General features: G+C 58.4%; 1 protein-coding gene across 1 annotated transcript; it reads right to left on the reverse strand.

Moving 5' to 3' along the window:
• Positions 1–11,027: 11,027 nt before the first annotated feature.
• TNRC18 (trinucleotide repeat containing 18) lies at positions 11,028–105,490 on the reverse strand. Its single transcript, XM_047779464.1, is given in 37 exon segments — positions 11,028–12,402; positions 12,653–12,727; positions 12,822–13,058; positions 15,950–17,262; positions 17,692–17,856; positions 18,688–18,804; positions 21,814–21,922; positions 22,009–22,084; positions 22,516–22,633; positions 24,960–25,101; positions 25,399–25,551; positions 29,886–30,307; positions 45,374–45,631; positions 50,392–50,667; positions 53,732–54,092; positions 55,508–55,679; positions 57,276–57,404; positions 57,572–57,708; positions 58,163–58,344; positions 63,654–64,640; positions 66,639–67,068; positions 68,393–68,583; positions 69,122–69,268; positions 69,632–69,837; positions 70,090–70,192; positions 77,380–77,459; positions 77,461–77,803; positions 77,806–77,888; positions 77,890–78,078; positions 78,080–78,251; positions 78,254–78,346; positions 78,349–78,417; positions 78,420–79,081; positions 79,508–79,631; positions 81,728–81,883; positions 102,752–103,181; positions 105,106–105,490. Coding segments are annotated over 36 exon segments (8,871 nt in total). The 5' UTR covers positions 102,939–103,181; positions 105,106–105,490; the 3' UTR covers positions 11,028–12,195.
• Between the last annotated feature and the right edge of the window lie 35,372 nt (positions 105,491–140,862).

The raw sequence follows: 140,862 nt of genomic DNA on the forward strand, positions 1-140,862 counted from the left end.
GCTCCTGTGCACATGCCCTGCTGGCGTGCAATGCCATATGCTCTGGGGGGCTCCTCCTGCCGGTGCCAGCCCCCAGGCTGGGGAACCTGACGTGGGGTTTGGAACTCTCGCTCCTGTAGGAGAGCCTCTGTGACCTGGTTCTTTTCCAGTCTGGGGGTCACTCACCTGGCGGATACGGATGGCTCGTACCATGAAAGTGCCCCTCGTATCATCTCAGCATGGCTGCTGCTTTGTCTGTGGGTGTAGGCCATCTCATTTGGTCGTTTCCAGTCTATTTTATTGATGGTTGGTCAGCAGTTAGTTGTAATTTTGGTGTCTTCATGAGAGAGGGTGAACTTAACTCCTTCTCCTCTGCGCCTTGTCCCAGAGAAAATGATCTGTAAACGTGCTGATTTTTCTCCATTGAATGAACGAAAGCCTTGCCGGGTAGAATATTCTTGGTTCGTACATTCTTTTGCTTTGCGGTTTATCTTAAGACATCAGATTCTCTGTGCCTGACGGTCGGGTCTTACTGATCACCCCCTTCCATCTACTAATCCCAACCTCCCGCTCCATCCCTCCCCCAGCCCCCTGCCCCTTGGCAGCCACAAGTTTTTTCTCTATGTTTGTGAGTGTTGATTTGCATGTCTCTAATAATAAGCAATTGGAGCATTTTTTCTTGTGTCTATTGGCCATTTGTCTTTGTTCTTTGAAGAAATGTCTATTTGTGGCACAGCGGAAACAAATCCAAATAGTATCCATGAGGATGCAGGTTCAATCCCTGGCCTCGCTCAGTGGGTCGGGGATCCAGCATTGCCCTGAGCTGTGGTGTAGGTCATTGACACAGCTTGGATCCCGTGCTGGTGTGGCTGTGGCGTAAGCTGGCAGCTACAGCCTGGATTTGACCCCGAGCGCCTGGGAACGTACATATGCCATGGGTGCAGCCCTAAAAAGCCAAAAAGAAAGAAAGAAAAGAAAGAAAGAAATGTCTGTTTAGATCTTCTGCCCTGTTTTGATTGGTTGTCCGTGTTTTTTTTTTTTTTGTGGTCAAGTCATATCAGCTGTGTGTATACTTTGGAAATTAAGCCCTTGCCAGTCACATCATTTGCAAACATGTTCTCCCATCCTATAGGCTGTCTTTTCCTTTTGTTCACGGTTTCCTTTGCTGTGCAAGATCTTGTAAGTTTGACCATAGGTTTTGGATTATTGTGTTTTTGTTTCCATTTTTCTCTAGGTTTTGGTTTTTGGGTTTTTTTTTTTTTTTTTTTTTTGGTCTTTTGGGGCTGCACCCGCAGCATATGGAGGTTCCCAGGCTAGGGGTCTAATTGGAGCTGTAGCTGCCGGACTACACCACAGCCACCGCAGTGGGGGATCTGACCTACACCACAGCTCGAGGCAACGCCAGATCCTTAACCCACTGAGCAAGGCCAGGGATCGAACCCACAACCTCATGGTTCCTAGTCGGATTCGTTAACCACTGCGCCACGACGGGAACTCCTCTCTAGGTATTTTTTGATTTCCTCTTTGATTACTTTAATGATCCATTGGCTGTTTAGTTACATATTGTTTAGCCTCAGCAAGGTTTTGTTTTTTGGTACTTTTTTCCTTGTGGTATATTTCTAGTCTGACAGCATTGTGATTGGAAAGGATGCTTGGTATGATCCTAGGTATCCTAAATTTTCTGACGTTTGTCTTGGGGCTTAGCATACGATAGATCCTGGAAAATGGTCGCTGTGCACTTAAATGTGTGTGCTGCTTTTTTCAGATGGAATATTCTTTTTTTTTTTTCCCCTGTCTTTTTAGTGCTGCATCTGTGACATATGGAGGTTCCCAGGCTAGGGGTCAAATCAGACCTGTAGCTGCCAGCCACAGCCACAGCAACACCAGATCCTTAACTCACTAAGCAAGGCCAGGGATCAAACCCACAACCTCATGGATGCTAGTCGGGTTTGTTTCCACTGAGCTGCGATGGGAACTCCCAGGTGGAATAGTCTATAAATATCAATTAAGTCCATCTGGTCTAATGTATCATTTAAGGCTAGAATTTTCGTACTCATTTTCTATCTGGGTAATCTGTTCACTGATGCAAGTGGGTGCTTAAGTCCCCTGCTGTTGTTATGTTACTGTCAGTTTGACCCTTTATGTCTGTAAATATTTTCCTTATGTACTTAGGCCCTTGGATGTTGGGTGCATGTATATTTACAGTTGCTATAGCTTCTTCTTGGATTGATCCCTTGGTCATGAAGTAGTGTCCATCTTTGTCTCTTGTAATAGTTTTTATTTATTTTGGAGTGGTTAATTCTAATAGTGATTTGTTGTTGTTTTAGTTGTCTTGCATACAGTTTGCTCATAGTTTATAATTATTCCAAATATTGATTGGTTATACATTTATAAAGATACAGGAGTTCCCGTTGTGGCGCAACAGTAATGAACCCGACTAGCATCCATGAGGATATGGGCTCTGTCCCTGGCCCTGCTCAGTGGGTTAAGGATCCAGCGTTGCCGTGAGCTGTGGTGTAGGTCGCAGACATGGCTCAGATCTCACACTGCCGTGACTGTGGTGTAGGCCAGCGGCAACAGCTCCGATTCAACCCCTAGCCTGGGAACCTCCATATGCCGGGAGTGTGGCCCTAAAAAACAAAAGATATATATATATATATATATATATATATATAGAGAGAGAGAGAGAGAGAGAGAGAGAGAGTGTGTGTGTGTATGTGTGTGTGTGTGTGTGTGTGTGTGTGTGTGTGTGTGGAGGTAGAACCAGTATTCATCCTTCTCCCCCTCACTGTCTTTCATCCTGTTTGAAAAATTCCCCAGGTCATAAACTCAGGAGCAGAATTGCTTTGTGCATTCTACTAAGGTACATTAATACTAATCTGCTTATTAATTTCAGACATTAAAAATATCTCTTCCTATGTTTATCTGTTAGCTTATTCTGTGTGGCATTTTTTTTTTTACTGAGCATACTTTGAATTTTGAAGTCATAAAATTAATTAAGGTTTTAGTTCTGGTCAGGATGGAGTAAGCACATTTGACCCTACCTCTCCCTCTGAATGCAAGTAAAAATCCTGAACAGAATGCATGCAGCAGTTGATTGCCTGATTTTTTAAAAAATTAACATTCTCCATGGAATTGAAAGACTCAGAGTCAACAACAGCTATAACTTTCCCTCTAAAATCTATTTTAGCTGCGTTACATGCATTTTGACAGGTGTTGACATTCAGTTCGAAGTATCTCTTATTAAATTTCCTTTAGTATTTTTAGCAGTTTGTTGATGATATGTCTGATGTGGACTTCTTTGAGTTTATCTTATTTGGGATTTATTCGGTTTCTTAAATCTATAAGTTTATGTCTTTTGCCACCTTTGGAGAGTTCTCAGTGATGATTCCTTCAAATGTTTTTTTTCTGTCCCACACTCTTTTTCCTCTCCTGGGACTGTGAAGATGTGAATATTATATCTCTTCATGTTGTCACAGAGTCCCTTGATCGTGTGTTTTTTCTGCAGTCTTTACGCTCTCTGTTGTTCAAATTGGATAATTTCTCTTTTTTGATTTTTTAAAGTTTTTTTTTTTTTTGTCTTTTTGCTATTTCTTGGGCCGCTCCCACGGCATATGGAGGTTCCCAGGCTAGGGGTCGAATCGGAGCTGTAGCCACCAGCCTACGCCAGATCCGCAGCAACACAGGATCCGAGCCACGTCTGCAACCTACACCACAGCTCACGGCAACGCCGGATCGTCAACCCACTGAGCAAGGGCAGGGACCGAACCCGCAACCTCATGGTTCCTCGTCGGATTCGTTAACCACTGTGCCACGACGGGAACTCCTGATTTTTTAAAGTTTTTTGAAACATAACTATGCTTACAATGTTGTGATAATTTCTGCTGTACAACGAAGGGATTCAGTTACACATACACACACATCCATTCTTTTTCAGATTCTCTGCCCACATAGATGCTCACAGAATATTGGCTGGAGTTCTCTGTGCTGTACAGCAGGTCCCCGTTGGCCAGTCACTCCATAGACCTCAGTGTGCATCTTCCCGTCCCAAACCCCTAATCCATCCGCACCCCTAACCTGCCTTTGTTAGTAACCATAAGTCTGTGAATCTGTTTCCATTTGTAAATAAGCGTGTTTGTGTCATTTTTTAAGATTCTACATACAAGTGCTCTCATGTGATCTTTGTCTCTCTGTCTGACTTACTTCACTTAGTATGATAATCTCTAGGTCTGTCCATGTTGCTGCAAATGGCATTCTTTCCTTCTCTTTATGGCTGGGTAATATTCCATTGTATGTATGTACCATATCTTTATCTAGTTCTCTGCTGATGGACAGGCAGGTTGCTTCCATGGCTTGGCTATTGTAAATAGTGCTGCAGTGAACACTGGGGTGCATATATCTTCAAATTTTTTCTTTAGTTTTTTCTGGGGTGGGGCTGCATCTGTGGCTTATGGAAGTTCCCAGCTAGGGGTTGAATCAGAGCTGCAGCTGCTGGCCTACACCACAGCCACAGCCACATGGGATCCGAGCCGCATCCAAGCCTACACCACAGCTCAAGGCAAAGCCAGATCCTTTACCCACTGAGCGAAGCTATGGATCAAACCCACATCCTCATGGATACTAGTCGGGTTTGTTACCGCTGAGCCACAGTGGGATCATCCAGATTTTGTTCTTCTTTGGATATGTGCCCAGGCATGACTTGCTGGAGCACGCGGTAGTTATCCTTTGTTTTTTCGAGGGAACTCCATGCTGTTTTCCATAGTATTTGTACCAACTTACGTTCCCACCAACAGCATAGGAGGGTTCCCTTTTCTCTATATACTCTCCAGCATTTGTTATTTGTAGACTTTTTTCTTTTTTTTTTTTTTGAGCAGAGAAAAGTTTATTGCAAGGCCATGCAAGGAGATGGCTGGCTTGTGCCCCACCCCTGCCCCCATATCCCAAATTCCCTGAACCAGAATTGCAAAGCACTTGAAAGGCAAGGTGAGGGAGGGGCGTGCTTGGTTGTTGCAAACTCCCTGGTGTAGAAATCCTTTGTTCTTGCAGCTGTCCACAGAGGTCAGGTCCTGCTGTTCCTATAAATGTAGTTCAGCAGTAGGACTTAAAAGTTATCAGAAACTGGAGTTCCCATTGTGGCTCAGTGGTTAACAAATCCGACTAGGAACCATGAGGTTGCAGGTTCGGTCCCTGACCTCACTCAGTGGGTTCAGGATCCAGCGTTGGCGTGAGCTGTGGTGTAGGTTGCAGATGTGGCTTGGATCCCACATTGCTGTGGCTCTGGCGTAGGCCGGCGGCTGTAGCTCTGATTCATCCCCTAGCCTGGGAACCTCCATATGCCGTGGGTGCAGACCTAAGAAGACAAAAAAAAAAAAAAAAAAAAACCCTTCAGAAACCTGTTTTTGAAAATCCTTCTTGAAGATGGGGCGATTTTGCAAAGTATCAACACAACTGTCTATTAAAGACCCCCAGGTGACACTGAATGTGGACCATGGCTCTGGACATTCCTTGGCTCCAAACAGCCTCATGCTCTGCGTAGCCAGTATCTGCTGGGGGCAGTCCCTCCAAGATCTGTGGAGCGAAAAATGGGCTCCAGAGCTGCTGAGGGAAGGGGCTGCCCTCAGCTGGGGCCAACCCACCATGGGCACAGACGCCTAGGCTGGTTCACCAAAATTGGTAGCCCATGTCCATGTGCCCAACACACCATGAGGCCAGACAAACCAAAACGTCATAGTGTTTGTACCAACTTTTGTAGCAACGTCATAGAGTTTGGAGCAGAGAAAGGTTGATTGCAGCACCATGCAAGGAGACAGGTGGCTCGTGTGCCCAAAATATCACCAACTGCATTTGCAGACTTTTTAACGGCCATTCTGGCTGGTGTGCAGTGCCACCTCATTGTAGTTTTGATTGGCGTTTCTCTAGTTTGCAACGTTGAGCATTTGTCCGTGTGCCTATTGGCCCTCTGTGTTTCTGCTTTGGAGAAATGTCTGTTTAGGTCTTCTGCCCATTTTTCGATTTTATTTTTTTTCTTTTTTTGATATTGAGCTTCATGAAGTGTTTGTATATTTTGGAAATTAAGCCCCTGTGGTCACATGATTGGCAAAGATGCTCTCCCACTCCGTGGGTTGTCCTTTTGTTTATGGCTTCCTTTGCTGTGCAAAAGCCTTTGCATTTAATTAGGTCCCATTTGTTTATTTTTAATTTTCATTACTCTAAGAGGAGGATCTGAAAAGACATTGCTGCTGCCTGAGAGTGTTCTGCCTATGTTTTCCTGTAAGAATTTTATAGTGTCTGGTCTTTTGTTTAGGTCTCTGAGCTGTCTTGAGTTTCTTTTTGTGTGTGGTGTTGGAGGTGTGTGTTCTCATTTCATCCTTTTCCATGTGGCTGTCTAGTCTTCCCAGCACCACCTACGGAAGAGACTGCCACTTCTCCATTCTTGCATTCTTTGTGTAGATGGGTTGACCCTAAGTGCACGGGTTTGTTTCTGGGCTAACAGTCTTGACGTTCATCTGTCTTGTCTGATGGGAATACTGCTCCTCCAGCTTTCTTTTGATTTCCATTTACATAGAATACCTTTTTCCCCACTGTCGCGTTCCGTCTCTGTGTGTCTCTAGATCTGAAGAGTGTCTCACAGGCAGCATATATGCAGGTGGGTGGTGGGTTTTTTTTTTTTTTTTTTCTGTCTTTTAAGGGGCATATGGAAATTCCCAGGCTGGCCTACGCCACAGCAACACTGGATCCAAGCCACGTCTATGACCTACTCCACAGCTCAGGGCAATGCTGGATCCTTAACCCACTGAGAGAGGCCAGGGATCGAACCCGCAACCTCCTGGTTACTAGTGGGATTTGTTTCCAGTGCGTCACCACTGGAACTCCCACATTTAGGTAATTATTGATATGCATGTTCTTATTGCCATTTTTCTCATTGTTTTAAGGTTGTGTCTGTAGATCTTTTTTGCCCCCTTTCTTCTTCTTCTCTTGTGATTTGGTGACTATGTTTAGCGTTACATTTGGACTCCTTTTGGTGTGTGTGCCTCTGTTATAGCTTTTTGGGGTGTGCTTTCCATCACCTTTTTATGTAGCAGTCCACATAGATGTATGATTGTTTTACGGTGTTAATCTCTTCATTTCAAGTGCATTTTAAATATTCTTCATTTGTACTCTCCCCCCCTTGAGCACTGTTTTTGTTATCATAGTGAAGTCTAATTATTTTGTGTATCTCTTAAATGCTGATTGTGCATAGAGATGATTTTTCGATTGTCTTTCACCTTCCTCTTCGCTTTGTGTGTGGATGACTTTCTGACTTTGTTGTATGTTCGCATTTACTGATGAGCTGTTTCCTCTCGGGATTTATTTTCATGTTTCTAGTTGTGGCCTTCTAGGTTCCTTAAACATTTGTTGTAGGGAGTTCTCATTGTCGCTCAGCCAGTTAAGGACCTGAATAGTCTCGGTGAGGATGCAGATTCAATCCCTGGCCTTGCTCAGTGGGTTAAGGATCCGGCATTGCCACAGGCTGTATGTAGGTCACAGATGCAGCTGGAAGCTGGTGTGGCTGTGGCTGCGGCGTAGACCTGCAGCTGTGCTCCAATTCGACCCGAGCCTGGGAGCCTCCATGTGCAACAGGTGTAGCTGTAAAAAAAGAAAAGGAAGAAAAATTGTTGTAAAACTGGCTTGGTGGTGCTGAACTCTGTCAGCTTTTGCTTGTCTGTAAAGCTTTTGATTTCTCCATCCCATCTGAACAAGAGCCTTGCTGGGTGGGGTATTCTTGATGCTTTTTCTCCTACGTCACTGTGAACACGCTGCCCCACTCCCTTCTGACCTGCAGAGCTTCTGCTGAAAAGTCAGCTGGTGGCCTTATGGGAATTCCTTTGTATGTATCTCTTGCTTCTCCCTTGCTGCGTTAATAGTCTCTGTTTTTAATTCTCGCCACCTCAATTATACTGTGTCTTTGGGTTAATCCTGGACGGGATGCTCTGTGCTCGTGGACTTGGATGACTTCTCATCTCCAGGTTAGGGAACTTTTCAGCTCTTTTTTTTTTTTTTTTTTTTTAAGGGCCATACCTGTGCCAGATGGAAGTTCCCAGGCCAGGGGTTGAACTGGATCTGTGCACCACAGTCACAGCAACATGGGATCCCGGCCACATTCTGCCACCTACACCACAGCTCACAGCAACACCAGATCCTTAACCCACTGAGTGAGGCCCGAGATCAAACCCGCATCCTCATGGATACCAGTTGGGTTTGTTACCACTGAGCCATGATGGGAACTCCCTCAGCTATTATATTCTCTCTCTCTCTCTCTCTTTTTTTTTTTTTTTTTGGTCTTTCTTTTTAGGGCCATACCCGCAGCATATGGAGGTTCCCAGGCTAGGGGTCGAATTGGAGCTGATGCCGCCAGCCTACACTGCAGCCACAGCAATGCAGGATCCGAGCCTCATCTGTGACCTACACCACAGCTCACGGCAATGCTGGATCCTTAACCCACTGAGCAAGGCCAGGGATCGAACCCACAACCTCATGGTTCCTAGTCGGATTTGTTGACCACTGAGCCATGACGGGAAGCACCCAGCTGTTATATTTTCAAACATGTTCTCAACACCTGTCTCTCACTTCCCCTTTGGGAACCCCTGTAAGGCAGGTATTAGCATGCTTGACGCTGTCTCAGAGGTGTCTTAAAACTGCCTTCGTTGCTTCTCATTCCTTTTTCTGTTCAGCACCATTACTCTTCCAGCTGGCCGATCCGTCCTCGGTGTCACTTCATCTACTGCTGATTCCTTCTAGTACCTTTTTCATTTTAGTTATTGTCTTCGTCGTCTCTGGTTGCTTTTTATATTTTCTCTTTATTAAAAACTTCTTCTTTCTCGCTCTGTGCATCCATTCTGCTCAAGTTCTCTGACCGTCTTGGCCTCTACCCTGAACATGCCTTCTTGGCGAGGTTGCCTGTCTCCTCTCGCTTAGTTCTTTTGGGCTTTTATCTTGTTCTTTCATCTGGAACGTGCTTCTGTTGCCTCTTTTTTACCTAAATTGCTATTTGTATTTTTATGTCTCTGGTAGGCTAGTTATGCTTCCCGGTCTTGAAGAAGTGGACTCTGTAGGACGTCCTTTGTGTCCCAGCAGGGCACTCCCCCCTTGTCACTCAAGATAAATGCTCTAGGGAATCCCCCTCTGAGGGCTGTGGGGGTCTTTCTGTTCTCTGGGGGGTCCGGTAGGCTTGGCTGGCCCTGCCTTGTGTGGCCAGGTCCCAAGGTGGCTGACTGTAAAACCTCAGGGAGCCCTGGGGCTAAAGCTGGCTCCCTGCTGGGTGGAATCAGGGTCCGGAAGACCCCAGGGCCGGCCGGCTGTTACCCCCTGGTGCGTGAAGCCAGGTCCTGGGGTTAGTGCTGGCCTCCTGGCAGGCAGGGCTGGGTTCTAGAGTCTGCTTGCAGGACCCAGGGATCCCAAAGCCGCTGTCAAGTCCCTGGTGCAGAGGGCTCTAACATAGTTGGGTACCAGCTACACGGTGTCCTAAAGCGTGTGTTGGCCTGTTAGTGGGCAGGGCTGGGGCTGGCTGGTGTCTGCCCCCTGGTGGGTGAAGCTGGTCCAGGGCTACAGTGCACACATCCTGGAGGGCAGGGCCAGCGCCAAGGCCCAGGGGCTTCTGGGGCTGGTGTCTCCCCCCTGGTGGATGGGGCAGGGTCCTGGGCCCTCTAGTGGGTGTGGCCGAGGTCTTTAGACAGCCTGGCTGCTGATGGGTACGAGACTGTGCCCACACCTAGCTTGTGGGTCTGAGATGTCCCAGCACTGGTGCTTACGAGGCTGTTGGGCGGGCCCGCGTCTTGGCACTAAGCAGCTAGAGGGACAATTCCACAAGTGCGCCTGCCAGCCCAGCACCCATGCAGTAGAAGAGGCACCCAGGAAGGGCTGCTGCCCGAGCCTGGGTCCCTAGGGTGAACCGCAGCTGCCCCCCACCTGTCCAGGAGACGCTCCAAGACCGGCAGGGGGTCTGGCCCAGGCTTCTAGCAAATGACGCCTTTTGCCCCGGAGCCTGTGGGATGTTTGTGGGCGCCCTCTCCGAGCAACGTCTCTACATCCCCATGTCCCGGGAGATGCCCGGAATTGAGCCCCACGGGCCTTCACAGCCAGATGCTCTGGGAGCTCGTGTTCCCGGTGGAGGACAGGGGAGCCCACCGTGGGCTCAGAACTCGTGCCCCCTGGGGAGACCCTTCTGCCGTAGGATCTTTCTCCAGCTTGAGGGTCGTTCACGTGGGGGTGTGGACTTGCCCACATTGCAGGGCCCGCCTGCCCGTCCCGCTGTGGTCCCCTCTTTAGGTCTTTCGTTGCGGCAGATCTCTCTGGCAGGTTCTAGTCGTTTTCGGCGGCGCAGGTGCGCTGAGTGGCCGTGGCTGCGGCGAGCTGACAGGAGGAGGTGAGTGAGGTGCTCCACGCCGTCTCTGTCACTCCAGCTCTGTGCTTGAGAGAGAGGCGTTCCCGTGGGGGCGCAGTGGAAACGAAGCTGACGGGTGACCATGAGGTTGCGGGTTCGATCCCTGGCCTTGCTCAGTGGGTTAAGGATCCGGCGTTGCCGTGAGCTGTGGTGTGGGACGCAGATGTGGCTCGGATCCTGTGTGGCTGTGGCTGGGCTGGAGGCCGGCAGCTGTAGCTCTGATTTGAGCCCTACGTAGGAACCTCCATGTGCTGTGGTGCAGCCCTAAAAAGCCAAAAAAAAAAAAAAAATTAGAAAGGCGATGCAAGCTCTCTAGCCCCAGTCTGGCCCGGAGGCCGTCCTGTACCAGTGGGCAGCCGAGGCTGGGCCGGGTCCGGTAGGGTGGCGCCCCCTTTCATCTCCTTCCACTGAAATTAATTCAGCTAGGCAGGCGCGGGCGACAGGGGTGCTGTCCTTCTCCCTGAAAGGTCAGCCCCCCCCCCCCCCCCCCCCCCCGCCGAGCTGCCTCCCGACCCCAAGCCCACCCGGGGCCCAGAAATGAACCACTCCAGACAACTGTCCTTTTCCAATTATAGCTTTTTCTTTTCTTTTTCTTTTTTTTATGAAAAAGATCACACAGAATTCGCCAACAAACAAAATTCCAAAAGAAACTTTAAAAAAGAAAAAAAGGAAAACAATAATTCCCCCAAAAAACGAAACCAAAGTCTGGCTTTTCCTTCCCTTGAGATTGTCTGGACGAGGCCTCCCGTCGCCCTGGAAGGTGCGGGGGCTGCTAAGTGCTTTCGTGGGCTGAGCAGGGCGCCGAGCTCGGCCGGCTCCCCTCCCTCCCTCAGCCTCCCTTCTCCCAAGTCCTTCTCCGTCCTGGGGGCGCGTACAGTACACCTGGGCCGGGGCGCGGGCGGGGGGGTGTGCTCGGGACAAGGGGGGGCCCGTGAAGCTGGGTGCTAGACACGCACGATCTAACAGGAAATAAAAAATAATATTCTGCACGTCAGAATGTGTTCGCTTTTTTTTTTATAATTTCATAGCTATTTTTTCACAGTTTTAAAAAGTTTATATTTATATATATTTATATATCTTTATCTTTATATATATAATTAAAAAGTTGACTCCATTTAAAGGCGTATAATACAGGGAGAGTCTCTCGGTACAATAAAACTGTACAGGGGCCTGGGCGGGGCCGGGACGGGGTGTCAGCACCATTGGGGGGTCTCTGTAGTGTGAGGCTGGGGGGGGGGGGGGGGCGCCTGGCGGTGCTCTGCGGCCCCGCCGCTCCCTGGCTCCGCTCCCCGAGTCCAGGCCAGCCCGAGAGGGCGGAGGCCGGGCCCCTGGCAGGCGCCCGGGGCCGGCGCTGGCCCCGGGGAGAGGAGTGGGGTGGCCCCGGCCGCAGGGGCCCCAGCACCGGGAGGCTCCGCAAGCAGCGCGAGCCCCCGCGCGAGTGTCAGTTTGGTTCCTCGGCAGCCCCGCCCCCCCGCAGCGGGGCCTGGGGGGGCCCCTGGGGGGGGGCCCGGCCGGGCCAAGTGCTTTCAAGGTGCTGGGGGGCCGCGGGCGGCCCGGCCGCGCATACCCTGATCGCGGAGAGGGGCCCGGCGGGGGCACCGAGGGGTCGGGAAGGGGTCTGGGACGTGTGCACATGTGCACACACACGTGCATGCATACGGGCACACACATGTACACACTCACGAGCGCCAGGACGTCCACGGGCACGCCTGCATGCACACAACCAACGCGCGTGGCCGCCGAGCCGTGGCGGGGATGGCGAGGCCCGGGGCCCCGGGGCGGCGGCGGCGGCGGGCTCAGCAGAGCACGGGCACGCCGTCGGTGGAGAAGATCATGCCCGTGGTGGGCTCGTAGGTGCCAGCCAGGTAGTAGAGGCCCTCACTGTCCTGGTACTTCTTGGTCTTGAGCATCTGCTCGTACTGCTCCAGGCCCACCACCAGGCACTTGTGCGACACCGTCTGCACGTCGTTCTCGTCCACGTGCGAGGACTGGTACAGGGCGCGCTGCGGGCACCGGGCGGGCATCAGGCGGGGGCACCACCCCTCCCGGGCCGGCAGGAATCCCCCAGGGACATGTGGCGCGTGGGGGGGGGGGCGGGTCGGGTCGAGGACAAGGCCAGAGACTGAGAGACCCGAGGACTGAGCGCCCAAAGACCAGGCCAGCAGCTCCGAGCTGCTCAGAGGCGGGCTCAGGGGGCCCTGGCGGGGGTGGGGTGGGGTGGGGTGGTGGGGCGCCTGCCCTGCGTCCTCCTACCTCCATGAAGTCCTTCCTCTGGCTGGAGGCCCGCAGGGCTGCAGGGAGGCTGCGGCCGGACTTCTGGTCCCAGTGCTGGGGGCAGACGAGGGCCCGCGGTGAGCCGGGGCCGACCCCCCGACCCCCGACCCCCCGGCCCCCCGGCCCCGCGGTGGGGCCGCCGGCTCACCTGGCCCTCGTGAAGGCGCTTGCCGGGGCTGGTCTCCTCAGGGTGGTAGAACCACTTGACGCGGACGACCATGTTGCTGCCCCAGGACTCCCACATGCTCTGGATGCGGCCGATGTAGGGCAGGTTGGGGCGGCCGGCCGACAGGAAGACGGCGCAGTCCCCGATGCGGATCATCTCTTTGCCCCGCACGATCGCCTTGTAGAAGAGCTTGCGCGCCTTGCCCTTCATGCCGCGGCGCTGCGGGCGGGCGCGCAGGTCAGGGCGCAGGGCCCCGACCCCGGCCCCGGCCCCAACCCCGGGGGGAGCCCCCCCCACCTGCTCTGGGGGGGGGGGAGCCCTCATCCATCGTCGCCCTGGCGGGCTGGGTCCCCAGGAGGGACGTCGCGTCCCCTAAGGATGCCGCGGGGACCCCCACATGGAGAGGTTCCGGCCGCAGACGCCACGCCCACTGCTGGGGCCCAGCGGAATCCCTGCTCCTCCCCCTGGGCCCTGGCACCGGCCGGAGGCACGGGCAGCCCCCAACGTCCAGGCAGGGACAATGAGGTCCAGGAAGGGGACGCGGGGACCCAAGTCCAAGGGTCAGACGGCACACACTGCTCCACCTGCCGCGCTGCCTGGCTGGACAGCCACGAAGCCTTCCCCGCCCGCCCCCAGCGTCACAGCTTGTCACGTGCCGCACAACCTCAGTCCACACCACGCTGAGCAGTGTGAGGGCTCAGAACCAGCCAGCCCCGCGAGAGGCCTGTCCAGGGCGGAGGGGGTGTGTGTGTGGGCTGAGGGCTGTCCCTGGGACAGTGTCAACCCCCAGGCGTGGGCAGCTACCCCCTCTTCCCCAGCAAAGCCACTGACTGAGATGAGTGCCTGGAGCCTGCAGGATCTGGCACTGGGCCCACGTCTGCCTGGCCCACCGTGTGGGCGGGGTGGTTTTTAAATTCATTCAACAAACATTTCCTGAAGCCTTGTCAGTGCCCCAGCCCAGGCTAGCACTGGACAGATATGTAGGCTCCAAGGAGGGAAGAGACCTGCCATCAGCATCCAAAACCCACCACAGCACCAGGCAGCTCTGGGACCTATCGCTGTTCCAGCTCAGAGAAGCCCGGCCTGTGCCACGCTCTGCTCTGCCCTCCAGTGGAACCAGCACACATTCTCCTCAAACCGAGTATTAAAGTGCTTCTTTCCCTTCTCACATTGGCCACTAGGCGGCTCCAGAGCTGATTTTTTTTCATTGGTGGTGGGGTGGTTGGGGGCCTAAACATGAAAAACCTACAAGCTAATTTCCTAACTTATTCAGCCGTCCCTTTTCTGCTTTTAATTCACTGGATCCCTGGTGGTGACAGACTTTCTGACATCCGAGTTACTAATTTCTCACCTGTTCCATAAACTGTTCAAATTATTTTCAGCTCAAGGCATGGTATAAACGGATCATCCAAGAGGGGTTAGTGACGATTTCTGCTAAATCTAACCGCATGCGACAGCAGTTACATTTTTGGCATCCGTGCTCTTCTCCTCAGACTCGGAGCCCCTCCTGATCCATGGGGTTTCCCCGGTAGGGCTGAGCCACCCCTGAGGCAAGTACAGGACTTGGTCTGGCCAATCCAAACATCCCATTCTCCTCCTGGCCATGGCAGCTGGCTCAGGATCTAACCCAAAGACAGTCCACCAACTTTAGCTTGAACCCCTGGGAGAAAGACACTTCCTACTGTCACTCCTGAGCAGACAGAGGTCAGCTGAAAATTCCTGGGGGTTGCCTGTTACTAGAGGAGAGGGGCTGCCAGAGAAGGAGACCAGTGCAGAAGAAGGAAAGGGACACTAAAACCTGGAGCCCAGCCCCAAGAGTGGGTCTGAAGACAGCTTTTGGGCCCCTGGATCCAGCTGTACCTGAAGCTGACCACTCTGGACTTTGCTGTCAAATGAGTTTGGCCCTGTGCTCTGACGTCTGCAGCAGTAAGTGCCCTCAGTAACACTGATGCTGGAACCTGCAAATGTCAGGTGCTGAGGAACAGGCCAAGACCGTGAAGGCAGGACAGTGAGGACACGTCCGCACAGAAGCTCCTTGAGATGTCCCGGGATAAAGCACCTGCCGGGACCAGAGCGCGGGGGGTGCGGGCTGGTCTGGAATGTCTGAGTGTGGCTGGTCAGAAAAGATTCTACAAGAATCTACATGCTCAAGTTTGCTGTCTTGACTGGTGGCCTTGCCAAGAGAGGCTTTCAGCCTGAAGCCTAGAGGGTGTAGAGTCAGGTAACTCATGCCTGCGAGGTTGCAGAAGCGGAGCCTCTGCCCCAGATTCAAGGGGATGCCCCAAAGGCAGGGAAGCAGGAAGGAAAGCGGAGTCTGCGGGGTGGGGGGACCTCCCTGACTTCCGGCTCTTACCTTGGCCGGACAGCCCCACCCCATCCTGAAGATGTCTGGGCCGATGAAAGGCTACTGCTACGAAGATATGAAGCACCGGCTAGAGTTTCATTCACAACACCCGCCACGTCCTCTGGCCTTGCGGACGCACTACCCGGGGAGCTGACGCAGCGAGAATATTCCAGAAGCTTCCCAAGCTCTAAAACCTGCCTGGCAGCACCGGCGTTGGCGAGGTCCAGACCCAGCAGGGCACCCCTGCCGAGCCCAGCTCTGGCGGGGCCTCGGAGGACCTGGACAGGGTGGCGGACGTCGTGGGCGAGCCTGGCTGTGGCCCTGCCGCACACAGGAGTGTGGACCACACGGCACGGGGTGGGCCTGGAGGGCTCCTTTGGGAGAACCAACCCTACCTACTGCAGGGGTGCCCAGGTGACCCAGCCCCGAACGACCAGGACCCTCTGCCTCGGCCGCCGCCACCCAGCCAGGCTGGGAAGACAGCCTGGACTCTGTGCCAGGGAGTGGGAAACACGTGCCTCCTGCTAAACGGGACACCGGCAGCCTCGGGCTATTCGTTTTCAGCAGGAGGTGAAGCGACGGCCAAGAAAACGAGGCCGTGTTGCCAAGCGGGGGTGACAGACCCTGCTCCACGGTTGCCAAAGGCCCGCGCTGCCCCGTGAGGGGCTCGGACGCTGGGGTCGGACTCCTCGCCCAGCCCCCCGACCCTGCCCTGGCGGCGGCTGGAGGAGAGACAGAGGTGGGCAGCTCCGGGGCCCCGCGCTACCTGGGTGGGCTTGCCGAACCACTTCCAGAGCTGCCGGGCCGGCAGGAAGGCGGCGATCTTGGGCCGGTTCTCCACGGACGGCAGGCGCTGCCGCTTGGCCAGCTCCTTGGTGGTGGGCAGGTGGACGCCCTCTCTCTTCTTGGGGCGGCTCTTGGCCCCGGCCTGGGCCTTGGGCTGCGGCGCGGGCGCCTGGGGCGCGGGCACGGGCGCCTTCTTGCCCGGAGGGTGGCCCGAGGCGCGGGCCTTGCCCGCCGGCTTGGGCGCCGTGCTGGGGAGCGCCGGCGGGGCCGAGGGGCCGGCCGCGGCCGCGGGGGCCGCCTCGTCGTCCGAGCTGCAGGAGGACTCGTCGGTGGTGGACGAGGACGAGGAGGATGAGGACGAGGACGAGGAGGACGACGAGGACGAGGAGGACGAGGACGAGGAGGACGACGAGGAGGACGAGGAGGACGAGGAGGAGGAGGACGAGGACGACGAGGACGAGGAGGACGACGATGAGGACGACGAGGACGAGGACGAGGAGGCCCTGGAGCTGGAGGCGCTGCAGCGCCGGCCCCCGCCCTGGGCGTCCTCCTCGCCCTCCGTCTCCGAGCTGCTGCTGCTGCTGCTGCTGCTGCTGCTGCCGCCGCCGCTGTCGCTGCTGCTGCTGCTGCCGCTCTCCGACTCCTCGGCCCCGTCCTGCTCGGCCTGGCCCTTGTCCGGGCTCTGGGGCTTCGCCGCGTCCTCGAAGGGGAGCCCGGCCGCGGGCTCCTGGGCCAGGTCGCCGTTCCCGGCCTTGGGCCGGGCCGCCTTGGGCTCTGGGCCGCCGGCCGCCGGCGGGTAGCTGCCCAGGCCCAGCAGGCCCTTGGGCTCCTGCCAGCCGCCAGCCCCGGGGTCCTCGCGCAGGAGCAGGGCCTCTTTGGCCTTCTTGCTCTTAGGCGACATCACGCCCTCGTGGTCCAGCTTGACGAGCAGCTCGGCCTCCTCCCCCGGCCTCCGGGTGCCCTTGGTGGCCGAGTCCTCGGCAGCACGGGCCTTCCTGGGCTTGGGGCGGGTGGCGGGCATGGTGGCGGGCATGCTGGCGAGGGGCGCGGGGGCCAGGGTGGTGGCGGGGGCTGGCAGCTCCCCGAAGGGCTCGGGCGCCGGGCAGCTGGTGAAGGTGGACGGGGCTGGGCTGGGCTGTGGCTGCGCCGGGCGAGCCTTGGGGGCTTTGGCCCGCTTGTCCACCGGTTCTGGGGGACTCTTCTTGGAACTTGGGGTGCTGATGGGCTCCAGGGCCAACGGGGTGCTAGGGACCTCCTCTGTCGAGCCCCCCTCCTCCAGGACGGCAGCTCTGTCTAGAGGAGAGAAGGGAAAGGCCCACGTGAGGCCTGGGCTTCCCGAGCCAGGTCCCGAGCGGGGCTGCGGGCGGCAGCGCGGAGGGGCTCGGGCCCAGCGGCTCTTGCACCGCAGTGGTCTCGTGTGTGGGCCCCAGAGTGGCCTCGGGAGCCTGGGCTCTTAGCCAGAGGCACTTTTCTTTGGATTCCGGCAGCAACACACTTGGTTAAATCTCAGCTCTGCCCCTCAAGATCAGGGCGCCTCCCCGAGCCTCGGTTCCACCACCTGTCAAAGGGCCCAGCAGCCCCGCAGCACAGTTCCCACCGAGGTGGGAGGGGGCAGTGTCGCTGTGCAGAGTTCCCGCCCGGGGTGGGGGGTGGGGAGATGGGGGTTGTGTAGAGACCCGGTGTGCGTGGCAGCCCCCAGGGGGCTGGGCACGGCCAACGTACCGCTCTTGGCTTTGGTGCTGGGTTTCCGCCCTCGTCCCCGTGCCTTGGCACCCGACTCCTCGGACCCTGGCGCGGCCCCGTCTTTGCTGTCGCCGGTGTCTTTGCTGGTCTTCCGGCTGCGGCGCTTGGCGCTCGGCACCAGCAGGGCCGGGGACGGCTCAGCACCTACGGGGCAGGACAGACAGTGGCTCAGGCCTGGGACTCTGCACTCGTGGAGGTGGGAACCAGACGACACCGCGAGACGAGGCGGCCAGCTCAGCCGCCCAGTAGGCTGCGCGCTCGTGTGGGAGGCACCGGCTGCAGGGACAGGGCTCAGGTGTCTGCACACACGCTCAGCAAGGGCTCCTCCAACAGCTGAACAGGGCGGGGCTGACTCTGTGGTTTTAATGATCCGTTTGGAGGAGGCTGAGGTCGGGAGCCCTGGAAGTCAGGCAGTCCTGGGTCTGAGTCCAGGCTCTGCCTCCGACTAGTTGAGGGGCCCTCGATAAAGCCGTTTCACCTCTTTAAAACCCTAAGGTTCAGGAGTTCCTGTCGTGGCTCAGCTAAAACACGTCGGACTAGTATCCATCAGGATGCAGGTTTGATCCCCGGCCTGGCTCAGTGGGTTAAGGATCAGGGGTGGCCGAGAGCCGTGGCGTGTTGCAGATGCGGCTCGGATCCTGCGTTGCTGTGGCTGTGGTGTAGGTTGGTGGCTGTAGCTCCGATTTGAGCCCTAGCCTGGAAACTTCCATCTGCCTCGGGTGCAGCCCTAAAACGACGAAAAGAAACCAAACAAAAGCCCCCGAGGTTCAGACGTTGGTATTGGTCAGTCACAAGGGACTACACAAGGACTGAGCCCTGGGGCGACGCCTGGTGTGCGGAGCCGTGGGTGACAGTGACGGAGCCCTGCCCCGGCCTGGGGAGCCTGGGACCCCCCTCCCGAGTCCATTCTGGAAGCCCCCGCCCCCGCTTTCTGCCAGTCCCGCCCCGTGGGTGCAGAGCCCTGGATCCACTCACACTGGATCTTGTAGTCCGGAGGCAGCAGGCGGATGTGCGAGAGGGGGATCCTCCCGGTGTCCCCGTCATCGAACTCCACGGTGATCAGGTCCCCGTCGTCCTCCAGGCCCAGCAAACCTGGGGGAAGAGGGGGGGGTCAGGGGAGGCCCGCGGACCTGCGGCTCCCTGGCGGGCGCCTGGCGAAGGGGGCGCCGAGACCAGCCAGTCAGCAGCTCAGGGGTGCGAGGGCGGGTCCTCTGGCTCCCGCGGCACATCCAGACCTCAGGGACACGCGCCTGTGTCCGCGCACTCCCAAGACCCTTCTCCCCAGAGCCAGCGAGGATGCAGGGGCAGGACCGCAAAGGGCGGAGCGAGCAGGCCAGGGGACGGGGCCCCGAGTGCCCGCGTCCCTGAAGACGGTGTCCGCGTGGAGCGCGACTGCCGCATTCTGGGCTCCGCTCGGCCAGGGGCTTGGAAGTGGGGGAGGCCAGGAAGAAGGGACCCGGTTTTTACAGGGGAACCCCGCAAAGGCTCGGGCCCAGGATGCCCTCTGTGGAACAACAAGCAGCTCTGCAGGCGGGGGCGCCGGGGACCCAGTGCTGCACAGACGGGGGTCACAGGGCAGCAGGAGCTGGGGGTGGGGGGTGGGGGGGGCAGCGAGCACCACACTGAGTAGGGGCGACGCGGAAGTCCAAGCACTGAGTGGGGACCCCAGCCCTAAGTGCCAGGCGCTGAGCCCGCGTCCCTGACGATGGAGGCCACGGGCCAGCTGACGGGGATGAGTCACGGGTGCGGGTAGGCGGTGTCCCCCGCCACCGTCAGGAAGCCCTGTCCGCGCACAGAGTGGCCTATGCGCTTGCTAAGGGTCACCAGTGACCTGATGGGACCCTTAGAACAGCTTCTAACAAAAGACCGACACAGACCAGAGAGGGACGGGGAGCTCAGAGGACGGGCACACGGCCCACGGAGAAGGGGAAAAGCGACCAGGAGGACAGGGCACTGAGGGAATCCAGAATGCACACGGCAAGTCCTCAGGAAAAAACCACATGAGACAAAACGATTATTTTTAATACAGTAAAAAAAGGAGTTCCTGCTATGGTGCAGTGAGTTAAGAATCCAACTGTCGGGAGTTCCCGTCGTGGCGCAGTGGTTAATGAATCTGACTAGGAACCATGAGGTTGCCGGTTCGATCCCTGGCCTCGCTCCGTGGGTTAAGGGTCTGGCGTTGCTGTGAGCTGTGGTGTAGGTCACAGACAAGGCTCAGATACATTGTTGCTGTGGCTGTGGTGTGGGCCAGCGGCTACAGCTCCGATGTGACCCCTAGCCCGGGAGCCTCCATATGCTGCGAGTGCAGCCCCAGAAAGGACAAAAAGACAAAAAAAAAAAAAAAATCCAACTGTCGTGACTCTGAGCCACTGCAGAGGTGTGGGTTTATCCCCAGCCCGGCACGGGGCTTAAGAGGATCTGGTGTTGCTTGCAGCTGCAGCGTAGGTCGTGGTAGTGGGTGCACATTCAGTCCCTGGCCTGGGAACTTCCATGTGCCACGAGTGCAGCCATAAAATTAAAAAAAAAAAAAAAAAGAATATTCAGAGAATAACAACTCTTCGGAATTCTTTAAAGGACAGGAGAAATATCAAGAATTCCATCGAACAGAGAGGCCAGAAGTGGAGGTGGAAACCTGCCAGAAAGTTGAACAAAAAGATAAAAGAGGAAGTTCCCTTGTGGCACAGTGGGTTAAGGACCTGATGTTGCTGCAGCTGTGGTGAAGGTTCAGTCACTGGCCTGGGGAACTCCCACGTGCCACAAGTATGGCCAAAAAAAAAAAAAAAGATAAGAAATAGACAGTAGTGGGAAAAAAAAAAAAGGCAAACACTGTGGAGGACTGCCAGATGAATGTGAGTTCCAGGAAAAGATGACAAATGGGGAAGGAAACTCTCGAAGAAGTAAGACAAGAAAAGTTTTCAGGAACAGAGGAAATTTGCTTCGAAACCCAAGTCCCTTTCCCCCAAGACCCAGCAACACATGCACACAGCAAAGAAGAGACCAGATGCAACTCCCTATCTAGGAATAATGAGAAGATCCTGTTTCCAGAAGGAAACAGCAGGTCTCCCGTGACGCTTTGGGAATAACGCCGGCAGTGAACACCTCCACCGTGAAAATGGAACCGTGACTTCAAAATGGGGAGAGTGGTTTCTAACGAGAGTTTATGTGCAGCTCACAGCGTCTCGAAGGAAGGCAAGAATGAGATCACAGGCGCGCGCGCACCTGAGGCGCTCCCCTCGCATGGACCCTTCTCAGAAAGCTCCAGAAAGACCCTCCGCCGCAACAAGGGAGAGACACACAGGAGCGGCGTGGGAGCGAAGCGGAATTCTCAGGACGGCGGCAAGGCCAAGTCTGGAGAGACCCCCCGAGGCAGGCCTAGAAAGCGGGCAGCCCGCCAGGACCCAGGGGCCGGGAGCTGAACAAGACAGACTTCCACCTGTGGAAGAGGGCTTGGTGCCCACGAGGTAGCCTGGAGCTGGTGCCTGCTTTTTGGATCTGACAAATGCCCACGGCCCGTCTCTGGACGTGTGGGTTTGGCACCAGCTGAGCGGTGCAGCGTCTGTCTGACAGCCTTACCCACAACTTCCAGGCGACCTGTTATTTCTGTCTGCCCGGCTCCCAGTCTCTCTCATTCTGCTAACAGCGTCAGCTTTCCCGGGGAAGCAGCCTTCCTATCTCTTTTGGTCCACAGGTAAGATTGGGAAGCTGGCCTCCCTCCCTAGAAGGACCAGCACAAGACCCGGGCCCAGCCGATCTGACGCCCGGCGTCTGTGACAGCCACGTGACCCGAGCCGGCTCAGTGGGACTCCATCCTGGGACTCGGATGGGAGCGTAGGGGATTCTCTGAGGACGGGATTTGTTATGACGGCGAGACACAGTCCCCAGGAGCCGGGTGTGAGCCAGCGCGGCTGACTGCGTGGCTGACGGATGCCGCGTTGAACGGTACCTGGTCCGGCCGGGCCCCAAGGCCCGTGCGTCTTCGCTTATACGGATCCACGAACTGCACTTAAGCCTGCTCGAGTTGGGTTTCAGGAACAGGGAGTCCATGCCGACACGTTGGGAAACGGGGTGTCGGGGAGGGTCTCGGGGGAGGGGAGGTCTCACCTCGCACCACGGTGCCTGGGTAGAGGCAGCGGTACTGCTGGCTCCAGTAAGCCGCGATCCTGGTCCCTTGCGGCAAGAAGCGAGTGGAGGCCGGCCTCACGTCGATGATCTGGGGAGGCGGCGGACTGAGCACCAGGCGGGGGCCAGCGGCACCCGGCCCCCTCCCCCCGGCAGCCCCGCGCGCCCCGGCCTCACCGCCTCCTGCAGCAGCTGCTCCAGACAGTAGATGTGGGGCCGGTTCCCGCGTTCCCCCTCCACCACCACACGGTATCTGCAAGGCCAGGGCAAGCGTGCTGTGAGGGCCCCATGGGGATGCTGCGTCCCAATCTCCGGCCCGCCAGCACCAGCTCTAACCCCCAGACCCCTGGGACGTGAGGTCTGAGCCTGAAGGGCTGCGGACCAGCTGGGTCAACTTGGGGGCAGCTGGGCCCGTTTCCTCCTTTGCAGGAGGGGCTGCAGACCCCAGAGAGGCCCACACACTCTCCCGACCGCCCCCCAGCCCTGTGCCACTGGGGGGCCCGCCACGCCGCCCTGGCACACCTCAGCGGGGACTGTCCTCCCAGTGTCCTGCGCCCGCCCCCCGCGAGGCGGGCACCACTCGCCAGGTCCTGGGGAGGGGAGGGGGGGCCACGTGCCCAGAGGCCCAGCCGGCACCCTGGCTGCAGGGCTGGGTGAGGGTCTGGAGGCCCCGGCCCCACTCACATGTCTGGCGAGTGCACCGTCTGCACGTGCCCCGCGTACAGCAGCTTGTCGTCCATGGGGATGAGCACGCGCAGGCCGTCCTTCAGCTCGTCCTTGTCGATGATGCAGGAGCGAGGGGCTGCCGGGGGGCGGGGGGGGGGGAGGAGGAGGCGGGGTTGGAGGAGGGGTGGCGAGAGACCACCCCTCCTCTGCCTTCCTTCTCTCAGGCCCGCCTGGCTGCCCTGTCACCCCCTCTCGGAGCGGAGGGCACGCTCGGGCACGGCAGTGTGCCCGCAGGCAGGGCTCAAGCAGGGCCGCGCTTCTGTTCCCGCTGCACCCGGCCCTGCCCCCCGGCCCCTGAGTCCACAGAGATCCCAGGCAGATGGGGTCCAGGGGTGACACCCTGCATGTGCTGCCTGTCCCCAGCCAAAGACCACCACTCTCGGAGTTCCCATCGCGGTCAGTAATGACGAACCCAACCAGTATTCACGAGGACGTGGGTTCAATCCCTGGCCCTGCTCAGTGGGTTAAGGAGCTGGCATTGCCGTGAGTTGTCGTGGATGTGGCAGATGTGGCGCAGATCCCACGTGTCTGTGCTGTGGTGCAGGCCGGCAGCCGTAGCTTCCACTCGACCTCTAGGCTGGGAACCTCCATATGCCGCGGGTGCGGCCCCCCAAAAAAACCAACAAACGAAAAAAGACAGCACTCTCTGCACCCTGGCGTGAGGCTGTGTCATCAGACCCATCGCCGCCCCCTCAGCCGCAGCCCCGGACTCTTCCACCCGCTTCTTCTCCACCTGGAACGCTGTCTGTTCTGGCTGAAACCCTACCCCCGCAGCCGCTGTCAAGGCTCCCTGTCCCCAACCCCTGCCCTCCGGGGCCCCAGCCGGGGGTTGCCACCCCCGTGGACACCAGGGCCCCACCCCAGACTCTCCTCAGTCCTCCTCCTCAGGCTCCGCCGGGCTGCCCCTGGGCCTGCTCTTCATTCTCCGCGGGCCCTGGGACCGGGCTCCTCCCTGTCCCTACCTCACACACACAAACCCAGGTGGCTCGCTGGGGAGGCCAGAGGGACAGGCCCGCTTCTTGGTCCCCTCTGCACCCACCCTCCTGCCACGGCCTTCACATGGGTGGAGGGGACCTCCCACCTCTGGACCTTGGGCCACGTGACGTGCTCGACTGTGAACCTCGCCCCTGGGGGGCCTCAGGGGTCTCCATGCCCCCTCTCGAGCCCCTGACAGCGCGCCCATGAGCACGCGCCCTGACCAGCCCAGCGGTCCAGGTGGACGAATGGCTGTGGGGCAGCGGTTCCGGCACTGGTGGGCCCCTGGTCATGCTGTCCTCACGGGCGCAAGCCCAGCTGAGGTCTGCCTGCCACCCTGCTGACAGCTTCCTGCCACCCAGCACTGAGTCCGAGCAGGTGGCTGTCACGTGACAAGAGCTGACAGATGCACACACCCAGACAGGTGACAAAGTTCCTCGGGGCTGGCCCTGCGCCTGCTCTCGCCCCGCCCCTACCTGACACACACGCTCCATCTCAAGCTCCAGACCCCCAGGTCTGAATGCCTACTGGATGTCACCCCAAACTCCAGGTGGCGAGGCCCAGTGTGGGTCTTCCCTGCCCCCTCGCCGTGACCATCTTGATGGCAGCAGCCCCTCTCCAATACCCGCCCCTCATCTCCTGCCCTGCGCCACCCACCCCCCAGTCGCCACCCTGGCGCACCTGCATCCTCACAACAGCCTGCCCTCCCTGCCCCCGCAGCCCTGCCAGGGCGCCCTCCACACGGCACCCGGAGCTGACCTCAGAACCAGCCTGGCTGGGAGTTCCCGTCGTGGCTCAGCAGCTAACGAACCCGACTAGTATCCATGAGGGTGTGGGTTTGATCCCCGGCCTTGCTCAGTGGGTTAAAGATCTGGTGTTGCCCTGAGCAGAGGCGTAGGTGGCAGACTCAGCTTGGATCTGGCATTGCTGTGGCTCTGGCGTAGGCCAGTGGCTACAGCTCTGATTCGACCCCTAGCCTGGGAACCTCCCTAATGCCTCAGATGCAGTCCTATAAAGCAAGGAAAAAAAAAAAAAACAACACAACAAAAAAAAACCCCCAAACCCCCCAAGCGAACAAACAAAACCAGCCTGACTGCACTGATATCCCACCGATAACCTCCGCCAGCTCCTCCTTTTCATCAGGACCAAGACCAAACTCCTACTGAGGCCCACAAAACCCAGGTGCCTGCTGCTGCCTGCTCCCGGCCCAGGCGGCGCTCCCGGCCCCGCTCTGCGACCCAGCGTCAAGCTTCCTTCAGTTTTACGTCCACACTGTGCTCCCACCTAGCCCCCGGGCCTTTGCACATGCTGTTCCCTCTCACCCCCCCCCCCATTCCCCCCCATGGGAGCTCGGCCCCCGTAACTGCCCCAGGAGGAGAGCAGCCCCGGGCTCTCACCCGAGCCAGCGCGGCATGGGGGGCACTCACCCGGCGTCAGGGGCCGCTCCGCAGCCCCGCCTGGCGGCAGGTGCTCGTCCTCAGAGAAGCTCGAGTCCTGGTTGGGCTCAAAGTCCTCCTCGGCCGCCATGCTCTCCATCAGCTTGCTCACGGCGCCCCCCTTGCCCCGGTTCTGGGGACAGAGCAGGACAGACCCGCGGCTTAGGACACGGCGTCCCAGTCTTGTCCGGCTGGGACCCTCCCTGGAAGCCACAGTGGTCTGCTCTGCGGGCACTGGGGCCCCAGCTGGGCTCACCTCCCAGGGCCGCCGGAGGGCAAAATGGGCTGAGACAGCACCTCCAGCCACACAGTGGACCTGGCGGGGGAAGAGGGGGAGCGGGGCACACCCAGGCCCGCCCCATCTGCCACCCATGCCTGGGGGCCCGTGGGGAGCCGGGGGGACCTGACCGCTGGGCGTGGCGAGCCTCACCTCCTTCTTCACCTCCTTCCCTTTGGCCTTGGCCTTGCTCCGCTTGGCGGCGGCCGGGGAACTGGAGTGAGGGGCCCGGGCCTCGGGGGGCAGGGCGGGAACGCGGGGCGCGGGCAGCGCGGCTCCGGACCCTGCCTCCTTCCCCTTTTTCTTCTGGAGAGGAAGCGACAGAGCAGCCGTGAGGGGGGCAGGGAGGCCAGGCCCCGCGCACCCCCAGGGAGAGGAACAGAACACCCTCCCTCCCCCAGACTGTTTCTGGGTTTCATCTTGTTACCCACATACATTACCTGCTTTAAAAAAAAAAGAGAGAGACAACACAGAAGGGTCTACACCTGAGTTCCTCCCCACCCATCCCACCCACAGCAGAGGTAACTAGAGGGACTAGAAATGGCCTGGCACTTCCTTCCAGAACTTCCCGCGAGCGTGCCAGCCGTGTAAACGCACAGGCTGTGCAGACACGTTTGGGCACGCAGGGCTTTTTTTTCAAACACAGATGGGAATTCACCCAAAGTTCCACTTTGCAAATTCTGCCCCCGGTATGCCTGAGAGACGCAGCGGTGGCCTCACTTTCTATTTTGCACAGCGGCCCACGGAGCCTGGGGAGGGGGCACCGGCCGCTCACCTGCCCCCCCCCCCGCCTCCCATGATGGGCAGGCGGGCCGCCTGTGTCTCCCGCTGCTGAACGAGGCCACAAAAAGCCACAGTAGCCACTTGTGCGTGAGTTCTAGTTCTAGCCTAGGTGAGCGCCACGGGCGTGTTCCTGGAGGAGCACTTCAGACCGAGGAGCGGCTGCCCGCGTCGCTTCCCTCCGGGCCGCCCTCCACTCGCCCCAGCAGCCAGGGGGCCACGTCCCCCCCCCCCCCGGGCTCAAAGCGCTCCCCCCTGAACCCCCGCAGTGGCTCCAGGACGTCCCCCCCGCCCCCCGCCAGCTGGTGGAGCGGAAACTGGAGCAGCGCACAGGGAATGCGCGAGGCTCCACTCAGAGCAAAGGCGTGGAAACAACCTCGCAGTCCACAGCCTGGGCATCTCGAGATACGGTTGGTTACAAGCTTTGATCACGGCGGCCGGAGCCCAGAGGCGGAGGCAAGAGGCGACGGCGTGGGACACGGAAGAGATGCTACTTAGTGCGGGCAGCGGGCTCAGGCTAGAGGTGACGGGTGGCGGGGCAGAGGACACTACACCTCTTAAAAGAGACGTGCCCAACACAAACGGCCAGGGCCAGGGGCCAGGGGAGATGGAAAATTAATAGAAAAAAAGACCCGGCGAATGTTGCCAAGGCAACAGCAGGAGTCACAGCTTCCACCTCAGACGAGTGAAATTCAAAGCAAACAGCATTAAAAGGAACAAAGTAGGAAGCGTCACAGGGATGAGAGAGATTTGCTTTCATCCCTAATTGCGGGGAGAAAAAAAAAAATATGTATGTATATACACACATTGCATTTTCTTGTTTCTGAGGCATGTTTTAATCCTGTTCCCGTTTCTGAAATCAGAAGGGGGGAAGGACTGGTTTTCACATGATTAGGTCCCCTTTCCCCTGACTTCTGTTATTCAATAAATAGCTCAGCTTATGGGGCACATCTCTGCAGCTGTACACACAGGGGACAGAAGTGACAGCAAAAAAAAAAAAAAAAAGTTATCTCTGAATGGATTTTTTCTTCCTTTTCTTTATCACCCAAATTACTGTTACAATCAGAGAAAAGTGATAACAGTTTCTTTCCCAAGGAACAGAATGCCCATGTCTGAGATACGAATCCGACTAGGAACCATGAGGTTGCAGGTTCGATCCCTGGCCTTGCTCAGTGGGTTAAGGATCTGGTGTTGCCGTGAGCTGTGGTGTAGGTTGCAGATATGGCTTGGATCTCGAGTTGCTGTGGCTGTGGTGTAGGCTGGCAGCTAGAGCTTCGATTCAACCCCTCACCTGGGAACTTCCATATGCTGCGGGTGCAGCCCTAGAAAAGGCAAAAAGACAAAAAAAAAAAAAAAGGAGCTCCAAAAGTGACAAGATCCTTACAGAGAAAAGAGCTGTTCATTGCTGCGGTCATTACGATGGCAAAATATCATCATCAACCAAATCGCCGACGGCCAGCATGGTGGATGGCGGGAGATCCATGGGCTAGCCAGAGAGTGGGTGTCATTCACCCATTTAGAGACGGTGGTTAAACAAAACAGGGGTGGGGGTGGGTAAAATAAAAGCTCCTGGCCTACGGGGATGCATTAGATGTGATGCCAAGTCTAAAAAAACAAGTACCAACAGTTGATCTCAGAGTTCCCACTGTGGTGCAACAGGACTGGTGTGGCATCTCAGGAGCGCCAAGACGCAGGTTCGATCCCCAGCCTGGTACAGTGGGCCAGGACACAGGTTTGATCCCCAACCTGGCACAGCGGGTTAAGGATCTGGCATTGCTGTAGTTGCGGCCTAAACTCAGATCTGATTCTGGCCCAAGAACTTCCATGTGCCACAGAGCAGCCAAAAAAAAAAAAAAAAAGTATATCCCACAAAACGAAGAAGAGTGCTCATTCCTGGAGTGATTTCTCCTTTTGTGACCCTTACTCTGCTCTGTCCCAGTCTCTTACTGTGTCATCAGAAGGCTGCAATTGGCTGAGCCTCTGGTCCCCTCCCCGATAGAAGGCTCCATCCTGAGAAAGGCCCAAAGAGGCAGAGTGGCCCTGTGGTTAAGGTTTAAGCTCAGCTCTGATCAGCAGCTGCTGGGCCATCTGGGCAAGTTGCAGGCCCACCTGTCAGGTGCAGTTGACGTGAGAAGCCCGCCTCCTACAGCTTTTTAAGTCCTCAACTGCGACATCAAAACATGTATTGGGAGCTCCCGTCGTGGCGCAGTGGTTAACGAATCTGACTAGAACTATGAGGTTGCAGGTTCGATCCCTGCCCTTGCTCAGTGGGTTAACGATCCAGCGTTGCCATGAGCTGTGGTGTGGGTCGCAGACATGGCTCGGATCCTGTGTTGCTGTGGCTGCGGTGTAGGCCGGTGGCTACAGCTCTGATTCAACCCCTAGCCTGGGAACCTCCATATGCCGAGGGAGCGGCCCAAGAAATAGCAAAAAAAGACAAAAAAAAACCCCAAAAAACATGTATTGGGTCTCTGCCCCCATTCCTGACACAGCGCTCCTAAACCCCGCCTGGAATTTCCTGGGCCACAGGGCGCCTTTTATGCTAATGAGGTGACTTTAGTGAGCCTCTGGATGGCTTCACGATGGGGCCTGGTCCCCAGAAAGAACAGCCAGGACAAGAGACTGAGACTTTCAGCCCCACCCCCATCCTCCGGGTGTTGGGGGCGGGACCAGAGATGCGTTGCTACCCCCCCCCCCCCCCCCCGCCCCCAGACTCCGTGATGGAGCCTCCGTGACCAGCCCCAGACGCGGGGCTCAGCACCCCCTCCCACGCGCCCCACCCTGGGCACCTCCTCCATCGGGCTGCTCCCGAGCTCCATCCTTTACAATAAACCCCGACAGTAAGTGAAGTGTTTTCCCCAGTTGTGTCCTTCTGGGGAACTGCTCATGAGAGGTGGGGTCACGAAAACCCCTGATTTAAAGCTGGCTTGTCAAAAAAGCACAAGTGACAACCAGGGACGTGTGACGGGCGTCTGAAGCGGGCTGGGGGGACAGTCCGGCGGGACGGAGCCCTCCACCTGTGGGGTCTGGGCCAAGCCGGGGAGGTCGTGTCAGACGCGCTATGAGGAGAGGAAGCGTGTTCCTTTACCACCGCATCAAGGAAACAGCGTCGACAGTGAGGACAGGCCGGCCCTCGGGGGTCCCTCGGGATAACCAGCACTCATCACGCCGGGACCTTTTCTCCAGGGACCAGGAAAACCTGAGATGGTTTCAGCCGGGAGGAAACGAGGTGCCGGGGGATGACACTCCCGTGCAGCCCCTGCCTCGCTGCCACCCGTCACCAGGAGGCCCGTGCTGAGTCTCGTCCCTTTCCGTGACTCTCTAGAATGAGCCTGTGACTCGAGGGGGCGTCCTCCATCAGGGACACGGAGTGGACAGGCCTGAGGCAGAGACCACTGTCTCCAGCTGGCTGTTGGGTCTGAATGCAACCACCTAGAGGACGAACCACTGGCCGTCAGCTTCCCAGCAGCCAGTGGGAGGAGGGTCAACGGGTCCAACCACCACAGAGTCTCTGAAAAGCAGGTGATCTCAACCCTCCGTGTCCTCAGGACTCAGGGACTCATGGACCTGGAGGGGGAAGCAGCAGCCCCGTCTCTCTTTCCGCTGACCTCTGAAGAACGGAGCGGTGAGAGCCGAGAGCGTCATCACCAGGCATCACTGCCGAACGCAGGACCCTGAAATGTCATTCCAGCTCATCATTTTACCCGATCGCACTTATCAAACGCCTGGCTGCCCGGCGTCCTGATCAAAGACATGCACCAAGGGGCACGCAGAGTGCCCACCACAAACTCGGTCCCTGGCTCAGCATCAGCGTGCCCTGTGGGGTCCCTGCCCCGCGGCCCGCCCCCGCCAGACGCTACCTTCCTGGGGTCCTTCCTGTCCTTGGCGCGGCCGGCGTCCTTGCGCGGGCTGGCCGGGCCGGCCTTGGCGCAGCGGCCGGCCTTGGCGGCAGCGGGCGCAGCGCTGCTGGGCGCAGGGGCGGCGGAGGCGTCGTGCAGGAAGATGCGCTCGCTGCGCCGCCGCGTCCACAGGTCGTCGTCGCTGGCCTCGGGCGCCGCCTCCAGGCCAGGCTCCTTGGGGCCCCGTGGCTTGCGGGCCTTGCGCCCTTTCTCGGCCGCCAGCTTGGCCTTGTCGGGGCTCGTGGGACCAGGGACTCGGGCGCTGGGCGCGGCCAGGGCAGAACTTGACTCCCCCGGCCCCTTCTTGGGCCGCAGCAGCCCGGCGGGCGACCTCTTCCGCACCTTGACGTCGCTCTCCGAGTCGGTGTACTCGAACTCTGTGCCTGCAGGAGGGGCGGGGGAGCGGCTGTGTGGACAGGGGCTCCCCACCCCCAATCCCCACCCTCCCAGCCAACCCGGCCGCCGCGTAAAGGCCACAGCGCCATCCCTTGCGCAGGGGACCTCACCACCCGCAGGAGGCCTCTCCCAGGGGAAAAGGACTTCCTGGCATACACCTGTGCAGGCAGGTGCAGCTGCCCCACTTCTGTCCCCCATCCCCGCTTGGCTGCCCAGAATCTGCTCCAGACCCTTGACCCCAAAAGCATCCATCATCTAGGAATGTGGGGGTTCCTGCCTGGGCACATGCCGGCCTCCCCGCTCCTCCTGGGCCCCCATGGCAATCACAGAAGCCAGGGCAGGGGGCTGTGGAGGGCCCCGCACCTGTAGGGGCAGCAACCCCAAGGCCGCAGGAGGGAAAGCCCGCACAAAACCCCGAGGCAGGGGCCCTCTCCTCTGCTTCCTGGTGCCTTCTCAGAGCTGGGAGGTCCCTGGCACCCACTCCCCTCTGGGGGGAACGGGATTCACCAGAACCAACAGAGCCCTGGGCCCAGTCCCTCCCCACAGCCAGTGGGCCAGCTTCCCTCTGCTGCAGGGCAGCCCTGAGTGGGCCCAGCTTCTGGGCTCCTTGAATGCACAACAGCTCACCAAAATCCGCTGCCCTCTGTCACTTCCAGGCCTTTGCTCCTGCTGGTCCCTCTGCCCAGAGCACTCTGACCTCTGCTGGGACATCTGCAGCCTCCTGCCTTCCTTTTTTTCTTTATTTTTTTTAAGGCCCCACTCACAGCACATGGAGGTTCCCAGGCTAGGGGTTGCATCGGAGCTGCTGCTGCCGACCTACACCACAGCCACACCAATGCCAGATCCGAGCCGCATCTGCGACCTACACCACACCTCACAGCAACACAGGATCCTTAACCCACTGAGTGAGGAGGCCAGGGATCGAACCGGCGTCCTCATGGATACTAGTCGGATTTGTTTCCGCTGAACCACCAGGGGAACTCCTGCAGCCTCCTAAGAAGACCCGCCGTGTGCCCTGGGGGGGCGGGGGGGTCCCCTGTCCACGCCCTGTAGAGGTCCTTCCGGGTCTGTCTACCCCGTCCTGCTCCAGCCCTCAGAAGCAGACCCCTGAGTTCTCTTTGATGAGCTGGTGGCCGGGGAAAGAATCTAAACACGGGAAGTGGGGGTTGATGGTGCTTCTCTCCACACTCATCCCGTGGGGCAGGAAGGCCTGCCTCCTCCAGGCAGACCTCAGGCATGAAACGAAGCCAGGGCAGAGCCAGTGCTCCACCTCCTGACCCTTGAGCAGCCGGCAGCCTGCCCACGAGGGCTCCTGTGGGAGGCCCCGCGCGCGCAATCACCCCACAGATGCAGCCACAGGAGCAAGGGCGGGGCCCGGGAAGGGGCCCACTCGGGGGAAGGAACCTCTTGCAAAGCTTAATGATCCTATTAGTTACTCTTTTGTTAACAGACTTCCTGCTGCAGGGGAGGCAGCTGGGGGTGTTCATGGCTGGTTAAGGTGCAGACCCTGTAATCCCTCAGCAGGAGAGTTCGGCTTCTGGCTGTGAAGGAATGAGACCCACCTGATGACACGCCCAGAAAGCCACCAGGAAAGCTACATGCACACAGAACACTGCAGGGAAGCAGGTACAGAAGCTACATGCACACAGAACACTGCAGGGGAGCAGGGCATCGACCAAGAGTGGACACGTGCTCGGAAGAGGGGAGGTCGGAACTCCATGGGTAAGACTGGCTCGGAAGATGAATGCTTATGAGACCAGCGGGGCGGCATGAACGGTGCCCTGGCACAGAGCAACGGTCTCTGCCAGGGTGCCCCCTGGGGACAAGCATGAGCCCAGAGAGGGGGAGTGACTTGCTGCAGCCTCACTGCCAGACGGGCCGGAGAAGGGAACAGAAGCCACGTCCTTGACTGCAAACCAGCGTCCTGTCCAACTGCCTCCTCCCCCAGAAAACAGGCCGTAAAGGAGGAACAGAAGAACGGAAAATGGTACCACAAAATAGACCAAGCCCAATAAAGAAAGGAAGACACCAAGAGACTGAAAGTCAGGGAGTGTGTGTGTGTGTGTTATTGGTGGTAACCGAAGGAGAGCTGCAGAGGCTGCACTGGCACGCCTCACTTTGCTGGGCACCACGGATAGTGCTTGTCTCACAAGTTCAAGGTTTGTGGCAGCCCTGCCCGAAGCAAGTCTATTAGGGTCATTTTCCCAGCCCTTGTTCATTGCATGTCCCTGTGTCACATGCTGGTAATTCTCACAATATTTCAAACTTTGTCATTACTGCTACATTTGGCATGGGATCGGTGGTCAGCCGGCTTCAGTGCCACTCTGAAGACTCACTGAGAGCTCAGATATTGGGTAGCACTTCTTTTTTTTTTTTTTTTGTCTTTTTGCCTTTTCTAGGGCCGATCCCGCAGCACATGGAGGTTCCCAGGCTAGCGGTCGAACCGGAGCTGTAGCCACTGGCCTACGCCAGAGCCACAGCAATGCCAGATCCGAGCCGTGTCTGTGACCTACACCACAGCTCACGGCAACGCTGGATCCTTCACCCACTGAGCGAGGCCAGGGATCGAACCCACAACCTCATGGTTCCTAGTCAGATTCGTTAACCACTGAGCCATGACGGGAACTCCAGCAGCATATAGAAGTTTCCAGACTAGGGGTGGAATTAGAGCTGCAGTTGCCCGCCTACACCACAGCCCCAGCAGTGCCAGATCCGAGCCACATCTAAGACCTACACCACAGCTCATGACAACACAAAATCCTTAACCCACTGAGCGAGGCCAGGGATCGAACTTGAGTCCTCATGGATGCTAGTCAGGTTTGTTACCGCTAAGCCACAAGGGAACTCACAATAAAGTATTTTTTAATTAAGGTATGTACACTGTTTTTTTAGACATCATGTTATTGTACCCTTAACAGACTACAGCGTAGTGTAAACATAACTTTTAACGTTTTAGAAACCAAAATATTTGTGTGGCTCACTTTATTGCAACACTGGCTTTATCGTGTTGGTGTGGAAGTTAACTCACACTCTCTCTGAGGTATGCCCATACGAATAGCAGACAAAACATATTTTAAGACAAAAATCGTGACAGAGACAAAGAAGGACATTTTGAAATGATGAAGTGGTCAATCCATCACAAAGACCTAATTATCAACAGATGGGGACATAGTCCAGAAACATCTAAAAAAGATTCTACATTATGACCAAGAGGCACTACATACCAGGAATGCAAGGACGGTTTGGTAGTCTTAAAAAAAAGAAAACCGGGAGTTCCCGTCGTGGCGCAGTGGTTAACGAATCCAACTGGGAACCATGAGGTTGCGGGTTCGGTCCCTGCCCTTGCTCAGTGGGTTAAGGATCCGGCGTTGCCGTGAGCTGTGGTGTAGGTTGCAGACGTGGCTCGGATCCCGCGTTGCTGTGGCTCTGGCGTAGGCCGGTGGCTACAGCTCCGATTGGACCCCTAGCCTGGGAACCTCCATATGCCGAGGGAGCGGCCCAAGAAATAGCAACAACAATAACAACAACAACAACAACAAAAGACAAAAAAAAAAAAAACCAACAATGCGAAATGCCGTATTAATAGAATAAAGGATAAAAACTGTATGAACACATTGATAGACAGAAAAAGTAACTGACAAAATCTAACCCCTTTTCATGATAAAAATCAATCAAAAGATGAGAAAGAGAAGGACACGTCCTCAACCTGATAAAGGACATCATACATAACGGTCAAAGCATGAATGCTCTCCCCGACGACAAGACGAAGGCATCTATTCTCACCACTTCTATTCAATATTGCACAGGAGATTCAAGCCAGAGCAATTAGGCAAGAAAAATAAAAGGAATACACACGGAAAGGAAGGTGTAAAACATCTGTATCTGCAGATAATATAATCTTGTTTATAAAAAAATCCTAAGGAATCTACTAAAAACCTACTAAATTAGTTGAGCAAGGTTGTAAGATACAAGAGCAATATACAAAATCAACTGCCAAAGAAGACACACGAAGGCTAAAAGGCACATGAAAAGATGCTCTACGTTGCTGATTATTAGAGAAATGCAAATCAAATCTACAAAGAGCAATCACCTCACACCTCACAATGGTCAGAACGGCCACCGTCAAAAAGTCTACCAACAGGAGTGCCCTGGTGGCCCAGTGGGTTAGGGATCCAGCCTTGGTACCGATGTGGCTCAGGTCACTGCTCTGGTGCAGGTTTGATCCCTGGCCTGGGAACTTCCACGTGCAGAGGGCAAGGCACCCCCCCAAAAAAAAGTCTACAAAAAATAAATGCTGGACAGGGTGTGGAGAAAAGGGAACCCTCCTAACACTGTTGGTGGGAATGCAAATTGGTGCTATCACTATGGAAAACAGTATGGAGGGTCCTTAAAAAACTAAAAATAGAGCTACCGTGTGACCCAGTCATCCCTCTCTTGGGCGTATAACCAGAGAAAACCATAATTTGAAAAGATATGTGCACCCAATGTTCACTATTTACAACAGACCAGACAGAGAAGCAACCTATATGTTCATCGACCGATGGATGGACAAAGAAGATGTGGTCCACATACACCACGGAATACACTCAGTCATTAAAAAGAATGACACAGGAGTTCCCGTTGTGGCGCAGTGGTGAACGAATCCGACTAGGAACCATGAGGTTGTGGGTTCTGTCCCTGGCCTTGCTCAGTGGGTTAAGGATCCGGCGTTGCCGTGAGCTGTGGTGTAGGTCGCAGACGCGGCTCGGATCCCATGTTGCTGTGGCTCTGGCGTAGGCTGGTGGCCACAGCTCTGATTAGACCCCTAGCCTGGGAACCTCCATATGCCTCAGGAGTGGCTCAAGAAATGGCAAAAAGACAAAAAAAAAAAAAGTTGATATATGCATATGTATAACCAAATCACTTTGCTGTACAGCTGCAACTAACACATTTTAAATCAGCTGTACTCCAATATAAAAGAAAAATTAATAAAACATTAATCAATTGTATTTCTATACATCAACAGCAAACACTCCAAAAATGAATAGAATTCCATTTATAATAGCATCAAAAAGAGTAATTACCTAGGACTAAATTTAACAAAAGAAGTTTAAGACTTACACAACAAAAACTACCTTGTTTTGAAAGAAACGAAAGACCCAAATCAATGGAAAGACATTCAATGTTCCTGGATTGAGAAATTCATTTGGTTGAGCTGTCAACCCTCCCCAGCGTGACCTACCAATTCAACATGATTCTTATCAGAATCCTAGCTGGGGGCTCTTTTCATAGAAAGGGACAGACTGACCCTCCCGTCCACATGGAGATGCAAGGGACTCTGAAGCACCGATCCTGGAAAGAGACAACAACGACGGAGGACTCGCACTCCCCGACGGCAAAGCCGCCTTCAACAGCTCCCACTGTCATCTCGTCGCAGTGACAGGGTCGCACTGGCATAAGGACACACAGATCAGTACGACAGAACTGTGGGTCCAGAAAGAATCCTTCATACCCATTTTCAGTTGGTCCACTGATTTTTGGCAAGGGCACCCAGAGCACCCCTGGGGAAAGAACAGACTCTTCAACACAGGCTCCTGGGACAACTGGGTGTCCGTGTGCAAAAGACCCCTCTATCAGTCCACACACACAGAATTACCTCGAAATGGATCACAAACCTGAATGTAAGTCTCAAACTATAGAACTCTTAGACAAAAATGGGACTGCATCTTTGTGACTTTATATCAGGCAATACTTTCTTTTTTTTTGCCTTTTCTAGGGCCGCTCCCGCGGCATATGGAGGTTCCCAGGCTAGGGGTCCAATTGGAGCTGCAGCCACCGGCCTACACCAGAGCCACAGCAACGCGGGATCCAAGCCGCGTCTGCAACCTACACCACAGCTCACGGCAATGCCGGATCCTTAACCCACTGAGCAAGGCCAGGGACCGAACCCGCCACCTCATGGTTCCTAGTCGGATTCGTTCACCACTGCGCCACGACGGGAACTCCCAGGCAATACTTTCTTATACACAACACCAGCAGTACAGGTGACATCAGAAGAAATAAACCAGACTTCTTCAAAATTATAAATGCGTTGTTTCAAACACTATCAAGTAAGTGAAATACACAACTCACACAACGGGAGAAAATACTTGCAAACCATCTATCTGTTGAGAGATCTGTAGCTAGAATAAATAAAAACTCCCGCCAAACAACAAAACCACAAATAACACAATTTGAAAATGAGGAAAGGGAAGTTCCTATTGTGCCACAGCAGGTTAAGGATCTGGCATCGTCTCTGTGGTAGTACAGGTTTGGTCCCAGGCCAGGCATCTGGCCTTGCTGCAGCTGGGGTGTAGGTCACAACAACAGCTCAGATCCAAGCCCTGGCCCAGGGACTTTCACATGCTACGGATGGGGCCAAAAAATAAATACATTTTTCAAAAATAAAATTGCGGGGAGTTCCTGTCATGGCTCAGCAGTAATGAATCCAACTAGTGTCCATGAGGACACAGGTTCGATCCCTAGCCTTCCTCAGTTGGCGAAGGATCCGGCGTTGCCATGAGCTGTGGCAAAGGCTGCTGACACGGCTCAGATCAGGCATTGCTATGGCACAGGCCAGCAGCGGTAGATCCAATTCAACCCCCACCCCCCTGGGAACTTCCATATGCTGCAGGTATGGCCATATCCAAAAAAAAAAAAAAGAGTAAAATTTTAAAAACCAACTTAAAAAAAATAAAAAGACATTTCTGGGAGATCCATCCCCCTGTGACTCAGCTGGTAAAAGAACATGACTAGTATCCATGTGGGTTCAATCCCTGGCCCCGCCCAATGGGTTAAGGATCCAGCATTGCCACATGCTGTGGTGTAGGTCACAGATGTGGCTTGGATCCAGTGTGCTGTGGCTGTGGAGAAGGCTGACAGCTGTAGCTCTGATTCAACCTCTGGCCTGGGAACCTCCATATGCCACAGGTGCAGCCCTAAAAATAAATAAAGAGAAATACATTTCTCCAAAGATGACACACAAACGGCTGCAAAGCACATGAAAGGATGCTCCACACCACTAGTTATTGGAGAAATGCAAATCAAAACCACAATGACAATGCCTTTTTTTTTTTTTGCTTTTTAGGGCTGCACCCACGGCATATAGAGGTTCCCAGGCTAGGGGTCCAATTGAAGCTATAGCTGCTGGCCTAAGCCACAGCCACATCAGATCCGAGCCGCATCTGCAACCTACATCAGAGCTCACGGCAATGCCGGATCCTTAACACACTGAACAAGGCCAGGGATTGAACCCGCAACCTTATGGTTCCCAGTCAGATTTGTTTCCACTGCGCCATGACGGGAACTCCCAAAACCTCAACGAGACACTACTGCACACCCACGAGGAAAGCTATCATCGAGACGGATAATAACAGGTATTGAGGAGGGTTTGGAGACACTGGAGCTGTCATACGCGGCTGCTGGGAATATGAAAGGACGCAGGAACTCTGGAAAATCCTTTAGCAGTTCCCCCAAAGGTTAAACACACTTACCAAATGACCCAGCCGGGAGTTCCCGTCGTGGCGCAGTGGTTAACGAATCCGACTAGGAACCATGACGTTGCGGGTTCGATCCCTGGCCTCGCTCAGTGGGTTAAGGATCCAGCGTTGCCGTGAGCTGTGGTGTAGGTTGCAGATGCAGCTCGCATCCCGTGTGGCTGTGGCTGTGGCGTAGGCCGGCGGCTACAGTTCCGATTGGACCCCCAGCCTGGGAACCTCCATGTGCCACAGGTGTGGCCCTAGAAAAAGAAAAAAAGAGAAAACAAAAACCCCAAATGACCCAGCTGTCTTCACCTAGATTTGTACCCAGGAGAGCTGAAAATGTGTCCACATAAAAATATGTATGTGAATATTCACAGCAGCATCTTTCACCACAGCCCAGAGGTGGCAGACCCACCAAATGGAATATTATTCAGCCTTGAAAAGGAATGGGCTCACATAAGAAGAAACAGACTGAGTAAAGCTTTATCTACAGCTCCAATTAGACCCCTAGCCTGGGAAACCTCCATGTGCTGCGGGTGTGGCCCTAAAAAAACAATGAATAAATAAATAAAGACTTCACCCCACAAATTTCAGACATTCAGGTGGGGCCAGGCCTGCTTACGTTTTAAAGCTCCCCACGTACATGGGCAGTAATGAGCATCCCCGTCTGAGGGTCACCACGTGTTTCTACCTGAGACGTGTGAGCCAGCACAAGGGCAACGCATCCCACCGCCTGCATGCGGAGGCCCTGGGTGAGGGCTGCGGGGACGCCCTGGCTGACTCCCAGAGGAAGCCTCGGATTTTGCCAGATGGAAAATGAATGCGGCCCATTCTAGGTGGAAGACACAGGGAGGAGACACAGACGTGTCTCGTCTGGGGGCTTGGGGAGGGGCAGATGACCCCACTTCCTTAAAACATCGTGTTCATCCTGGAAGTGACCTGGGGAGACAGAAGCAGCCGGGGGGGGGGGGGGGGGGAAGGGCACATGCACAAGGGTCTTTTCGTTTCTTTATCTAAAAAAATATCCATTTAATTTTTGTTTGTTTGTTTTTGTTTTTTGTCTTTTCTTGGGCCGCTCCCAAGGCATATGAAGGTTCCCAGGCTAGGAGTCTAACTGGAGCTGTAGCCGCCGGCCTGCGCCAGAGCCACAGCAACGCGGGATCCGAGCCGCGTCTGCAACCTACACCCCAGCTCACAGCAACGCCGGATCCTTAACCCACTGAGCAAGGTCAGGGATCGAACCCGCCACCTCATGGTTCCTAGTCGGATTCGTTCACCCCTGCACCACAACGGGAACTCCAAAAATCCATTTAATTTTTAAAATTATTTTTAAAAATTGAGTTAAACATACAGTGCTGTATTAGTCTCAGGTGTACAGCATGATGATTCATATTTCATGTTATCATTTCATCACCTCGATAAGACTGGAAAGCATCAGTTACCAAAGGTGTTCCAGTATTACTGACTTTATTCCCTGTGTGTACATAAAAAAAAAAAAAAAGAAATTGAATCGATAATTAACAACCTTCTAAAACAGGCCTAGATGAGCTCCCTGATCAGTTAAAACAAACCTTTAAAGTGATCATACCCATTTTCTACCGTATTTTTCAGAAGATATAAGCACAGAGAAAACGTCCTGAGGCACCCTACGATGCCAGCATCACCCAAACCGGACAAAGACGCGACAGGAAGAGACAACGGCGGGTCACAAACTCTCATGAAGAGAAATGGAACCTTCTCAACAAAATATGAGCAAATCCAACACAACAACATATGAAAAGAATTACATGCCACAACCAAGTGGAATTTATCCCAGGTGTGCAAGACTGGTTCAATGTTCAGAAAAATAAAAAATAAAAAATGACTTTATGTAACATATCATATGAACAGGCCAAGGAAGGAAAGTCACATGATCATATGAATAAGAGGCAGAAAAAACATCTGACAAAATCCAAAACTCATTCACGATGAAGACTCTCAGGAGGGGTTCTCACAGCGGCACAGCTGAAATGAATCTAAGAACCACGAGGTTGCGAGTTCGATCCCTGGCCTCGACCAGTGGGATCAGGATCCGGCGTTGCCGTGAGCTGGGGTGTAGGCTGCAGACGTGGCTCGGACTCCGTGTTGCTGTGGCTCTGGCGTAGGCTGGTGGCTATAGCTCTGATTCAACCCCTAGCCTGGGAACCTCCATATGCCACAGGAGCAGCCCAAGAAATGGCAAAAAAAAAAAAAAAAAAAAGACAAAAATAAATAAATACAAATAAAAAACTTCTCAGTAAACTAGAAGTAGGAGTAAACTTGCCAAAGAAAAAACCTACAGCCGGGAGTTCCCGTCATGGCGCGGTGGTTAACGAATCCGACTAGGAACCATGAGGTTGCGGGTTCGGTCCCTGCCCTTGCTCAGTGGGTTAAGGATCCGGCGTTGCCGTGAGCTGTGGTGTAGGTCGCAGACGCGGCTCGGATCCCGCGTTGCTGTGGCTCTGGCGTAGGCCGGTGGCTACGGCTCCAATTCAACCCCTAGCCTGGGAACCTCCATATGCCGCGGGAGCGACCCAAAGAAACAGCAAAAAGACAAAAAGAAAAAACCTACAGCCAATATCCTATTTAGTAGCGAAAAACTAGAAGCCTTCTCACCAAGGTCAGGAACATGCAAGGATGTCCATTCTCACCAAGCCCTCCTTTTATCGATATGGTTGTCAATATAATATTGGAAATCCTGAAGGTCCCCTTGTGGCTCAGAGGGTTAAGAATCCGACTAGCATCCATGAGGACTCGGGTTTGAGCCCTGGTCTCGCGCAGTGGGTTAAAGGATCTGGCAGTGTCTCAAGCTGTGGTGTAGGTGGCAGATGTGGCTCAAAACTGGTGGTGCTGCAGCTGTGGCTGTGGCGTAGACCAGCAGCTACAGCTCGGAGTCAATACCCTAGCCCAGGAAAGTCCAAAATGCTGCAGGTGCGGCGCAGGGAAGAAAAAAAAAAAAATTCCAAGTCCAATGCGATAAGGGAATAAAAGGTACACCAAGTGAAACGGAAGAAATAAAAGTGTGTTTGTTCACAAATGATGTGGCCATGTAGAAGATCTGAAGAAGAAAAAAAAAAATGACCAAATAAAAACATCTACTGGAACTGACTAGCAATTACAGCAGGGTGGCATGATACAAGGTTAATCAACAGAACGCAATTGCTTTTTGCTGTAACAGCAGTGAACAAGTGGAATCTGAAATTTAAAACATGGTCCCATTTACGTTAATACCCCAAGACGAGACCCTTCGGTTAAATCTAACAAAATATGTATGGGATCCATATACGGAAAACTACAAAACTCTAATGAAAGAAATCAAAGAAGATATTCTGTGTTCAAGGGTTAGAAGACTTTATACTGTGAAGGCATCATTTCTTCTCAACTTGGTCTACAGACTCAATGTAATCCCAGCACCAAATCCCAGCAAGTTATGTTATAGCTATCAGCATACCCATGCTTATGTTTATATGGAGAGGGAAGAGACCCCAAAAGAGCCAACTCAATATGTAACGAACAGTCAAAGGACCAACAATACCTGATTTCAAGCCTTTCCATAAAGCTAGAGTCATCAAGAAAGGGAGGAATTGGCAAAAGGACAAACAGATCAACGAAAGAGACTGGAGAGCCTAGAAACAGACCACTGGAAAAACAGTCAAATGATTTTTGACAAAGAGGTAAAGGCAACACAATGGAGAAAACACAGTCTTTTCAACAAATGGTGTAACCAGTGGATATCCGCATTGGAAAAAAAAAAAAAAAATGACCTAGGAGTTGCCCTTGTGGCTCCTGGGTCAGTGAATCCGACTAGCATCCATGAGGATACGGGTTGATCCCTGGCCTCGCTCAGCAGGTTAAGGATCTGGCATTGCTGTGAGCTGTGGTGAATATCGCAGATGTGGCTTGGATCCGGTGTGGCTGTGGCTGTGGCTGTGGTGTAGGCTGACAGCTACAGCTCCGATTGGACCCCTAGCCTGGGAACCTCCATATGCCTCGGTTGCGGCCCTAAAAAGACAGGGGGAGGGGGGGGATATGTATATGTGAAGAACCCTTCAAATTCAGTATTAGGAAAATAAATAACCTCATTACAAAATGGGAGACCTACAGATGGCAGGTGAGCCAGCGAAAAGACTCCCCATCATGCCCTTAAGAAAACGCAAATTAAAATAACCGTCAAATAGGACAGCACACCTATCAGAACGGCCAACACCCTTAACACCAAGTGCCGGGGAAGAAGTGGAGTGGCGGCGGCCCTCACTCGGTGCTGCCGAGAATGCAAAGGCGGCGCGGGCGCTTTGGAAGACAGCTGGACCACGTGCACGAGATGCAGGAATCACCGTCCTTGGTACTGACACAAAGGCGTCCGAAGCCTATCCAGACAAACATCTGCACACACATGCTACAGCTGCCCCCACTTGGATGCCACGCCACGCCACGCAGACGTCCCAGACGCCCTTGAGCAGCTGAGTGAATAAAGAAACTGCAGTACCCCCAACGCGACATCACTCAGCGTGGAGAAGCCACGAGCTATCGCACCGTGGAAAGACATGGAAGAATCCTAAATGCGTTTTAGGAAGTGAAAGAAGCTAATCACAGAGGCGAGAGAGCATGACTCCGCAGGTCCACGACATCCTGGAGAAAGCACAACTACAGAGAAAAGAAAAATACCCGTGCTTGCCAGAAGCGGGGCGGGGGCCGGAGACGGCGAGGTGGGGCACGAAGGTGTGCGGGGCACTGAGACCCTCTGTGCGAGCCTACAGCGGCGGGCACCTGACACTGCCTGCTGGTCTAAACCCACAGCACGTACATCGCCAAGAGTGAACCCTCACGCAAGCTCCGGGTGATAATGAGGGGGCGGTGGAGGGGCATCGCCCTTGCTGTAACGGGGGATGCCGACAGTGGGAGGCCGTGTATGTCCGGGGGCAGCAGCTACATGGGCAATCCCTCTACCTCTCAACTTGGCTATGAACCTAAAGAGTTCCCGCTGTGGCCTGGCGGAAATGAATCCAATGAGGAACCATGAGGTTGCAGGTTCGATCCCTGGCCTCGCTCAGTGGGTAAAGGATCCAGCGTTGCCGTGAGCTGTGGTGTAGGTTGAAGAGGCGGCTCGGATCTGGCATTGCTGACGCTGTGGTGTAGGCCGGTGGCTACAGCTCCAGTGAGGCCCCTAGCCTGGGAACCTCCACATGCTGCATGTGGGGCTGTAAAAAGCAAAAAAATTAAAAAAAACAATAAAAGACCCGCCATAAGCCGTTGCCAAGAGACTGACTTGAAATGAAGGTAAAGAAAAATGAAGACAGAGGTGAAATGAGTAAGCGGATGGGAGAAGACCTAACACATGAGCAGTGAGCGTAAGAAAGCTGGAAGGACCGGTTCAAACCAGGTAAGACGGATTCCACAACAAGATATAGAACGAGACAGAAAAGAGCTCTGTAATAATAAAAGGGTCAGTTCAAGGGGAAAATACAGCCATCGAAGTGTGCGTGTGCCCAGGAAGAGAACCGCAAACGCGGAGAGAATGAAAGGAAGGAGGCTTCTGTCGTCTCCCGGAGTGCAGGTTTCGCCATCCCTCTGTAAGCAATGGAGAGAAGCAGACAGAAGACCCAGCAAAACATACACGATCTCAACACTTCCAACCACACTGACTTGCCTGAGAGGACTGAGCGCTTTGCGAACACTCCGCCAAAAGGAGGCCTGAATATGCATCTTCAGGCACACGTGGCACATGTACCAGGAAAGGCCATGTGCCAAGAATTGAAAATTTAAAAAGACTGAAGTGATACAGAGCATGTCGCTGACCAAGATGGAGTTAAAGTAAAAATTGGTAACGCTAGGAGTTCCCGTCGTGGCGCAGGGGAAACAAATCCGACTAGGAACCGTGAGGTTGCGGGTTCGATCCCTGGCCTCGCTCAGTGGGTTAAGGATCCAGCGTCGCTGTGAGCTGTGGTGTAGGTCGCAGATGCAGCTTGGATCCCGTGTGGCTGTGGCTGTGGGGTAGGCCGGCAGCTACGGCTCCAATTCGACCCCTAGCCTGGGAACCTCCATATGCTGCGTGTGTGCGGCCCTCAAAAGACAGAAAATAAATAAATAAACACACCAGTGACGACGAGAGCGCCAAGCAACGCCACCAACAGTTTCCTAATTGTTGATGACCCACTGGTCTAAACAACCACTGGGTCACAGCAGACATCCCAAGAGAAATGAGAAGACATCCTCAACGGAGTAACAGTGAAACTACAACAACATATTAAGATGCGTGTGTCGCGGGGGGGGGGGGGGGGGAATCACTGAAGAGAGAGGCTTAGAGCGAGGCCTCGTGGCTTTTTCTCTTTCGAAGAAAAGGAGGCCCCGAGTCACCATCCACGCTTGCACCTAGAGGCAGAGGAAGTGGCTGCAAATCATACCCACAGAAAACGGAGAGAAGGCACTAACAAGGAGCAGAAGCCAAGGGAATCTAGAAGCTCTAGTCTCAAATAAAGAGCAGAGGAAATCATGCGAGTCAGCAATGGAAAAAGGAAACATCACGACAGACCCTTGGGACGTTCGAAGGATAAAACGGGGGCATCGAGATCTCTCTGCCAACATGGTGAACAGTTTAGATGAAATGAATGTTTGGGGCACGTACAGAGGCCTAACGGCTCGGGCATGGCTGGTGCGAAGATGGGTGGACAGGATATGGATCCCTGTTTGTTCTGGGGGGTTTTTTGGTTGTTTTTTATTTTAATTTTTGGTGGTGGTGGTATTCTTTTTTGTTTGGTTGGACCCACCCAGACCCTGGTGGGTGGACAGGCCCCATGAGTCCGGCCCTGTCTGGGCCAACCCACCTCTGTGAACGAGCCCCTCTGATGCCTTGTGCACAAAGAGCTCCCCTTCCTGGGGTTCCCACTGTGGCGCAGTGGTTAACGAATCTGACTAGGAACCATGAGGTTGTGGGTTCGATCCCTGGCCTTGCTCCGTGGGTTAAGGATCTGGTGTTGCCGTGAGCTGTGGTGTGGGTCGCAGACGCGGCTCGGATCCCGCGTGGCTGTGGCTCTGGTGTAGGCCGGCAGATACAGCTCCGATGAGACCCCGAGCCTGGGAACCTCCACATGCTGCAGGTACGGCCCTAGAGAAGGCAAAAAAAAAAAAAAAAAAGAGAGAGAGCTCCCCCTCCTGTCATCTCTGCACACCCCTTCCTTCTCCAAGGGCTTAGCCAGCTCCCACTTCTCTCTCATGGCTCAGCCAGAGTGTCACCAACCCGCAGTGGCCTCCCTTGAGCCCCTGCAGCCCCCCAGGGTGCAGATTCAAGGCCTCTGCTCCCCAGAACTGCCCAATATCTGGCACCTGAAGGTGAGGCGGGCAGTCAGATCACATGTGTTGGAACAACAAAGGTCACTGCCCAGTTCTGGAAGCCCCTTCTTAGGACGAGCAGACCAGGATCCCCATCCCAGGGCCCCGCTGCTCAGCACAGGGCTGGCCCGAGAGGCAGGGTTCGGGTGCCTCGTCTGCAGGATGGGGCCACGGTACCCACCTCCCTGCAGCCCATCTGCTGGTACTTACCCATCAGGCTCTGCCGCTCCTCTTTCTTCCGGGCCTTCTGCTTGGCCTCCAGCTGCACCACCGACAGGGACGGCCCCACGGTGGGGCTGGGAAGGGCACTGGCTGCAAAGCGGGCCAGCAGGCCCAGCCCGCTCTCCTCCAGGCCTGGCGACAGGGCCCGTTCCCGGGCGCCCAGCCTATAGCCACCACCGGCCTCGTCCTCCTCCTCCTCCAGCTCATCCTCCTCCTCCTCCTCCTCCTCCTCCTCGGAGCTCTCATCTGGCGTGCAGAAAACAGGGAGCGAGTCAGAGCCTCGGCCTGAGTGTGCACCACCCCCCACCACCCTCCACTCGGCTGGAGCGCCAGCGACGGGGCCGCGCTCCGGCCCAGCTCCTCTCTCCTCACCAGCCCACGGGTCCCCCCAGTGGCCCAGGGCCCCCATCACAGTGAGCCCAAGACCTGGGCATCCTGGACAGCCCAGAGGTGGGCAGCGGCTCTGGGAGGCGAGAGTGTTTCTGCAGGGGGAGCACGAACATGCACCTGTGCTGTGGGGAGGGGGACGGACAGACAGACGAGGACTAGAGACAGCGCTCTCCATCGTCTCACATGCGCGCACACACGCACACACACACACACACACACACACACACACGCCCCGACGCACAACATGAAGGCTGGGAAGGAGGCGGGAAGGGAGAGAGGGCAAGAGGGGAGGACAGGCAGAGGGCGGGAGGAGCCTGGGGCGCAGGCTGGGGCTCCGGGCACAGGCGCCTGGGGGCTGGTGGCAGGAGAAAGTGGAGTTTGGTGTCTTCTGAGGGCGCCAGGGCCCCCAGTGGTTGAAACCCCCAGTAGGCTCTGGGGTCTACACCTGCAAGCCTGGGGCGAATCCCTAGCTCTCTCTGAGCCCCTCCTCTCTCCTCTATGAAAATGTGATCCCACCTCAGCAGAGGAAGCCACAAGCAGGCTACGCCTCTTGGCCCACGGGACCAGGAAGGGAGCTGGTGGGCAGATCAGCCCCCTCTGCTCCAGGAGGCCGAGGCTCGGCGTGGTCAGGGGTGCAGGGCACAGAGCAGGACTTGAACCTGGGGCTGGCTGGCGCAACAGCCCGTCTAGTGGAGAGACACCAAGGAAGCCTCAGCCTGTCTGTCCAGCATGTGAATAGACATGCTTCTCCCCGGGAACTGGCCCTGCAGCCCTGAGCCCAGCTCGGGCCATCCGGACAAAGAAAGGTGGGCCAGGCAGCGGGGCTGGCGGCTCCCCGCTCGTGAACCAAGCCTCCCATGAAAGGGAGGCTGTCTGAAGGCCCAGGTTTGCTTCCTGACCACCTGTTCAAGGAGACAGCCCAGCTAACCCCACGATGGCCTCCAGTGGGAGGGTGCCCAGGGGTGACTCTGCCTATGAGGTATCATAGCCAAGGAGCCACCAAGGGCCACCTGCCAGGGGGTGCCTGTCTGCTCAGAGCACTGGGAGGGTGAAGGCAGCACTGGGGCCGCTGGCCAAGGACAAGGCCAGGCCAGGCTGGAGTTGACGCTACCACAAGAAGTGGGATGAAAACGAGCTGTCACTGGAGTCCCTGTTGTGGCTCAGCGGTAATGACCCCAACTAGTATCCATGGGGATGCAGGTTGGACCCCTAGCCTCGCTCAGTGGGTTAAGGATCTGGCGTTACTGTGAGCTGTGGTGTAGGCCACAGATGTGGCTCGGATCCTGCGTTCCTGTGGCTGCAGTGTAGGCCGGCAGCAGTAGCTCCAATTTGACCTCTAGCCTGGGAGTTGCCATATGCCGCAGGTGCAGTCCTAAAAAGCAAAAAAAAAAAAAAGAAGTAAAGAAAATGATCCGTCCCTTCTCCACATGCTGTCTGGGGGCAGGGAGTCTGGGCCCAGGTCATGGACCGGCCCTAGACCATGGCCGCCTCCACATTCTCCTGCCACCGCCCCAGGCGCCTGCCTGCTGGGGAGCAACGAGCGGCCAAAAGCGGTGGCCCCAGGGGTGCCAGTGAAGACAGGGGTTCGGTCTGCCCATTCATGTGAAGAGCTCAAGGGAATGCCCGAAGGGAGCGGAGAGAGGGAGGCAGCGAGAGAGGAGGTTTGTTAGGGGGGGGTGAGCAGGCGGAGACCCGGCTCCCGGAGCGATGGATGCAGCGGGACGGAGGCCGGCGGGGCGGGCAGGCAGGCAGGCAGTGCACACTTGCGACCCATTCACATTGCGGACGTCACATGGTGGGCTCCGCCCAGTGGGCCACAGCGGCAAAGCAGGCTAAGTGTAGGCAGACTTTGGGCAGCGCCTGGGTCCCTCCCATCAGGCCCCCTGGGGCTGGCCAATCTGAGCAGCGGGCGGGCGGGCGGGCAAGGGCTGGCTGGGGTTGGGACGGGGGCTGGACGTGGGGCCAGCTTTCCCTCCGAGCAGCGGGTGTCCTTCCCGGGGCTGCTCAGGTGTGGAGACTCCAAAACTCTCTCCCACCAGGATTCTCCACCGGCAGGGCCGGGCTGGCTTTGGATTTCCGGACAAAGGAAGGTCCATGTCAGATCCTAGAGAGCCAGCAGCGGCCCAAACCCAGCGCCCCGAGATGGAAGAATGTTTGGAAGGCAAAAGCCGAAAAAAGGCATGAGCTTCTGCAAAATGCAGGCTCGAATTACCTTGCTTTCCTGAGACCCTCCCGGGCTCCCACGCCCGAGGCCCGCCATGGCTGCCTCCCACGGGAGCGCCTCTGCTCAGGCCAGGGTCTGAGGGGTAGGGGGAGCTGGTGGTGGTGGTGGGGGGGGGGTCCCAGGACCAAGAAAGCCTTTCTGGAGTTGTCCACACCTGAGGCATCAGAGCTTGCCAAAGGCAGGGGGAGAAAAAAAAAAAATCCCAATAAAGACACCCAAGGAAATGCAGAAAAAGTTTTCACAGAAAAAAAACCTCTCGGCTCAGTAAGTACATGGGGTCGGCTCTTGTCACTTGGTTTGGTTGGTTTGGTTTACCAAAACCCAGTCCATAAATGCCAAAGCAATCCGCTGCTGCCATAGCCGATGGGGGCAGGCCCCAAGGAGGGGGGGTGCAGAGGAGACACAAAGAAAAGGGTTTTGCCTACCTACGGAGCAACGAGCCAGGCTCGGACCCAAGCTCAGTGACCCGCTGCGCCGTCTGCCCTACTCCCAGCCTTCGCTTTGCGTCCAGAGTGCAGCGTGAGAGCAAATGCAAGAGACCAAAACAGACATTCAAAGCGTCATGGGTAGGGGTCAAGGGTGAAGGTATGGTCAAGCTGCTGGGGGGAGAAAGCAGACACACTAGAAAAGCCAAGCGAATTAGGTGTTTTAGTACCAGATGTCAGTAAGGCCCTATTACCCAAATATCCCTTTCAAGACCTGACCAGCAATCTGGGTGCAGCGGGGAGCCCTTCCCTCGGCCCCCTACACCCCTCTTATCTGGGCCTCTGTCTGCTGCTGCGTCTAGCTCCGGTCTGAGGACCCCAGGCTCCCTCTAAGCACTCTGCACAAAGGGCCCCGTGCTACGAGAGCTGGGTGGCGGGTGGGGTGGGGCTGCTTCTCTATGGGGTCCGAGCTGGGGCAGGAGAACTCAAAAACTGGGAGGCGGCATGGGGTCCACCCAAGATTGGGGGAGAGGGGAGAAGGGAATGATGGACCAGCCAGACTCGTCCACAGAGGCCCAGGCTGGCTGGAGGACTAGTGGCCAGACTGCATTGGCTCAGGCCTGCCAGCAGCCCTGGAGAAGCTGAGCCCAAAGGGCACCTTGCCCCCAGTCGAGTCACCTCCTGGTCACTCGAAACGGACCCCAGCTAGAGCATCAGGGTCTAGGCTCTGAGCCCCAGGTACTGTACCCAGGCTCAGGGGTCCCTAAAAGGGGTCCTCCCTGGAGCAAATCCCAAACCAGGGCCAGAAGCACTTAGGGATCTGCTGGCTGCTTGCCCTCCCCTCATGACATCTGGGACTGGAGGTCCTGGAAGGCTGAGCTGAGCTACTTCTAACCCCAGAGTTCAATTCTGACATCAGGGAAGTCAGAGCTGGTGGGCTCACCAGGGTGGCCAAAGGCCACCCTCTCTTCCTAAGTGAGGCCCCGGGCCTGGACGGAGCCGAGAGCAGACCAGTCCTTTGCCCCTCCGTGCGGCAATGAAGCCTTGAAATTTCCCAGCAAGACCCAGGCTCCGTGACCTGCCCTGACCCTGCGCTGCCTCTACACCCTTCCACACAGACACATGTGTTAGAAGACAAGTGTTTATAAATATTCTTTAGACACTGTTGCGTAGGAATAGAGCTTTAAGAAAAGACAAACAAGCAGCTTTAGAAAAAAACAAAAAAATTAAAAAAAAGAGATGAAGCTGGAGGTGAAAGCAGTTGACTTTAAACCTGAAAAATGAAAGGCATGCCAACAGCTACCAGGGATATTTGAATAATAGGGAGGGCGGCAGACTGCATTCGTCCAGCGACCTCTGCCGGGTGGGGGGTGGGGGGGGGGTGGGGAGGAACAAAACGAGGGAAGCGGCAACCTGACGGGCTAGTAAGGACACAGCAAGAGAGACAAGGCACACGGGTTTAGTTAAAAATGAACTCGATATGTTTAATAAAGCTTGGTATTACCAAAATCGCGGTACAAACATCAAGTCACACGCCCACACAACAGAATTCCATTTACAGAGCGTCTCCCGGGAGGCCGGCCCGGCCTCGCCGAGAGGAGAGGACCCGCCCGGGCCTGCGGGTCCCGGGGGCCGGGGGGCCGGCGGGGGGGGGGAGGAGGCGAGGGGGGCGGGCGGGGAGGGGAGAGCGGAGGAAGCCTGCGCACAGTCCGTGTCAAAGCTCCCAAAGAGCCAGCCACCGGCCCGACCCATCACAGCGATACAGGTCCCCAGGCAAACAAAACGCCCCAGCCTCAGGCTCAGAAGGCAGGCTACGCTGCCAAGAACCGACGGCCCGCGGCCATCGTCGCGCGCGGCCGCCTCCCGCCCGCGCGCCCTGCGCCGCCCGCGCGCCCCTGCCCGCCCCGCGCGCGCGCGCGCTCGCTCACTAGGAACCACGCAAGGAGGTTGTGTTTGGAGCTAGTAACCTTGGTCAAACGAGTCCTCCGAAGAATCGCTGAAGGAGGAACGGGCCTCGACCTCTTGAAGCAGCAAACAAAACGGCTGCTTCCTGCCGGCGGCCGGCTTGGGCTTCAGTGTCCGGGCGGCCGCCAGGCCCCGCTTGCTCAGCTTGGGGCCGCCGGCCGGCTTGCTGGGCTTGGCCACCACGCCGCACAGGAGGGACGTCGGCAGCTTGGCGCTGGAGGGGCCCTGGGCGGCCCACTCGTCCTTCAGGAACTCCTCCTCGTCCTCTGAGTCCGTATCTGCGGTCAAAGCAGTTTTTAACACAGTAAGTCACCGAGCGGGAGAGAGGGAGGGCGGGCGGCGGCCCCTCGGGCCTCTCCGGCTGGTGCCGACCCCCTGCTCCGCCGGAACAGGGCGGTCCGAAGGCCTGGCAGGCGAACCCGAACCCCGGGACGGGCCTCGCCACCTGGCTCGCCATCACCTGGGGGCCTGAGGGCTCGGAGCCGCAGGCCTCCCACGGCCCATCTTTCCAAGTGTGGACGCAGGCTCCTTCCAGGACGCAGGACCCATCACGAGCCTGGGGGAGGCAGGAGCCCAGAGGCTCCCCCTGGGGAGGGACAAGGCCTGGGGGTGGAGGGGCTCCGGTAGAGCCCGCCTTTCCCAAAAGACCAGCTCCCTGCGGCGGCGGTGGCCAGGCCAGCACGCATCCCGGTGATGTCAGGACGGCGGCTTCCAACAGTTACACGGAGGAAACGGGCACGTGACATTGCAACTCCGGGCTCCACCCCGACCTTTTCTCCCCGTCAGAAAGCGGGGTTACCAGCACGTGGCTCTGCTCAGGTATCCAGCCTTACTTCAAGAGGGAAGCTTTCCTGGGAGAGGGTCACCCAGCTTTGGGGAGGGGGGCTGTCAGGTGGGCACAGCTCAGGCCCTTTCCAATCCCACCCAAACATACTCACACCACTCTGATCGTTTTATGTAGGAGGCTGTTGAGCAAGATTTCACAAGACAAAAGGGCTCTACAGCCAAAACCCGTAATCCCTTGATCTGGTAAAGTGTTCGTGAATGCAGTACAGCTCTGGCAGCGCCTGCTGTCTCCAAGTCCAAGAGAAACCGTGAGTGAGTGTGAGCGAGTGTGTGTGTGTGTGTGTGCCCGCGCGCACACCAGCACACGCGTGCTAGGAGCAGAGGGCCTCTGGCTGCCTCCTGTGCTCCCTCTATGCTTTCCACTCCAAAGCCCCACCTGCAGGGTGACCCAGCAACTCTGGGTAGGACCTCAAGCCTTTGTCTGGCCCCTGGCTCATGTGCTCCCTCGCCTCCTTCCTGAGGCCACATCCCCGGCTGGAGACGTCCCTGTGTTGATGACGACCGATGTGGCTTCCCACCAGAACCCACCAAGCACGCCACCCAACCTGTACAAGCCAAAGTGGAAAAGCAGGAGAGCCAAGGTCTCTCTTCCCATCTCCAGCAGGACCACATCTTGCTGCTGGGAAACATGCTGACCTCTCCATGGCCAGGCCCTCTTGTTTACCGAGAATGGCAGAAAAGACAATTAAAAAAGAAGCGCTCTCTCCACAGCCAGGTGTGTATCACACCGTCATCTTGGCGGAGACGGGCCTTCTAACTGCTTTGTAGCGAGGTTAACCCATTTCTCTCGCTTGTACCGTGGAGTCTTCGACAAAAGCCTAACAGAGAGGAGCAATTTGAACGCCGCTTCACACGCGCACACTTATATCTGCCACGGTGGACTCAGCGGCGCCCAACACCCCAGAGACCTCGAGGAACCAGCTGATCCTGGCCTCTAGCTGGCCCCCACCCACATCCACCTGTAAGAGCGGAGGGTTCTTCCAGCAACCTGCCAGGCCGCACCCATTGACTGCTATCCCTTCAAAGATCAAAGGAGCAGCAATCCTCCCCCCCCCCTCTTTTTTTATTCCAAAATGAGCAGAGGAAAGCCCTTCCCTCCGCCTTCAGAACTACAAGCTCTAAAGCCAGCCCCCAGTGGCCAGGGGCCTGGGCAGTGCTGCTTGACTCACGACTTCCCAAATCCAAGGGCCAAGAAGCACGTCCTAAGGCACAAAGGAGCTGCTTCCCCCCATGCCCATGTGAGCGTCAACCCTGGAGACCCAAGACAACCAAAAACACGAACATTTAAAAAAAAAAAAAAAGCAAAACAACCAGCAGCAGTTTAATCGAATCCCAGGTGCCACATCCTGCACGCACCTGAGGTCACTTAGAGCTCAGGACAGCCACCTGAAACAGGTGATGATTCCTTAACTCCAAGGCCATAAAATCTTCCTTTCCTTAAGAGAACACACAGCACGACTCCACTGATCCTGTCTGCGTTTCCCACTGAACGTTCACCAAGCAGAGCCAATGAAAAGTCCAGTCACACTCAGACAGTCACAAATGAAGAAGCCTTTCAGCCCAGTCACAGCCTGGGGTCTCCCAGAACAAACCCCGCTGACAAGTGCCAGGAGCCAAGAAGCCCCTCTCTGGCCTCCCTACAGCTGCCAAGGTGCTTGGCACCATCCATCCTGGGCATCAGGTGTTCCACCCACAAACTTACTGAGCACCTACTACCTGCTCTGGGCCAGCGGGGCGCCAGGGGTAGGGGTCGGGAGGCAGGGCCTCGGGGCTCCGCCAAACCACGCTCCAAGTTCCTAGAGAAGGACGTTAATGCCACTGGCTCCGGTTAAAGCTCAGTCCCAGACCCACCAGCCGCTTCCGGGGCCGGAGAGCCGCATGGAGCCAGCGGCTGTGGTCGTGGGCAGCGCACAGGCCGCCTCCGCCGTGGCTGGAAGTCCTGGGCGGCTGGGTCTGACAAGCTGGGCCTGACCCCGGCCCGGCCTCAGTAACCATCCTCGGGAAGAAGACGGGGAAGCACTGGGCGGGCTGTCACCAAGACAGGGAAATGCCGTCCAAACGGCACCGCTGTGCGCACCACAGACCGTGCCTACCAACAGCACAAAGACCGACAGCTGCCTGCGGGCAGGGGGCGGGCTGGTCATCTCTGCGGTGCTCACGGGCTACGACGCCAGGCCGAGCCCGCACCCCCAGCCAACTGCGGCGCAAAGGCCTCCACACCGACGGCTCTGCGGCAAGGGAAGGCGGGCGCTGAGGGCAGGCGGACTTCCGCTCCCACCCGCCCACCAATCACGAGCACCCACCAATCATAAGCGGCCGCCTAGCACGGTGCCCACCAATCACAGGCACTTCCGCTAAATGTCACTTCCGGCCTAATGTCCCCGCAGGGGCAGAAGAGAGACAACCCTCAGAGCTCTTGAGGTGGAAAAGGGGAGCGAAGAGGGAGGGAGGAGAGAGAGAACGCGCGGCCCTGAGGCAGCACAGCCCGCTACTTACTGTAGGAGTAGCTGCTCACTTCCGAGGCGAACGGGGAGTGGGCGGACTTGGGCTGGCCTCTGGCCTTGAAGCCCACCTCCATCTTCCTGGCTTTGGCGGCCCTTTTGTGTTTACCTTCTCGGGACGCTTTCAGAGACAGGCTGAGGCCTTTGGCCAGCGCCTTCCTGTCCTTGCCCAGCAGGCTGTCGTAGGGCGTCAAGTACCTGCCGCAGCCCCCGCTCGTTTTTGACTTCCCTCCAGAACTGTCCGAGAACTTGAAGGGTGACTTCAACTTGTCCTGCTTTGTGAGGGAGAGGGCTTTGTCCAGCTTGCTTGCCAACTGCTCCTGGTCGCTGGCCATCTTCTTCTTCTTAATCTTTAGCTGGAAAGGCAAGTTGGGAAGTCGTGGGTTAAGGTGTTTGACAGAACAGGGCAGAGGGTCTCCGTGCACGAGCTCTGAAGAACCCAGGTGCCAGTGCTTCTCCCTGCCTTTATGGCTTCTGGCAAGATGCTTAACTCCTCTTGCTCTCAATTCTTCTACTCTGTAAAATGGGAGCAATTATGTACAGGCAGCGCTGGCTGGTTCTGCAGATGAGCTGAGCTAAGGCACACGAGGCACTTATTAAATAGCTGTTACTGTGGTTACAATCATCAGCGACACTGGCATTTCCACTGGTTCTCCGTGGCACTGTCAGGTGCCTCCTAGGGGAAGCACTTGAAGCAAGCAGCGCTGCCAGTGAGCAAGACAAAGTATCTGGATTAAGGGAGGAGGGATGGAACCGAGATGGAAAACCGAGATCACAGCACAGCTGAACTGCTTATCTCAGCCACCTAAAAGCAGGTGAGGAAGGCGGCCGCACAGCCCAAATCAGCCCATCCAGCTAAATGGGCTGAAGCTGCCAAGAAAATGCCATGAATGTGCCTTGGACGCCTGAAGCAGAAAGAATGATTAGAGATTTCACAGATAAATTCCTGCCTGCACGGCTCTCGTCAGCCAGAGTCATTTGTTGTTGAAATGCGCAGTTTCAGTGGTCCTCATGTGAACATTTTATCTCTGTTTTCTTTAATCAGGTAACATTTCACAGGGAGAGGAAAGTTGGGATAGTGTCAATTAAACAACAAAAGTGTCCTTCACAACGTGAGAGTACAAAGGATCCCGACGTACACACTGGCTCTCCCCGCCCCCCAATCCCGTCTCCTTTGAGTCCTTCCCTCTGACGGCCAAGTCAACCAAAACAGCCCCCTGCCACAGGGCTCTACTGGGAGGGCGACAAGGTACGTGAGTATCTGGCAACGAGGGCCTGAGTGGATGAGGTCAGCGCTCTGCAGAAAGAAAACAAGGTGCGGGCTCCCCCTCCCCCCGCCCCTCAGTCAAGTTCACAGGAAATTACAATGGCACCAAGCTCTTGTTTCTTACAGGTGAATGGTGAAGCGGCTCCTTAAAGAAATACACTGCTAAACAACCGAGTAACTGCTGTACTTGGTTAAGAACTCACAGTCTGTCTTCCCGGCTTCGGCAAAGGGTCGGGGTGCAAGCCCCGAGGGCGTGGCCCTCAGCCTCAGCACCACCCCAGGCTGTGCTGCTTGACTACATCTCTGACCTCCCCCGAGCCTTCTCCGCCCCCTCTGTGCCATGGGGAAGGGTGCAGGGGAGTCACTCGGGCACTATGACAATCGTCTCCACCCACAGTCTCTGGGCAGCAGCAGAGCCAACGGACCTGCGCTGGGAGGGAGAACTCTGGCGCCCCCGCCAGACCTTCTGTGCCTGGAAGATGGGGGCTTGGGGGGGAAACTGACCTGACTCATGAAGTCCGACGAGGCCTCATGCTCGTCCCAAGGCTGGCTCCTCCCCCGAGCTTTGCCCGTTCCCCCGAGGGCATCGGGGTCTTCCTCGGGCGCCTTGTGTCTCTTCCTCACCCCCGCTCCCAGCTCGTAATCGTCCGAGGTCAGCAGGGGCTTGCTGCTCAGCCTGAAACCCAGATGCAGCAGTGGTCAGTGCCCTGGCCAGGCAGCACTCAAGGGCCAGGCGCCCTCGTGGCCCCAGGGGTGGGCTCTGGACGTCGAAGCACAGACTGTGATGACAGGGTGACGAGCCTGGGGAGACGGAGCCTGTAGAACTATGGCTTCTGGGACACTTGTGAAGGAGGCAGAAGGAGCGTTTAGTGGGGGAAAAAGAACTTCTCCAAAGCAGTGTCTCGCTGGCCTCTTTCCCGCTCGTGCTCCTTACAGACACACGCACTCACGCATCTTTTCAGGGGCAGGGAGCCCTGCACCAAAACGGGCTGAGAACAAGGCTCCGGGATGCCGCAGAAACCCACCAGGATGGGAGGGGGATTAAGATCAAGAGCTCCAGTGAAGGAAGAGCCACGGGCTGGTCCCCCGGACCCCTGGAAGCATAAGCCGTTGGGGCAGGTCTGGTTTGAAGGCCCCTTCTGCCTCGTGAGGCTGAACCCGCACAATTGCAGTAAGACGCTAAGCCCGACAGTGCTGATAGGACTCTGTTTATGTCTTGCTCCACGTCCGCGCTTTGTGTTTTAGCCACAAAACAATGCTTCGTTCGATATGCTGCATTTTCTGAATGAAGGAACTCGGGCTCCGAAAAGCTAACAACTGGCCCAAAGTCACGAGAGGCCGACCTGGGACCCAAAAGCTGGAGGTGCACCTGTGTCCGCAGCCCACACTCCAACCGGGGACCCACGTGCTGGCAGCCCCAGCCCTGCACGCCCCGCGGGGAGCTGCGTTCCCCACCCGCTCTCCAGCCTCAGTCAGGAAACACCCAGGAAGTGAAACACAAGCTGTGGGGGCCCTCAGGGCCGTCTTCTCCTGAGAAGACCCCTGGCCGACCCACGGCCTCTCCGGTGCCTCTGAGGACACCGTGCGGCTCCCCTGCTTCCTCACCAGCACCGGCCGCCCGGGGTCCACCCTGCCCTGCTGTCCCAGACCGAGGTGCAGTCCAGCCCCTCCAGCTCAACGTGGGCCCAGACACCCCAGGGGGACCACAGCATGGCTCCTAGCCACGCCCGTCCTAGAGGAAGCGCTCTCCTTCCAGCCGCACATGACTTCTGCCGCTACCCAAGGAGACTGGCCCCCGGGACAGTGGCCTGGGTCCCAGGGAGCAGGCTCGGGCACAACGGGCCAGCAGGTCAGGCCAGGAGAACGGGAAGGACACTGTCCGGCACAGACGGGACCAAGCAAGAGCAGGGGCCGGAGCCCATCGTGGCAGGGCTGGCGGCTCAGCACATCCTGCCGCAGAGAGGAGGTGTGGGCAACAGCTCGGGACTTGGTCCCCAGCCCAGGGGGAAGCAGGTGCTGCAGGAAGGTGGGCCCAACACTCGGGTGGCGCACGACTTGCTGGCAGGGGCGGGCCTGTCTGTCCACGCTGCACTTGCCCAGCTCGCCCTCCTGGCTGCCCGGGGCAGCACGGGTGCCGCCCGCGAGCTGCCGATCCAGGTGGGCCAGAGCCCAAGGGACCCCAGGTCCCCGGCGCCGACACGGGCCCCACGCGGCCCGTGCTCCTCCCTCCGAGCTCTGGGCCATTCCCGACCCACCGAGGGGCCAGCCTTACTTTCCGCTACGGATGCGGCTCTTCCCTCTCTTGCGGGGGGGCGACAGGGCGCTCAGGGCGTGGGTCCGTTTCCGCGGCCTGCCAGGGCCTCTGCGTGCCAAGCTTCTATGGGGTTCCTCGCGCCTGTCCCTTAAAGAGAATCACACGCTGGGCTGTGAACCCAGGGGGTGGCGGGGGTGCGGAGAGAGGACACACGGTGCGCACACGTCCCTCGGGGCCACGCACACCTGCCGGCCTGCCACGGCCACCTCCTGAGCGCCGGCGCCTACGAGAGCCCGGCCCGCGGGCACACTCACTCGGCATCGCGGCGCCTCTGCAGCTTCACCAGCTCGCGCTGCTTCTCCTTGTACTGCCGCTGCACCTCGGCCAGCCGCATGCGGAAGTCCAGCTCCATGGCGTCCATGCTCTCCAGCGAGGACTTCATCGCGTACATCTGCGGGGAGCGGCGAGTGAGGACGCCGCCCTGGGGCCCGGGCCCGGCGGCCGCCCCCAAGCCGCGACCTCGAGTCTGCCCGCCAGGGCCCCAAAGCCGCCTCTGCAGGGCTGTGTCGAGGCGAGTGGCCCGAATCGAGGGCTCGAGCAGAGCTGGCTGTGTCCTCGTGTGCCACGCACGTGCCACGTGCAGACGGGGCTCGGGGGCGAAGCCCAAGGCCCCCAGGCGGGGAGGGGCACGGCCAGGCCCTCTCCTCCTGAGCCGCCAAGCTGCCCCCCACGGATACGGACGCGTGAGCGCGTGATGAGCTCAGGCCCAGGAAGAGGAAAGGACTCGCCCGGGACTGGCCGGCAGCTGGTGGTGGCGGCCGGAGATGTGGATGCAGACGGCGGCCCTGGGGGCGCCCCGCCCCCGCCCCCACCCCACCCCTCGAGCCAGGCCCAGGCCACCTCACCCGCTCATCCTTCTTCTGCATCCAGCTGTACTTCTTGTTGGGGTTCAGCTCCCGCGGAAGCCGTAGGTTCTTGAGCGGATCCACGAAGGGGCCATCCAGCACCTCCTTCAGCATGTGGCTGCTGGCCGCCAGCAGGCTCTCCAGCGACGGCCGCACCACCGGGCCCCGCTCGGCACCGGCACCTGCGGAAGGAGGCAAGTGAGCTCCCGCGCTCCCAGCGGCATGGGGGCAGGACTCACAGGCACTGCAGCCAGGCCCCCTCAGACCCCCAACAGGAAGAGGCCGTGGCCCAAAGCAAGCTCACGGCTGGCCTGGGACCACCTGGCCCACAGGGACGCTGTCAGAACCACGGCCTTTCCCCGACGCGGGAAACAGCGCGGAGAACAGGTCAGAGCAAGGACACACGACGAGGTCCTGGCTCCTCTCAACATGTCTGTGCACAGGCTGGCAGAGGGTCACCGGAAGGCGGCCAGCTGCCTCCTCGCCGTGTGGCACTCTCTGTGTTGCTCTGTCCTGAAAATCTTCCATGAGGAATATCGGAAAAAAAGAGCCCCATGTTAACTTTCCTAAAATGTACAGGTAATATGCGCACATGATAAAAACCACACACGACAGAGAACCCTACCCCGTGTTCTGTGATCACCTGTGTGGGAAGAGAAGCTAACAGAGAACGGCTGCGGGCCCATGCGTGACGGAACCACTGTGCTATACAGCAGAAATCAGCACAGCCTTGTAAATCAACTCTACTTCCATCAAACTTTAAAACATAAAAAAACAAACTAAAAAGCACGAACCAAGCGGAAAGGAGCAAGGAGTGGTAAATCAACAGCCTCCCCCCCTCCCCGCCCCCGTCACGCAGGTCCCTCCCTGGAGGTGCCTCTGCTAAAGCTTCTGGCAGATGGTTCCAGAAAGTTATACATATTCAAACATACATACCATGTATAGGCATCCTTTATAAATATAAAAATGGCATCCATCAACACATATCATCTCACACTTGGCTTTCTTCTACCTAACATCTTTTCACATGAGCACAAAAACACAAATACACACTCATGTTATAGCGTGCACCTCACAAAAGCACCATTTCAGTAAGTCAAACACACTAGCATGTCATCAGCTTTACGTGGCCAAGCCCAGCTGACAGCAGCTTAGAATTCTCTGGGGTGGATGAGTTTGAAGTTATCGAAATGATCCCCCACTGATGGCATTTAAGTTGTTCCTGATTTTTTTTCTTGTAGGGAACAGACAGGCACTGTTTGGAAAATTCCTTCCCTGTGCAATGAACGGGATCAAGGCATGTGTGTTTCTCTCCGATAAATATTCCACCTGCCCTTTGCAAAGGCTGTACCAGCTCAGGATCTCAGCAGCGGTACCTGAGAGCCGTACCTTATTTCCCCACCCTCTTTCTACCAACGGAGCACGGGTTTCCATTTTTCCATCCGTATTTCCTTGGTGATCGAATACACAAGCAGTCTTTGTCGATGTTCCACAGGTGCTCGAGAGGGGACATGTCCTCCTTGCTACCAACCTGCCAGGTTCCACCCAGTCAACATTAATAATTCTATTATTACGATCACTCGGGGCTTCTGAACCCCAGCACACGGTTCCCATTGCCACGGCCAGAGCCGCCTTCAGGATGTTCAGCAGCGTCGCTTCCTCTTAGCCACTAGATGGCAGCCATGCTCTCAAGCTGTCACAGCCAAGTGTCACCGGTGGCCAGGGGAGTCATGTCTTTATGGACGCCGAGGCCACAAAACGGTGCACCGTCAGCTCCCAGGGGTTGGCACGAGATACAAGCCTGCGGCCCAGTCGAGGTGACACACCCCACCCCGCCCCCCTCAAGCTCTTTGAGGTGTAAGATTCTTGGCTGCTGGGTAAAGCGCGGAAGGGCTGCTCCATCAGAGGGGACAAAGGAGCCACTCTGTCACCTTTCACCCTCCCTCAAGCCAGCCTTGCCGGGACGCTCATGACTGACAGCCCAGAACCACGGGAATGATCGGAGGCCAACAGCTGTGGGCTGAGCTGTGCGCCCCAAATTCACGTCCCGAAGCCCCAGCCCCGGGACCTTGGAACGTCAGGGCTTCAAAGACGAGGACATCAGCTAAAGTGAGGGCTTCAGGGGGCCCTGACCGAACGTGACTGTGTCCTTACAAAACGAGGACATCTGGTTACAGAGGAAGACGGTGTGAGGACACGGGGACAGGACGGCAATCGCCAAGCCGAGGCCTCAGCAAGAACCGACCCAAGCCTGTCACACCTTGATCTCGAACTCCCGGCCTCCAAACCACAAGACCACACGCCTCGGTGAGTCACGACCCGCCCCCTGCCGCCATCGGGAGTATCTGCTTCAGCAGCCCGAGCGGAGCCAGACACCAGCCTTGCGGCTTTACCAGTGCAGAGGAGACTGGGGGCACTGGGACCCCCACGGGACCAGGCGTCTGTCACAGAGGCTGAGGCCGGAGGACAGGAAGGATGGCGCCGCGGGGGCCCAGCGGCATGGACGTGTGGGCCCAGGAGCCTTGGCTCTACTGTGTGACTGACCCGGCTCTGAGCAGAAACCCCAGGAGACCTGGTGCTCGGGGACCTTCCTGGACCGCAGGGCAGAAAAGGGCCCGGGATCCTCGCTCGGCCCTGCGGGGCACTCGGGCCTCCAAACGCAGGATCCACCCGGCTCCACCCCCACCCCGGGGGCCCAGATCCCAGGCTGGGCCACCGCACGGCTGCAGGGCTGCAGGGCTGCAGGGCTGCAGAGCACGCAAGGGCATCGCAAACATCCACAGCCAACACCCGGTCCACACCGCGGCGGGGCTTCCTCAGACCTGCCCCCACCCCCACCCCCACCCCCCCCAACTCCCCCACTCCCCCAGCTCAGAAGCTGGACTCCTCATCTTCCAACAACAGCTCAGGCCAAAACCCGCAGAGCTGCCCTTCCCCCCAGAGCATCAGCAGAGGCCCCCCCCCCCCCCGAATCAGCCTGCTCCTGGCTTCTGTGCCCTCACCGCACGGGCCGGGGTCACGCCTGCCCCACGCAAGCGCAGTGAAGCCCGAGCCACCTTGCCCTGCTTCTCCCCTACACTCGGTGACGGAGCCCCGGGATCACCCCCGCCCCAGGGACCCCGCTGACCGTCATCCTGGCCGCCACTCCCTGCCTCCCGCTCTGCCCCAGCCCCTGGCCTCCCAGACTCTGTTCTGATAGGGCACGGTCACCTCAAGGCCTGTGGACCTGCTACCCCTTGGGTCTGGCCTGGAGCATCTTCCTCCCCGACCATCAAGAGGGGCTTGGCTGGCCAACCGCCATAGGTGACCACCCTTCCCACCCCTGTCCTGTCCCCTTCCCACCATTTTTGTCACCACGGGACAAGTGCTGTATGTGGCTGGCCTTGCTCACTGCTGGCCCCAGCACCAAACAAGGCCAGACACACAGTAGGAGCTTCCTGAGGACAGGAAAGAAGCAGCAGTGTGAGGGGGGCAAGAGTGGGCAGCAGCGCCCAGACCCAGGGACCCACCCGCCACCCCCTCCTTCCCCGATGCCCTGGCCCGCCGTGGCCCCCACTGAAAACCCACCCATCAGCAAGAGCAAGAGGGTTTTCATTTTTTTTTGGGGGGGGGACAAACTTTTTTTTGTACTGAGCCATTCAAATGAGAGCAAAGAAACAACGCGCTTCAGAACAGCAACAACAAAAAAACAGATGCCAGCAGGGGAGTGGGCGTCGCTTGTCCAAGCCTCTTGGAAGGGGGACACTTGACCGTGATGATGAAAAAGGCTTGAAACAAATGGCCTTGTTCTGACAGAGCAATTCCACCCCTGGGAATAAATCCCTGGGAAAACAGGGGTGTGGACAAAGATTTTTCTTCAAGAGTAACCATCACGTTATGTACAAGAGCAAAAAAAAAAAAAAAGGAGGAGGAAAGGAAAAGAATAGAAAGCAAATTAAAATGCCTGACAGTCTAGGACTGGGTCCCTGAAGGCTGGGGCCTCCACTGGGCACAAAACTGGGCGGCAGTCCCTAAAAATGGTTTGAAGACACGCGGCTTTGGAAAGGGTTTAATAAAGGACCCACTACGTGAAGAAGGCAGGTCACAGAGCACTGTTCACAAGCTGATTTGCGTGTGTAGAAAAAGTTAGAGAAGATGGACCCAAACATCTGGCAATGCTGTTATTATCTCCCTGACAGCTGGGCTGGGCCCCTCCTCCTCCGTTACCACCTCTGAGCCGATCGTGGGCTGGCGAGGCTCTGCCTGACCCACGGCCTCTGCACGCGGTTCTTGGAGCACCTCGATTTTCTATGCTGAACGTCAGGGGTTTTGTGCCAGCCCAGAATCCACTGCCCCTTCCGCTGAAGGCACTCCATTCCTTTTGAGGGCCGCCCATCCCTACATCCTGGAGGTGACTGGCCCCCATCAAGGCCTGGTCTACCCCATCTCCTGGGCCAAAGGGTTTGCTTCTGCAAAAAGCATGAACACCAGTCAGCCAATGAGCGTGAATCATAAAGACAGTGGGGCTTGCCTTCCACGAAACCAAGAGAAAGTGAAAGAAGGAGTGGGGGCAGGGAAGAGGGAAAAGAAACTTCTGATGACTTGGTTTGAACACCTGGATCCAGCCCTACCTGAAACATTCCATTACTGACATACATCAGCTCCACAAGTTAATACATTTCCCCTGTCTTTTTCTAAGCCAGTTAATGAGAGTTTCAGTCCCTCACAACCCAAAGCATCCCGCTACTGGAAAGCTCACCACTGACAGGGGAGAAATTTCACCACTAAGAAACCCACAGACTGGCTGTATGACAACAGGACTCACACTATTGCACTATACAGTTAAAAATGGTTAAGCTGTGATATGTGTGTTTTACCACGATTTTTACTCTTTTTAACAGAAAAAAAACAAATTTAATATTTTTATACATACATAGTAGCCCCCAAAATAAGAGACACAAAGAAATGGCCAAAGCAGTTAGCTTCCATGCCCTGTAGGCAAAGAAACAATAAATTTGTGTCGAATTGACAAAACAAAGGGTTTGGAGCTGGGGGTAGATGACCAGCGAAGAAGTAACAAGGTTTGTTTACACCGCCTTCCTCACCCTGAACTCCCTCTCTTAACACAAATTTTTTTTTTTTTTTTGACTCTTGTCCTTTTTAGGGCTGTCCCCACGGCACATGGAGGTTCCCAGGCTAGGGGTCCGATCGGAGCTGTAGCCACCGGCCTACATCACAGCCACAGCAACGCCAGATCCGAGTTGTGTCTTTGACCCACACCACACCTCATGCTAACGCCGGATCCTTAACCCACTGAGCGAGGCCAGGGGTGGAACCCGCAACCTCATGGTTCCTAGTCGGATTCGTTAACCACTGAGCCATGACGGGAACTCCCAGCACAATTTCTTTAAAGTCAGCATGAATAAACTATATCCTAAAGATTGCAAAACTTTAAAAATCCTATTAAAAAAGGAAAAGCAACCCACAGAAACCCCCACGCAGCGTGGCTCACCTGCCACCTCCTGGCTCCTCTTCTCCAGCTCCAGCTCGGCGATCTCGCTCAGCAGGGTGATCCCATGCAGGAAGCTCTGCTCCAGGACCAGGCTCTGTGCTGCCTCCAGCTTCTCCAGGGCCTGGCCTCCAGGGCCCGGGGAGGGCAGAGGCCTGGCCTGGGGGAGCTCCGCTGCGGCCGCCAGGGCATTCATGCCGGCCAGTGGGTCCTCTGGGCTGGGCAGGAACTGGTCGGAGCCCACCTCCTCCAGGAAGCAGGCGCTGCCAGGCACAGGCGTGGCCTCCCTGGCCTCCAGGCTCAGGCGCTCTCCCTCCCCGGCGGGCGCATCACAGTCCGGCAGGTCCAGGCTGGGCCGGGGCTCACTAGGGGCCGCCTGGGCCAGGTCTTCCTCGGGCACTGGCTCCGCCAAGGGCACAGCCATGGGCACGTCGACAGGCACCTCCACCGGCTCCTCCTTGGCCTCGACCAGCGGCTCCGGCGTCAGCCGCCCCTCCAGGTCGGGGGTGGCTGCGCAGGATTCTGTCCGGCCCGGAGAATCGACGCGCGCCTCAGCCCCCTCAGCAAAGTCCGGGCACCCGGAGGGCTCCGCAGGCCCCTGGCTGCCAGCACTCAGCGCCTGGGCCTCCAGCAGGCCCCCTGTGGGGCTCGGGGCCGCCAGGGCCTCCTCGGGGGGCAGCGCCAGTGGTGACTCGAGGGAGGGCAGTTCTGCGGGGCCTTCGTCCATGTCCTCCACCTCCGCCTTCACCTCCCGTTCCACCAGTGGCTCTTCGTCCGGGACCTCCCGCAGTGGCTCCGGGATCTTGGAGGGGGACAAGCGGATGGGCTTGTCTTCAGGTGAGAGCGCCAGGCGCTCGGGCCCATCAGCCGGAAGCGGCACGTCGGGGGCCAGGCCATCGGCGTCGGCAGCCGCCGTGGGCTGCAGCAGGAATGGGTAGGGCCTCCCGTAGTGCGGTGGCAGGGCTTGAAACGGGTACCTGGGTGGGATATCTGCCAAGGACACTGAGGGTCAGTGCGGACTCTTCTCCGGCCCCATCTGACATTGTGTGTCCCCATCAACACCCATCCGCCAGCCACCCTTTCTGCTCGGCCCACCTGCAGGGCTGAGATCCCTTCCAGAGGGCATCTGAAGCAGCCCGGGGCTTTCTGCACATCTGGGCCACAAAGTGAAAAATCCAGCACCATCATGTCCCCACGGGTCTTTGGATCTCAGAGGCAGAAACCACAGTGGCTTTTTCTAGTCCCTACCCAAGCACCCAGCACAAAGCTGGACCAGAGGCAGAGGCTTAATAAGATCTCAAATCGTCCCCACCCAGCCTGTGCCGTCTTCAGCCTCCAATCCCACAAGAACAGGCCAGCCCCATCCATTAAAGCGGAGTTGGGGCATGCAGGTTGTTCAAAAAATAACAGTAACTGGAGTTCCTGTTGTGGTATGGCGGAAACAAATCCGACTAGGAGGTTGCCGGTTTGATCCCTGATCTTGCTCGGTGGGTTAAGGACCTGGCGTTGCTGTGAGCTGTGGTGTAGGTCGCAGATGCGGCTCAGATCCCGCTTTGCTGTGGCTGTGGCATAGGCTGGCAGCTGTGGCTCAGAATGGACCCCCAAGCTGGGAACCTCCATATGCTGCAAGTGCAGCTCTGAAAAGTGCAAAAAAAAACACACACACACAAAAAAAAACACCACACGACAGTAATAATAACTGGCTCCCCTCCCCCACTTTTTTTTTGTCTTTTTGCCATTTCTAGAGCCACTCCTACAGCATATGGAGGTTCCCAGGCTAGGGCTCTAATCGGAGCTGTAGCCACCGGCCTACACCACAGCCACAGCGACGCCAGATCCTCAACCCACTGAGCAAGGCCAGGGATCGAACGCGCAACCTCATGGTTCCTAGTCGGATTCGTTAACCACTGAGCCACGATGGGAACTCCCCCCAGTTTTTTTTACTCTGCCCCAAACCACAGCTGTAACCTCCCCAAGAGCAGCATGGTATGTGGCTGACTCTCTGCAGGGTCCCAGGCCGAGCCCCGAGCAGAACAAGGGACCCGCCCAGGGCACACAGACGCACAGAGCACCCCACCCCCAGCGGGACCAGATCTGCAAGCCATGAACCTCCCCAGAGAGGGGCAGTCACAAGCCCAAGCCGACACACAGCCTTCTGGTGGCAGAAATCCAAATTTCAGAATTTGAACTCGAGTCCTCCCACAGGAGAAACAAGCCTGAGGCCCTATGAAGGCCACCTGCTGCTCGTCCCCAAGCAAGACAGGGGAAGAGGGCACGTGTGTGCACCCAGCAATGGAGTGGGCGTACCACCCATGCTGCACTGGTAGCACCAGCGTGACGACCTCGCACCGGCCAGGAGCCAGGCACGGCGCTCAATATCCTACAGGTCTTGGGAGTTCCCGTCGTGGCGCAGCGGGAATGAATCTGACTAGGAACCATGAGGTTGCGGGTTCCATCCCTGGCCTCGCTCCGTTAAGGATCTGGCATTGGAGTTCCCGTCGTGGCGCAGTGGTTAACGAATCTGACTAGGAACCATGAGGTTGCGGGTTTGATCCCTGGCCTTGCTCAGTGGGTTAAGGATCCGGCGTTGCCATGAGCTGTGGTGTAGGCTGCAGACGCGGCTCGGATCCCACGTGGCTGTGGCTCTGGCGTAGGCCGGTGGCTACAGCTCCGATTCGACCCCTAGCCTGGGAACCTCCATGTGCCGCGGGAACGGCCCTAAAAGGCAAAAAATACAATAAATATCCTACAGGTCTTGTTGGATGCTCCGAACAAGTCCCTCTAAAGCAGGTCCTGGTACCAGGCCTGTCTTCCCTGACCCCAACTGAGGGAAGGCTGGAGAGAGATTCAGCCGCCGGCGTGCCCAGGCCTTCACCCGCAGCCCAGCAGGGGGCCAGGTACACAGGAGGCGGTCGGTGGAGCAGCACTGCCGGGCTGAGCAAAGGCGCGAGTGAATGAATGGCTGCGGATGGTGTCACCAGCCCCTACCTGAGAACAGGGCCTGGAAGGGGCTGGGGGCCTCCTTCTCCAGTTCTAAGTCCTTCTTCTCCACGACGTTCTCGGGGGCCTCCTCCTTGCGGGGGATGCCGGGCGTGGGTGGCGGGGAGGCGGGCGGCGGGCTGGTGGGGTGGGAGCTGGGCGTGGCGGGGTAGGCGTAGGTGGGCGGCTTGGACACGTCCTCCAGCTTCTGGATGACCTTGGCCTTCAGGGCAGCCACAGGGGAAGCGCGGGGCGATGGCGGTGGGCTCACGGCCTTGCCATAGGTGCCCACGGGGCCGGCGGCCAGGCTGGGCGGCTTCCGAGGCAGCAGCCCGGGGCCGGTGGTGCTCAGGCCAGCCTTGCCTGCGGCCTCCAGGCTCCGCTTGCTCACTTTCTCCTCCATTTCCGCCCGCTGCTCCTGGGCCTTCAGCCGCTCCTGCTGCAGAGGGGCCGACAGGCAGGGTCAGTGCGGCAGGATCTGCCACACAGTACCTGCCCTGGTCCCGGGAGCCCCCAGCCCACGGACAACCGCAGGCAGGTCCAGGGCTGCAGGCCGCCCACCCTTCCGGCCTGAGATGGACATTCCATCCCGGGGCGCGTCACAAGCGCGGCATTCCGCATAGAAGGCCAGCGCACGGGGCCGGGGGGCCTCCTGTCCAGACCCTGCCCCACCCCCCAGACCCTCACAGCCAGGACGAGGGGGGCCGGGTGGAGGTGTCAGGCGCCTGAAGACAGAGGACACGCCCTATGCCCGGCTCCCGCGTGGCATTAGGATAGCCACCTGCACGGAGAGCTCACGACCTGCGGGCAACGCTCCCGCCTCATCACACCTGGGCCTCAAAGCACCTCAAGGGGCCCCGGGGAGCCTTTTCCTGTCCCTGAGGACCTGAGGAAATGGGAGGGAGCAGCTCAAGGCCAGCCGGTGCTCACGGGGGCCAGGGAGCCGGCACACAAACACACTGGGAAGAAAGGCTCCGGGCCCCGGTCTCTCGCCCGATGGTTAAATCCCATCCAACAACCTGAGGACTCGGGAATCACGAGCATCGCCCTTTCAGGAGGAGACCTGAAGCCCAGAGAGGGGAGGTCACTTGCCCAAGGGCACACAGCCAGGCGTGGTAGAACTAAGAGTCCAACCCAGGGCCCCACGGGCTACATGTGTCACTGTGCCAATTCCTCCAGCGTGGCTGCCACACAAGAAAGGAAGGACAAGGCTGAGCAAACGTCCAGCAACACCTTCAAGGGGGCAGGAGGGTTGTAGGCTTTAGGGAGTCCACCCAAACAGGGGGACCCTACTGTCGCCTGTCTTACAGGGGCAGGCAACGTGGGCGGAGGCCAGCCCCGGCCCTAGAGGGAAGCCCAGGGCCATCGAACGTCCAGCCAGGCCGGGCTGTGCTCAGGAAACAGCAGGAACCCACTGGGATCCCTTCGGCTCCATGCAAAGGTCCCCAGTTCCCGGGGCCACCTCTCCTGCCTGGTTTCCCCTTGCATCCCTGCTGCCAGGCTCTGACCACCTCTCAGCCCCGCTCACACCGTACCCTCTGCCCAGAGAGCTCTTCCATGACTGACCTCTTGAGGTCTCTGGGCAGACACCACCTCCTCCAGGAGGCCCTCTGCGACCATGAGCCTCTCTCGTCTTTCTCCTCCACGGACCAGAACTGGACTCTCTGCAGCGTGACCCCTCTGCCTTGCCATCAAGACGGGGCTCCGTGAGGGGTCTCCACTGCCCCCATGGCCCTCCCGTGACCACCGCCACCCCGACTTACCACCAGCTGGGCGCTCCTCTGCAGCTCCAGGGCCTGGGCCGCCTGCTGCTGCAGGTACAGGAATTCCTGCTGCCGCAGGAAATGCTGCTGGGAGAAGAGCTGCAGCTGCTGGGCGTGGTGCAGGGAGCTGCGGCCCGGCGGGTACAGGGCTGGCCAGAGGGGCGGCACCGCGGCCCGCTCCATCAGCTCCGCTGGGGGTGAGAAGACAGTGAGGCTGCACCTCCTGCCGGATGCCCGTCACCCATCTTACAGACCGGGACGCCAAGGGCCAGAGAAGGCACGTGCGCTCACGCGGTGCAGGTGCTGGGCCCAGGGGGCCTCCGGATGGGCCAGTAAGCCCATCCTTCTCCCTCTGCCCCGGGCAGCCACATCCCAGGCCCAGGGAACAGAGTCCCGTGAACACCCGTGGGGATGTCCCTGAGGCCACACAATGGGAGTGTGCCCACATGGGAAGTCCAGAGCCTTCTCCCACTAGGCCCAGTGGTCAGCAAAGTGGCTTCCTAAGGGACGGGGGCACCAAGGCAGAGGGCCCCCCAGGGCGGCTTCGGTTCTCCACATGGGCTCTCTGAGTCGGAACTGACCACAACACGAACCCTGTGGCTTCATGACACACCCACCCTTTTCTGGTGGGTGGACACCCCCCACCCCATGGGAGGCCCAGGGCACTCGGGGCTGTCTGGCTGAGGGAGGCCATCGCAGCCCTGCCCCAACCTCAGAGCCGCCACTTACCAAAGTGAGGCAAGTGGTCGCTGGGAATGACCACCAGCTGGCCCGACTGGGGGTCCCTAACGAACTGGTAGGCCGACGGCAGGGAGCCCCCCAGGCCGGGTGGAAAGGCAGGCGCCATGCCCTGGTGCAGAGACGGGGGAGCCAAGCCTAGGAGAGACCCAGGCCCAAGTCAGAGCTGGGGACCCAAGCCCCACCCACTGCCCAGTCCCCCACCTCAGAGCCTCTGAGCAGGAAGGGGACAGGCCGGCTGGCGATGAACCACGCCCACAGCCACCCCCTTCCAGGCCCTGCCACAAACAGGCCGGGTGAGGAACCCCGGGAAGATGGTGCCATCAATAACCACCCTGTCCAGCCCAACGGGGGGGGCTGAACCCTGGGGACAAGGGGACAAGGGGACGGGGTCCTGTCCCTGCAGCAGCCACCGGTGCTGGCCTCTGGCAAAATCCCTGCTCCACCGCCACCCTCCGGCCTCCCTCCCCGCAGACAAGGGAGATGCCACCTCGCCCTCACCGTAGGGGTGGCCAGCGAGCCACATGGAGGTGCTACCCGAGCGGGGCAGCCAGGGGTGAGTGGCCAGGTGGGCTGCAGGGTCGGCGGACCAGCGGCCTGAGCCCGCCAGCGCAGGGCCCCCAGTCACCATGAGGTTGGGGTTCAGGCCATTTGCAGCACAGCTGGTGGGGTGCAGGCGGGCCAGGTCGGCCAGCTCCTTACTTTCTCTGGAAGGGAAACAGAAGCATCAATCAGCACAGCCCGATGGCCCCGGATGGGACAGGAGGGGTGTCGCCCAAGAAACCAGTGGACAAGGGGCTGCTGCTGGACACCCCACACCCAGAGGAGGGAAGGGCTGGCCGGCGAGGATCCGAAAAGGCCCTCGGGGCCTCCTTGGGAGGGGTTCCACACTCACCGATCTTGGCACCACCCTCGCCCCAGGGGCTCCCAAGCCCCCCGGGCTCACCCCAGGCCCTCACCTGAGCAGCTTCTCCTGGTCCCGGTCCAGCCGCGCCCCCATCAGCCGCTCCTCCCGGTGCCTGGCCCGCTCATCGCCGCAGTCCTCGTCGGCTCGGCCGTGCCCTGCGGGTGGGAAGCGGCAAGTGAGCCCGCTCGGGGCCCCGACCAGCCCCTCCACGGCTGAGTGGCTCCCTCGCCCTGGCCAGACACATCCCTCTGTCACCCCGAAGAGCCTTACCGGTAACTCGCACCGGTAACGGGTGTGGCAGTGAGACATCCTGAAACAGATCATGCAATAATAACACGGCACGAACCAAGTGGCGTCCACAGACGCTGTGTTACTACTCTGATGCCACAAAGGCAGGTTCCGGGGCGGGTCAAGGTGCAGAGGAAACCACAAGCCAAAAACGCGGTCGCCACTCAGAAGCCCAGCCGGGCCCGGGGCACAGGAACTCAGCTGCCACACGAGGCCCGTCGTGGTTCTGTCTGTTGCAGACATGTGGCCAATCTTTCCCAAATCAAGACAGCAGAGTAAAACCAGAGGACGCTGTGCACGTGGGGCGAGGGAGGATGTGGGCAGCCCCTCCCAAAGGCTGGTCCAGCCGCGTCTTCTGTGAGCTCCCCGCCCTCCCCAGAGCAGAGAGGCAGGTCCCCAAGTCCCAGCCTGGCACAGAGCCGAGGGCCCCCTGTGGTCCCATGCCACCCAGCCCCTCTCCCTGGGGGTTTTCGATACCATGAGCCAGAAATCAGTGCTCAAGGGCAGCCCTGGGCAGGCCGGGACCCAGGTGACACAGTCACCTGCAGCAGAGGCCACTCGGCACCCAGCAGGCAGCTGGAACTTTTCTCAGAAGAGAACCCCACTGAGGCTGGACTCACCAGGGTCAGCGGCCCCGTGTCTCGGGAGGGACACCCAGGGAGGAGGCCGCTCCCCGCTCCCCCCCCTCCCCGACCTCATGGGTTGCTACTCGCTGGAGACAAGTGTCCACCGGCAGCCCCCACACCCCCGGCCCCTGGGGTGGGAACCCCCCGGGACGCTGCCTGCAGCCATCTCCCTCGTTTCTCCCTTCCTGCACCCCCAAAACCAGAAGCCCCCAGAGAACAGAGCCCCCCCGGAGAGGCTCAGGAACGCGAGCACTTCTCCTTTCCCCTCAGGAAGGAGGGGACCCGCCGGCACTTGGGACAGGTGTGCCCAGAGGAAGGACGCAGCCGCGCAAGCCCACGTGCCGATGGGCCAGGTGACCAAGCAAGCGAGGGGTGGCCAGACAGCCTGGCCTCACGGAGGAGATGTGACAGGGAAGCCCATGAGCTGCAAAAACCAGTGGCGGGGGGACAGGGGGGGGCAGGAGAGAGGGTCGGCGAGCATCCCAGCCTGCCTGCCGGGTCACCCCACGCAGGCCCTGGTCGGCAACAGCAGATCCTCCGCATGTGCCAGCGCCAAGTCACCACGACCGTCCCCGCACGTGGCTGGAGGCGAAGGGAGCCGGAGGAACGCTGGCAGTGGGAGAGCAAGGCCGTGCCGACCCGGGCCGAGACCCAGCCGGGGAGCCCCCCTCCAGCATCCACGTGGTTCCCGAAGCCAAGGGACCCTGAGCCCACACGCCCTCTTCTCAAAGGCCTGGAAGAGACTCTGCTCCCCCCCCCACCACTGCCCAGGAGTGAGGCCCAAAAGGGCAGCCGGACTTGGGGCAGGCCTCCCCGAGTCCTGCAGCTGGACTGGGAAACAGTGTCCCCCAGGGGACGGGCTCTGAGGCCCACAGAAACCCCGAGCTTTCTCAGGCCCACAGAGCCACCCTGGGCTGGGGGACAGGCCACCCTGGGCTGAGGGACAGGCCACCGTGGGGTGGGGGACAGGCCACCGTGGGCTGGGGGACAGGCCCCTGGGCTGGAGGACAGGCTCCTACCCCTAAGACCTCCCTCCTCTAGCCTGACCTCTCTCCACTGCCCTGCCTGTCACCACGTAGGCCCTCGGCGGCTTCCCACCCCAGGCCACCTACCTGTCTGGGAGCCCCCACCACGCCCAGGGTCCCTCAGGCCAGAGCCTAGATCCCGCCCTCCAAACCAGGTGGTCTCTGAAGAAACGCCACGTGCCGCCCACGCCCTCACCCCCTTTACTGACCTGTTCCCACCTACAGACTGCCAGCCCCATGGAACCAAGCCCCCGCCTGGCCTGCGCCACCCAGCCATCCCGTCCCCTCCAAGGCAGTCCCAGCCTCCCTGCTCTCCAGTCACACTCAGGGCCACACACGCTGTTCCTTCCACCACACCACTCAGCCTCCCCAGTAAGAGTGCAGCACACACGACACCTCCTCCAGGAAGCCCTCCCTGACCTCCTCTCCTCCATCACGCTCCCTCCTTCGTCTCCCTCACAACACTGAGCACAACACACAGCTGTCTGGCTTGCTGGCTGTCCACCATCCACCTCCACCACTCCTGGCTGGCTACCTCTCCCTGACGCAATGCCTGACACAGATGAAGCGTCTCAGTAAATACATGCGGAATGAGTCAATTTACGAAAACATCTAGAGGAAGAGTGAGCGATGCAGGGAAAACAAACAGCAGGTGCAAAGGCCCCGGGGCAGGAGCGTGCCACAGAATATCCAGGCAGCCACGGTGGCCAGAGACAGGAATAAGCGAGAGAGTGGGTACAGGTGAAAGGTGGGGTGCAGACCACAGGGCTCTGTAGGCCACGGAAGGGAAGGTGCTTGGGATTCTGTTGAAGGTGAAAAGGGAAGCCAATGACACTATCATTTTAATTCAAAAAAAAAAAGCGAGAAACCAGGAGTTCCTGTCGTCGCTCAGCGGAAGCCACTCTAACTGGTATCCAGGAGGACGCAGGTTTGATCCCTGGCCTCGCTCAGTGGGTTAAGGATCCCGCATTGCCCTGAGCTGTGGCGCAGGTCGCAGATGCGCCTCGGATCTGGCTGTGACTGTGGCTGTGGCGTAGGCCAGCAGCGGTAGCTCCGACTAGACCCCTAGCCTGGGAACCTCCATACGCTGCAGGTGCAGCCCTAAAAAGACCAAAAAAAAAAAAAGAAAGAAAGAAAAGAAAGGCCAGAAAAGTTCTGAGCAAAGACAAGACATGATCCGACGGTGCCCGGAACACCAACCTCCCTCCGGCCACCTCTGGACAAGCGAACCAGAGCGCCCATGGCCTCTCTGCGCTGAGCTCCAGGCTGGCAGGGGACCAGTGCCTCCGGGAAGCAAAGGGTCACCTGCTTGGAGGTCACAGACACACAGACCCCTCCACCTCAGCCCTCAAGACATGAGCTCTGGAGTCAGCTGACATTTTGAAGCCGCTTCTGTGCCCTGAAGGGTCCTAGGCCCTCTCAGGACCTGCTGACCATGTTCAGCAGTCATCAAGCCAGGGGAGGGGCGGGGGGGGTTCCAGGCCTCCCCCCACCCCAGATGAGAAACTGAGTCACAGGAAGGCCAAGCAACCAGCCCAGGCCAGGTCACACCACTGACGGACAGGGAGGCGTCAGGCTGGCCTCGGGGCCTGAGTGGGTTTCCTGACCAGCGGGGGTGCCCATCCCCCAGCAGAGGGCTGGCACAGGGCGGGCTGGCACAGGGCTGGTGAAACGGCAGCACTACCACCATCAGCATCTGCAGTGACAGGCCCCCCTCGGTAACAGGCTCTAGCCCCAACCATCATGGCCAAGGCGCAGCGCGGGCCCTGTTCCCATGGCAACCGCCTCCCAGCCTCCATCGGAAGGTTTCAGCAGATACAGCGGCCAGCAGCTCCAGGCAGCTCTCTGCTCCCTAGAGGCTGAGGCCAACACCCCCGCTTACGCCAGCTCCGCCCAGCGGGGAGGCACCATCACAGCCCCTCCCTCAAGATCTGGTCCAGTGGAAACCGCCAAGGGGTGGAGGCATAAAAAGGTGGGAGGCAGAGACTTGGGGGCAGGTTCAAGGTCAGCCCCTTTCTTCTAACTGGAGGATCCCAGGCAAGTCACTTCACTTCCCCAGGCCCCACTCTCCAGCCTTTAAAGCTGGGAGAATAACGGATCCTCCTCCGAGGGGCTGCTGGGAGGGGACAGCGGCCGGGGCTCCCCGGGGCTGCCTGCGCATAGGCCCCTGCTGGGACGGTGCTGGTCTGTGGGCATGACGGTCTCAGGTTCACAGGTGTGCATAATGCCTGTCCTTCACCCATCTCCAGGTCAGGACCCCTGAAGCCAAACCAAACCCTGCCTCGGGGCATCTCTCCAAAAGGATCTAAGGCTCAAGGCAGAAGCTAAGTCCTCACAGACCTGAGCAGGAAAAGGCAGTCTCCTTTCTGAAGCACCTGCCACCTGCCCGTTGGCACATGTGACATCAGGAACAAAGGAAGCCCTCCCTAGCGCCACTTAGTAAACGTGGACACCGCAGCTTAAGTCTCTGGTTCAAGGTCACATGGCTGCAAGAAGCAGGGTCTGGGAGTTCCCGTTATGGCACAGCGGAAACAAATCCAACTAGTATCCATGAGGACGTGGGTTCGATCCCTGGCCTTGCTGCGTGGGTCGGGGAATCCGGCGTTGTCATGAGCTGTGGTGCAGATCACAGACACAGCTTGGATCCTGAGTGGCTGTGGCTGTGGTGCAGGCCTGCAGCTGTAGCTCTGACTTGACCCCTAGCCTGGAACTTCTATATGCCGCGAATGCAGCCCTTAAAAGGAAAAAAAAAAAAAAAAAAAAGCAGCAGCAGCAGAGCCTGGACTTGAACCTACCAAGAGGCACAGCTCAAGAAGATGCAGGAGCGCGGGGCTGACTACCACCACTCCGCTGGCAGAACCCCAACTCCTCCCCTCCCTCAAAAGTGCCCAGATGGAGGAAAACCACCACTTCTTGTGGGGACTTTTTTTTTTTTTTTTTTGGCCATGCCCATGGCACGCAGAAGTTCCCAGGCCAGGGATCGAAGCTGTGCCGCAGAGGCAATCACACCAGGTCCTTAACCCGCTAGACCACCAGGAACCCCCACGGGGACTCTTTTTTAAAAGAGAGTAAGAAGCCCATCACCTACTTTTCAACTGTCACCAGCGAAGAGAGAGGCAGCCTGGGCCCAGAAACTGAGGGTCTCATCCCAAAAGCATCCCATACTCTCCCCCACCACCCTCCCATACATTCCATGACAGACACACACACACCCCCCCCACCCTTTGGACACAGGTCCCTAGGGCAAGGGCAGGTACTCAGGGCACAAGGAAGAGCTCTGGGGACCATGAGTCCCAACAGGGATGCCCCATCATGTCACATGAACATCCTTCCAAAGAGAGACCCCAAAAGATCTCCTGCCTCCGAGAGGGTCTACAGCCCCAAACCTCTGATCCAGAGAGACACCCTGTCCACCTCCTCCAAGCCAAGGGCCAAATGCCCAGACGTTCAGTCCCAGACTAAGGCAGGGCCTTGAGCAAGCTCCTGAGGTTCAGAGGACAGGCCTCCCAGGCTCCAGGGGAGCTCCACACAGAACCATGGGATCGGGCGGTCATTCAACAAACATTCCCTAAGCACGCCTTGTTCTGAGCCTTCGGGGTGGATCAAGTCCTTCTGCGGCTGTGGCGTATTTAGGCGGGGAATGGGGGCTGGCCTCGAGCCTTACTGGGCTCACCTGGGAGAGCAGGGCTGAGGCTGCAGGTCTAGGAGGCAGCTGCGACAGGACAGGGAGGATGAAGCTCAGGGAGGAGTCCGCTTGGGTGGGCAGAGGCGGGGCCAGGCCCAGGGAGGGTAGGGACCCAAGATGCCTGTGCAGCCCAGGGCAGGAAAGTCTGGGAGGTGCAGGGAAGGGGGAGGTCTCTTGGGGGCCCAGATGTGGGCCAAGCCTGAGCCTGCAGCTGGTGAGTCCTGGGAGCGAGCTGGGGGTGGGGCCAGAGATACAGGGAAGAAACTCAGGCCACACGTTGAGAAGTGGCACCAGCAAGGGGTGGCGGACAGGCTTCCACGGCCCTTACCCGGCCTGCCAACCCCGTGCCAATGACACACGAGCCATGGCCTAGGGGAGCAGGCAGCCTCAGTGCCTGACCCACGGTGGGCTCGCCCTGGGCAGACCGAGTCCAGAGTTCTGACCAAAAGGCCACGAAGATCAGCCCTCCAAAATCCCGGAAAGAAACCCAACAGCAAAATACACAAGGGACAGAAGAAAATGTAACCCATTAACCAAGATCTGGAAAAACATTCAAACATTCACCTCACTAGTAGCAGAAGGAAACGCACCAGTCCTCCGACCAAACTTAGCCATTTTTTTCCCTATTTCTTTTTAGGCCACACCCTGCGGCACGTCGACGCCCAGGCTAGGGGTTCCATGGGAGCTACAGCCACCGGCCTACACCACAGCCCCAGCAAGGCAGGATCCAAGCCATGTCTGCAACCTACACCACAGCTCACGGCAACACCGGATCCTTAACCCACTGAGCAAGGCCAGGGATCGAACCCACATCTTCGTGGTTACTACTCAGGTTCGTAACCCACTGAGCCACAACAGGAACGGCCAGCGATTTTTTTAAATGATATTAAAATACCATTCTGAGCAGTCAAATAAGCACATAAAAATCTCTAACTACCTAGAAGTCACGAAGGCATTCCATGTTGAGACCACAAAAACTCCAGAATTCTAGTTTCCATCTGTCACACTGTCACATTCACCACTCGTTACCAAACACCTACTATGCGTCAGGCCCCAGGCGAGGTTTTGGGGACACTGAACTAGGTAAGTAAGGCACAATACCTCCCTCAAGGACATAGAATTGAAAGCTTAAAGCTAATCTATTCCTAGGCATCTATTCTTAGAAAATGACTCAAAACATCAGGAAGACACAATGCACGAAAAGATTCGATGCAACTTCCTAAACTTACAAAAACACCCGAGAAAGGAAAACTCAAATGCCCCGAGAGAACGGCTCACCGAACCAGGGTGCATGCTCTGGACAGAAGAGCAAAGGCCGCCAGAAACGAGACTCATTAAGTCTGCAAAACCAAGAGGAGCCCACCCACACGGGAAAGACGCAGGAGGCCAAGATCCTGGGGCACTGGGAGCTCTGCGGATCGCACCAGCAAATGAACCCGGGGAAAGATCTGAGAGCGCTCAAGGTGGTGAGAAAATATAATGGTCCCTTTTGCTCTTCATCCTTTTCTGAGTTTTACACATTTTTCTATGTGCATAATGGAAAAAGCAATAAACTTTAAATAGCAGCAGCCGCAGCCCACAAGTGGGATAGAGGACACGGAGTACGGGGAAGGCGGGAGACGGGAACGGGAGCCTATGAGACAGGAGGAAACGGAGAGCAGAGGTGGGCCCGCCACGGGAGGACGAGGCGAGGGGTAGGGGTGCCGGCCAGGACCCACCTTTGACGCTGCTCAGCGACAGGGACCGCTCCTGGTCGGCCAGCCCAGGCCCCAGACGACCGCTGCCGCCACTGTCCTCTGCGCGCCACGGCCACGGCTATGCCCACGGGCGGGTGTCGCACCTCTGCCTCACCCTGGGCACCGGAGCCCTCTCGGCCGAAGGCCTTGGCGCTCTCGGGTCTCTCTGGATCCCGCTTCAGCTGCCGGCCTCCGGTGGCTGCAGGGCCCCCGGGGTGTGGGAGGCGGGCCTGGGCGCGGGGGGCCGCCGTGGGAGCAGGTTCGGGCTTCATGGTGCCCAGGCCTCCAAAGGGGCTCTTCTTGCCGCAGCCGCCGGGCCGCACGGCCACGGCCTCGCGGGCGAAGCTGCCGCTGTACTTGATGAGGCTCTGCATGGCCGAGGCCTCGCCGGGCCCGTGGGCCGCGGGTGCATGTCGGCGCCGGGCCTGGCGCAGGTGGCCGCGGCGCGGGGCAGCGCGCCCCCGGGGTCCAGGTAGGCCTTCTTGGAGGCGGGCCTCCTCCTCGGCGCGGCTGGCGTGGTGGTGCTGCGCGGCCAGCACGGCCATCTGCGTGGTGGCGAAGTTGCCCAGCTCGAAAGGCTTCCACTTGTGCTCAGGGCCGCCGGGCGCGGGCGGCCGCCCCGGCTCCAGGCTGAAGAGCTTGGCGGCCTGCTGGGAGGCGGTGGGCGCAGGCCCGCGGGGCGCGCTCGCACGGCCGAGGCTCGGCCTCGGGCTTGAGCAGCTCCTTGGCGGGGAGGTAGGCCCGGAGGTCCGGGGAGGCGCGCGCGGCCCGCGCCGCTGGGGCCTCGGCGGGCGGAGGCCGCTTGAGGGAGCGGATCACCGAGTTCTTCTCGCGGAGGCCCTCGGGTCCGGGGGCGGCCGCGGGGACCCGGGCGGGGCCTGCAGGACGCCGGGCCTGCCTGCCTCGCGCTCCCGGGCCCGGGCGTCGCGCGCCTGCGACGCGATCTGGATGGGCCCGGGCGCTCGTCGAAGGCCTCCACGGAAGGCACGAAGGTGGGCGCCACGACACGGTGCTCGCGGCGGGCTCGCGTGCGGCCGCCGCGGGGAAGATGGTGTAGACGCCGGCGGGGCCGGGCTGGGAGGCGCCGAAGGCCCCGGAGGCGGGGGGGGGCGGGGCGGGCTGGGGGGCGGGGCGGGGGGGCGGGAGCGGCGAGGGGCAGGGGCACGGCCCGGGCAGCAGGGCCTCGGCGGCGCGCCGCAGCCTGGCGCTCTCGTCCTGGCGCGCCGCCTCCTTGGCGCCGCGCGCCGCCTCGGCCACCAGTGCGGGGAGCCCCACGTCCGCGGTGCCGTTGCAGAGGCTCAGCGCCGGCGGCGGCGGCAAGTTCTTGCCCTTGGACTCGGTGGTGGCCGTGCCCGGCGCTCGCGGAGGCCCCGGCTCGGCCAGGAAGGGCGACAGGCGCTCGGGGAGGCGCGGGGGCCCGCGGTCCTGGCGGCCCTCTGCCCGCGCCTCTTGGGTCAGGTCGACCACGCCGCGCAGCCCCGCCGCCTCTTCGCGGGCCCGCGGGTCCTTCTTGCCGAACAGTGGGGGCGGCTCCCCGCCGCGGCCCGCCCGCTCCTTGGCTGGACCTTCGCGAGAAGAGCCTTTGGTCGAGGCGCCCGAGGAGTGGCCGCCTGGGGTCCTGGAGGAGGGCGTGTGAGAGTGCAGGGCGCCCGGAGCCCCCGGGGCGGGCAGGTAGAAGCCGTCTGCAGAGAAGAAAGAGCGCAGCCGTGAGCGAGGGCCCCTTCTGCCCGGGACAGAGCCGAGGGGAGGCCCTGCCGGTGCCCCGAACCCCAGGGTGAGAGGGAGGGCCATGGGCGCAGCACAGCCCTGGAGAGGGCAGCCGCTGGAAATGGAGAAGCAAGTTGCAATCTCGCCTTGGCCTCCTACTAATGAACCTTTCTGAGCCTCGGTTTGCTCATCTGCGAAAGGGGGCGAGGCCGGAATTAGGAGCTGCCCAGAGGAGCAACAGGTTCAGGTGAGGACTGCAGGACTAAAAGGCTCGGGAAGGCTATGGGGGGGTGGAGGTTTGGGGGGGGGAGGGTCGCAAAAAAACACCTTGGGCAGGGGTCTTGGGAGACACAACCTCATTTTGCACAGCCCCCTCCAGACTCCCCACTTCTGCCCTCTGACCTTCTGGGTATCGAAAATGCTGGGCTGGCCCAGCTGGCTGAGGAGGGGGCTCCCGCTGCTGGGGGGCTCCAGGTGGTTCAGGTGGAGGTAGGATGGGTACAGCCCGCTGGGCAGGTGGGAGAAGCCTGGAAGAGAGCACAGAAGCCAGTTGGGACACCTCAGGCCGCCCACTGGGAGCTTCCTCCCACCCCTGCTTCTTGGAAATAAAGTGTCTTGGCGTTCGGCCCCCTGGTGCAGGGAGCCCTGAGGCTCACCACCAGGTCCCCAGAGCAGGGACTGCCCCCTCCCAGTCCCAGCAGCCCCCAGGAAGAGACTCAAACTGGACCCAGTGGAGGGCAATGACGAGGACGAAGAGGGCGGTTCTCAGCACAGACCAAGCCCTTTCAACCAACGCCTGTGCCTTTTTCATTCTCGTTTAAATCGCAGAGGGAAAACACCTGTGAGGCAGAGCGTGTTAATATCCCCATTTTATAGATGAGAAAACTGCGGCTCAGAGAGGCCCCGCTCGACTGAGGTCCCTCAGCAGAGGGAGCCTGGCTTTGTACTGGGGTCCCCAGAACTCTCATCCTCAGCATGGACCCAGGTGAGTGGCTTACAGGTTTAACTTCTGCTGTGTGACCCCAAGCAGATCGCTTGCCTTCTCTGAACCTCAGGTCACCCAGCATCTCCCACTGCTGGGTGTCCCAGCTGGGGAATTCCTCCTGCCAGGCATCCTCCCAACCTCCCACAGCCCCCACCCAGTCCCACCAGCAATGCCCAAACCAGAGCCATACAGGTCAGAGAGGACAGGAAAAGGGAGCCCCGGACAAAGAAAAAGAGGCCTCAGAAGCCAGGCGGAGAAGGAAGCCCAGGAGCCGCTCGGCAGGGCCCAGAAGGCCAGGCAGGCGGGCACTGGGGGGAGATCCTGCCTCCCGCCCTGGGCTGTGGGTCCTATAGGACCTCAGGCCCACTGGGTCCCCCGTGCTCCCAGCGCTCCCTCTGAAACCAGGGATCGGGACCCGTCCCTGGCCACACTGGGCCCACGTTTCCCCCACAGCACCACCTGACGATGGCACTTAACCACCACGAAACAATAAGGAACACCTGATACGCATGATCTCATTTCATCACCGAAACCACACGCCTATGCAGGCACCGGTCCCGCTGCTTTCTCACCTGTAAAGCGGACACAACAGTCCCTGCCTCGCGGCTCGTTCTGAGGATAAAGGGAGTCCAGGTACGCAGCGCTTCCAACACAGGAAGCGCACTGTGCGTTTGCTACCCTTACTCTCACGACTCGTGTTTGTTGGCAAATGGAGGAGAAAGGGAGTCAGGAGGGCAGAGGAGCAAGCTGACGGCACGCAGGCGCCTCCAGCCCCTGCCCGGCTGGCGGACGTGGCAGGCTCGGGGGGGGGGGGGGACCCCAGCCCAGAAGGACCATCCACCAGCCCAGACCCGGAGGCAGGATCGCCCCCGCTGTGCAAGGCACAGACAATGACAGAAGCACCAGGCGACAGTCTGGCACAGAAGAAGTGGGGAGACGGTGGGCAGGGGAAGGCCCAGGACACCCGGAAGACAGCCAGCGGGAGCGAGCACCTGGCCTCTAGAATCCACCAGAGCCAGAAGTGGGGAGGAGCTCAGGGGTCCCCTCAGGCCCATCCCTTCGCAGACAGAGGGGAAACTGAGGCTCCAGGGAGGCCCAGGACCTGCTCTGGACGAGCGGGAAGCCAAGCGGGCGGACCGCGCCCCACATTTAGGGGCATCAAGGCAGAACGGCAACAAGACAGCCCCAGGGCGCCTGGTCCACTGCCCCCACAGTTACAGCTGTCAAGGTGACCGTGGGCAGAACAAACGGGGCCCTGCCCTTGCAGCGCACTCTGGTGAGAAAACAGGTATTTCACCAAAAAAAAAAAAAAAAAACCGCACAGAGACGTCTGTCGTCCCAAGGGAAAGGAAGAGAGGGCTGGGGTGAGACATTTTGAGCCAAGCCCCAAAGGATGAACAGGGAGTCGGGCGAGGGCTGCAAGCAGAGGGAACAGCACGTGTAAAGGCCCTGTGACAGCGACAAGAGGAAGCACGGAGCATGAGAGGAACAGCAGGGAGGCCAGAGGACCAGGGCTGGGCGCCACCAGCCACAGTGTGGAGGGGTGACCTTGGTGGCCGAGGGGGGTGGGCAGACTTGAGAAGGGCTGGGGATGGCGGCCCGATGGCCCTCGGCCCGCCCTCCTGGCTCGCTCCTTACCTTCATGGGCATGGGCGGCCCACAGCTGCACCATGGGCAGGTTGCTGGGGGTGGGGGAGCGGAAGGAGAGGTCAGAGGGCAGGGGCACCGGGCTTCCATGGGACGAGGCTGAGGGCCCCATCCCGCTGGCCACAAAGCTGCCCAAGAAGGCCTCGCCTGCAGAGAGAAGGGGGGGCTGTCAGGCAGCCGCAGGCCACCGGTGCCCAGCCCACCGCCCTGTGATCCCCACACCTCTCCCCACTCAGGTGACCCTGGCCCGTGGCAGGTGGGGTGGGGTGGGGTGGGGGGGGGGGTCAAAGAAACCTCCCCCGCCCCACCCGGCCCCTTGGACTCAGGACAGGCCTGATTCAACTCAGCCAGACCCAGGGCTGGAGAAAACTGCCGGGGGAGACCCAGGGGCCTCCAGGGCACCCAACCTCTCAGCAGGAGAGTGGCCATCCCCAGACCCCGATGAAAGCTGAGGCTGCAGGTGGGGGGCAGGGACCTCCAGAGGCCTCAGAGTGAGGAGGGGGAGGAGCTCACGTTGCAAGCTCCTGGACCAGGGAGGAACTGTGTGCCCATTTCACAGCTGAGGAAGCGGAGGCTCAGCGAGGGGACGGAGTGCACCTGAGCAGTGACTCCCGGATGCACGCCCAGCGGCACCCCAGGAAGACAGTGAATCAACAAATGAACAGGTGGGTGAGGAGGGCAGCAGCTTGGGCCCCATCCCAGTGGGCGGGCCCTGCCACTGGGGTCCCTCAAGTGGGGGTGTGGGGCCAACTGCTGCTGGCAAGGACCCTGGGCTGGGGCCTGGTGGAAACCACGCCCACCCCGCCACACCCCACCTGCGGGGACACCGCCTCAGGCCTGCCACCCAGGGGCACTGCCTCTACGCCCCACACACCCACCCTTCAGGGGGAGACCCCGGCCGGCCCCAGCTCATAGGCCCGGGGCGGAGGGGGGCCTTGGAGACCTGGGCAAGGGCACTGCCCTCACCGGACCACCGCTTGCTCATCAGCAAAAATGGGTGACAAGGCCTCCCCCAAGAAGGATGCTGGGTAAGGAAGCTGGCACTTAACAACCAGGATAAAAAATGATCAGCAGCAGCCACTGCGCCCACACTCTGAAAGCACTGGGCACCAGCTCCTCCGCCGGCGGAGACACGAGTCCCTGCGCCCCACGTGTGACCTCTCCCACGCCACCCCAAGAAGAGGCACCGTTTTGCAGCAGTGACTGCAGGGCCCCACAGACAACGTGTGTGACTCGGGTACCCGACCCACAGGGACTCCCGGACCCCCGCTCAACCTCGGGGTCCTGGCACACAACCAGAGCTCCCTCGCCCCCTCCCCGGGGACACAGGAGCCCCAGAGGGCCCTCAAGGGTGCACACAAGGACACCGGCAGCTGCCCACCCCCCCACCACCAGCCTCTCCGAGGCTACAAGGGACAGGGCCTCCTCCTTGTCCCCCAGAGCGGCGACGTGGCGGGCGGAGCCATGGGAGGACACCTTCTGGTCCCATGTGCTGTCACCACCACACACCCCATGTCTGGAGAGCCCCCCACCCCACCCCAGCCTCCTCACCAGACTCCAGCGCCAAGCCCTCGGGGCCCAGGGCCATGGTGGGCTGCTCCGACGGCCCATGCGGCCCAAGCCCGGGCAGCGGGGCTCCGGGCCCGCCAGGCCCCAGGCTTCCTCCTCGGCAGGCGGGCGGGTGGACGGCTCCGGAAGCCGGCAGCCCGAGGTTTGCGCAAGGGCTTACATCAGCCGCCAGCTCTTCCTGCCCCGGGCCTCGCGGAAGCCCGGCGGCCCGGGCCTGCCCCTGCCCAGGCTTGTGAAACCCGCCCAGCGGCACCCCAGACCTGGCAGGGCGTTGGGGCCCGGATGCCACCAACGGCTCCCGCCAGCCACAGGGCTCAACGGTGCCCCACGTCCCTCCCTCAGGCCCGGCAGCGGAGCAGGTGGCGGGCCTGTGCCCCCAACAGCAGCAGCGTGCAGCTCTGTGAAGCGGGCACACCATCCCCACCTGACCGCCAGCCCCGTGACAGCAAGCCCGACAGGGGCTTTTTTTCCTTTGTTTCAAGGGCCACACCCATGGCACATGGAGGTCCCCAGGCTAGGGGCCAGATCAGAGCTGCAGCCGCCAGCCTACACCACAGCCAGAGCAACAATGGATCCGAGCTGTGTCTGTGACCTACACCACAGCTCAAGGCAACACCGGATCCTGAACCCAGTGAGCGAGGCCAGAGACTGAACCCTCATCCTCATGGATCCCCGTCGGGTTTGTTAACCGCTGAGCCACGCACGTCTCCCACGACCACGGCATTTGTCTGCACAGCTTCGCTGTCCCCCCTCCCCAAACTCTGCTCCGAAAGCAGCAGTGAGAGCGCTCGGTGGCCGGAACGCTGCTGCCCGGCCCCTCGCAGGCGGTGCCTCGGCTCATCCCCACCTCCGGGTCTCCCCTCTGCCCAGGACAACTTGGAAGCCTACACCTGTGTCCCCCTCAAGGGGGCTCCCTCCCCGAGGTGCCCAGGACCTGGCCCACAGCAGACACCAACTCTGGGCCTGGGTACCTGCACGGTATCTGACCCTCTCGGGGCAAAAGGAGATTAGGAAAGAAGGGGACCTTGACACCGGAGGAGGCACGAGCCACCCCGAGCTGTCCTGCCTGGTCGCTCTGGGGTGGAGGAGCGGCAGCTGACCCCCACCCGACACCACCAGCGTCTCCAGCCTGCCCGCCCCAGCCCAGCTGCAGCCCACAGCCCTCCCACGGGGGCGGCCACTCATGGGCCACCAGGACCCCCTGGGAGAGCGTGCCCGCTGGCCTGCCGCCACCCTGGAAGGACCGGGACCTGGGAGATCCAGTGGACAACCCCCGGCCCAGAACCAGCAGCGCCCGCCCCCACCCCAGATCTCTGCTGGCCCCTCCAGGAGCCACGCCACTTGTGGCTACTGAGCACTTGAAATGTGTGGCTGATGAGACCGAGGAAACCGCATCTTCAATTTTATGAAATTTTAATTAATTTAGACTTAATTTAGCCACAGTCTGGGCTGAAGGCTCCTCCCTGCTGGAAAATGGAACAGGGGCAGGGCTGGGGGCCTCTGACAGGCCAGGCCCCCACCACGGACAGGGGGTGGACAGAAGGGCCCCCAGGGGACCGTGAAAGACAAACCCCGGCCCGACACCCACGGCTGCTGAGGCTAATGCCAGACCACCTTGCCCAGGTGGATGCAGAGATAAAACGTGGGTCACCTTTGCAAAGCGCATGCTGCAAAGTTATACCATCTGGGGCTTGGAAAAGCCCAGCATCTGCTCAAGGTCACGGTCTGATGTGGGACCACGACCCTTACCCAAATTTCCATCTGTCTCTTCCTTAAATTTTCAATTGGAAACTAGAGAGAGCTGATGGCTGCCCGTGATGAATGCACCAATACCACCACACTGCATGCTTGCAAGACGTTAACTGCACATTATGTGACTTTCATTTCATTTAAAAAAAACACAAACCCAAAACAGCACCACCACAGAAGCGCCTCTCTCTCTGCTTTCTGAATCCAGCCCCGAGTCTGTGTCTCCCCCCCCACTGCCCAGGGCACATGGGCACAGCAGTTCGTGGGCTGGCACATCCTGGTGCATCTTCCTACAGCCCCTGGGAACCAGGGAATCCTGTTACCACCCCCCATTTTACAGACTAAGAAACTGAGGCCTCCGAGAGACTGGCCGGGTCACCAGCCCTAGACAACCAAAGTGGCTCAGCTAGCGCTACAAGCACACAGCACATCAAGGCCTTGGCTCCAGTCTGGCAGCTGTCCCCAGGACCATGAGAGACAGACCCCCCCACCCACACACATGTCCTGGCCCTTGGGGAGGCTTAGAAAATGGTCCTCCCCCTTCTCTGGTTCCCAGGGCCAAGTAAGAGACACGGAGGCCTGCTATGGGGCCACTGGCCCCTGCCACTGCCTAGAGGAGGGGCTCTGGGGGTCCCTCTGGGAACATAACTGGCAGGGAGCTGCGCACAGACACCCCCGCCGCCCGCCCCACCGGGCCGGGCCCCCTCCGGCAGGTCAGCAGACCCTCCCCAGCTGGGACCCACCCCACACTGCACCGTGGGAACACAGCCCAGAGCCATGCATTAGGGGTGCAGGCCAGCCTGTTCTCAGCCATCATCGCCCCCCTCATCAGCGCCCCAAACAGAGGAAGGGTTTCGGGGTTGGCTGACGCCAAGGCTGGCCAAGATTATCAGGAGACAGGACTCACATCCCCAAAAGGTGTCTGCTCCCCCTCTCCTTCCTCCCCCATCACTGGGGCCGGCGGCCTGAGCGCAGGGCTGGGACGAAGGCCTGTCCAGAGGCACCCTTTGCTCATATGCCGACAGCCCCACCGAGAAGGCACCAGTGAGGCCGCCTTAGCCAGGCATCCTGCCCACGGATGGCGGTCGCCGGCGACCCTTCCAGAAGCTATGTAAACAGGCCCCTGAAGCCCTGGCCAGTGGGAGCGGGGAGGGGGGACCAGGATGAGGTCACCAAGGGTACAAAGGACTTTAGCACAGGCTGGGCTAAATAGGGAACCGCTCGGCCCCACAGGCTAACCCCAGGGCCTTTGCACTTCAGCCTGGAATCCATTCCATCCCCTGGGACAGCAAATTATCTGCCTACTCCCAAGTGTATACACCTCCCTCCCTTCCCTTAGAACCCGGCCGACACACACTCGCCAAGGCGGCCTTCTCCAACCGGCTCTAACTGGGACTATCTCAGCCCCGCAAGCCCCCCCGCCCCCCCACGCCCTTTCCTGAATTATCCCCCCCCCTTGCTTATCACCACTTATCACACCATATACACATTAGTTCCTTCTTTATTGTAGTTCCCTGTTTATTGTCCCTCTCCACCCACTGGGACAGGAGTCGGCAAGCTTTTCTTGAAAGGGTCAGATAAATACTCTGGGCACTGCAGGCCGATTCTGCCTGCCTGGGCTCTGTCCCAAACGGGAGAAGGGCCAGTCTGGGGGCGCAGGATGCGGACCCCTGTACTCCTACGTAGGCTGGCTCCATCCCCAGCGGCCCCACCCCCACCCCTGCCCCAGTAAGTGTATGCAGTAGGTGCTCCATTCATATTTATGGTCGGGGATGGGCAAGGCCGTGATCAGCTTGGGCAGAGGGACAGACCAAAGGGGGGCCGCTTCTACTTCACAGCCAAGGTCGGGTTTCACTCCTTTTGTCTCCACCCACCCCCAGCCACCCTGGGAGAAGGGATTCTTGATGCTTTTACAGATGAGGAAACTGAGGCGCTGACGCCGACATCGACACTGCTCCCCCCGGGGCCCACCGCCCAGACCCCAGACCCTGCTTTTCATCCTTTCCCGCCCCCCAGGCCCCTCCCCAAGCAGACATGGAACAAATACGCTTCCCTTCCCTGTTTTAAAAGCTCCCGGCCTTGCAAAGGAGCTGCAACCCTCGGGATGCCACAGAGGTGATCGGAGTGTCTGCCCGGCACGATCAGATCAGGACTGTCACCCAAAAAAGGGCCCATTCTAGCCCAGAGCACAGCCACGTGACTCAGCCGTTGCCATGACAGCGGCTGAAAACAGTTCAAGGACCCTCAGGATGGAATGACCTTCAGACACCCCCTGGTCCCAAGATTCGGAGGCTTGTGTAACATCTAAGCCAGAGAATGGTTAATGCCCTGTCTTATAAAGAGCCCGGGGTTCCCGTCATGGCACAGGGGCAACAAATCTGACCAGTAACCATGAGGACGCAGGTTCGATCCCCACCCTCGCTCAGTGGGTTAAGGATCTGGCATTGCCACAGCTGTGGTGTAGGTCACTCCTGCGGTTCGACCCAGGAACTTCCAACTTCCACGCCGAGGGTGTGGCCAAACAGAACAAAACAAACAACAAAAAAGATGTCATCCAACACCTCAGCACATTTTGAGTTTGACGGGGGGGGGGGGGGGGGGGGGGGGGGGGGGGGGGGGGGGGACAGAGCCAACTCATCCTCAGCTTCAGGGAAGCAGATCTGCAGGCTACTGTGGCCCAGACCCACGTCTGGGGTCCCTCGCAAGGAAGCCATCTTTCTGGGCAAAGATGCATTTACTCAGAGGCTCACTGCAGCCAAAGTGATCTAGAGATTTAACGCAGCCCCACTCCAAAACCGCGGAGGAGGGGGCCGGGGGCGGGGAGGGGGGGGGGGTGAAAACCTGCCTCTAAAAGTTACACAGAGGAGTTCCGGCCTGGCTCAGCAGTAATGAACCTGACTAGCATCCATGAGGATGCAGGTTCAATCCCTGGCATCACTGAGGGGGTTGAGGATCCAGCATTGCCGTGAACTGTGGTGTAGGTTGCAGACGGGGCTCAGATCTGATCTTGCATTGCTGGGGCTGTGGTGCAGGCCGGCAGCTACAGCTCCAATTCCACCCGTCGCCTCAGAACTCCCCCTATGCCGCAGGTGCGGCACTAAAAAGCAAAAAAAAAAGTGACACGACATTGAAGACAGGGGCCGGCAGAGATTTCTCCACACTCCTTCACAATAACCAAAAGCTGGAAGCACCCAAGGGTTTACTGGATCAACAGAATGTAGTCTATCTTTGTCTTTTTGCCTTTTCTAGGGCCGCTCCCACGGCATATGGAGGTTCCCAGGCTAGGGGTCGAATCGGAGCTGCAGCCACCGGCCCACGCCAGAGCCACAGCAACGCGGGATCCGAGCCGTGTCTGCAACCTACACCACAGCTCATAGCAACGCCGGATCCTTAACCCACTGAGCAAGGCCAGGGACCGAACCCGCCACCTCCTGGTTCCTAGTCGGATTCGTTAACCACCGAGCCACGACGGGAACTCCAAACATAGTCTATCTTTATGCTGTGAACTATCATTCGGCCTTAACAAGAAGGAAATTCTGACACCTGACCTGACACAGATGAGCGGTGAAGATATGATGCAAAGTGAAATGAGCCAGACACCGAAGGTCAAATATTGTTATGATTGTACTTTTCTGCGGCCCCTGGAGGAGTTAAGTTCAAAGCCTGGGCGCCAGGGGCTGAAGATGGGGGTGGGGAGCTAAGGTCTAATGGGACAGAGCTTCAGTTTGGGAAGATGGACGCGTTACGGACGTGACGGTGGTGACAGTTACACCACAAGGTGAATGAACCTGATGCCACCAAACTGTACGTGTAAAAACAGTTACAGTGGTAAACACATGTATTTTATCAGTTAAAAGCAAAAGTTATAGGAGTTCCCGTCGTGGCGCAGTGGTTAACGAATCCGACTAGGAACCAGGAGGTTGCGGGTTCGATCCCTGGCCTTGCTCAGTGGGTTAAGGATCCGGTGTTGCCGTGAGCTGTGGTGTAGGCCGGCAGCTGTAGCTCTGATCTGACCCCCGGCCTGGGAACCCTCCATATGCCGCGGGTTCAGCCCTAAAAAGACCAAAAAAAAAAGAAGCACCAAGGCAGCAGGATGGCGGGGAGTTTGCTGCTTACAGTAGATGCAAACTATCACACTTGGAATGGATGAGCCACGCGGTCCTGCTGTGCAGCACGGGGAACTACATACACCCAGTTGATTTTTTTTCTTTTTGTTTTTTTAGGGCCACACCCTCAGCATACGTCAGTTTCTGGGCTAGGGGTCAAACTGGAACTGCAGCTGCCAGCCTACATTCGCCACAGCCACAGCCACACAGGATAGGAGCCACAGCTGCAACCCACACCACAGCTCTCGGCAACACGGGATCCTTAACCCGCCGAGCAAGGCCAAGGGTCGAACCTGCATCCTCACAGACACCATATCAGGTTCTTCAACTGCTGAGCCACAAGAGGAACTCCGGGATTAGCGCCCTTTTGAAAGGGGCCCCAAAGAGCTTTCTCGTCCCTTGACAGAAGACAATATAAGAAAAGGGATATATGTATGTATATAAATATATACACATATGTATGACTGTGTCACTTTGCTGGAGAATAGAAATTGGCACAACATGGTCAATCAACTATATTTTAATTAAGAAAAGTTTAAAACAGCACAATTGAGTGTAAACCATTAAAAAGAAAAAAAAAAAAAAACCAGCCAGGGAGTTCCCGTCGTGGCGCAGTAGTTAACAAATCTGACTAGGAACCATGAGGTTGCGGGTTCGGTCCCTGCCCTTGCTCAGTGGGTGAACGATCCGGTGTTGCCATGAGCTGTGGTGTGGGTCACAGGCGGCTCGGATCCTGCGTTGCTGTGGCTCTGGCGTAGGCCGGTGGCTACAGCTCCAACTAGACCCCTAGCCTGGGAACCTCCATATGCCGCGGGAGCGGCCCAAGAAATGGCAAAAAGACACAAGGGGAAAAAAAAAAAAAAAAAAGCCAAGGCAACCTTGAAGATGAAAAACAACGTGGCACCTGCAGTGTGGAAGCTGGTGTGGCCTCGGCTCGTGGGTAGATGAAAGGGCTGGGCCTATGGGGTCAGGACTCCCTGTTCTTATGTGCCCCACCGCCACCCAAAAATCAATTCCAGGTGCACTGCAGATCCAAACATGAAAGGCAAAAGCTTCTAGAAGAGGGACGCAGGTTCAATCCCCGGCCCAGCACAGTAGGTTTGGGATCTAATGTTGCCACAGCTGCAACACAGATCACAACCACAGCTCGGATCCACTCCCAGGATCCCAGGATCACAGAGTGGCCAAAGAAGAAAAGCAAGAAGCAAAAAAAAAAAAAAAAAACCTGGAAAATTCCTCTATGACCTGGGGCAGGCAACGCTTTCCTAAAGACCACAGAAAAAGCACTATCCATAAAGATAAGACTGAGAAACCAAATCACATTAAAATCAGGGACGTCTTTTGATCACATGACACCCTTAGGAGAATGAAAAAGTGAGCCACCTCAAGGGAAGAAACGGTGTGGTCTGTCACCCATGCAGGGCTTGGATCCAGAATATATAAAGAACGCCCTGCGAGTCAACAAGAACGAGAGAGACAACCCAGGGTAAACACGGGCAAGATTCAACAAGAGGGCAGCAGATAAGGATGTCCAAATAGCAGCAGATCCAGGACAAGGTAACTCAGCCTCTTAACTGAGGAAGAATGAAGTAAAACTTCTACACACCCGCCAGAAGGCTTACGATGTCAAGAAGCAAAGATGGACGGTGTCTGGGCCAGACCAGAGGGGGCATCACTAGCACGACCACGCAAAGAGCCTGGCAGGCTCCAGAAACCCTTCCGACCCAGCAACGCCCCCGTAAGGGTGCGGAAATGCGCCCCCCGCGAGGCAGATGGTCCCAGTACCACTTCCCAGTACCGCTTCCCGGCCTCTTGGCTGAGCTCAAGGGCAGGGTCCGTTCCCATCAGCGTCATACCTGCCGTGTCCTCTAACCATGACCTTCCCACCAGGAGTAACCCGAACTGGAAAATAACCCAAATGTCCACCAAGAGCTGGATATACAGGGACATTCTCCTAGGAGGGGAACCCCTTCCACAAGGCACAACCACAGCGAGCAGGGCCGGATTGAGCTCACACCCTCACACCCAAGAGGCCACACTATGTGCTTCCACAAACGGGAAGGGCATCGCAAGACATCCTGCTTAGCGCCAGGAGAAGGGTCACCTTGGGACAAGGCGATGAACAGAGAGCCTGGGTTTCTTTTTTTTTTTTTTTGGTCTTTTTGCCTTTTTCTAGGGCCGCACCCGCAGCATGTGGAGGTTCCCAGGCTAGGGGTCTAATCAGAGCTGTAGCCACCGGCCTGCACCACAGCCACAGCTACAGCCACGCAGGATCCGAGCCGCATCTGCGACCTACACCACAGCTCATAGCAACGCCGGACCCTTAACCCACTGAGCAAGGCCAGGGATCGAACCCGCAACCTCATGGTTCCTAGTCGGATTGGTTTCCACTGTGCCACAATGGGAACTCCTACCCTGGGTTTCTTAATCTTCACCAAAATAATTGAACAGTATATATTTATGATCTCTGGTTTTGTTTTTTTGATGGTTTTGGGGTTTTTTTGTTTGGTTTTTTTTTTTTTGCTGCGTCCGTGGCACGTGAACGTTCCCGGGCCAGGGAAGGAACCCACGCCCCAGCAGCAACCCAAGCTGACTCAGTGACTACGCTGGAGGCTGAACCCGCTGCGCCACAAGAGAACTCCAGATCTCTGCTCATCTGTGTGCCCCTTCCACCCCAATAAAAAATACCCTTTAAAAACAGGGCGCAAGGAGGCCGATCTGAACGTAAGTATGGAAAATATTAAATTCTGAGTAATTGTCATGAAATTCTTACACTGACAAAATTTGCAAAAACCAAAACAAGTAAGTTAAAATAAACCCAGAAAGCAAACAAGGAAGAGAAAGACAAATTCTTATTCACACTGCCCCCCACCCCCAGTCCCTGGCTGTCTCGCCAGAGCGCTCAGGTGTGACCTTGGGGAGGGGACACGACCTCTCTGAGCCTTGCTTTTTCCTCTACCGTAAAATGAAGGGCAAGTAAGAAAGGAAAGGAGTTGCGAGGGGAGCTGCTCCTGTGTCCTGTGCTTCAGGGCACTCCCCTCTCCCCGAGAAGGTGCCACCAGGCAGACGAGCGAGGCTGAGGGACAGAGCTGGGGGTGGGGGGGCTTACCCTGCACAGCCCTGGCACTGTGACTGGGCCACAGCACCTGTGGCCACTGCCAACGTCCCCACGCTCCCATCCGTGCGGTACACGTGGCTGAGAGTCTTGAGCGGCTGGGGTTCCTCCGAGCGAAACGCAGGCTCTGAAGCCGCCAGACCCGATCGATCGATCGCAGGCCCCTGCCCCGCCTCCCAGGAGAGGAGGGGTCCCACCGGGCCCGGGGGCTGGCCCCAGGCAGGCAGGAGGGGCTTTATTCCTCCAGCTCCCTCGTCCAGCCTCCCTCCCCTCCCGCCGGGCCAGCCCTGACCCCCGGCCGCCCAGACCCCAGCAGGCATCTTGCAGCCCACGGAGCACCCAGCGCCGCCCCGAAGAGGTGGCAGCCAGGGAAGGGCCAGCGGGGCTGAACGCCCGTCCCTCCCCCAGCCCAGAATCTGGCCCCCCCCCCCCCCCCCCCGTGGGCTAGGGCTCAGCCTCGCGCGGACCAGACGCCCAGCCCACCAAGTAGGTGCTCGAATCTAAATACAGGGAATCCCAGGACGGCCCAGAGCAGTCAAGGCCCCAGCCCGGCCAATGATATGCAAATGCGTCCACCCCAGCCTCGCCCCAGGGCTCCAGACGTTCTCAATTCTAAAGCAATTACCGAGGATTTCCCCATTGATTTCTCTTCCCCCCAACGGAGGTCTCGGCCCAGGGAGGGCCTTCTCAGGCCGGGGGAGGAGGGGGGCCGGACCCCAGACTCGGGGGTACAGAGATCTAGCAGGACACACAGTTTAAAAAGGGAACAGTTTACTGGGGCACGAGGGCGCCCTTGGAGGTCCTGGGTCGGATCCTCGGGGCTGGCGGGGGGGGGGGGGGGGGGGGGGCGGCGGCGGCAATGAAAACCAGTACAAATCCTCAAGCCTTGCAGCCAGGCTTAAAGTCCCCGCAGGCAGGAAACGGGACTCGGGCGTGGGAGACTGAGGAAGCCAGAAGAAGGGACACCTCGACACTTCAGAAAGATCCACAGGGGTCTACAAGGCCCCCCCTCGCATCCCAGCCCCATCAGCTTGGGCGCGCCTCTCTTAAATATGAAGACACCCAGAGAAGCAGGCCCCAGACACCCAGGGAGTCTCCAATGTGAAAGAAAAATAAACAAAAAGTGCCGGAACCGAGGCCGCCCGTGAGAGAAGAAAAATGCCCACCCCAAAAATATAAAAGTCCTATAGCCTCCAAGTGACGAGAAGTCCTGTATCCAGGAAGCAAGAACAAAACGCTATCAAAAAAGAAAGGAGGAGTTCCCAGTGTGGCTCAGTGAGTTAAGAGCCCAACTAGCATCCAACAGGGTTAAAGGATCTGGCGTTGCCGTGAGCTGTTGGCGTGGGTCACAGACGCGGTTCGGACCTGGTGTTGCTGTGACTGAGGTGCAGGCCGGCGGCTGCAGCTCCCATTGGACCCCTGGCCTGAGAGCCTCCATGTGCCGCGGGTGCGGTCCTAAAAAGAAAAAAGACCAAAAAAAAAAAAAAAAAAGGAGCATCCAGGCTATGAGAAAGAACACCTAGATATTAAAGATATGATAACCTAATTTAAAAAATCAAATCGAAGGGCGAGAAGGCACGGTTGAGAACATCTGGAAAGCAGAAGAAACAAAGGGGTGGAAAATAGCAAAGCCCCTGGGACTCCCTCTAGTCACTTATGACGGAGTCTGAGTCCGATAATGTGAGAAAAGAGAATGCATACGTGGATGTGTAACTGGGTCACCTGGCTGTGCAGCAGAAAAATGACAGGGCCCTGTGAACCAGTGATAACGGAAAAAATAAAAATCATTCCTAAAAAAAAAAAAAGAAAGGAAACAGCAGAGAAAGGAGAAGAAAAGTCGATGATGGATCCAGGAGATCCAGGATCTAAAGGGAGCAGCAGAGAGAGCAGCAAACCGGGTGGGAAGGAGATTCTAAAATACCAATAAAAGTAATGGTAATGCAGAAAGCCCTCCTAAGGACCATAAGTGGTGAGCACTAGCATTCATTTTACAAAAGAAAACAATGGAGGCAGAGAGTCGGGTTAGGTAACATGGCCAAGGTCACAGAGCACGTTACCTGGAAGAGCCCGCAAGTGAATTTCAGAGCCCAGGCTCCACTACGGCGGGGTTCTAAAAGATTTTAAGCATTTGTAGGCGTTCCCGTCGTGGCTCAGTGGTTAACGAATCTGACTAGGAACCACGAGGTTGCGGGTTCGATCCCTGGCCTCGCTCAGTGGGTTGAGGATCCGGCGTTGCCATGAGCTGTGGTGCAAGTGGCAGACACAGCTCGGATCCCAAGTTGCTGTGGCTACGGTGTAGGCTGGTGGCTACAGCTCCGATTAGACACCTAGCCTGGGAACCTCCATATGCCGAGGGTGCAGCCCTAGAAAATACCAAAAAAAGAAAAGAAAAGATTTTAAGCATTTGTAAAAGGGAGAAAAAAACTTCATGGACAAAGAGCAAGAATCCAAATAATATCACAGCCTCCACAGCAGCACTGGAACTTAGAAGGTGATGTTGCGGTTCCTTCAAATTATCTCCAAAAGCCAGTCAGGTGTGGAGGCAGACTCGGGGCATTTTCAGGTACACGAGGCCTCAGAAAGAGCTTACTTGTCTTGAAAGTACCTGCAAGATCCGCTCCACCAAAACAAGGAAGTAAAGCAGGGGAAAAGGAAGGCGTGCGAACCAGGAAACAGGAGGGGCTGCGCAGCACGGAGGGCAAGGGGGCTGGAAGGATGCGGATGGCTGTCTCCAGGCCCGCGTGCCAGGCGAACCAGACCCGGGCAGGAAGACTTCCAGAAAAGAAAGAGGCCGCTCATGCAACAGATGCGACCACAGGCAAAGAGCCCCAAGAGCTGGAAGACAGAGAGCCGAAGAATCCCCACAAAGGGAGAGGAAAAGCGGCAACTAAGAGAAATAAAGAAACGAGTAGTATTCTACCCTGCAGCTCGGATAGGAACAATATTTACAAACCCAAAGCCGTAATAATAAACGTGGTTTCAACAAAACTGTCTTCCCAATCCATTGGGAGGAGAGAGGAAGCAGAAGGGGTGGCAGAGGGGGTGAGGCAACAACAATAAACATTTACTTGGTGCTTATTAGTCTCCAGATACTGGAGGTTTGGGGGGATTTTTGTAGGGCCACACCTGCGGCACATGGAGGTTCCCAGGCTAGGGGTCGAATGGGAGCTGCAGCTGCCAGTCTACACCACAGCCACAGCCACACCAGATCCGTGCTGCATCTGCGACCTACACCGCAGCTCACGGCACTGCCGGATCCTTAACCCGCTGAGCAAGGCCAGGGATCAAACCCGCATCCTCACAGGTTCTTAACCCGCTGAGCCACAACGGGAACTCCTGCAGATCCTGTTCTAAATGCTCTATATGTACTGACTACTGAACCCCCACGAAGTAGATACTCTTGTCACCCCCATTTCACAGCTGAGAAAACCAAGGCACAAGACTCAGAGGAACCTGCCTGGGACCTCAGAGTAATCGATGGAAGAGTCACAATGCAGACCTGAGCAGTCTATGCAAAACCCTCCTCATTCAATTAGGAACCACAAAATATGAAAAATAACCTGTGCTAGGAGCAGGTTAGTACAGAGCAAGGTGGATGAAAAGGCCCAAAGAGGAGTTCCCATCCTGGCGCAGCAGAAACCAATCCGACTAGGAACCATGAGGTTTCGGGTTCAATCCCTAGCCTCGCTCCGTGGGTTAAAGATCCGGCAATGCCGTGAGCTGTGGTGTAGGTCGCAGACACGGCTTAGATCTGATGTTGCTGTGGCTGTGGGGCAGGTCGGCAGCTGCAGCTCTGATTCGACCCCTAGCCTGGGAACCTCCATATGCCGCCAGTGCAGCCCTAAACAGCAAAAGAAAAAAAGAAAGAAAGAAAGAAAAAAGTGGGGGGGGGGGCAAAGAAAGAGCCAAGAGAATTACAAGGGGCCGTCAGGAGTCGGGAGACGGGAGCCAAGAGACCACGATTCTCTTTCTATTCCTTCTAGCACCATCTGACGTTTTTTTCTTGGGCAGAGCCCACAGCATATGGAAGCTCCCAAGTCAAGGATCAAACCCATGTCACATCAGCGACCTGAGCCACAGCAGTAACAACACTAGATCCCTTAACCACTAGGCCACCAGAGACCTCCCTGTCTGACTTTTAAAATGATGTGTAACTTTTACGCTGAAGTTTATATTAAGCATAAAACAGGCGTGAACTGTACACTTTCCATGGGTGAATTTTACAGGATGCAAAGTAGTCCTCAATAAAGCTTTAAAAAAATAAGTGCAGAAAAGACATTTTTGTGTTTAACATGCACAAAAAAACAGGGACTTCTCTTGTGGCAGAGCGGGTTAGGGATCCGGCATCATCATGGCTGCAGCTTGGGTCGCTGCTATAAGGCAGGTTCGATCCCTGGTCCGGGGAACTTCCACATGGCATGGGTGTGGCCAAAAAAATAAAATGCACAAAAAGTAAAAACAATAAAAGGCACACAAGCTTATATACTGCTACTAACTCACCAGGATGAAGCGGATTTAAAGAAACTGACACTAGCACGTGGTCGGAAGATGGGGACGCTGGGGTGGGAACGGGTTCCACAATGACGCAACCTCTGGAGAGCTCACAGCAGGAAAAGCCAAGTTTACACATACTCTGTGACCTGCCAATTCCAGTCCTCGACGCTAAGTACACATATCCCGCAAAACGTACGTGTGAGCACCAAAAGGCCATGTTCACACGAGGACTCTTCCCAGCAAACACAGCAAACAACCCAACTCAGCACCCACAGAAGAGCGGGGGACCGTGCCGTAGTCACCCAGCGCGACACTACGCTGCAAGGGGAAACCCGCAGGCACCTTAGATGCGGACAAATCTTAGAAACAGCCAGAAACGAAAAGGGGCGGGCTGCACGCACGGTTCCCCCTTACGGAAAAGGTCAAAAATAGGCCGGACGAATCTAAGGTAACAGAAGAATGAGGCTGGGGGTGGGGTGGACAGTGACCAGGAGGTGGCAGAAGGAACTCTGGACGACTGAAATGTCCTGATCTTGAGCTGGCTGGTGGTGAGCCTGGTGTGTCCGCTTTGGAGAAGAAGCGCAACGTACGGACCCGCTCCAGACTGAGCCTTTTTACGGAGCATCTGTACGCATCTGTTACGCCGAAAAAGAAGAAAAATGATGGGTTCTGCCTGGGACCCTGGAGCCTAAGGAGCCTCTGGACCACCCAGAGGGGCTACATACACAGTCGCAGAGGCCGTCGGAGATCCGACTGGAGCAAGGAATCCGTGAGTCATCGGTTAATGGCAAATATAATTATAGCAATCACTTTTACCCTAACTTCTGCAGAGGGCTATTCCTGTGCTAGGCGTCTCGCTGGCTCTTGCTCAAACGTCACGACGACGCGATGAATTCAGGGCCGCTAAGGGACCCATTTCACAGCTAAGAAAATAGAGGCTTTCGAGTCGTCACACACTCCGCATGAGGAGCCAGATCCAAACTCTGGCACTCTGACCTCTGCCCCTAGGCCCTCCTGCCTTCAAAGGAAGCAGCTATCTGGTGACGGCAAGACAGAACCCCAGCTGGTTCATGAAGGCCCAGGATGTGCACAACTATTCCTGGGATGCAGATGGCGCGAAAACACCCATGGCCTGCCAAGGGGATGAGGAGCTTGGGCGACTCCCACCCAGTGGCCTTGACCTCCTCCAAAGTCAGGTGCCAGGTGGGCAGGTGGTGTGGCAAGGACCCCAGCCCTGGGGGCCAAGGATGAGCCCTGGCCAGGACTCCCTGCAGCCCCTGGAGAAAGCCCAGGACCTGTTCTGATCTCGGGCTGGGAAGTAAGGGGGGGAGGGGCGTGACGAGGGTGGATGGAGCCTGCGTGAAAGACAGGACCCCATGTGACCAAAGACAGGGCTCCACGCGGCCCGGTGGCCGTGAAGCGAGGTCAGACTGCAGACCGATGCACGCCCGGAACCAAGAGCACCCCGAGCGGGCCACAGCCAAGTCGAGAAGGCCCAGTCGCTGCCTTCTCAAATCCATTCCTCCCCTTTCCTCCAAAAGCAGCCCTGACCCAGGAGCCATCTGTGGCCCCCTCCTTATCTGCCCCACCCCCCACAAGGCACCACACCCTGGCCACCTCCAGCTGCCCCCCAGGCCACCACCTCCCTGATGCCGCTGACTTGTTCCCTGCTTCTCTGCCGGCCACCAGCCTCTAGGCAGCAATCCAAACTCATTTTGTTAAATGCCTATTTCGAAATACTTCCAAACTCAAGAGAAAAGTTTGACAGAGTACAGCTCACAAACGGTGCAACTGCCACACGAGCGGCTCCCGGGCCGGCCGTGGGAACCGCTTTCCCACCCGACGTGTTACTCGAAGTCGCCTGATGTGCCGTTGCCGCCCGTGTACATAAATGACAAGAGAGGGTTTTTTTTGCTCTCCTGCTGAGCCACGCCTGAGAGTGAGTTGCAGACATCCCATCCCCGTCCCCAAACACGTCAGTGTCCTCACTGCTAAAGGCAAGGACATTCGCTTCCATGATCACAGCCACCAACTTCCCGAAACGTGATACTGATGGGACGCCATCGGCTAATCTACCGTCCAGATGCCAGTTTCGTCGATGGCCCCAGTGATGTCCTTTAGAGCAATTTCTTCCCTGACCCCAGATCCAAGTGAGAGCCCTGTATGGCCTTCTGCTGTCACAGTTTTGTGGCCTCCTGGAATCGGGCACAGGTCTCAGCTTTCCTTTGCCTTGTGTGCCTTTCACATTTTTCCAGAGTCCAGACCAGTTCGGTAAAACGTCCCTTAATTGGAGTCACTCCTTTCCATTTAAAACCCTTCAGTGCCTTCTCATTCCTCATCGTTTGAAAATCCAAGACCTCGTCACTGGCCTCCGGGGACCGGCAGGGGTCCCCTCACCTCCCGCCACCTCCCGCCACTCGCAAGGTTCGCAGCCCCCCACCCCTCTGGCCCAAAGAGACCCTGGGGAGTGTCTGTCCTTCCCAGCCTGTACCTCTCTTTAAAATGACCTCCTTCGCTGACTTGTGTTTACTGCCTGGCCCCCACACCAGGATGGCCGCTCCAATGAGAGCAAAGACATGTGTTTGGTCACCGCTGATTCCCAGGGCCGGAGCCGTGCCTGGCACGCAGGAGGCACTTGGAAATCCTTGGCTGACTAAATGAACAAGTGAGGAGAGACGAAAACGCTGGGGCTGAGCGTTAAAGAACCGGGAAGCTCAGGGAGCTGCGGAGGCCCTTCCAGATTCTAGAACCTCCCCGGGGCCTCCCTGTGCCTCTGCCCAGAGGGGGATGCACCCCGCAAATCTCCCTTATCAGGGGGATCACCTGGCTCCACCACCCAGGCCCACTGATTAATCTTTTTAAATCAACCCCGGGAGGCTGACAGCCTGGATTCCGAGCTAGAGCTGATCAGATGCTGGGAAAGGCCGGTGGCCTGCTATTGTCACTGGCCAGTGCAAAGTGCAGGGCCTCCTCGGCCTGATCCTGGGTTCCCACCTCCCATTCAAGTATCCTTCAAGGGCCAGCCCAGGGTGTGGGGGCAGGGAGAATAAACATCCAAGTACAAAATCCTAATAGCTCTTTAACTGTGATGAGGAGGGCAGCAGTCCAGGCCTCCCCACTCCAGGGCACCTGGGCAGGTCTACCGGGAGCTTGTCACTCACTTGTCCATCTCACACTGCAGCAAACAGGTAGGGCTCATACCTATGGATACTCAAAACTAAGGGAAAGGTCCCTACAACCCTGTAACCCAAACCCCCGCTGACTCTCAATTTCACTTCCCCTTCTAACCCTCTCGGCCTTTAGACTCGTGATGCAGAAAAAGCATCTCCTCCCAGAGACTCAGGGCAGGTGCGGGCACACACAGCCATCAATGCACGCTGGCACGGGGGTCCCAATGCCACCACCCCAGCCACGGACCTTTCCAGCTGTGTGCTCTACCCACAGAGCTGCCTCCGCCTGGAAGAGCTGGATCCGGCCCGAGCTCCCGCCCCCGCTGGAGTCCAGAGGTGATTCGGCCTCTCACTCTCTCTGGCTGTGTGACCCCGGGCAAATAGCTCAGCCTCACCAGGCTTCCCAGTACAAAAATAAACAAATAAAGATGAAACTGATAACCGCTGGCGAGACTTAGGGAGCTGATAGCCAAGAAGGTGAAGCGCGTGGAAAAGAGAGAATTTAGCACCTGCACCCCGCGAGGAAGGGGGAGGGGTGCTGGGCGAAGGAATGTGTAATCCGGCCCCACCCCAAGCAGTGAATGGGGAGCAGTTCCCCACCGCCAGGCTAATGGGATTAGCAAAGGGCTCTGGCTCTGGGCGTTGGCCCGGGGTCCCTAGGTCTCGGCGCGCGGCCGCTCAAGGTGGGGACAGCTAGAGCCAGTGCCAGCGCCCCACTCCTCCCCGCTGGGTGAGCAGCGGCCCCAACGGCGGCTGGCATGCCCTGCCCGGCGCAGCGCTTCCCGCGCGCGTCTATTTCCTCCATGACCTCAGCCGCGGAGCACGCAGGACTCCCAGAGCAGAAGGTGCTGGGACAGGCCTCGGCAGCCGCCTCCCTCCGACTTCCACGTCCTTTCGCCCCCCCCCTCCTCAGCCTCCCCATCTACCTCATGGGCGTTAGGCGGCCTGGCTGCGGCGATTGGGCTGGCCGCGCCCTGGCACGGGGCGCGCACGCAGAGGCCCCCTTGAGTAGTGGCTCTTTTCCCGGCTCGATTAGAACCCTTGGCCGCGGCCAGGCCCCGGCCAGCCTGGAGATCGGGAGTCCTCGGCGCCCTCTCTCAGGCTCCAGGAAGGCGAGTGAAGGCCGTGCCAGCCAGGAGGACCCAGGGTCTGACTCCTAGGCCACAGAACCCTGCCACCTCCCCGAGCCGGGCCAGGCACACTCCAAAAGCCAAACACAAAAATTGCCGCGGCCTCTAGGGGCGTGCAAACGGGGACAGACGAAGCGGCCCTTTGTACGCCAGGGCTGCCCCCAGCCTCTCCTCTGGAGTCTCTGGCACCCCTCCCTCGGCTGCAGCGCACCACTTGGGAGAAAACCCCAGCCCTCAACGGGGCCCGCAGCTCCCGGGAGACACCACGCGCCCCAAGGCCAGACCCGGTCCTCGTGCCCCCGCAGGCGGGATCTTCGCGCTCCCGACCCCCCGCGCGCGCCCCTCCCCCGCCTGGCGCCTCACAAAGGCCCTTTGTCCCGCAGAGCACTGGGACTCAGGTTCCTGAAAAGTTCCAAGAGAAAAAAAAAAATCAAAGAGAGCGGCAGAAACAGCGAGCGGGCAGGGTCGGCGGGGCAGGGCCAAAGCGGCTGCTGCAGCTAGAGCTGTCCCCTCCTCCAAGACCCAGGGCCAAGGGAGCGTCGGGGGCTCCCGGAAAAATCACAAGAATCTTGTGGAAGAGATGTTTTTGCTTTCTCTTTTGAGTCTTTTTGTTGTTGTTGTCTTTTTCTTTTTCAAGCGTGGGACACCAGGCACAGAGGCTGGAGGCAGCCCTGGGAGGAGGGACTTGTCTCCTGCGGCGGCCAAAGGCAGGTCTGAAGGTCCCTGCGTCTCCCTGCCACCCCGGCAGGCAGCCGAGGCCCGCCTGGGGCAAGCTTCTCCCTCCCCCGTGCGGTCCCCACCGAGACTGCAGCCCCTTCTGGGAAATGGCGGGAGCCACCGGGCCTTCGCGGCCACCTCTTCCCGCGGTTGCGTGTCCGACCAAAGGCATTCCCTCCGCGGATCGTGCCCCGCGGATCCGCTCCTTCGCCGCTTCGGGATGGCGGCGGCCCAAAGTCTGCATCCTCGCCGCGCGGTGCACCCGCCTTCCCATCGGAAAACATGGGGTCCCCGGGGCCGCGGGTGCTGCCCTCCTCCCAGAGAGTAGGTCCTGTAACTGCCCTTCTCTTTTCCGAGCCTGAGGGGTCTCTCCCGAGGGCCGCCGCCGCCCCGCCCACCAGAGGCCGTATTCCCAGGGCTGGGGTCTCGGTCCTGCCGCACCCCCGCACCCCCAGGCGCCTGGCCGGGCTGGCTGGGGACCCCACACGAGAGTCCGAAAGCCAAGGATGGAACTCGGGCACATGGCGCCCAAAAGACATTTGCCAAGAAAAGTATTCTAGCTCTGGGAGCAGATGTCTCAAAGGGTATGGAGCTGGCTTGTCCTTCTCTCGCTCAGATTTCGAAAACTCCAGCCCAGGCTCCAGCCGAAAGGCCTGGAGTTTGGAATCACCTCGGCTGGCTCCGATTTCCGCAGAGCGCGGCGTGCGGGGGGAAGACAGCTGCGCCGCGCGCCCCTCTCCCCTGGGGCCTCCAGACTGGCCTCTGCCCTGGGCCCAGGGGTCTCCCCGCCCGCCCGGGACCTGCGCCTGCCTGCACCCCGTGGACCCGCCAAGGCAGAGGGAGTTGCCGAACCCCGGTTGAGAACTCCGGGGTAGGGAGTGAAGGACAGACCGCGTAGATCCCCCGGGCCTCCCCCCAAGATCCCGAGGGGGCAAGAGGGGGCGGGCACAGCGCAGGGCACTTACCCGGGTGCGGGTGGAGGTTGAGGCCGGCCATGTACTTCCCAGGCGGCAGCGGGCCGGGCAAGCCTGAAGCGGGCAGGCGTCCGGCCGTGGCCGCACCCACGCGGTGGCTGTCCATGGCCAGGCCGGACAGCAGCGGCGGCGGGGGGCCGTGCACGGACCGCGGGGGCCCGAAGTCTCGGCCATCCATCCTCCGCGGGAGTGCCGCGGCCAGCCCCCCACCCGGCCCGCGGGCCTCGTTCAGTGGGACCTAAAAGTTCGGCTTCGGCGTAGTCCCAGAGTCCTCGAGCGGCGGGGGCTCCGCGGCGGGCATGGCGGCGGCCAGCGGGGCTTGCGCTCGGCGGCGGGCCCGCGGCCCGCGGCGCACCGACGGCCGGTGGTGGGGCCCCTCGGAGCGGCTAGGCGGAGCTGCGCGAGGCGGCGCACAAGGCGTCTTGGCGGGGAGCAGCGACGGGCCGCGGAAGAAAGAGAAGGGAAAAGAAAAAAAAGGGAGGGGGGGGAGAAACAAGTTCAGAAAGTCGTCTTGCCGTGGCGGGTCGGGGGCTGCCGAGGGGGTGGAAAGAAATGAAATGGGCAGTAGCCCCTTTTCCGGAAAAAGTAAAATGCCCTGCTCCTTCCTCCGGCGGCTTCAGGTTCACGGGGACCCGGTTTAAAAAGCAGCCGGTGGCTCGCGGCGCCTCAGCCCGGACAACTCACAGATGCTCCCGAAACGGAGCAAGGCCTCTGGGCCGCGCCGGGAGCGCGTCAATACAAACCTCCAGAGTGTGTTGGATTCCAGGGCCTCATAGGCTCCGGGGTTTCAAACCGTGAACACTTGCCATGAGCAGTTTGAAATGTCTCCCTAAACACGATGTCACTATCTGATCCGTAAAGTTTAATATTTAACCTTTATGGGCCCTCGTCTCCCTTTTCGGAGTTGGGTTCCCCGGAGCTCGACCGGAGCCTGGGAGTTTGTAGTTTTTTCGCGATCGAGGGTGCTAAGCGGGTTTGTTATTTTTAAGGGGACTCGTCGGCCCTCGCGCCACCCTCCTCGGGCCACTGTGAGCCGAAGAGTCTAAGTCCGAGGACCCGAGACGTGGCATTCTCGCCCGAGGACTGGAAAGAATCCTTCAAAACAAGCCTTAGTTTCATTTTCCAACGCCCTGGCCTGGGAATCCTGCGCCGAGGACGTGGCCTGGCGCGGGGGATCTGGGGGGCGTCAGAAGCGAAGGGAAAGATTCGAGGGTCTCCCTCCGACCCTAGCTTCCCCCACTCCCCCCAAAACAACCTACGAAGAAAACCTTCGCGGCGCGGGCCGACCCAGGGGCGCCTCCCCCAGCGCTGGGCAAATCCCCCTGTAGTTCCCGTTTAAAGCTATTTGTTGAAAAGATTTGCCGTTTGCCGATTCCCGCGGGGGCGGGAGGGGGTCTGGGAGCCAAGGCTGCCCTCGCTCTCCGCCTGCCCGCAGCAGCTCGGATTCCTGATTCCAAGAGGCCGGCCGCTCCTAGAGCCGAGGATCACGCCAAAGCCACCGGCTCCCGGGTGCCCGCCCTGCGCCCCGCGACCAGCGCCCAGCCCCCCGAGCTGCAGACCCCCCCCCACCCCGGCCTCCTCCAGCCTTCCTCCCCAACTTTCCTAAGGGTGCTTATTTTAACCTGGTTTTGGTTACAAACACCCTCTTCCTCCCTCCCTCCCTTGCTCTCTCCCATCAGGCTCCGGTTACCAGATCCGCGTTTACTTTGGAAAAATCTAAGATCGCCACATCCGAAGATACTGCCTTAAAGAGGCGAGAAGCGTTCCGTGATTTTTAAAAAAAAAAATGTTCTTTGTGTAGCTTTCTTTTAAAAGCCAGCGCTGCGGGGCATGCCCCGGCGCCCCACTTTTGGGAAGTCGAGGTGAAGCCCCCCGAAACACCCTTGCTCTGGAAGAGAAGCTGGTTTGGCCATCTGCGGGCTCTGCTGCGTTCTCCCTACTTTTCTCCCCCTCTTAAATGCAGTTAAAATGGCTGAATTCCGGCTTTTAATTAAAAACAGCCTATAATCGAAAACGTCTCGGCGTCCCTGGCTCCCCCGCCGCCTACCGGGAACCGAGGAGGGAACCGACGCCCCTCGGCCGAGCTGGGCGGGCTAGAGGAGGGCTGGGCGAGCTAAAGAAGACCTGGGGGCTCAGGTGGGCGTCCGGGGCACAGGGCCTCGCCCCCACCCCTCCCAGGGCGCCCCACTACGCCGGCCCTGGCCCCCCGATTGAGTTCTCGAGAGCCGGAGAGCTGTGGGGATCCCCGGCACAGCCCGAGGGGAAGGAGAGGTGGGGGGGCCATCTGGAGAAGTTTGGAGACCACTGCGCCCGGCCAGGGGCGGTCGGGCGACCCGGCGGCGTACCTGGCGCTGCAGGGCTCCCGGCTTCGGGCTCCGGCTCCGGCGACTCTGGCGGCGGCCCCGGCTCCCGGCGCGGCTAGGCGCCCGTGCTGCCCGCCATCCCGCTGCCGCTGCTCCCCTTCGCCACCCGCAGCCGCCTCACACTTTTTGCCCGCCTTTCCTTTTTTTGGTAGAAAACCGCTCCCCGGGCCGAGCGCTCGGCGCGCCAACTCCTCCGCCCTCCCGCGGCCGGGCTCCCGCAGCCCCCGGAAAAGCCAGCTTTCCTCCCGCCGAGCTCCCCGCTTTTTAATAAAAATCCAGGTAGCGCCGGTTTAAAGAATCCCAAATCTCCATATACAGCCCGGGATTGGAAAAGGTACATTACACAACCCCCCTTTCAAGTTCCTCTCGCTGGAGCTAAAAAAAAAAAAAAAAAAAAAAAAGGCGGGGGGAGGAGGCGGCTGGGGGAGGGGAGCACTCTCCAGCGAAGAAACACGCATTGTTCCCGGGTGCCCGCCTCCCCCCAAGGCCTGCCTCCGGCCGCCACCCATTGGTCGCGCGCGCCGCCAATCACGCGCATGTAAACACCTTGGCCCCCAGCCATTCCTATAAAACCAATTACGGACCTAGGGGCTCCAGCAGTTTCCAGGCTCCCCTCGGCGGGGTTGAATGATCAAAACTGGTGGTGAGAATTTTTCCGGGCCGTTTCTAGGCAGCCCTCCTCCCCCTCCACCAGCTCTGGGCCCCCCCCTTCCTCCTCCTCCCTTTTCCTCCCCCCCTCCCCCAGCGTCTGGGCTGAGTGATCAAAATAGAGGAAGATGGTTGTCGCCGCAATCCAGGGCTTTGCAAGGCGCGGTTTAATGGGCCGCCTGTCAGCTTCCTGCTCGCAGGAGGAGGTGACGGGCCGAGCGGGCCGGGAAGGGCCTGGGGCCTGGCGGGCTGCTGCACCCCGCGCCCAGGCCCCCGGCTCCCCACCTCCCTTGGGGCGCGCCTTCTAGAACGCGCGGTGGAGACGCCAAAACAGACAAGGGCTGCTTTTTCCCTCTCCCCCCCCCACTTTAAAACAAAGCTGCGATTCATTCCCTCTTCCCCTGCAACGCGGTTGGGTGGGATGGGCAGGCGAGAAGGCCGTTTTCCGAGCCCGGGTCTGCGGGTTCCTCCCTGAAACGCGGTGTCAGATGGTTACTGATTAATATTTTGGAAAGGCCACGGCGGCGGGCAGCGGGTGAGTCTCTAATCTTCCAAAAGGGGTTCCTATAGAAACGCGGGCCAAGGCGCGCCCCTTTCTCGGCCCGGCTGCGGCGCTTTGCACCGCGCCCCTCCCAAAGGCTCTCTTTGCGTGGGCGCTCCCCTCCCTTTCTCTCCACCCCCCGCAAAAAAAAAAAAAATCAGAGCAGAAAAAAGGATTAGATCGGCTGAGCGCGAACTGACTCCCTCTCGATTCTGACATTTCAGCCTATTAGCATTTCTCCACGGGGCCTTCTGAAACCTATTAAAGTGTAATATTAAAAACCTCTTGGCTGGGGGCTCTCTCGCCTTCCATCCGCCGCGCCCCCTCCAGGGAGGGCGAGACCGGGAAAAAAAAAAAAAAAAATCTGTTGAGCTCAGAGGAAGCAGCAGCCAAGCCCAAAAAGTGCTTGGCTGGCCGCGGCGGCCGGAGGGGGAGGGGAGTCCCAATCCCCCAGACTTTGTACTTTTATTTTGCACTTTCAGCAAAATCCTTTCTGGGCTGAGTTGCCGGGAGCTGCCCGCGGCAACCTACTTGGCCGCGGGCGCAGAGTGCGGACGCGGTCGGAGGGGCAGTCCTGGGGGCCCGCACCCTCTCTCCGCAGCCCCACAGGGACCGGTGCCCGGCTAGGCATTACCTACCCTCAGAGGGAAGCCTGGAGGGGCAGAAATCCTTGCCGATCCTGCCTCGGAGAGCAACCGCGGTGATTAGATTTTAATTAAAACAAGAGAAGCCCGCTCTTTCGCCCCGCGCTGCGGACTCAGCGTTTTGGCATCGCTTGTTCTATTTTTTTTCTTTTTTCCTCCAATCCATTTTTAAGGCAACTTTTCTGGAGGGAGGGAAAAATGAGCTACTTAAGCGCCAATTTTTTCTATTTTCTTTCCTCCACTTTTAGAAAAGAAGGGGGGGTAGGCTTGGAGAGCGAACTGGGGGTGTCTAATTTAATTCCAGTATAAATTTGAGGAAAAAAGTTCAGCCTCTTGAGGGCAGTTTCAAGTTGCCCTTTCTGGAGCCTCCCGCGCTGGTTTCTAGGCTGCCCTCTTTTGGAAGCTGGAGCTCCGCGGGGGAGGGGAGGGAGGAGTGTGAAGGCAAGAAAGGAACGAAAATAGCCGGAGCCGAGGGGAACGCGCGGCGGAGCGGGGCGCGCTGGTCTCAGTGGCTGCCGGGGCGGCGGGAAGCTCCCGGTGCAGCCCCGGGACGGCCGGGAGCAAAGACCGAGAGGAGAGGGGGGTTAGAGAAAGGAGGTATTGTGTCTGTGTGCCTTGGGGGAGGGGGGAGTGACTGCAAAAATAAAGTAAATGCAGTTGAGCTGCTCGAGGCTGCTGAAAGCCTAGGCAGGGGAAGGGGCCGAACGCGGGGGCGCAGCGCGGGTGAGCGCCGAGCGTCCTTGAGTCTTAGCCAGAGGTCTTTGTAGATTCCTAGTAAACCCTCCCACGCCCGAACCCCCATCGCTCAATATTCAGCCCCCAGACCCTGATCTCCCACTCTGTTTTCCCCGCCCCGGGATCTGGAATGTTTTTGTTTAATATAGCTCAAGGAAAAAAATAGGTGTGTTGAGAGAGTTGGGGTGGGGAATACAAAGGGCTTGTCGGGTGGAAAAAAACAAAAGCCTATTTTTATAAATGTTTAATGTTGTCACCCCTGGATGCACGAAGACGCCGTAATTGTGGCGGCGGGGTTTGTGTGCCATAAATCATTTAGTTGCTAATAAAAATTCTGCCTGTTTGCCCTGCATTTGCCAATGAAATGGCGTTTGCATTTCCAAGGGTGCGCCTAGTCTGCGTGGCAAACCAAGCCTGCATTTCATTAGGGCAGAGGTTGGGCAGGCGAAGCCCCCTCCCCAGCCCGTACCCCGGGCCTTTGTGGGCCGCGGCCCCCTGGTGCCGCCCTCCCCGCGCACACCTGCATCCGCGTGGGCCGCTGCGCGGCCCTCTTGCCAAAGCCCGGCCGGGGCGCCGGGCCTGGGAACGCGGAGATGGCGGTGGTAGCTCCAGGTTCCCGGCTGCCTGCCGAGCGGGGCTCGCAGGACGGACACTGCCCCCCCCGCCCCCGCCCGGTGCTCCGAGCTGCCGCGGGTGTAGGGGCGCGAGCCGGCCACGCCGCGGAGCCGCCCTGCCGGCGCCCAGCTCGTTGCCCCCCTCCCGGGCGGCGCGCGTCCCGGTGCCCGCGGTCCCCGGGTAAACAGCGGCCGGGAGCCATCTTGGGGCGGGGGACGGATCCCAGGCCGAGGGATGGGCGCAGCCCAGGCTCCTTCCAAGACCCCACCGCTCGTATGGGCACTCAGGGCCACTCCTAGCCGGGCCTCGGTGTCTGGAGAAACACCCTCCCCGCCCTGGTGGCCGCGCACTCGGGAGCCGCGGGCCGGGGCGCCGGGCGCGGGGCCGCTCCCCGACGGCGGCCCGCAGTCTTCCCGGCCCCGCCGCCATCTTCCCCCTCCCCCCGTCCTTGTGTTTACTCGGCAGGATCCTTGGCCAAAAAGACTGTTGACGCAGTGTGTATCTGTGTGTGTTTTGTACTGGCGGGCGGAAAATCGGCTGAAGGGCGGGGAACCTCCTTGCAACCCAAACCTCAGTTCCGGAGAAGCCTCCCAAGCCAGCGCTGCGGTCCTGGGCCATCCTGGGCCGCCAGGGTCCAGGCTTTTTGTATGTTCCTAGGCCTCCAGCTCCGTGGACGCGGCCTGACTGACCAAATCCTTCCCTTTTGTTTTCCAACCAAAGGACAGGCCAACCTTGGACTCCGCTCTCCCGGGCTGCGCCTTTCTGGCGCGGCGGCAGCCCCCCGCGCCTCGGTCAATCATGCCCGACTCAGGGAACCCTGGTGTCGCTGGCCGATCGGACCCGTTCTCCCCCACCCCCGCCCCGCCCCCTCCTCAGAAAAGAAGCCAGCATCGTTTCCTAGCCTAGGACACCCGAGCCACCTCCACCCAAACCTCCTTTGCCGGTGGAGACGGGAGTCCCCACACGCCGCCAGTCCCTCGGTGGAGGGAGCCCCGGGTGCCAGCTCGGGAAGCCGAGCGCCCCGGTCTTGCACGCGCAAGTTTCCAGGTTCCAGGTCCGGCAACCAGGGAGCTCCTGGTCCGGGTGCCTCTAAAACCCGGAGAGGCTCCGCCTGGGAAAGCCAGGCTCACCATCCCGCTTGATCGGACTGGCCCAGCCACGACTGGGCGCTGAGCCGAGGTTCGGCCAGTCCAGCTGAGATTGGTCCCCACTCGCCAGGAAGACGAAGGACGCGGCGCCAGAAAGCCGCAGGGACAGGGCGGGAGGCTCTGCCCAGACCCAAGCGCCCCACCGCCCCTGGCAGATCGCGGCAGCTCTGGGCTCCGCCTCCGGCCCCGGCCTCTTCCCCCCCCACCTCCCCGGCCGGGTCGGGTCTTCCACTCCACTGTTTGGCTCTAAGGGGACAGAGAGAGACACTCCGTGCTCAGGGGGCTGGCTGCCGCCATAAATCTCGGCGAGGGGGAGCCCTCTTTAGTGCTGCTCACACGCGGGTACTCCTGGTTGACCCCAGGTCCAGGACGGTGCCAGGTGCCCTGCTCTCCTGGTCAGGGCCTGGGGGGGCCCCACGACTGCACAGGGAGTCGAGCCAGAAGCTTCCCTGTTCACCAGACAGAGGGAACAGCCTTGCCCACTCAGTGCCACCATCTTCCATACCCGCGGCCACCAGACTGAGGCGGCCTGGGCCTCACCGGATCGCTGCCTGGGGTAGGGGCACCCGGGCCGGGCACTCGCTCTCAGGAAGGCTAGGTGAGGCTGAAATGGGTGGTGGCCACCCGCTGGAGCCCAACTCCGGCTCTGCCTGTGCCATCGAGAGGCAGCGCCAGGGTCAGCGTCAGAACGGCAACTCGGAACTCCACCTGCCACCCCTCTCTGCAGACCCAGCTGTAATTCCGGGGTGACATTCTGCCCTCGGAGCCCTCGGTGGTGCACCAGGCGCAGAGGGGGACCTTTTCTGCCGGACCACGCTGGGTGTCTGCAGGCACCTGGCCTGGAGGCAGGGGCTTATCTGGTTCCCCATCAGGTACCAGCCCATCTTCTCCTCTGCCCAGGGATATGCTGGGCTTTTCGCTGTCTGGTCCTGGTTCGGTGCCTCATCAGCTACCCACTTTGGCGCAAATAGGCAAACCATCCAGTCTGCTGGCACTGGCAGCAGCTCGGTTGGGGCGATATTCTTTCTATCCAAGACCGGAGGTGTTGGGGGGGGGAGCAGAGATGGCGCGTTTGCAATAATAACATTTATTGTCCTCAGCACTGTTTGTCTCTCTGCCAGGGGGTAGGGGAACAGGCCTTCACACTGGCGCCTGCCCTGAATCAGCCGAGTGAGTGGTGCACGCGATGGGGACCCTTCCCTCCGGGCAACCGCCCCTGCTCGAGACTTGGGGTGGGGACAACCTCGGAAGGGGTAGGCATTCACCCCTCCTGGGTGCCTCCCGAGAACCTCACCGTGCCAGTGACACGACTGCGGACGGGCACGTGGCAGATGTCGGAGGCGGAGGGTTTGGAAACCTCGCTCGGAAACTCTCTGCCGAGCTGTGGCTCCTTCCTCGAATTTCTAGAAGCACAATTAGAGGGACCCAGGCGAAGAATCTGAGCACTCCCCTTGGCGGCGGGAACGCAGCCTGGGAGTGGAAAGGCTGCCGAGCCGCATTCCGGCCGTGCCTCCCCCCGAGCCCGGCCCCGCGGCGCCCCAGGAAGCGCCTCCGAAAACAAAGCGCTGCGGTTTCAGCCCAAGGTTAAAGTCCACCGTGAGCTTATTCCCCCCCCCCCCCCCCGGAATCCAAGAGCGATAGAGTTTCTCCAAATAAACTGCCAATAAATCAGCACGGGGGCCGCCTGCCCAGGAGCTTCGCTGACCTTAGGGAATGGATTTCCTGCTAGACCCGGCAGAGGACAGGCCTGGGGAGGGGGCCACAATGCCAGCAGTGCCCCCCCTCCCGAGAGCAGCGGAAGAGGGATTGGCCAAGGGCAGTCGTGGGCGTTTATCTCGGTACCTGTGTACCCAGAGGGGATGGGGTGGCGGTGGTTCCTGGGGGGGCTGGCAGTGCCCAGTTGTAAGGGGTGTTGCTGTGGGAGAGGGTTGCTTTGGGGGAAGCTGAGCGCGTGTTCGCTGAGCCCCGAGGGTCCCCACACTGTTCTAGGCACTGGGGAAGAGACACAAGGAACAAACAAGGCTTCTTTGAGGGTCGTCTTTGTCTGGGTGTGCCTGGGTGTGTTTGCAAGCGAGTGTGTGCGGCTGTGACTAATGGGATTTATGTATGTCAGTGCCAGGGTGACTAATGGAGGGCTTGGCAGCACGTGTGTTGGAGGAGGGGTGTGCCTGCAGGGGGAGGGGCGCTGTACCTCGGTGGGGAGTCAGCGCCCCGGGAGGCAGGGGGGTCGCCCAGAGGTCCCCTTCTGCTGCTACTGCTGCTGCTGCTGCTGCTGCTGCTGCTGGTTCCCAGCTTTGTTTGGGCCTCTGAACCCCTGCCTGACAAGCCCATGCATGCTGAGAGTTCTGGAGCAAATTCCACTGCCAGCCTGGCCCCCAGAGGCACCTCCGCCCCTTCCCACTGCCCCGACGACCCACGGGCCCCTGCACATCCAGCCTGCCCCACCCCCTCCCACAGCCAGCTCCCTCTCTTTCAGTCTGCAAATTCCTGTTGATTGCAAACCCCCCCGCCGCCGCCCCCCCCTTGGTTTGGGCAGGCTCGGGCAGCCCTAGGTACTGTCACGCCCATTTAACCGAGGAGAAAGCAGAGATGCAAAAAAAAGCAACAGTGGGCTCATGCAGCCCCGCCAGCACCCCTGGGATCCCTGACCAAGACTAGCTCAGAGAAGGTAATCCAGCCTGTGCCACCCCCTTTCCAGCCCCTGTCCCCCTTCTCCAGGGGCCCTCTCCTGCCCTAGTCTGGAGGGGCAGCAACAGGGGTCAGGGGTTAATGGGAGTCCATGTGGCCTGGGCCTGGTAGGGGCAGGGTGAGGTCACGATGTCCTAGGGAGCCTGGCCCGCCTTTCCAGCTGGGAGGGCGGAGCGTGTGGTCAGAGTTCCAGACGGACAGACAGACGGACGGCGCTCGGGCTCACACACACCTGGACGAGCCTACGCTCCGTCACCCTCTGAGGCTCCTGGTTTCCGACAACACGCATCGCAGTCTCCGGGTGTTCTTTCTGCTTCTTGCATACGCATTGTGTGCCACACGTCTGTGCCCTGCTGCGGACACACTGGTTCAAAGGGTCCCTGGGGGCCCTAGGTCACCCAGGCTGGGTGACAGTAAGCAAGCCAGACAGGTTTCTGCCCAGACCTCCATCCTCCGTGCTCCCCACTGGTGCTCTGTGGCCCGAGGTGTCATCTTCAGGGAGGGGACAACAGGGCCTCACCCTTCTTCCCAGGCCTCCCTCCTGCCCACCTACACCCCCCCCCAGGCTCCCAGGATATCTCCCCACCCCCATTCTCACACGCCTTGCTCACTCTGCACCCCTTCCCCCCCACTTTTTTTTTTTTTTTTAAAGATCCTGCTTTGGCATTTTCTTTCAAGCAGAAAATAAAAACATTTCCCATGGCTACAGCTTTGAAAGCTTCCCTCTCCTTCTTGCCTCTCTCTGGCCCCCACCCCCACATCAATCCGTTTCCAGAGTCAGCATCAAGTCAAAAACAAACCCACAAAGATCAAACCTGCCAGGCCCCCCCTTCCTGCGGCCCTCCACTCTCTCTGCAGGTCTCTCTCCACCTTGGAGAGAAGCAGGAAGCAGCCCCCCCCCCCCGCCCCCCACGCACGCACATACTTTCTTGGGCCACAGGGAGTCTCAAGAACCTTCTAGAGCCGCCCCTGCCAGAAAGGCCTGCTTATACCGTTCCTTCTGCTGGGAATTGGTGGCTTCTCTCCCCCCTGTCCAGCCCTGCTCACTTGACTCTTCCTCTGAGAGGCCACTGTGTGTTGAATTCCCCCCAAAATTCCTATGCTCAAGTCCTGACCCCCCAGTACCTCGACATGGAGCCTGATGAGCAAGTGCGGTCTTGGAGCTGTAATTCGTTCCCATGAGGTCCCGGTGGAATAGGGTGGGCCCCTCATCCAACCAGACTGGCATCCGAGAAGTGGGCTACAGAGGCAGCAGCCTGGAACACATCCTCCTGCACGGCCCTCAGAAGGAACCAACTCTGCCCTCCCCTCCACTGGGGCTTCCAACCCTTCAATCTGAGAGATGATACTTGTCTGTTTGAACCACCCCGTCTGACCCGCTGTTATCGCAGCCTGAGCAAACTCCTGCACCAGTGTAGGTGCCAGCAGGAAACACAGATGAGCAGAAGTGGGAGAGTATCCGGATGGGGTGACTCAGGGCAGCCCAGCCAGCAGAGCCCCAGGGGTCAGGTCCACTCGTCTCGGGAAGCTGGTTTATCAGTCAGAATGGGCTAGGTTATGCTGCAGTGACGAAAATGCCCAACATCTCAGCAGCTTGATACATGAAGCCATCATAGGCCAAAAGAGATCACTGCACAAAGAATTTTCAGTGCCAAAACCTCTATCCTTCCTTTTGCATTTATCCACTTGTGTTTGTCGAACAAACACTTGCCAGTCAGGCTCTGTGCTTGGCCCCGACAGTAAAGTGGTAAACAAAATACTCCAGTCCTGTCTTCATGGTGCTTTTACAGTCCCGGAGCGGGACAGTTGGTTAACACAGCTCTTAAGTGGGGTGAGCACTGCCAAGGAGAAAGTGCAGGAGCAGTGGGAGCAGCCAGACCATGCAGGGCCTCAACCTAAAGCCAAAAAGAGGTGTTTTAAGGGGTTGGTACCTTCACTGTCTTAAATAAAAAAAAAAAATCCTGGGTCCCACAACTAGGAAGCCCTGAAGTGTAACGCCTTCAGGTATGGATGGATCAAGGGCACACACCACCCCTCGCTCTTGTACCCCCCCACACACTTTTAATTCCTTTTCCATTGGCCCCATTCTCTCCTACAAAAATCGGTTTTCTCTATGTGGTAGGATATGGCCAGCCTCCCACATGCAGCAAGAAAGAAACAATGCCCCTTTTTCTTCTCTCGGTTTTATCAGGAGCAATGGTAATGCTGGACAGAAAACAGACTACACATGCGCTCTCTACCCATCACACGCTTCTCGGAGGGCAAGGTCTAATCAGACCTGAGAATGACGGATGGATGACATTTACCACACAGCCTTGCCCGAGAGGCAGAACTTCACCACTGGGCTTTGCATTGGCCACAAACCTCGAGGCTTCTCCAACCGCTCCCGGCCTTCCTCTCCCCCTCCCCCTTGTTCTGTTTCTGTCTCTCAACACCCTGCCCGCACCGGCACCACAGGTCACAATTCCAATTCCAGATGATAAAATGCCCTGCTGCGGGGCATGGGGCCTGGCTCCCGGAGTGGCTGTCGTGAATGCATGACACTCGGCCTTCTCTGGGAATGGCTGCGCGACGCGTCCCTTCCACACCGCGACCTTGACATGCCCCCCCAGGGAAGGTGGAACCTAGTGTCTCCAGCCAGATGCATGAAGTGACACTGTGACTTCCAAGGCAAGGTCAGAAAAGGAGACGCTGGGTCACCCTGTCCAAGCTGGGGCTCAAACTCGGTTGTTTCTGGCCCTGGCCAGGCTGCCCTCACCAGGGGGTGCTGATTGAATGGAGCGGGTTGGCCTGGGTTCGAGTCCGGGTTCTGCTCTTCCCTGGGTGTGTGTCATGTTTACAAGCCATTTCCCCTCGCTGAGCCTCGGTTTTCCTGTTTGTAAAGTGGAGCTGACTGTACCTCCTTTCCTGGGGTTGGGTGAGAGTGTGTGTGCCTCAGTTACGTGGGCACGGGGTACCCCAGAGGCTTATCATTCTGAGCACTAGCAGGCGCTCAGGTGGCCATGGGGGCCTGGGAGCCCCACACCTAGGTGGCCGCCACCGCCGCACCCCTCTACTCCTGGGTACCCAGCGGGTGCCTGGAAAGCGTGACTTCCCAAGTGCGCCGCGTGGGCTGTGGTCAGCCCTGCCCCCGGGCCGCTGCCCCGACGCTTCGTGAGCAGGACAGGACTAAAGCCACTCCACTGCTTTCCTGGGCCCCCATGGCAGTGGCCACACGTGGCGTGGCTGTCAACAGCAGAAATGTATCCTCGCATGGTTCTGGCCACAAGTTCAACATCAAGATGTCAGCAGAGTCGGTTCCCTCGCGGGGGCTGCAATGGAGACTCTGCCCCAGGCCTCTCCCCCTCTCTGCCTCCATCATCACAGGACGCCCCCCTCTCTGGGTCCGTCTGTCTCTCCTTTTTTTTGGCCACACTCGCTCGAGGCATGCAGAAGTTCCCGGGCCAAGGATCAAACTCGCAGCACAGCAGTGACAATGCCAGATCCTTAACCACTAGCCCAGCAGGAAGCTCCTCTTTTTTTTTTTTTTTTTGTCTTTTTGCCATTTCTTGGGCCGCTCCCATGGCATATGGAGGTTCCCAGGCTAGGGGTCGAAACGGAGCTATAGCCACCGGCCTACGCCACAGCCCCAGCCACGCCAGATCCAAGCTGTGTCTGCAACCTACACCACCGCTCACGGCAACACTGGATCCTTAACCCGCTGAGCAAGGCCAGGGATCGAACCCGCAACCTCATAGTTCCTAGTCGGATTCGTTAACCACTGAGCCACGACGGGAACTCCTCTTCTTTTTTTTGTCTTTTTGCCATTTCTTGGGCCGCTCCCGCGGCATATGGAGGTTCCCAGGCTAGGGGTCTAATCGGAGCTGTAGCTGCCAGCCTACGCCAGAGCCACAGCAACGCAGGATCCGAGCCACGTCTGCAACCTACACCACAGCTCACGGCAACGCCGGATCGTTAACCCACTGAGCAAGGGCAGGGATCGAACCCCCAACCTCATGGTTCCTAGTCAGATTCGTTAACCACTGCGCCACAACGGGAACTCCGGGAACTCCTCTTCTTAAAAGGACACTAGTCCTATAGGATTAAAGGCCCTCCCTACTCCAGTGTGACCCCATCTTAACTAGTTACATCTGCAATCACCCTATTTCTTTTTTTTGCTTTTTAGGGCCGCACCCTCGGCAAATGGAGGTTCCCAGGCACAGGGTCTAATTGGAACTGCAGCTCCGGTCTACGCCAGAACCACAGCAACTCAGGATCCAAGCCACGTCTGCAACCTACACCACAGCTCACAGCAACGCCGGATCCTTAACCCACTGAGCAAGGCCAGAGATCGAACCTGTAGCCTCATGGTTCCTAGTCGGAAACATTCCCGATGCACCACAATGGGAACTCTTATTCATTTTGTTGATCCCGGGTCAGGGATCGAACCCACGCCACAGCAGCAACCCAAGCTGCTACAGTGACAATGCCAGATCTTTAACCACTAGCCCAGCAGGGAGCTTCTCTCCTCTTTTTTTTTTGTCTTTTTGCCATTTCTTGGGCCACTCCCGAGGCACATGGAGGTTCCCAGGATAGGGGTCAAAACGGAGTTGTAGCTGCCGGCCTACGCCACAGCCCCAGCCATGCCAGATCCGAGCCATGTCTGCAACCTACACCACAGCTCACGGCAACGCCGGATTCTTAACCCGCTGAGCGAGGCCAGGGATCGGATCTGCATCCTCATGGACACTAGTTTGTTTCTGCTGCGCCACCATGGGAACCTCATGCAATGACCCGATTTCTTTTTTTTTTTTTTTTTGTCTTTTTGCCATTTCTTGGGCCGATCCCACAGCATATGGAGGTTCCCAGGCTGGGGGTCGAATCGGAGCTGTAGCCACTGGCCTACGTCAGAGCCACAGCAACGCGGGATCCGAGCCATGTCTGCAACCTACACCACAGCTCACGGCAACGCGGGATCCTTACCCCACTGAGCAAGGGCAGGGACCGAACCCGCAACCTCATGGTTCCTAGTCGGATTCGTTAACCACTGCGCCACGACAGGAACTCCCTGGTTTCTTCTTTTTTTCTTTTTTCTATTTGCATGAGTGTGTGTGTCTTTTTAGGGCCACACCCACAGCATATGGAGGTTCCCAGGCTAGGGGTCCAGTCGGAGCTGCAGGTGCGGAGCTGCAGGTGCCGGCCTACACCACAGCCACAGCCACTCAGGATCCAAGCCGCATCCTCCACCTGCACCATAGCTCACAGCCACACCCGATCCTTAACCCACGGAGCGAGGCCAGGGATCGAACCTGCAGCCTCATGGTTCCTAGTCAGATTCATTCCCAATGCACCACAATGGGAACTCTCATTTATTTTGTTGATCCCAGGTCAGGGATCGAACCCACGCCACAGCAGCAACCCAAGCTGCTGCAGTGACAATGCCAATGCCAGATCTTTAACCCCCTGGGCCACAAGAGAACTCCCCCTGGTTTCTTCTTATAAGGACGCCAACCTATTGGACTGCGCCCACCCGAATGACCTCATTTTAGCTCCATTACCTCTTTAAAGGCCCCTTCTCCAAATACGGTCTGAGGCCCGGGGGGGGGGCTAGGACTCCAACTTAGGAATTCTGGGGAGACCCAGTTAAAGCCTGTCTCCGGCCAGTCGGGCTGCTGTAACCACGGAGCTGCAGACGGGGCGTCTCAGACAACACACCCTGTTTCATTCTCCCAGTTCTGGAGGCTGCGAGTCCAAGTTCAAGGTGCCGGCAGATTTGGTGTCTGGTGAGGACCCGCTTCCTGAGTCACAGACGGCTGGTTCTCGCTGCGTCCACACGCGGGAGACACGGTCTTCTCTGGGGTCCCCCCACCAGGTCACTAACCCCATTCGTGAGGGCGCCACCATCATAACTTAATCACCCCAGATACCATCGCCTGTGCGGGTGATGGATTTGGGGGCCACAGACATTCCGAGGCCCTTTGCTGTGTTATCATTCTCCCCGCTGGGCCCAGCGCAGAAGACCTCGGCGAATGAATGGAATGACAATATTTTGGGTGGGGCTTTCAAGGATGAATAGAAGTTCGCAAGGCAGAGTCAGGCATTCCAGGCTGAAAGAACAGCCTATGCCAAGGCCCAGAGGGCCCCCAGGGTCTGCCTGGCTCAGGGGTGGCATGTTGGGCCTGGGGGAGGGAGGGGAGAGAGTCACACAAGGCCTCCCGACCCAGGAAACCAGCCACCCCAGGTCAGCACACGGGATAGTGGCCATGAGCGGCCCACGGCGGCCCTGCCGACCTCCTGGGCACGAGCTGGGTCTGGTCCACGAGCAGCAGGGCCCCGTCGCCTCAGCCCACGGCAGCCCAGCTCAGGTGACTTTAGGTATCTCTTCTCCCCTTCACGCCTGGGTGGGTTGAGTGGTATTTATTCCAACACTCATTTTATTGGTGGGGTGTTGAAAGCACGGGAATTATTCATAGCTGGTTTCGGTTCTCTTCTGGCGACAGCCACATCGTCGTACACGAGGTACAAATTACGTGTCAGCTCAGTTCGCCATCAGTTGATGGCTGTCCCCACACATCAAGCCATGGAGGCTCCAAAGGCCCTGGAGACCACGTCTGGCTGGAGGTAGCAGGGGACTGAATAGCCATGGTCCCCGAAGTCGCTAGGGACAGGGGACGTGGATGGGATACAAGGGCGAGGGTGGCAGGGGAACAAACCCCACCTCTGTCCCTTTCCCCTTGTGATCCTGGTCAGGCTCAGTCTTCTCATCTGTACAATGGGCAGGGACGTGAGCGTCAGGCACTGGTGGTATCGCCTACTGCCTGGCTGAGCCCCGGCACGTTGGGTGCCCTGCGGATGTCCACAGAAGGGGGTGGGGTGCAGAAGGAAACAAGAAATCAGAACGGAGGGCCAGGAGTTCCCCGTTGTGCAGCAGAAAGGAATCCAACTAGGAACCATGAAGACGCAGGTTCAATCCCTGGCCTCACTCCGGGGGTTAAGGATCCGGTGTTGCCGTGAGCTGGGGTGTAGATCGAAGATGCAGCTTGGATCCCAAGTTGCTGTGGCTGTGGTGCAGGCCTGCAGATACAGCTCTGATTCGACCCCTAGCATGGGAACCTCCATATGCTGCAGGTGTGGCTTTAGAAAAGACAAAGGAAAAAAAAAACCCAGAAGGGCCAGCCTCAGCTCCTCTGGCCTCCGGGTGAGGGTGGCGATGCGAGAATGGGGCCCTATTCAGAGGTGAGTCCCCCGTCTCCTCCGCCTGGTGCAGATGGCTCAACAGCAAGCGATAGCATAGACGGTGTCCAAGTCTGGCCAGGCCTTCAAGACGGGCAGCTTCTTCTTTTTGCCTCTTGGGGGACACGCTTGGAACCCAGCCACCGTGCTGTGAGGAAGCCCAAGCCCGAGGAGAGGCCCATATGGAAGGGGACCTCGGGTCACCAGCCTGCATCCACGTGAGCCCCTTGCAGGTGGGTGTCCAGCCCCCACCCCCGTCCCAGCAGATGCCACGTGGAGCACTGGCAATCGGCCCAAACTGCAGACTCACGAGCGACATAAATGACTGTCATTGTTTCAAGCCACTAGTGTAGGGGTGGCTTGTTATTGCAGCAATAGATGAAGAAAACAGGGGGTTCGGATGAGAAGAACTGAGAATACGCTTCCTAAACTTGCCACGGGACGCCTACACTCCCGTCCATCCAGCTTCCAGACTCGCCCTGTGGGTACCATTTCAGTGGTTGCTAAGTGCTGGGAAATGTTTGACGCAGGGGTGGCCAGGACGGAAGCCCCGAGTTCCGGCATCTGCCAGGCTCCATGGTGCAAACACTCCTGGCTTGGAGACTTGAATACAGAGGTGGGCAGAGACGGAGGTGCCGGCAAAGGTTAGAACGAAGCTCCTATAAGCATCCAAAAATATCTCCCTCGTTTCATGCTGCCCAAGACTCCTGCCATGTCTCCAATCAAGACCTGGCATCCATGCCCCCTCCTCTTGGCTCGGGGTTTGTGACGTGCTTGTAACCAGTAGGCTGTGGCAGAAGTCCCACTGAGTGAATGCAATGGCAGCTCTTGCCTAATTCCCTGGGATACCACCTGCTGAGCCTGGAGCTGCCCCGCACAACGCTGTGCCCGCCATGTTGCGAGGAAGCCCAAGCCACCCGAGGGACTGCAAGTAGGTGTCGCAGCCGGCAGCTCCAGGCGTGGGCCCGGGCAGCTGCAATCCCCAGCCACAGACAGATGCCCTCAGAGGATCCACAGCAGGTTTCCTCTGCCCTTGAGCTTTCCCAGCCGAACCCCCAGTCATCATGGACCAGACAACGGGTCAGCTCTACCGGGCCCTTCCCCAGTGCTTGGCCCAGAGAGTCCACAAGCAGAATAAAATGGCTTAGGACACTAGGTGTTGGAGTCACTTGTCACACAGCCTGTACTCACTCACTCAGTGCTCCCGAATCCTGAGTCCTTCTCACCCTCATTGTCTGGCACCTTCTCTTTTCCTGTCCATCCATCCTGGGTACCACCCCACCCTGCGGCTCTGCGGCCAGCACCTGCATGTCCGCGGGAAGCTCGGGCTGGCGCCCCATGACTGCTCTCCAGGGCGTTCAGCTCCCGGAGTCAGCAGGTCACAGCCCAAGGGCCCAGGCGGGGGAGGTGGAACCCTCCACTGTGCTTGGGGCCCCCGCTAGCAAATCAGACCCTCCATCCTCACCAGTGGCCTCTCCGGCTGCCCAGCGCTGTGTTCACCAGCCTCTTCAAGGCCAAGGGCTTCCCAGGAGGCCCAGTGGGACGTGAGACGTCCATCACCGTGGTGCGAGGAGCTGCGCCCGGCCTCCAACCTGACCCAGCCCTGCCTGGCCGTCTATGTGTGACCAAGCCCCCGACACCCATGTTTGGATGTGGGAACAATAGGGCTCGGGGACCAGCTCCCTCGCCGGGAACCAGGACGTCAGGCCACTCCCCATGCTTCCCGTGCCCAGGCTCCATCGTTTGCTCAACAGATCATCTTGGACCACTCGCCGGCCCTGGGCCCTCTGGAGACACACGGGCATAACCCTGGTCCCCGCCCTCAGGGAGCCCCCGTCGGTGGGGGAGACAGACATGAGCCAGGTGGCCGTGACAGGGACAAGACAGGGGCACACGGGATGACACGGCCAGTCTGTGGGGGCTGCAGGGAAAGCCACAAACAGCCTGGATACCAACAACAAGTACAGCATCCCAGGGGAGAGGCTGCAGGACGGAACTTTTTTTTTTTTTTTTTTGTCTTTTTGCCTTTTGAGGGCCACTCCTGTGGCATATGGAGGTTCCAAGGCTAGGGGTCCAATCTGAACTGCAGCCACCGGCCTGCACCACAGCCACAGCAAGACGGGATCCAAGCCGTGTCTGCAACCTACACCACAGCTCATGGCAACACTGGATCCTTAATCCACTGAGCGAGGCCAGGGATGGAACCTGCAACCTCATGGTTCCTGGTCGGATTCATTAACCACTGAGCCACGACGGGAACTCCAGAACAGAGCATTTTAAAACCGCCTTCATTTTCTTTTTTTCCCTTTTTTGGCTGCCCCACAGCACAGGGAGCTCCCGGGCCAGGGATCAGCTCTGAGCTGCTGCTGTGACCTAACCCGCTGCTGTGACCTAACCCGCAGCTGCGGCAACGCCGGATTCTTAACCCACTGTGCCAGGGTGGGATGAACCAGTGTCCCAGCACTCCCAAATCCCCTTGTGCCACAGCGGGACCTCCCGCCTTTGTTTTCAATGACGACATCACACACCCTCCTGCAAAAGCTTCCAGCAGGAGTCTGCAGAGTAAGGGGGGATCTGGGGCTCTGCTGGTCACAGCGTGGGCCCTTCTGGATCCTTCTCTCAGCCCAGACCTATGGACAGGTTCTGTGCATTTGTTCTGCACCTGCCAGGCCTCCCAAAAGGAGCCAGAATGCGCTGCCGTGTGTGCGCATGTCCAGACCCACCTCGTGTCTCCGCAACACGCTGCATTAGTTTGCTCAGGCTGCTGCAACAAACACCCCGTGCTGGGCAGCTCACAGAGCGCACACTAGGTGCCCAGAGTCGGGCTGACAGTCTAAGACTAGGGAGTCGTCAGGGCTGTGTTCTGAGGCCTCTCTCCTTGGCCTGGGGACAGTCATCTTCTCCCTGTGTCTTTTTTTTTTTTTTCCGTCTTTTTGCTATTTCTTGGGCCACTCCCGTGGCATATGGAGGTTCCCAGGCCAGGGGTCTAATCGGAGCTGTAGCCACCGGCCTACACCAGAGCCACAGCAACGCGGGATCCGAGCCACGTCTGCAACCTACACCACAGCTCACGGCAACGCCGGATCCATAACCCACTGAGCAAGGGCAGGGACCGAACCCGCAACCTCATGGTTCCTAGTCGGATTCGTCAACCACTGCGCCACGACGGAAACTCCTCCCTGTGTCTTCACATGCTTGTCCTGCTGTGTGTGTCTGTGTCCTCATCACTTCTTCTGCTTCCTTATTTTTTTTTTAATTTTTTGGCTGTGCCCATGGCATGCGGAAGTTCCCAGGCCAGGGATCAAACCCATGCCACAGCAATAACAATGCCAGGTCTTTAACCTGCTGGGCCAACAAGGAACACCCCTAATCTCTTCTTACAAGGACACCAGTCATATTGGATTAAGGCCTCCTTTCACCTTAATTATCCCTGTTTATTTATTCATTTTTGTCTTTTTAAGGCCACACCCACGGCATATGGAGGTTCCCAGGCTAGGGGTCGCATTGGAGCTGCAGCTGGCGACCTACACCCCAGCCACAGCAACACCAGATCCAAGCCCCGTCTGCGACCTACACCACAGTTCACAGCAACCCTGGATCCTTAACCCACTGAGCAAGGTGAGGGATCGAACCTGTGTCCTTATGGATGCTTGTCACTTTCGCTTCCGCTGAGCCACGAGGGGAACCCCTTCATTACCCCTTTAAAGGTCTTATTTCCAAGGAGAGTCCATTCGGAGGCACCGGAGGCCAGGACGCAGGGTCTGCCCTCGGGAGGGGTCCCACCTGAGCCCATAAGAGCCCTGAACCGCGGTCTGAGTGGCCCGAGAAGGCGGCTGCCGCGGACCGACCGGTGGAGGACCCAGCCTGGGCAAAGGCCCAGGGGCTTGGCCGAGCCTGACCTGATCCTTATCTCACCTGCTCCTCAGGCTTATCTTGTTTGGCCGAGACCTGAGAGCCAGGAACCAGAGGATCCTCAAGGGAGATGACTTGGCAGAGAAACAAGCAGAGGCTGTGGCTCCGCAAGCAGTTCTAGTCACCTCCCCGGGGCCGTGGCGGACAGGGCAGTGGGCACCTCAGCGACGTCCTAGGTCGAAGGGCATCCCCCCAAATTCACGTCCACGGAGCCTCAGAATCATCTTTATTTGGAAACCAGGGTCTTTGCAGATGCCATTAAGATGATTGTAATGAAAACGCAGCCAAGCTGCGGTCACACTGGATTTTTATGGTGACCCCGTCCAGGGACTGGAGTTCATAGTTCTTCATTCTTTTTTTTTTTTTAATTAATTAATTAATTTATTTATTTATTGTTGTTGTTGTTGCTATTTCTTGGGCCGCTCCCGCGGCATATGGAGGTTCCCAGGCTAGGGGTCCAATCGGAGCTGTAGCCACCGGCCTACGCCAGAGCCACAGCAACGCGGGATCCGAGCTGCGTCTGCAACCTACACCACAGCTCACGGCAACGCCGGATCCTTAACCCACTGAGCAAGGGCAGGAACCGAACCCGCAACCTCATGGTTCCTAGTCGGATTCGTTAACCACTGCGCCACGACGGGAACTCCTAGTTCTTCATTCTTCATAGAAGAATTGGGAAATTGGAGTGTCCTTTGTGGCTCAGCGGTTAGTGAACCTGACTAGTATCCATGAGGATGCAGGTTTGATCCCTGGCCTCGATCAGTGGGCTAAGGATCCAGCGTCGCTGTGAGCTGTGGTGGAGGTTGCAGACGTGGCTCAGATTCCGAGTTGCTGTGGCTGTGGTGTAGGCGGGTAGCTGTAGCTCCAATTTGACCCCCAGCCTGGGAACTCCCCTATGCTGCAGGTGTGGCCCTAAAAAAAATTGGAAATTGGAGTTCCCATTCTGGTGCAGTGGGAATGAATCCAAAGAGTATCCATGAGGATGCAGGTCTGATCCCTGGCCTTGATCAGTGGGTTAAGGATCCAGCATTGCCATGAGTTGTGGTGTTAAGTCGTACATGTAGCGCGGATCCCGTGTTGCTGTGGCTGTGGTGTAGGCTGGTAGCTAGAGCTCCAGTTTGACCCCTAGCCTGAGAACTTCCATATGTCACCCTAAAAATCAGGAACAACAACAAAAAAAAAAGAATTGGGAAATTGAGGAGTTTCCTGGTGGCTCAGTGGGTTAAGGACCCAGCATTGTCACTGCTGTGCTCGGGGTTGATTCCTGCCAGGGGAACTTCTGCATGGACACACACTGAGAAGACAGTCCTGTGATGCATGTACGGGCCAAGGAGCCCCTGCCACCCCCAGGAGCTGGGAAATAGCCCCCCCAGGGCCCTCAGAGAGGGCAGGGCCCTGCCAAGCCTTGACATAGAACCTCTGGCCTCTGGAATTGCGAGAGAAGAAACATTTCTGGTCTTAAGCTGCTCACTCTGTGATCATTTGTTCAGGCAGCCACAGAAAACTGGTGCAACGGGATTCCAGCGGGACCCGCCTCTGGGGACCCACTCTTCCCAGCTCTCATTCACCCAGCTCCTCCCCCACCCACAGGCCCAAGCGTCCACTCAGAGGAGCCTGGAGTGTGGCCAGCAAGGTAGACCGGGACCCAGCCAACCCAGGAACAAGGGGGCGGGGGTGTTTGTGGCCACTGACAGCTGCGAAACCTACCCGCCGCTTCCCAACACACCCCCATCCATAGTTGGACTCTGAGTCCCCTCCCTTTGAACCCGGGCAGGCCGGGCACTGCCTGACCCAAAGCTCATGTCCGAGGCCAGGTCACCAGAGGCCACACAGCCTCCACCTGGCTGTCCAAGCATCAGGGGCAGGCAGGTCGCCAGCTGAGGAGTCCAAGGAGCCTGGGCCACTAGGTTGCAAGGAAGCCCCAGACACACAGAGAGGCCACCCACAGGTGCCCAGCTCCCCACCTATGCCAGCATCACCAGTGGGCACCACAGGGTCAGCGCCCCGGGGCCATCTGAGTGATCTCAGTCCGGGGACCACCCCACTGGGCATCTCCCCAATTTCCTGACCCGCAAGAGCCTGAGCTGAACAGAAGGTCCTGAAGTGCCACGCCCTGTACCAGTGTGTGGCACAGCAGTGGCGACGGAACTGCCGCTGGCCCAGAGGGGAGATACTGGGAGTGGTGGACAGAGGCCAGGCCAGGCTAAGCACCTCTCACCCTCTCCCTGGTTGGGTGAATCCACACCCGTCTGATCTGCCAGCATCTTGGAGACAAAGCCGGCCCCAAGTCTGACACCCCCAGAGGGTGGGGGGTCCCTCATGGGCCACAGTGGCTGCTACTCCTGGGGAAGAAAGCTGCCCCCACCCCGCCCCGGCAGGGCCTCGGTGGGAGCCAGGGGGCAGGTGGGCAAGTGGCCACCTGGGCTCTCTCCGTGCCCACCCACCCCAACACCTGCCCAGCTGGCAATATTTCAGAGCAGGGTGGAGGAGCCTTGGCGAGCTGGCCGGGGGGCCTGGCTGAAAATAGCCGCCACCAGGCCTTTATTTTGTCTGCAGCTCAGCCCTGCCCCCTGGTTCCTTCAGGCTGCTTTGATGATGGCATTTAAACATCATTTGGAGAACCTGAGCCTTCCCAAAGCACCCAGGGACCCACATGTGCACGCGTGCGTGCTCTCACCTCGGCCCAGCTCACCCTCCACGGCTGGGCAGCTTCCAACCACAGAAAGGCGCTCTCTGGCAGTCCCAAGGCCAGGAGTCCAACTCCAGGGGTCAGCAGGACCTGCTCCCTCTGAAACCGGCAGGGGCTCCTGCCCTGGCTGCCCCTCCCCCTCCCCCGAGTTGGGGGTGGCTGGTGCCCCTGGGCGCTCCTGGGCTTTCAGCTGCATTATCTGGTCTCGGCCTCTCCCATCACATGTTCCTGCCTCATCCTCTTTTTTTTTTTTTTTTTTGGTCTTTTTGCTTTTTCTAGGGCCACATCCGTGGCATATGGAGGTTCCCAGGCTAGGGGTCGAATTGGAGCTGTAGCCACCAGCCTACACCACAGCCACAGCAATGCAGGATCCAAGCCGTGTCTGCAACCTACACCACAGCTCACAGCAATGCCAGATCCTTAACCCATGGAGCAAGGCCAGGGATCGAACCCACAACCTCATGGTTCCTAGTCGGATTCGTTAACCACTGAGCCACGACAGGAACTCCCCTGCCTCATCCTCTTACTCCGACACTGTCACACTGAATTGGGCTCAGCCTCATAACTTCATCTTAACTTGACTATCTCTGCAAAGACCCTATCGCCAAATAGTCACGCTCACTGGCAGCTGGGGAGGGGGAGGAGGGTTAGGAGGCCCATCTATCTTTTGGGGGGGACAGGATGTGATGCAACCTACTAGAGCATTCTTCGCATTGGTCTGAGCTTGGGCCTCCCCTGCTCACCAGGCCCCTTCCTGCCCCACCCCAGTCTAGATGCCTGTGTCCCGTCCCCAATAAGGGATGGCTACAGTCCTCTCTGCCTCCCAGGTGCCACCTGTTACCTGGAAGGGCTGGCAGGGGCTCAAGCACACAGGTGGGTGCAGCTGCCCCAGGCAGGAGGACCCAGCCGCCCCTGCCTGTGACAACAGGTAGCACAGGGGGTCCAAGCCAGCCAATGGTTACAGCTTTAATTTTTTTTCTTTTTCTTTTTTTTTTTTTGCTTCATAACCCACTGAGCCACAGCGGGAACTCCTACCTGTTTAAATTCTCCCGAGCCAGCTTGGGAAGACCTGAAGGCCTGAGCCCCCTTGACCTGCCACCATCCGAGCCTCCCAGGGACCCCCCCCCCCAGACTTCCCAAGGCTGCAGGATGGACGCCTGGCCCAGCAGGGGTCCTGGGGTACCAGTCCAGGCTGTATCTCCTCAGGCTGGCTTCTGCAGGCTACAAATGCTGTGACTCTCAGCCTGCTCTTCACAGAGAAGCCTGTCCCAAACCAGGGGCTGGGCTCAACCAGGGAGGAGGGGTCTCCGGCCAGGGTCAAAAAAGGGTGTGCGTCTACAGAAAACTGAGGAGAGAGTTAGCATATGACCCAGCGATGCCAGACAAAACTGAAATTCAACAAGACACAGGCACCCCTATTTCATCACAGCACTCTTCGCAAGAGCCAGGACATGGAAGCAGCCTGAATGTCCATTGATGGATGAATGCATAAAGAAGCCATGGTATGCATACACAGTGGAGTATTACTCAGCCATAAAAAAGAATGAAACAACGCCACTCGCAGTACTATGGATGCAACTAGAGATTACCAAACTCAGTGGACTAAGTCAGAAAGAGAAAGACAAATACCATATGATACCACTTACATGTGGAATCTAAAATATGACACAAATGAACTTACCTACAAAACAGAAACAGATTCATCGACCAGAGAACAGACTTGCAGTTGCCAAGGCGGAAGGGTTGGGGGAGAGATGGACGGGGAGGTAGGGGTTAGCAGATGTAAGTTATTATACACGGAGCAGATAAACAACAAGGCCCTATTGGTTTTTGCTTTTTTTTTTGTCTTTTGTCTTTTTAGGGCCGCACCCTCGGCATATGGAGGTTCACAGTCTAGGGGTCCAACTGGAGCTACCGCTGCTGGCCTACACCACAGCCACAGCAGTGCAGGATCTGAGGTGCATCTGCAACCTTCACCACAGCTCATGGCGATGCCAGATCCTTAACCTACTGAGCGAGGCCAGGGATCAAACCCGCAACCTCATGGATACTAGTCGGATTCGTCTCCACAGCGCCACAAGGGGACTCCTCCAACAAGATCCTACTGCATAGCAAAGAACTATATTCAGTGTCTTGTGATAAGGCATGACAGAAAAGAATATTTAAAAAAGAGCATGTGTGGGAGTTCGCATCCTGGTGCAGCGGAAACCAATCCAACTAGGAACCATGAGGTTATGGGTTCGATCCCTGGTCTCGCTCCGTGGGTTAAGGATTCGGCGTTGCTGTGGCTGTGGTGTAAGTCAGCAGCTGTACCTCCGATTTGACCCCTAGCCTGGGAACCTCCGTAGGCAGCGGGTGTGGCCCTAAAAAGACAATTAAAAAATAAAAAATAAACTTATAAAAAAGTTTTAAAAAGAGCATGTGTGTGTATATATATATATACATATGTATGTATGTATAACTGAATCACTTTTTGCTGTATGACAAAAGTTAACACAACATTGTAAATCAACTGTACTTCCATTTTAAAAAAACATACAAATTAAAACAGCGTGTGCGTGAGAACAGGTATTTTGGGGCCTGCGGTGGGTGCCTCACAGGTGTGACCCACAGAGGCCATGTCCCTGCAGATGCAGGCAGCCGACTAAGGAAGAGGAGGAAGCCACGGAGACCAAAGACCCCATCCTCAAGCCCTGGCCCCTGCGGGGTGACCATGCGGGGCATCAGAATTGGGCAGCAGAAGGAAGTCCTCCAAGGGCTCCCAGGGGGTGAGGTTACATGAGATCTGGGGCAGGAGAATGGCCCCAGGAGGCCTCTCACTCGTTGAGCGGCTCGTTATCCCCTGGGATGCTTTCAGCTACAAGTAGCAGAAAATTGACTCACGACGACTCAAGCAAAGAAAGCACTGACATTCTCACGTAACAGGAAGCTTCGTCAGGGGAACTGAGGTTAGGTTAGCACAGCACCATACTCAGCAAGAGACTTTAACGCTCTTCTCTTGGCCACTGTCTCCCGATCACAAGATGGCTGCTACAGCTCCAGACATTCCATCCCATGTCCCCTCATCCTTACCTTTCGGTGTACGTTGGTGGAGCCAGACTACCATCTGCCAGCATCAGCACATCTGAGGATTTTCTCAGCACCCATGGCTGGGTGCGAATTCACACCTCCCAGGGACAGCCCTCAACCCTGACCAGTGGGCGTCAGTGGATCAATGTCTCGCTTGCTCGACCTTGGGTGGCAGAGCTGCGGGGGTGGGTGTGCTCTTCACTGTCTCCTGGGGGCCTGAGCGCTGGTCGTCCACAGTGAGGACCAACACTCCTCCTAACTGGCCCCTTCCCCCCTGTCCCTCCAGGGGGCCCCTCACTCACCCTTCAAGCCTTGTCTCAGGACCTGCATCTGGGGAACCCAAGCTAAGACAAAAAGGTCCAAAGACAGGAAGGGAGGAGCCAAACGGCTCTGGCGGCTTCTCCCTCTCTTCACCAGGGCGGAACCCACCCCCGTCGCCCCTCCTCGGGTCCCATTGGCCAGCGGGGCGGGTCACATGGCTACACAGGTGGATTTCATGATCCTCTCCAGCTGGTCATGGTTCACGTCCACCCGCCACCCGGCCTGAAGAGTTGCTGCTGCGGCCACAGTCTGCGATCTGCCCCTGCGAAGGCCAGCCAGGCCTGCGGGGGGGAGGGAGCCCCGGGGCCCGTGCTGGAGCCCAGCCCTGCCTTGGCTCCCCCGAGACCTGGTTTCCTCGTCTGCAAAACGGGGCTGCAGATGCCACCTCTGGGAGGTGACATCCCATAACAGGTACGCAGGAAATGCTGCTGATGCGTGGTGCGGCTTCAGGGGAGAGGGGCGACGTGGCTGGACCGCACAGGCCGGTCACCCTTCCCTCTCAGGGCCCCGCAGGTCACCCTGGTGTCAGCTGAGGCTGCGGCTAATGACCCTGAATTAAATGCATGCTTTTAACGACTTTGCTCCCTCTGCACAAACGCCCGTCTGAAAGCTGATTGGGCGCTGATGGAGGGGGGGGGCTCTAAGAGGGTGGCGGGAGCAGGGAGGAGAGGGACAGACGTGGAGCCCCTCCTGCATGCAGGCCGAGTCCTCTTGGCGCTCATCAAACACCCATCACCCCCCCCAGGCCCCACCCAGGCCCAGAGAGGGTTGGTTCTGGGCAGAGGGGAGCAGCTTGTTGGGCCAGACCCAGGTCTGCCGGGCCTCCCCCCACCCCCTCTCCCCGGAGGAGGAGTTTCATGGGAGACCAGGATCTGAACACGCTCATTAAAGGGCCAGAATCCTGCGGCTGAAAACACGGCCTCCCAGATCTGAAACCAGGGAATTCAAAGGCCTTGGTCCGCCCGGGGGACAGGCCCTCCCACCAGGGAGCGGGCAGGGGAGGGGAGCCAGGGCTGCTCTAAAGGAAGGGGTGGGGGGCTTCCCAGAGGCGCTGATGGCAGTGCTGTGGTGGGGGCACTGCCTGGGGGGCACCACGGTGCCTCCCTTGCTTCCTCCCTCTCTCCCTCCCCCCCACCAAAAATGCCTTCCAGCTGCTGCCTCGTGCCTGAAATTCCACCTCCACTCCACCCTGGGGCCTCAAGTTCTGGCCGCCTTGTGGAGCGTGTAGTGCCCAGGCCAGGGCTGCCCAGATCCTGGTTCACTGTCACCTTCGAGTCACCCCACATCTCCAGGCCTCCGTGTCCCCGAAGGGGACGTGGAGGAAATTTTGCAGTCAGTCCCACCCTCGGCACAGTGGGGGGCGCAGTCTCAGCCACGGGGCCCTGCTGGGCAGGCAAGCCCTGGGCACTGATGGTCACACTGGGCAGGGGTATCTGCAGAGGCCTGACTCCCTGTACCCACGCAGGGGCCTCGGAGGCCACCCACTGCCCAGAAAGGGAGCAGGCTCGGCTTGGTGCCAGGGAGGGGCTGGTCAGGGCCCTGCGACGTCAAGCCTTTGCCGAGCCAGGCCTGCTCGAGGTCACCAGCCGGCGAGCAGCCCTAGTCCCTGACCTGCGTACACGCAGGCTCACTGGCCCGTCACTGGACAGAAAGAAAGACAAGCTGCCTGCCTTGTCTGCACCCTGGGGAGGGTGGACCCCTGTTCCAGCGGGTCACCGGCTCAGGCAGCCAGGGAGATGGGGACTCTGGACTTTGCAGGGACCCCACTCTGGCTCTGCCCACAGGCAAATCAGCTGCAGTAACCCACGGGCAGGCCTCCGAGAAGAAAGCAGGTGTCACAGGAATCCAAGGTCCACCTCAGAGACAGAAAGTAGGATGGAGTCACCCCAGGCTGTGGGGAGGTCGGGGGGGCTGTGGTGTAATGGGGACAGAGTTGGGAAGATGGAAAGTTCTGGAGATGGAGGGTGGTGATGGTTGCACGACAGCGTGAATCTGCGTAATGCCCCTGCACTGTGCGCTTTTTTTTTTTTTTTTGTCTTTTTGCCATTTCTGGGGCTGCTCCCGCGGCATATGGAGGTTCCTAGGCTAGGGGTCGAATCGGAGCTGGAGCCACTGGCCTACGCCAGAGCCACAGCAACGCAGGATCCGAGCCGCATCTGTGACCTACACCCCAGCTCATGGCAACGCCGGATCCTTAACCCACTGAGCAAGGCCAGGGATCGAACCCGGAACCTCATGGTTCCTAGTCGGATTCATTAACCTCTGCGCTACAACAGGAACTCCACTGTGCGCTTTTATGCTGGTTAAAATAGTCATTTTAGGAGTTCCTGTTGTGGATCAGGCACACAGGCAAAAAGATAAAAAAAAAAAAAAGGTCATTTTATAGTACACACACACACACACACACACACATATATATACTTGTCTTTTTTTAGGGCCGCTCCCATGGCATATGGAGGTTCCCAGGCTAGGGGTCGAATCGGAGCTGCAGCTGCCAGCCTACACCACAGCCACAGCCACGAGGGATCCAAGCCACGTCTGCGAACTACACCCCAGCTCACGGCAACGCCGGATCCTTAACCCACGGAGCAAGGGCAGGAATCGAACCCACAACCTCATGGTTCCTAGTCAGAGTTCCTTCGTTAACCACTAAGCCACGACAGGAACTCCATTTATTTTTTATTTTTAGGGCTGCGCGCGCAGCACATGGAGGTTCCCAGACTGGGGGTTCAAAGTCTCTCTGAACACACTCAACCCGCCAATGTCCACACTGGCACAGCCTCTGGGGGCTGGATATAAAGCAGACTGTGCTGCCGCCCACCCAACCTCTGTCCCCAGGGGGACCCTGGCCGCACAGACGGGCCTGCAGCCCTGGCCTGGCCCCACCCCACAGGGCAATGGAGGAGTCCGGATGCCCAGAAAGGGCTCTTTTTCTCCTGGCACCAAGTCATCCTTGGAGATCTAATCCCTTCTGGGGCTTTAAAAGCATTCAAGTTGCCAAGGATGAGGCCAGCTCCCTGCCTGAGGTGATGCCAGCTTCCCGTTTTAATTGGGACCATTTTTAGCCCAGAGAGGGAGGCTCCCCAGAGTCCAGGGCATCTCCCAAGGTGCCCACAGGGACAGCGGACTCCGCCTGCCTGTGCCCGGTGCTCCCATCTCCCACCTCTGAGCCCCGACAGCCCCACCTGCTGCCTGTTCTACGGGTGGGGTGTGGGGCGCTTTTGACCTCAGCGGGTCACCCTCCTGCCGGGGCTGCTAGGTGGACAGGGGCCCCTCCTCCTGCCCAGAGCCCAGCCCTTTACCCTGAAGTGTTGCCCAGCACTGATGTCATCAAACCCAGAGCCAGGCCCCCAGTCACGGCCCGTCTGTGTGGAATTGCCCCGTCCATTGGGCCCAGGCTGCCCACTTTTCTCCCTGAACAGCCTGCGTCCAGGCAACCTCTCATCCTGGGCGAGCCAAGTGGTACAGCAGGCAGAGTGGTGCCCCCCCCCCAAAGAGATGCCCACCTGGAAGCTCAGAATGTGAGCTTATTTGGAAATAGGGTCTTTGCAAATAAAATTAAGATAAAGATCCAGAGATGAGGTCGCGCTGGATTAGGGTTGGCCTTATATTCAATGACAAGCGCCCTTCTAAGAGATGGAAAACACACAGACACACAGACACACACACACACACACACACACGGAGTGAAGACAGAGGCAGAGGCTGGAGTGATCCATCCACAGGCCAGTGGTCACCGAGGATGGCCGATGGCCAGCCACCAAAGGGGGTTAGAGGCCCCGGAGGGATTCTCCTAGAAGGAGCCACCTGACTACATCTGAATCTCGAACCGCTAGCCTCCACAGCGTGAGAGAATACATTTCTGTGTGGGTTTTTTTTTGGGGGGGGGGGTGTCTTTTGTTTTGTTTTGTTTTTCCTGGGGCCATACCCGTGGCATACGGAGGTTCCCAGGCTAGGGGTCTAACCGGAGCTGTAGCCGCCGGCCTACACCACAGCCACAGCAACTCAGGATCCAAGCCGCGTCTGCAACCTACACCACAGCTCGTGGCAATGCCAGATCCTTAACCCACTGAGCGAGGCCAGGGATTGGACCTGAAACCTCATCATTGCTAGGCAGATTCATTAACCACTGAGCTACAACGGGAACTCCTGGGGCGGGGGTCTTTTTACGGCCACACCCAAGGCATATGGAAGTTCCCAGGATAGGGGTCAAATAGGAATTGCAGCTGCCAGCCTACACCATAGCCACAGCTGGACCCTTAACCCACTGAGCAAGGCCAGGGAACAAACCCACGTCCTCATGGCCTGGTTCTTAACCCACTGAGCCATGCTGGAAATTCCTGTATCTGTGGTTTTAAGACCCCTGGTTTGTGGTCGTTTGTTCTGGCAGCCCTAGGAAACCCCAGGTCCCCCCCTTCCCCTCCCCGCCAGACTGGCCCCGTCATGGGCAGGGGTCTCAGCGCCACCCCCGCCCCAGCCGGAGGGATCCTGAGGCTGAGCTCCCACTGCTCAGCCAGCACCAGGCACAGAATCTGTTTCCCATAAACAGTTTCTGGAATTGAATTTCCTCTTTCTCACCCAAGGAAAGAGGCTGGGAGAGAACGGGCAGACTGGGGCTGCGCGGGGTGGGGGGGTGTCTTGTGGTCCGCTGAGGGTGCTCCCCCCTTTTGCTGGCATTATCTGCCCTTTTGGATTTTCCTCTAATGAACGTGGGGCAATGGGCTCTGACAGGGGACTCTGAGATGGGAGACGGGGCACGGGGCAGAGGGGTGGGTGGCAGGTCCCCCGGCCTTGCCACTGGGGCCTAGCTGCTGGGAGGGGGCAGGCAGGGCTCCCAGAAGGGGCTCTGGGAAGAGGTCCCAGGGGCCCCACTTCCAGGGCCGTTTCCCCAAATAAAACGCCTTTCAAGAGCACAGCCCTGCGCTGCCTGCAGGCGAGCGGGCCCGTCCGCCCCGTCCCTCTGGACGTCCCTGGGGCTCACGGCCACGCTATGGACCCTCCACTTTGCTGATAAGGAAGCAGCTCGGGAAGGGACAGACGGGGGCTGTCCGTGTCCCACCCTGGGGAGGACTCTCTCGGACCACCGATCCCGCACGACTACCCCACCCCAACCCCGCCCAGGCCTCTCCCTCCAGGCCCGGTTCATCGGCTCTGTAGCCGCCTCCATCGTGTACTTGCTGGCAGGTCTACGGCAGTGGGGGCCCCTCGGACACCCCAGCTACTCCTCTCCCGCCTCTATGGATCTTGGCTGGTAGTGGCTGCCCCCTTCTCCAAAAACTGCCCTCCGCCGAGGACCTGGCTTTCCTGGGAGGTTACCAGCTACCCCCACCCCCAGCTGAGCCGCCCGGAGCCAGTGTTACGGGTCTACGTGTGTCTTTCCCCCAAAAAAGATATGCTGAAGCCCTCACCCCCAGCACCTCCGGAGGGGCCTTATCTGGAACCAGGGGCTTTGCAGGACTGCAGGTTAGAGGAAGCGAGTCTTAGGCGGGCCTCACCCACCGTGACTGGGGCCTTGTAACACGGCCACGCGGCGATGGAGGCGGAGATCCATGGGTGGGCGTGATGTGGCCCCAAGCCAGGAGCCCCCCAGGAGCCCCCCACCGGAAGCCGGGAGAGGCAGAAGGATCCTGCCCTACGAGTTACAGGGGGAGCCTGGCCTGCCAACATCTTGATTTCAACGACCACAAGACACAGTTCTGTCGCTTTAAGTCACCCAGTTTGTGGTCCATAAGAAACACCTACAGCCAACCAGGGACTAATTCGGGGCTTCAAAAGGCTGCCCCCCAGCCTCAAGGTGGCGACGACGAAGCCATGCCGGCTCCAGAGCGCCCCGCTGAAGACAGCCGCTCGGCCCAGGTCCCCTGCTGGTGCTGCCTCCCCTCACTGCCCCCGAGAGCCCCCACCTCCGCCCTGCCACCAAACTCATCTTGGGCTCTGACCTAAGACAGGACATGTCAGTCGGTGATGGGTGGACAGGTGGAAGGAAGGAAGGAAGATGGAAGCGTGGATGGACCGACGGACAGGTAGGAGGATGCATGAATGGGGGATGCGTACAGGTGGGGATGGGTAGGAGGTGGGGGGGGGGTGGATGGGGTGGGGGATGGGTAGAGGGGTGGGGGCACCCGTCCTTTCTGCCCAGGGCCTGGCCTGCAAGCCCTTCCCAGGCTGGGTGGAGCTGCAGGACCCATGAAAGCCACCTGGGAACCCCTCCGTGGCAGGAAACGAATACCAGGCGTCTGGGGCTCTTCTCCCGCGGCCCTTCCGGGCCACGTGGCCCCCGTGGTCTGGAGCTTCTCGGTGAGGCCTCGTCCAAATGCTGCTGGGGGCCTGGAAAGGAAACGCTGGGGCTTCAGCCCCTCTGTAAGGGGAGGGGGCAGGAGACCCGGCAGAGGTCCTGGGCGCTCCCACCTCACCCGCAAGCACCCACGGGAGCAGACGCGGGGTGGGGGAGGGAGGCGGCGAAGCTGAGCCTATTTATACTTTCCTGTGTTTTCCAACATTTCTGCAAAGTGGTGGCCTTTACAATCAGAAATCCACAGTCTTTGAGTCACAGTCTGTGCCCACAAGAGGCCGACACGGGCTGGGTGACAGGCCCATGGCTCTCTGGATGTGGTGTCAGGGTGCGGAGCAGAGGGGCCCCTCTGGAGGGGTTCCAGACAGGTGACAGCGGGAGGCCTGTGACCCCAAGACAGTCAGCCCTCCGATGTGGCCAGGGGACTCTGGCTGGGGACCTAGAGGGTGGGCCACGCCACCACGGGCCCGGCCTCCCGGCCACAGACGGTCCCCGATGGGCCCCCAGGGGCACCGAGGTCAGCAGGCCGGCCCACCACCCCCAGGACAAGGACGGCGGGGGGCGGGGGGGGGGGAGCCGCCCCCCCCCGCGCTCCCCCAGCCCCTCGCCGCCTCCACCGTTTCTCTAATTGCTCCGGGATGAAATAAGCGAAGGGAGGCAGCGGCAGAGACTTTGTCAAGGCAAAGAGCGGCCTCAGCATTTCCGCCTCGGCAGCATTCCTGGGAGGGCTGGGGGAGGGGAGAGAAGCAGGAGGGGGACGGGCCCCCGGATTCACCCAGTTCCAGCGGGAAGCACGCAGTGGCTCTCGCTGGATTGCTGGAGGCCTGGCCTCCATGTCCCTTCTACTGGTCAGCTGGCCTTGGCCTTGTGGCCCGGCTGGGGGTCGGCATCAAGGGGTTTCTGGGGCCCCTCCCACCAAGTCCTTGGGCCAGAGACCCGGGGAGGCTCAGAAAGGGGCGCAGCGGGGGGCGGGGGGGGTGGTGGCAGCAAAGCCCAGCCACCCCCTGGGCCTCGGCGACCCTGCGGTACAACGGGGGGCCTTGACCGTGAACTGCAGGTCGTGCCTGCACACGTGTGCAGCGTGTTTGCCTCACTGCTTGGGACAGAGTGGCCTCTGACCCAGAAGTGCGTCCAGGCCCCAAGGGGCAGCGAGGGCAGCCTCTCCCTGGGCCCTGGGCCAGGCCGACCCTGGACTGCCCTCCTCGGCACCCGTTTTCCAGGTGGGGCAACAGGGCTCAGAGAGCGCTGGGGTGAAGCGCTCACCTCCTGCAGAGGTGGCACTGGGCCCTGCTGGGCCTGACAGGGGGCTGGAGGGGTCCCTCCTGGCACAGTGGGAGGGGGCCCCGTGCCCCCTACCCAGCCACACGGCTCCTCCCTATTCTACAGGCTCTGCTGACATCTGCTGGCCGCTTATCCCATCACCATAGCAACCCCTACTGTGCCTGGGGCGGGGGCAGCAAGGGGCTGATGGGAAGGGGGGTGTCCAGGCCAGATGGTGGGGGTGTGGAGGCACAAGATGGGCCCCCCCGCCGAGCAGCAAATGCCTCTTCCCGGGCCAGCTCCCATTACTCCCCTTAAACACTGTGCCCCTCCCTCACCCACCCCCCTCCTCCACCCCCACCTCCCACTCCTACCCCCGCTGCCTGACGCTCTGCAGAGCTCAGGGGGGTCTGTACCCAAGCCCCTAACTGGGAGTCCCAGCTGAGTCACCTCCCCCCAGCCTCAGGTTCCCTCTCAGGCACAGTGACCTTCCCAGCCCTCCTGGACCCCAGAAGGTGGAGGGGGTACCCTTTGGGTCTCACCCCCTCGGTAGCTCTATAGTCCACCCCATCTCTTCCTCTATGCCCTCACCTGGGTGCCAGCATCCTCACCTGGACGGCTGTCACCCCTCACTTGGACACTGTCACAGCCAAGCGCTGGCCCCAGGCCTCCTGTGGCTCTGCAGCCACACGTGCTCTGTTACAGCCCAGGCCCCCCCTCAGGCTGGGCCATACAGACCTGGTGTTCCCACCTGGGGGTCTCTGAGCGCCCCCTGTCCAGAACGCTTTCCCTGCTCCCTCTGTCCCATTAGCAAAGCCTTCCAGAACATTCTACCACCTTTGACCTCCCTGAGCCTTGCACTGTGTGGGGACTGTTCCACCCCTTGCCAGGGTGCCCGCAACTCTGCCATGACTGTGCGGTCCCCGCTGTGTCTGAGCGGTGCCCAGGGAGGCACTAGGAGATGCCTGCTGGCCTGGGGCCCCTCAGTCCTGCCCTCCTGAAGCGCTGCCTCCTCCAGGCCCCCTGCCACCTTCCGCGGGCCCCCCCCCCCCAGGGGTCTCCTGACCCCACCGGCCCACCCCGTACTGCCCAGGGCCCACCAGCCCCTGCCCTCAATACACAGAAAGAAGGAGAAGAAGGAGACCCCGAGGCAGCTCCTCAGGGCAGCTGGGTCTGCTTATGGACGCTGGGCCACCTTTCCATTGGCCCCTCTGGATGGGGCCACGGACCAGAGGGGCCGAGAGGAAGGGGCTTAGCCCTGCTCCTGCCCTCAGGTTCCCTGGGGTCTGGGGGCCGGCCCCCCATTTGCACTCATCCGGCTGGGCCATCTGACTGACAGCTTGGCGAGGCCAGGACAGACCCTGGTGGTGGAGGGGGGACCAGCTCTTCCTCTGACGTCCACCAAGGCCGGGTACCACTCGCTGCGGGAGAGCCCCGCCTCCCTCCCTGTGTCTGGTGGTGGCCCCTGCACTGGTGCCCAGGAAGTCCCCGAAGGGGAGGCCGGCCCCGCCGGGGCAGGAAGGACGGAACGCACCCTCCCCTCTCGCCCCCCACAGTGTAGAGCAGCCCCAATCATCACGCAAACGGCAGCACTGAGGCCTCCAGGCCCCCCACCCTTCTGCCCAGAGAGGCAGCCAGAACGGCAGGGGAACTTGGTCGAGTCTGGCCACAGCCACGGCCATGTGAACAGCGGCTACACCTCAGGCCCAGAGAGGCTCCAAAGGCTGGTCAGCAGCCCAACCGAGCCTCCCAGGCCCCACTCGTCACTTGCTCTTTCCCCACTGGCCTCTGACCTCTGCTCTGTACTCCATTAACTTGTTAATCAGACTCTGCCTCCTTGTCCCAATCTGTCCCTGCCATTCCAAGCAGAGGGGGCAGCCTGTGCAAAGGGCCTGTGGTGAGCCAGGTAGAGAGGACAGACAGACTTGAAAGGAGACAGGTATGGCAGAGAAGAGCACACAGAGGGGAGCCGCAATTCGGGGAGGGGCCCCCCTGGGTGCTGGGACTCAAAACAGGGCCGTCCCCTCCAAGAACACACAGACAGCAACAGCTCAGATCAGCTCAAGTCAGAGCCACAAGAGTCATTACACACATGTATCATAAAGGACTTGGGGGCCTCTCCATGCTCCTCAAATGCAGTCTGTCCCACTCCACACAGTGGGAACCCCAGGGTTTAGGTGGGCCTGACTGGTCTAATCAAATCAAGGTGTTCTCACCCCCCCCCGGCTCATAGTGATTGGTGCAGAGGTAGGGATAAACAGGAAGTCTCACAGTCCAGTTGGCCAGTAGCTATGCTAAATGAGTCCTCAGAGACATCACTGAGCTGCTGGATCAATCCTGACCTGAAGTCCACAGTATCATTTCTTTATTATAATGAATTCCCTTTACTGTAAGTCGTTTTGAGCTTGGTCTTCTATTATTTACCCACAAACACATCCTGATATGGGGGTGGGGGTGGGAATAAGTTCCCCTAGAGATTCAAGGTGGCCAGGAAACCACCTTCAAATCCAGACAGCAGTTTCCAGATGGCAATAAAGCAAAAAATGACTTCCCAGTTTCAGGGAGGATCAGGCCATATTCTAAAAAGCAACAGGTCTGGGAAAATTAGCCCTCAGATGGCAGAGGCCTGTGGTGCCTGACGATGCCACAAGTGCCAGGAGCAGGTGGGGTGGGGCAGGTGGTTGGCCTGGGGATGGGGTCCTGCCCCTTGCTCACCAGATCTTCAGGCCACCTCCCAGAGGAATGCCACCCCAGCCACTGCGCCTAACTGGCCCGTGCCCACAGCCCGCCGTCCAATTCTCTCGGCAAGCGTGCCTGCCGCCAGCTTCTGCACCACCCGAGCCGTGCTGGAAAACTGCCCACAAGTTAAAAGAGATTTCTTTCCAGCAGACACCGCTCTGGCGGATTCGAGGCTTATCTTCCCCTTCCAGAACGAGGGTTGTTCATTTCACTTCCTAAAATAAAATAAAAAACCCTAAACCACAAACTGAAAAACAGGTGGGGCCGTTTCAGGATTTGGCTGGAGCTTGTCTGGGAGCTGATAAGGGAACAGCAGTTGCTGGGCGACACAGCAGCGAGCCAATGGGGAGGAGGGCCCAGCGTTGCTGGGGCGTCCCCACCGTCCCCCAAGAACACAACTGCATGGGAGCATAAAGCGAGGTCGCACCCCTAAGTACTTGGGGGTCCAGAGGAACAGGGAGCAGAAGAGAGGAACCCACCCATGCAGAAATAATGAACCTTTCTTTTTTTTGGGGGGGGGGCTGTGCCCGCGACATATGGAGGTTTCCGGGCTAGGGGTTGAATCGGTGCAGTAGCCACCAGCCTACACCACAGCCACAGCAACGCCAGATCCTGGCTGCGTCTGCGACCTACACCACAGCTCACAGCAACTCTGGACCCTTTAACCCACTAAGCGAGGCCGGGGATCGAACCCACATCCTCATGGATGCTAGTCGGGTTCATTAACCGCTGTGCTACGATGGGAACTCCAGTAATGGAGCATCTTAACAGAGGAGACAGGGATGAGGGACTGTGCTTTGAAAGCATTCAGGAGCAAAGGTACATCTGACTTGGGAACCCGGGCAGGAGTCGGGGAGGATTTTACGAGGGGCAACTGATGGGCATTCCGGAGCCAGGTCTACAGAGATGGGCCACTGGGCTCTGCCTTGGCCCAGCTCTCCTCTACCACATCATGGGTACCAGGGCCCAGATGCTGCCTGATCACATGTACAGCTGATCCAAAAAGCCAGGCGATACAAAACAAAACCAAGCCTGCGGGGCACGCGAGGTGGCCGGGGGCAGGGAGAGGGCTACAGCTGTGACCCCTGCGGACCGTGTCGCTGTGAGAGCTGGCGGTCGGCTGGTTAGAAAGGGGGACATGGAGTTCCCGTCGTGGCGCAGCAGTTAACAAATCCGACTAGGAACCATGAGGTTGCGGGTTCGATCCCTGGCCTTGCTCCGGGGGT

The sequence above is a fragment of the Phacochoerus africanus genome, chromosome 5, assembly GCF_016906955.1.
Source record: "Phacochoerus africanus isolate WHEZ1 chromosome 5, ROS_Pafr_v1, whole genome shotgun sequence".
In the NCBI taxonomy this organism is placed as follows: Eukaryota; Metazoa; Chordata; class Mammalia; order Artiodactyla; family Suidae; genus Phacochoerus; species Phacochoerus africanus.